This window comes from Hevea brasiliensis, chromosome 9 (assembly GCF_030052815.1).
Source record: "Hevea brasiliensis isolate MT/VB/25A 57/8 chromosome 9, ASM3005281v1, whole genome shotgun sequence".
In the NCBI taxonomy this organism is placed as follows: domain Eukaryota; kingdom Viridiplantae; phylum Streptophyta; class Magnoliopsida; order Malpighiales; family Euphorbiaceae; genus Hevea; species Hevea brasiliensis.
The window spans coordinates 40,079,661-40,223,839 of NC_079501.1; the positions used below are offsets into that span (position 1 = coordinate 40,079,661).

The following is a 144,179-nucleotide window of genomic DNA, read 5'->3' on the forward strand; positions in this document are numbered from 1 at the left end:
ACCCGATAGTACACCTAGATAAGAATAGTTGCCAACGGCATCTGTTTTGGTATAGTTATGCCATGACATAATTTAATTATTGGAAATAAGTTTGAAAATCCTACTAAGGGATCTAAAACTCAAAAGTTAAAATATCGAAAGGTTATAGTTCAGTACAAAAGGAAGTAAGTTATAGAATATTGACAGATAAAAAGAGTTATGAAAGTAGAGAATTGAACAGTTGATTCATGTGTAACAAAGAAATATTACAAATGTGAGGAAGACTATGGACTAGAAAGGTCAGAGGACCAATGACTGATGAATGATTCTAACATGACCTCAAGGGTCATTCAAGGAGCAACGTGAACCAAAATATTAGACAGCATAATAGTAAGAGGAGATTGGTGTTATCCAAACAAATTAAACATTGTATTAGATTGTTAAAAGTCTTACGATCATATAGAAAGGAGAAATAAACGTATGACTATTGTAAGATGGCTACTGGGTAAAAATTTCGTGGACGAAATTTATTTAAGGGGGGGAGAATTGTAACACCCCTAAGTTCGGTAGTGCGTTCTGCTGTTCCGGTGACCAGTGCTGTCCGGACAGCTAGGATGCCTAGAACCACACCTTGATATGAGAGAGGAGACATAAATAATGAAATACAAGAAAAGAAAATACAAGAAAAACAAAGGAAAAATCATAGCAAAGAAATGTAACCGAATAAGTGAGCCGGGAAACCTAGCGATGGGTGATCATGACCGAAGTCACGGCGTGGACCGTTGACTGGCCCTGGACTGCGGGGAACCCTGGAAAACATTTTTAGGACATAAATAGACCCTTATTGAAGTATAAATCTCATTAGAAAGATTAAAGAAAAATTAAATAATTAGTACAAAGAAAAGTGAGAAATCGAAAAACAGACAAAACCCGGTAATACCGAAAAATCGGGAATGCCACCTGAACAGGGGCATTATGGTCATTTGACATCCCGAAGTGTCTTTTGACCTAAATGTCCATTAAAAATAAATAATATTACACTTAGAAAATGAAATGAAAAATTAATTTGGTGGTACATAAAGTAAATAGCCAAAAATGGAGTGAAAAATGTGTAAATAACACATTTAAGCATTATTATATAATTAAATGAGTAAGTGGACCACTAAAGGATTAAATTAAACATAAAATGTGGCTGATGTAAGTCCACTAAACCCATCAGAATGTTCATCTTCCTCATTTCATAAACATTGCCGAATTGAAGAAAATGGGAACCACCATGGCCATTTTTCATGCAAGCTCATCTAACCACTCATTTCACTTCTAATCACTTGAGTTCCTTCATCAAAAATGGTCTACACATCACAAGGAAGATATTGATACCAAATTTGAGAAGTTTGGTGAAGGTTTAGCAAGTTACAATCAAAGGTAAGTTTACATTTTTGAGAATTCCTTTGTTAAACTTTATGTTCATGTAATGGGTGTTAGTTTGGTGAAGGAAATTTTAAAGTTTAAATAGTTATTGAGATAGCCATTTTTGGACAGCCATGGGGTCACGCATTTAATGATTTATTATGCATATAATTGATGAGAAATAATGTTGATCTTGGTGATTTAATATCCTAGTGAATTATTTCACATATATATGGTGATTTATGCACTTGGATGGAAATTGGTAAATTGTAGGGCACTTTGATGTTGAAGGACAATTTTCGGCAGCTTGGGAACACTTGAGTAAATGTATGTATTCATGGAAGTGTAGGCAGAATATTGACCTAGAAGGATTGATGGATATGTATGTAGATTGATATTGTAAAGTGTATGTAAGATTTGTAATGGTTAGGTGTGTATGTAATGGTACTTAGAATTTGTAAATGTGAATTATATTTGGTGTGTTGAGGGTAATTGTAATCTACCCAAAGTAATGTTAATATAAAGTAGAATATGCTTTTGGTAATGTACCAAAACAGATTGGTAGGGAAGTGAACAAATTGCGAGGTAAATGTGTGTGATTGATGTGTGTTAAGCAAAGTAACTAAGGGCAGTGTACATTTTAGCTAATAAGTTTAAATGTGTAACCTCAATTGGTATGAGACCAATTGGAGGTGGAACTAGGCACAAAATGTGCCAACTTTCATTGAGAAAACATACCAAAATTCTGCTTGCAAGGTGACCTAAGAAAATGACCAATTCGGATTAGGTGCAATTAGGACCTGAAAAATGACCAATTGGGCAGCAGTGAGTGTTTAGGCCATAACTCACTCAAAACAGGTCCAATTGACCTGAAATTTTAAACATGAATAGTTAAGACCCATACCTACAAGTCTTATGAAGACACCAAAGACCAGAAATGACCATCAGCAAGTCAAACAACTTGCACAAGTTCGGGTCCAAAAACTGGCCGAACCAGAGTTGACCAAATTGACCCAAAATTGACCTAATTTGATACCAATTGACCAGCAATAGTGTAATGACCATAACTTGGTCTACTTAACTCGGATTGACCTAAAATTTTGCACCGTGGTCCATAAGACCTAGATCTACAAGTTTGTAGTTTCGACCGAGACCCGAAAACCGAGGGAACTAGATCGTCCGCCTAGGTCAAACCAGTGTCCCGGAATCCAGCAATTTGCATTAAAATGCACTAAACAAGAAAATGACTTTGGTAAAACGTACCAAACCTAAAACCCTATCGAATGTGACATATTAACGACACTAAAACCTAATTTACCTAAAACGCAATGAGGGTCGGTATATTAGGTGATTAAGTGAATAATTGAGTTCAGTGCATTATTTACCAAACACCATCGATAGAGACAGTTTAATTTAGTACTGAAACACTTCAAATTGTGTTTCTCAGTTAACAAGGACTCAGCAAAAGGGAAGGAAACACTGAGTCCAGACCAGGGGGACAATCATCAGAGGTTTGTGCACAACGGCTATTTCTTTTGAATTTTTCAATTGAAATAAATTATGACTATTTGTATATTATTGTTTTAAATTGTGGAAATGTGTTTGGTGGACACTTATTGATTGAAAAACATTGTGAATGGTTTGAAACTGTGAAAAATTGTTTGAATGATATTGATGGATACTTATTGATTGAAAAGCACTGTAAATGGTTTTTGTGGAAATTGAAGTGAATTACGAATTGTGTTGCCATTTTGTGAATGAAATTATAACTTTGGAAATTTATTGGATTCTTACGGATCATTTGAATAAAATGTTTGGAATTGTTTTGACTCACAATTGGCATGACACGGATATTATGTTCCTCCTCCATTAATGGGGTGAGTGTGATTATTCCTCCCTCTTTGACTTATCAGTCTGGGGTGAGTATGATTATGTTCCTCCCTCTTTGACTTCCCAGTATGAGGTGAGTATGGATGAGTACTCATTAGATAGCTAGCTTCCTCCCTCATTGATTTCAATTATTGGGGTGAGTATGTCTTATCGTGGTGTACAACACGGCATATATGGAAAAATTTGTGTCATGACCTAAATTGTGTTATTGATTGGCAACATTGTATTGTTCAATTATTTGATCGAATGGTGTTATTGATTTGCAAAATGATATTATTCAGTTATTTGATCAATTGTGTTATTGATTTGCAAAACGATATTATTCAGTTATTTGATCAATTGTGTTATTGATTTGCAAAACGATATTATTCAGTTATTTGATTGAATTGTGTTATTGATTTGCAAAACAATATTATTCAGTTATTTGATCGAATTGTGTTATTGATTTGCAAAAAGGTATTATTCAGTTATTTGATCAAATTGCGCATGAATTGGCAATACGGTATTCTTAAACTATTTGACTAAATTGTGTTATTATGAATTTTGATAATTTGTGAATTGGAGTTTAAATTTCTTATGACATTCATTGTCTTGAATTTAACTATGGTTTTAAGTATCCACTATTGATATGATTTATGAATTGTGAATTAAAATTGTATTTGGTTAATGTTGTACCATCGAGACATTGTCTCTGATAGCTTTATTCTTTATCGCAGGTAGAGAGACAGACAAGGCAGCAGACTAGGCTACTAATACATCCAGTGAGGGATTACCTGGTATAATGAGTATACCAATATTTTGCATTTTGTACTGTAATGTATGACACTGTATGTACATTTTGTTTTTGATTTTGAGCAGTTGTAAATTCAAATTGTACCTTGAAGTTGTAAATTTATTATGAGTTATTTGACTTATAAAAATTGTATTATATTTCCTTATCTCAGACTTTGAAAAATTTCTATGGAATTGAGTTGAGAAATGTGTTGTATTGAGAAAAATGTTGGAGTTGAGATTTGGAAAATAATTAAAGTGCTTTTTACAGGTTTTCTGAAGAACTATTTTGTCCAAAATACAAATGGTACCTTGCCAAAATTTTTACAGATATTCCAAATAAATCAAATGAGTTAGTTGTTTCACTTCAGTTCACCAAAGTCTTTAACACCTGTAAATAGTGCTCACCACTGTAAAAGAAGTAAGAAAAGTTTTTAAAATCCCTTGTAGTGTATTTAATGGGTTATCAGTAGACGGAGTTGGTAATTCATCAGGTATACTACGGGATCATGTCATGCCTTACAGAGGGGTAGGGTGTGACAATTAATAAGAAACACTTAGTAAAAATTTTAGAAATAAAATACAACCAAGTTAAACGAGCCGGTGCCCTAGCAGGGGTAACCCAGAGGAAAGTTGCGGTTCTCGCAACGAGGAGCCCTAGACCCAGGGGAAAAATTATAAAATAATTTTTGGGACTCCAGAGAAGGGTCATTGAGGTTCCTATGGCATTAGAATGCCAAGAAAATATTTAGAAAAATTTTTCAATCGGTACAGACAATTTTGACCCGTTAAGCCAAACGGAGGGCATTTTGGTCATTTCGCCTTCAGAGGTGATTTTTGGCCGACTTGTCCAGTTAAGTAAATAATTATTATGATCTTAAATATGAATAAATATTGCTAAAAATTAAATTGAAATGTGGTAGAAAAGAAAAGAAAAGAAAAATAAAAAATTAAGCAAATAATGACATCACATGATGTCACTCACTTACTCCCACCCAATCACCACTTGACAAAACTAATAAAAAGAGATAAAATGAACTTAAAATGAGATAAAAAAATAAAAGAACCAGCAGTTTCCTTCTTCATACGGGCTGGAATAAGAGAGAAAGAGAGAGAAAAGGAAAAGAAAGAAAGAAAGAAAGGAAGAAGGAGAAGGAGAAGTAGTAGAAATAGGGGTTCAGCAGGGCAGCATATTTCTTTTCCATCCAGGTGAGTTTGGCTCAACATCTAAGGCTGATTTTTGGATATGTTTAAGCTATGTATGTGTGGAAGTTATGGTAAAAATTTGGTGATTGTTCAACGGTTGGATTTGGAGAAACATATTGTTGAACACAGGCTGTCTGTAGGTTGAATTCTGAATTTTGGCTACTGAAATTTGAGAAAAATAAATAGTTAGGATGCTTATAAAATTATGAAATTTGGTACAAATGATATTTGGGATGTTGAGGCTGCTGTGTTACAATTTGGTGAATTTTAGACTTGTGGTTTATGAGATATAAATTGTTTTGCATGAGCTGTCAGAGTAAGACTGATTTCTGCAAAAGTTCAGATTGTGAAGGGTTGAATGAATGTTTTGATATCTCATGATATAGAGATGATTTGATGCTGAAATTTTTACTGATATTGTATAGGGATGTCTTGAATATATGGTATAAATTTGGGATTTATCTAACGGTTAGATCATTATATATAAATTTGAATGCACAAGCTGCCAGATTGGGTATTAATGGGTTATGGATTTAATATTTATGATGGGAGTTTAGTCCAATTTAAGGGGAAATGCTATTGAATTTTTATTGGATATTTAATTTAGGAAAGTGAAGTTATAATTGATTATGATTATTATGGTTCTAGGAGAAATCTTGAAGAATAACAAGCTCAAGGTTGGTTTCAAAAAGGTTAGTGCATATACTTATCTTCCTTTCTTAAATTTTGTTAGGAAGTTAAATTGAATGAGAAATTGATGAAAAAAATTGAACAAAACATATCTGTGGGAGTGTGCATGAATTTCGGCAGCTTTGATGTATAAGGGTATGATGAGTTTAATTGATATTAAACTTGCCTAGAGATGGTATGAGATATGTATATATGTGATGGATGGGTTGATAAAGTATAGGTTGCATGAAATGAATATGAAAACTAGGGTTTTGGGGAGTAAAAATTAGCTTGGCTTATGAAATTATTAAAGTACATCCTAATGGTCAATTAGTGACCATTTGAAGGAATTTGACCTTAATTGGGACTGGAATAAAGCATGGCAAAGGGAAGGTGTGTACTGCCTAGAGGGTGCAGAATGGTGACTGAAAATTCAGTCCATTTACATAGCCATAACTTTGGCTGTGTAGGTCCAATTGGTGTTTGGCCAATTGGACATGAAACTAGGCTTATAATGGCACATTTTTGCTGAAGAAACCATGCCCAAAAGACCAAAGCAAGTGGACCAAAAGTTGGCCCCAATCCGGATACCCTGCAAACAGCCCCTGCAGAATGACCAAATGAACAGTAACTGTTCATTTAGTCATAACTCACTGTAGATTTGGTCAATTGACCTGAAATTTTTACAGCAACAAGTTAAGACATAGACAAACAACTTTCATGAAGGAACCTACCCCAAATTATGGCCAGAACCTAACCCAAATGGCTATGGAAGTCACTGTTCATGCTACTGTAGATATGGTATTTTCTGCAGAATGCAAATTCGGCCAGCTGTGGTTTTTGGACCATATCTGGAGCTACAAAACTCCAAATGGAGTGATTCAAAAAAGGAAATTCAACTAGACAAAATAAGGAACAACTTTCATGTTTTACATTTCTTCAAATTCCCACAGTAACAGTGTCCAATAGAACAAAGAAGTTGACCCACCAAAACTGAAAATTCTGCTTGTCTTGAGTTACACTTTGGAATGGTATTAACACTTAATGCCAACAAGTTTTAAACACAAAATGTGGTATGTTTGAGGTGTTAAGACCAATACACCTATTTTCTATCCAAAAGTCAACATTTTTGTTGACCAATGAGGTGAATAGTGACACTAAAACCAAAAATTGGCAATTTTACCAAAATAACCTAAGCTATGAGTGACCAAAACCAACAAGTTTTGAATACAAAATGGGGTATGTTGGGAGTACTAAAACCAATGTACCTATTGTTTATGCAAAAGTCAACATTTTAGTTGACTAATGAAATGAATAGTGACATGAAAACTTGAAATTCAAAAATTGTGAAACTTAAAAGTGCAAAATGCCCTAGTAGGCCTAATGTGATTGGTTTGGATAGATTGGCATGCCAATAGGGTATTGTTTTAGCAGTACTGCGAAAGGCTTTATGCCGTATTCATGGCTTTATGCCCGTATTCATGGCTTTTATGCCCGTATGCATGGCTTTTATGCCCGATTATGTGATATCATGGCTTTTTAGCCATACTGACTGCATACATGGTTGACGTTCTGCGTCCCATGGTATGACGGCCCGAGGCACCGCGGTGTCCAGTGCCAACGACCCGTTATCCAGTCCAGTCGTTCAGTATAGGTTACTTGGGCATGGAAAAGTATAACTGTAACTGAACTGATTGTTAAAGAAAATACGAAAATTAAATATCAGGAATGATTACGATAGAATACAAAGAAACTCAAGATCAGGAAGAAAATAAATAAACAAAATGCATGAAGAAGTTAATATCATAAAACGTAATTAGCCCTCGACTAAACATTAAGTTAGTAATTATTCAGTTCTTATGAACACAATGGCTAAAAAAAATTATGATTCTTATTTGCATATTATTTCTTTCTATTTTATTATTTGCACCACTAAGCTTTATGCTTAGCGCGTCGCTTTTGCAACGCTGTGAGTGAAGATCTTGATCGAGAGCCAGTAGACCACAAATTGGGTAAGTCCATCCTGCAGTTCTGCATAGTGTCCGTGTCACCTCAACTTCTGCAGTGCATTGATAGGACACTAGGTGTCATTTTGGCATTCTGTAATAAATTTTGATTTTCTCATATGTAATGAAACTTATGTAATGTATTTTGATTTTCATGTAAATAATGCAAATTTGTGCTTGTAAATGGAAAAGTGAATATTGATCTGTGACTGTTACATGACTATCAAACGAGATGAATGATTGAGAATTGAAATTGAGAAATGAATGGTTGACAAATGTTGAGATGATGATTATTGGAGTTTGAGAGTAATTGAATACGAATATATGTATATTGGAAGTGTTTTTAACAGGTTCCGAAGAACTGTTTTCTCCATTTTTAGCCAGTACTTCGCCGGATTTTCTTTAAAATCTTCGGAACCTCAAATGAATAATACTTTTGATAAATGGTTAAAATAAATCATATTTCATAAATTAACTTCAAAAGCATGACACAAATTAAGTAAGGTATATTATAGTGTGCCAGTACACCGTGTGGCATTACTTATTCGGGTATACTGTACACGAGTAAGGGGTGTCACAAGTTGTGTTATTGACTTTGAGGGAAGTTGGGACAGATACCTTCCACTGATAGAATTTGCATACAACAATAGCTATCAAGCTAGCATACAAATGGCACCCTATGAAGCACTGTATGGGAGAAAATGCAGAACACCTGTATGTTGGACTGAATTGGGTGAAGATAAGCTAGTGGAGCTAGACCTAATAAAACAATCAGAGGAAAAAGTGAAACTGATAAAGGCCAATTTGAAAGTTGCCTCCGACTGACAGAAATCTTATGCTGATTTGAAAAGAAAAGACATTGAGTAAGAAGTTGGCGAGAAGGTATTTCTCAAAGTATCAGCACGGAAGAAAGTGTTGAGATTTGGGAAAAAGGGAAAATTAAGCCCTAGTTTTATTTGCCCATATGAAGTTATTGAACGTGTGGGACCAGTAGCCTACAGATTAGCCTTACCACCTAAGCTAGACAAGATACATAATGTGTCCCATGTCTCGATGCTCAGAAGATACAAATCAGATCCTTCACATGTCATCTCAGCAGAAGAAATTATGGTACAACTTGACCTAACATATGAAGAAGAACCAATTAAAATCTTGGCACGAGAGGTAAAAGAGCTCAGAAATAAGACAATTCCACTAGTAAAAATCCTATGGAGACACCACAACAAGGAAGAGGCAACATGGGAGAGCGAGGAGACAATGAGGCAATAGTTCCCTCAGCTCTTCACATCAGGCAAATTTCGAGGATGAAATTTTTATTTAGAGGGGAAGAGTTGTAACATCCCCACTGTATGTATTCTGTACATTCTATTGCTCCAGTGTGTAACACCCCTACGTTTGTGTAACACCCTTCTGGTAGCAACTCCGTACATTCTACTATTTCGGTGACCGGTGTCGGTCCGGACAGCTAGAACGTCCGGAAAAATATTTAAACTAAAGTCAAGAATCAAAATTAACTCAAATATTAATAAGAAAAATTTAGGAAAAATTTTTGAAATAAAATACAACCAAGTCAAATGAGCCGGTGCCCAAGCAATGGGTAACCCAGAGGGAAGTTGTGGTTCTCGCAACGAGGAGCCCTAGACCCGGGAAAAAATTCATAAAATAATTTTTGGGACTCCAGAGAAGGGTCATTGAGGTTCCTATGGCATTAGAATGCCAAGAAAATATTTAGAAAAATTTTACAATCGGTACAGACAATTTTGACCCGTTAAGCCAAACGGAGGGCATTTTGGTCATTTCGCCTTCAGAGACGATTTTTGGCCGACTTGTCCAGTTGAGTAAATAATTATTATGACATAAAATATGAATTAATATTGATGAAAAATTAATTGAAAGTTAGTAGAAAAGAAAAGAAAAGAAAATGCAATAAAATGCCAAATATGACATATTGTGATGTCATTTAAAAAGCTTCCTCCAATCACAATTAAAAAACCCTTTAATTAACTAATAAAAGAGACCAAAGGAGACCAAAAATTCTGGTCATCTTCTTCTTCTTCTTCAGCCAAAACGTGACCTCCCCTTTTCCATAACCCTCCATGAAAGTTTCCTTTAATTTCTTCCATTTCCCATGAAATTCCACTACTAAACCCTAAGTCACCTTCACTAAAACTTGTCCCCACATCACAAGGCAACTCTAGGCAGCCACAAAGAGGAGAAATTCTAGAGTTTTCACAAGCTCAATAAGTTGAGCAAAGAGGTTAGTGCTTAATTATGCATGTATATCTCTTGTTCCATGTTAAGGACTTAAAAATGAGTATGAAATTGTGGATTAAATGAATGAAACTTATGGGTATGTATGCCATGGATTTCGGCTGCCCTAAGGAAGAAATAGGATTGAGTGTTTGTGATGGACTTGGAGTGAACTAGAAACCATGTTTAAAGTGTATAAATATAAGGATAATGAACTAGTAGTTAATTAAGGTAAGTTGTGAAAATTCATAATGGGAATTAGGGTTTTAAGGGTGAAAATTGGACTTGGCATTTGAATTGATTAATGGACATTCTAGTGGTCAATTAGTGACCATTTAAGGCAAGTTAATCATAATTTGAAGTGAGTTAATGAATGGCAAAGTGAATGTGTAGGCTGCCTAAAGACAGCAGCAGGGTGACTGAAATTTCAGTCCACTTGGACTGCCATATCTTTGGCTGTGTTAGTCCAATTGGTGTTTGGACAATTGGACATGAAACTAGGCTTATAATGGCACATTTTTGCTGAAGAAACCATGCCCAAAAGACCAAATCAAGTGGACCAAAAGTTGGCCCCAATCCGGATACCCTGCAACAGCACCTGCAGAAATGACCAAATGAACAGTAACTGTTCATTTGGCCATAACTCACTGTAGATAAGGTCAATTGACCTGAAATTTTTACAGAAACAAGTTAAGACATAGAAAAACAACTTTCATGAAGAAACCTACCCAAAATTATGACCATAACCTAACCCAAATGGTAGTGGCAGTCACTGTTCATGTTACTGTAGATATGGTAATTTTTGCAGAATGGAAATCCGGCCAGCTGTGGTTTTTGGACCATATCTAGAGCTACAAAACTCCAAATGGAGTGATTCAAAAAAGGAAATTCAACTAGACAAAATAAGGAACAACTTTCATGTTTTCCATTTCTTCAAATTCCCACTGCAACAGTGCCTAATGGAACAGTAAAGTTAAGCTTCACAAACTGAAAATTCCGCTTCCCTTGGTTTAAACTTAGAAATGGTAATAGTAATCGATTCCAACAAGTTTTAAATACAAAATGTGGTATGTTTGGGGTGTTAAAACCAATACACCTATTTTCTATCCAAAAGTCAACATTTTTGTTGACCAATGAGGTGAATAGTGACACCAAAACTTGAAATTCAAAATTTGAAAAATTTAAAAGTATCAAATGCCCTAGTATACCTAACTAGATTGGTTTGGATAGTTTGGCATGCCAATAGGGTATTGTTTTAGCAGTACTGCGAAAGGAAAGGCTTTGTGCCTGTATTCATGGCTTTATGCTCGTATCCATGGCTTTTATGCCCGTATTCATGGCTTTTATGCCCGATTATGTGATATCATAGCTTTTAGCTATATTGACTGCATACGTGGTTGACGTTTTGCGTCCCATGGTATGACGGCTCGAGGCACCGCGGTGCCCAGTGCCAGCGACCCGTTATCCAGTCCAGTCATCCAGTATAGGTTACTTGGGCAACCAAATGAATGGAAAAGTATAACTGTGAACTGATTATTAAAGAAAATACGAAAATTAAGTATCAGGAATGATTACAAAAATACAAGGAAGCTCAAGATCATGAAAAAAAAAAAATTAACGAAATGCATGAAGAAGTTAATATCATAAAACATGATTAGCCCTCGACTAAACAATAAGTTAATAATTACTCATTTCTTATGAACACAATAGCAAGGAAATTATTATTTTTATTTGCATATTATATTTTCTTGTAATATTTACACCACTAAGCTTTATGCTTAGCGTCGCTTTGCAACGCGTAGGTATCAAGATTTGGACAGAGGGCCCAGTAGACCACAGATTCGGTAAGGCGGTTCACGATTACGCATAGTGTCCGTGTCACCTCACCGTCTGATGCATTGGTAGGACAAGAGGCTTCATTTTGGTATTTTGTAATTGATTTTTATTTTCCTTTGTGTAAATGAAACTTATGTAATGTATTTTGATTTTCATGTAAATAATGCAAAATTGTGTTTGTAAATGGAAAAGTGAATATTGATCGTGGATCATACATGACTATCAAATGTGATGAATGATTGAGAAAGCGAATGGTTGAAAAATATTGAGATTTTGATATTGGAGTTTGTGAATAGATGAATATGATTATTAGAAGTGTTTTTCACAGTTCAAGAACTGTTTTCTCCATTTTTAGTGGTACTCATTGGATTTTCTTTAAAATTTTCGGAACCTCAAATAAATTACAATTTCAATAAATGAATTATATTTCACAAGTTATATTCAAAACTACGATAAAAATGAATTAAGATAAAATAGAGTGCTCCGGCACACTGAGTGGCATAACTTGCTCGGCTACACTGTAGTCGGGTAAGGGGTGTCACAGTTTGGTAGTGCGTTTTACTGTTCCGGTGACTAGTGTCTGTCCGAACAGCTAGAATGCCTAGAATTACATTTAAATATTGATGAGGAGACATAAAATAATAAAATATAAGAAAAGAAAATACAAAAAAAAACAAAGGAAAAATAATAGCAATGAAATGTAGTCAAGTTAAACGAGCCGAGAACCCTAGCGATGGGTGACCGCACCGGGAAGTTGCGGCCTGGACCATTGACTAGCCCTGGACCACGGGGAGCCCTGAAAAATATTTTTAGGACTTAAATAAAGACCTATTAAAGTATAAATAGCATTAGAAATATCAAAGAAAAATTAATTAATTAGTACAAAGAAAAGTGAGAAAATCGAGAAAACGATAAAACTCGGTATTATCGAAAAATCAGGAATGCAACCTGAACAGGGGCATTGTGGTCATTTGACACCTCGAGTTATCTTTTGACCTAAATTTCCATTAAAAATACATGATATTACACTTGGAAAATGTCATGAAAAATTAAATTGGTGGTACATAGTTTAAATAGCAAAAATTGGGAGTTAAATGTGGGAATATGAAACCTTAGGATAAATAAACATTAAATTTCTACTTAGTGCTCCACTCATCTCACTTAAGTGGACCACTACACATCTTTTGGGTAGAAATAAATCATCTTCTTCAACCTTGGACAGCCAGCCGAAATGCTCCCAAAGAAAAACCTCCATGGCCGAAATGCACAAGCTCCATGCAACCATGAATCCCACCTCCATTCCACTTGATTCCTTCACAAAAATTGTTCTACATCACTTGGGTAGTAGATAGGCAACAAGAAGATCAAGTTTTGGTGAGGTTTTGAAGAGTTTCAAAAGTGGTAAGTATGTGTTTTTATTATTGTTTTATTAAACCTTGAAGGGATGTTATGGGTAGTTAAATTGTGGAGGGATTTTTGGAGTTTGATGTTTTAAGGGAGATTTATATTTTTCGCAGCCATGGAAACTCCATAAGAACAATTTATCCTTGCATGTAAATGGTAGATTAAAGTGTTGATGAAGTGTTTATGTGTGTAGGAATAAATTGGGTGATGTATACTAAATGTATGTGAATGTACACTTGATTTTGGAAGCTTGAAAGTTAATTGAGAGAGATGTATGAATCGAAAACTTGAAGTGTGAACCAAAATATGTTATTTCATAGTTTGGTTTATGGAATTATATGGTTGAATTATGGTGCTTGTTATGGCAGCTTGTATATATGTATAAAGGTTTGAGTTTGGACATGTGAATGAGCTAGGTTATGTGGTTAAATTGTTTGTAATTTGAACTTGGAAAATTCTGGACTATAATGTGCATATTGAGTGTGGTTATAAGCTGCCAAAATGACCAAAAATGTGTTGTGAAATGTGTTTATGTTATGGTACAAAACAGAAATGGCATGAATAAGTAACTTGGTAAGTGTTAAATGTGTAATTGATGAGTGATGAACAATGTGTAATAGGGCAGTGTGTGTTTTGGCTTAGAACCTTAAGTGTGTGGCTCCAATTGGTATGAGACCAATTGACGGTGAAACTAGGCACAAAAAGTGCCAACTTTCATGAAGGAAGCTTACCGAAATTCTGCTTGGAAGGTAACTTGAAAAATGACCAAATCCGGATTAGTGCATTTAAGGCCTGAAAATTGACCATTTGGGCAGCTGTTGATATTTTGGCCATAACTCACTCAAAACAGGTCCAATTGACCTGAAATTTTTACCATGAATAGTTAAGACATATATCTACAATTCTTATGGGGACACCAAAGCCCAGAAATGACCATAAGCAAGCCAAATAGCTTACACAAGTGCGGGTCCAAAAACTGGCCGAACCAAAAGTGACAAAAAAAATGACATAAAGTGACCATTTTAATGCATTCTGACCAGCATTGGTAAATTGACCATAACTTGGTCTACATAACTCAGAATAACTTGAAATTTTGCCCCGCGTGCAATAAGACATAGACCTACAAGTTTGTAGTTTTGACTGAAACCCGAAAACAGAGAGAACTAGATCATCCGGCTAGGTCAAATTAGTATACCGGAATCTGACAAATTGCAATAAAACGCAATATACATAGAAATGAATTTGGTAACATGTACCAATACTAAAAGGCTACAAATATGACATATTGGTAACATTAAAATCTAATTCACCTAGATTGCATCGAGAGTCAACATCTTAGGTTGACTAAGGAAATAATAGAATTCAATAAATTAAGTATTAAGCCTTATTGTTAAAAACGGTTTAAATGAGTACTTAAACACTTCAAATTGTGTATTTCAGTTAGCAAAGACTCAGGGAAGGGGAAGGAAACACTGAGTCAGAGCCAAGAGACAGTTATCAGAGGTTTGTGCACAACTAGTTTTTAACTGATTTTATTCTAAATATTTCATATGATTAAATGATGTATTTTTCTTATGTATTATGTTTAACAAGCATTGGATTTAATTCAATGATTATTGAAATTGTTATAGTATGAATGAATTTAGCTTTGTGAAATTGTATTTCCACAAGTATTAAGCATTGTTGTGAATTGACTAAATTATATTTTGAAAAATTGTGATAGAACATGTTTTGAATTGTGATGGGCAATTTGCATGGAAAAATACAAATGTATGATTTAAATTGTGATGAGCATAAAAATTATTGGATATTGGAATTGACTTTGAATCGAATTGTATTGTGATTTATGCTCACTAAAAGGATTGTAATATTGTTTTATATCTCACTATAGATGCTTGACTAGGTTATTACCCGTCTCTCTCATTTGTTGAGAAGACAATGGAGTTAGTTGTGTTTTGATTACCATGGTATGTGCACAGGCTTAGATTCTCCTCCTATTAGAGGTTAGATCTAAGTTTTATGTTATCGCCCTTTCGGAAGATTCATTATTGTGATGTGTACTGTGCACGATGATTCGACCTCCCCGACCATAGGGAGTTAAAATCTGATTCGACCTCCCCGACCATAGGGAGTTAGAATCACCCCGAAGATGGCCCTTTCGGATTAGTCTTGCATAGTTAGTGAGATAAAGAATGGTTTTTGAGATAAAGAATAGCTTTTGAGATCAAGAATGGTTTTTGAGATAAAGAATTGTGATTTGAATTATGATTTATGTATAATTGATTTTATTGGAATTACCGTAAATGGTTAGTTATGATTTGATAAATTAAATTTTGTGATCAAAGTCATTTTATACAAATGATTTATGTTATTGGCAATGAATATTTTAAGTTTTGGAATTTGATGAGTATCCAGATTTTCAAATTATTTGTTGTAATTTTGTTAAAGTATATTGTATTATGTTTTAAATTATAGTTGTGCACCACTGAGTTCACCACTCAGCGATAGCTTTGTATGCTGTCGCAGGTGAAAAGATCATAGAGCAATTGAGTAAGCTTCTTTGAAAAGACATTTATATCAACTCCAGGTTTTCCCATGTACACAGGTTTTGATGTATGCATGTAATAATATATATATAAATTATTTGAGCAGTTGTATAAAAACTCTTGTAAAATATTTTGGTATGTAATTAAATGTAAATTATTGTAAATGTAAATTTGAGATTTCATTTACCTGAATAACTTTGTAATATTAATTTTTGAGTCTTGTAATCAATGAAATGTTTCTTTTATGATGAGGTTGGTTTGAAAATAAATTGATTTGATTATTGAAATTGAATTGTGAAATGAAATGAAGTTTATTGGAGTTGTACTTGAGAAATTATATTGGAAGTGTGTTTCTTTGCAGGTTTTGAAGAACTATTTTCTCAAAACACAGCCGGTACTCCGTCGAAATTTTGAAAAAAAAAAATTTTATAACACCAGATTTTAATCGATGATTTAAATTTCACGAAAATTATTTTAAAATCCCTTGTAGTATATCTAATGGGTTATCGGTAGGCGAAGTACGGTAATTCATTAGGAGTACTACGGGATTTTGTTACATCTTACGGGGGAGTAGGGTGTGACACAGTGGCCAAATATCAGTCAAGGCAAGTCAGAATGTCTGGAACTACACTTCGGTGATAGTGAACAGACATATAATAATGAAATAAATAAAAATAAAATACAAGAAAAATCAAAGAAAAGTGAAAGAGAGAAAATGAAGCTAAGTTAAACGAGCCGGCACCGCAGTGATGGGTGACTGCACTGGGAAGGCCATTGCCGACCCCAGAACCGCGGAAAACCCTCAGAATTTAATTTCGAAACCTAAGTAAAGGTCTATTGAAATATAATTGATACTAGAATTATCAAAGAAAAATTAATAAATTAGTACAAAGAAAAATAAAAAATTGAGAAACAGACAAAAATCGGTGTTATCGAAAAATCGAGAATATAACCCAAAGTGGGGTATTTTGGTCATTTGACACCTAGAGTTGCCTTTTGACCTCAATGTCCATTAAAAATAAATGATATTGCACTTAGAAAATGTCATGAAAAATTAAATTGTGACACATTATGTAAATAGTGAAAAAGGGAAGATAAATGTGTAAATAATGGAACTTGAAATAATTAAGCATTTAACTTAAAGTTAGTGCTCCACTAACTCAAACCTTTGCACACCTATCTAAGCCATTTGTGGGTAGAATCACCATCTTCAACATTGAAAGAAAAACCATCCTAAGTGAATCACTATTGAAAGAACTCCATAGCCGGCCATGGAAGGACCTCCATGCAACCCCATTCCAAGCCTCCTTTCCACTTGATTCCTTCATTAAAGCTTTCCTACTTACCTTGGAAAAGATATTGGCAACAAGAAAAACAAGATTTGGTGAAGTTTTGATAAGCTTCAAAAGTGATAAGTGTCCAAAACCTCTCCCTTGCTTTAGTAAACCTTGTGTTTAGGTTGAGGTGAGTATTTTGGTGAAGAGAAATGAAGAAAATCTTGAGAAATGAAATGGTCCATTTTCGGCAGCCATGATTATGTGTTGTATTTGAGTTTTTCTCATCTCTAATGGATGGAAATTATGATTGATTAACTCAAATGGAGGATGTAGTAAGTTAAAATCTAAGTATGTGCATGTAGTGCTTGAATTAAGGGTGTGAAATGGAACCTTAATGCTTTGGGCAAACTGTCATGTTTGGCAGGCTATTAAATCATGAATTTGTGTGTGAATATGTACTTTATTAATAAAATATGCTAGTGTTAAATTGTGGACTGCATGTGTAAGTGATATTGAAGTATGATTATGTTGAAGTGTATGTGTAATATTGACATTGAGATATGTTGAATTTTGGTAGAAGTGAATGTTGAACTTAATGGTGAATTGTGTGCATTGAGCACTTGAATGTTCTACCCAAAATTGTTGCTGGAATTGTGTAAAATATATATATGGAATTGTCATTGATTGAATATTGAAGTAATGAGGAGGAGAAGGAATATCAAATTGAAAGTGCATGTGCTTTATGCAGGTTATATATTGAAGGCAGTACATAAATTAAGTCATAAGTGTCAAACTGTGAACCTAATTGGTATGAAGCCAATGGGGGAGGTGAAACTAGACACCAAATAGGCCAACTTTCATGTAGAAATGTTGCCAAAATTCTACCTAGAAACTGACCTTAAAAATGACCAAATCCGGAATAGCAACCTTGCAACCCAGATTTTTGACTATATGAACAGTAGTCATTAGGATGACCATAACTCACTCAAAACAGGTCCAATTGACCTGAAATTTTTACCATGGTTAGCTTATATATAGAGCTACAATTCTTATGCAGACACCAAAGCCCAGAAACGGGCAGAACCAAGTCAAATAGCTTGCACAAGTTCGGGTATCAAAACTGTCAGGACTAAAAGTGACCTAAAATTGACCAAATTTTGCACTAAAGATGTAATCTGTCCAGTTTTAGTAAATTGACCATATCTTGGTCTATACAAGTCAGAATGACCTGAAATTTTGCTCTGCGTGCAATAAGACATAGAGCTACAATTTTGCTTCTTTGACCAGAAGCTAAAAACTAAGAGAAATAGGACTTTAAGCTAGACCAATCTAGCACACCAAAAATTGAGAATTTGACATTTACATACAATGATGCTTGAAGCAATTTGGCAATGAATGCCAACTTATAAAAATGGTAAATTGCATTATATTGGAAACATATTGAATTACAATATGTGACATGTTGATGCTAGAAACAACTTATCCATAGTACCTAAAAAGGTCAACATATGCATTGACTTATGAATTACATAATAGCTAGTAAACTCTACAAAATTGATGAATTAAACAATTAATTTATAATGTGCCCTAGTTTGCCTAGTTGACTAGTTTGGATAGGTTGGCATGCCAATAGGATTCTGACAGCTGCTCTGTAAATGGCTTCATGCCATACTATGTTTTTACGGCTTATTATGCCGCACTGTGACTTTAATAGCCTACGGTTATACGTATTGTGTTATTATACTTGGCTTATCGCCAGATTGACTATATGGCTTTTTAGCCACACTATTTGCACATCAAGAGACACTTTGTGACCGATGGTGTGACGACTTGAGGTACTAGGTACCCAGTGCCAGTATATCCATTTATCCAGTTTGGTTAGTATATAGGCTACACGGGCAGTAATTCATGTACTATTAAATTCAAATAGCTAAATCCAGTCTACTGACATACAGAAAAATTAGCAAATATTGAAATGTTAGCAAATGAAAGTAAAATCAGCAACTGCAAAGTATATCGATGTTATAAATTCGTAAACAATTCATTTACTTTATTTTAGTGTATATTTCTTTATATTTGGCACCACTAAGCAAAATTGCTTAGCGCGTTGCTTTTGTAACTCGTAGGTATTAGAGACACTGCTGGGGAGCCCAACAGACCTACAACCGGGTGAGACATCAGATCTGCACAGGAGTCCAGAGTCATATGCACTACATTGCATACATTGTAGGACTTAGGATATCTTGTATTTTGTACTTTTGTTGTATTTTTGAAATTCGGCCCTGTATTTTGTAATGTTATGAAAGCTCTAAAGTTTGTAATATTTTGTACATATTAAATAATATGAAGATTTTCTGGATATATTTGAATTATTATGGACTATATTATGGAACTGTTTAATGACTATAAAAGTCTATTGACTTTACTGAGAAATAGAGACTGTGAAATATTTGAGATTTTAATATTATCATATTAAACTGTTTTCAATAGGTTTGAAAGGACAGTTTGTCCGAAATATAGACGGCACCTTGCCAAATTTTTATTACCAATCTTCAAACACTGATTTTATCAAAGTATGAAAATAGTATCAGCATGATATGAATATTACATAAAAGACTTCTTAAAATCAAATTGAGCTCAGGAAATGAAATAATCATAGACTAGGTGTTCCGGCACGCTGTGTAGCATGTCTTGCTCAGCTATTCTATAGACGGGTGAGGGGTGTTACACAGAACCTAATGGAACTTGGGCAATTTGCTAGGACAAGTTAGCAATTCAAATCCTAAAAATAAGCTAATTGGCTATTAACCTCAGAATAGTATTCAAGTCATATCTCCCACTAGGAAACTCCAATTGCGATGAGCCAAGCTGTTCTGAAAACCTAAGAAATAGGGATACAACTTTGCTTTAGCAACTATACCCAAATATTGAGGATAAGAACCGCAAATGTGAAATATAATACACTGACCTGAACCTGGAATCTTGATGCACAGAGTTTATGAGTCCAGGTCAGTTAAATTGCTATAACTCACCATACATAACTTTAAAAATTATGATTTTAAACCTGTGTGACAAGGACACATAGGGGAACAACTCATATGAGGAACACTAGGCCAAAATAAGATTGTAGCTAGTTCAATTGGCTGGGCAAAGTGAGGCTCTAGAATCTCCTTGGTTCTGGAACTATAAAGAGTCATTGGACCAACACATGATAAAGTGACCATAACTTGAAAACCATAACTCCAAATGGAGTGATTCAAATTGGAAAATGAAACTAAGACACAGAGGGACAAATTTTATGAAGAACACATCACTAGATTATGGTTAAAACTAGGCCGAAATTGAGTTCCAAAATCAAGCAGTAAAACTGTCAAGAACTCAAATGTTATGAAATTTCATAAGTAACTTAAATATGCATAAGATAATTATTGGATTAGTTATTGGAAACATCTAGGATGACTATTGGGACACTTTAATTATGTGTTTTAGTTGGAAAGGAGCCTTCCAAGGAAGGAGAAAGAGTGGATTAAGTCAAGAAAAGCAAAGGAGGTTTGTGCACAATAAATTTTAATTCCCTGTTTTCTACTTCAAAATTTATTTAAATAAGTGTTGAGAATAATTTTCTATTATTATAGCCTTAAGAATTTTATTTGAGAAATAGTGTGTTGCCTACTTTATAAATGAGAATTTGGAATGGATTATAATTAGTGATTTGTATAAAGTGTTTGAATGATATAGTTTTGAATTGGGTTTTGAAATCACACTTAGCATGACAATTCTATTTTGTTCCTCCTCCATCCATGGAGTTGAGTTTGATTATGTTTCCTCTCTCTTTGGCTTGCCATTTGAGGTTGAGTTCGGATGAGTACTCATATAGCTAGCTAGCCACCTCCCTCATTAATTTTGATTAGTGAGATTGTAGATTTCTTTGTCGTGATGTACAACACAGCATTGATCGTGAAATTTTGTGTTATGACATAAGTTGTGTCAACTATTGGCAACACTATTATTTACAATTTATTTTCATAAATTGTTATTAAAAATATTGGCATCAGCTTTGTGAATTATGATTGTGAAAATTTTTAAATTTCTGCTTACCCAAGGATGATTATATTTTTAGTGACTTTTAAAAATTATTGTTGTGTATCACTGAGTAAATTACTCAGCGATAGCTTTTCTTTGCTATCGCAGATAGGGAGAAAGATAAAGCAGCATAGTGAGCTTTTTATAGCTACAGTTGAAGAAATTTTGGGATCTTTTTCAGGTATAATATTTATACCCTTGTAAATTTCTTTTTGATGTAAATTGTTTATTCATATGTATCTCTAGAACCAAATGAGCAGTTGTACAATAAAATTTGCAATAATATTATTTTATTCTCTTTTTCTTGAATTCAAAATTCATATATGAATCAAGCTGAATTGAATGATGTTGAGATTGATTGAAATTGTAATGCTTGAGTTGATGAGATTGGATTGTGTTGGTTTAAATGGAGTTGTGGGCATTACATGTATTGGAAGTGTTTTTAATAGGTTTTGAAGAACTGTTTTCTTAAATTCTAGCCGGCACTCTGCCGAAATTTCTGTAAAATTTTCGAAATCCCGAATTAATCAAAATTCAGCTTATGACGTAAACTTCATTTAAAAGCTTTTTAATAATTATTTATTATTACTTTATATTTTAAAATGAATTAAATTTGTTTAAAATCCCTTGTAGTATATTTAATGAGTTATCGATAGGTGAAATTCGGTAATTCATTAGGTATACTACGGGATCATATTATGCCTTACAGAGGGGTATGGTGTGACATATTTTAGTGGTATCAGAGCAATGTTTTGAAATGAGTTTTGAACTATGAATTTGAAATATTTTCTTGATTAGTACAACTACTCAAATGTCATTAATTGATGCATATGATACATTTACATTATGAATATGAACTAATGAGGATAATCCTCTTTGTGTTCGTTGTCAGGGAGTAGAATCTCTATAAATTGAAATGGAGGAAGGAGATCGTTCTGTGGAACAATTAGTTGCGATTGAGGCACAAGGGGAGGCCCCAACTCCTCAAAATGTTGGTGGGTCAGCTGCACCAATTCCCCCTCTGTAGTTTTTTGCTCAGTTCACTCAGCAGATGGCTGCCTTATTCCAACATATGGCTGGAAATGTCCCTACACCAGCACCAGTACCACCTTTAGTGCAACCACCACTCCCAGTCAGACAATATTAAAAATTAAAAAAGTATGGGGCTGAGAAATTCAAAGGCACCGTGGATCCTCTAGAAGCAAAACAGTGGCTTGAGAGGATGGGAAGAGTATTTAAAATGTTGCATTGCACTGATGATCTGAAGTTCGAGTATTCAGTCTCTTTGCTATAGGGAGATGCATATGAGTGGTGGAAGACCATTCCACACAGTTTAGTGGAGCCCCCAATTCTAACATGGTCAAATTTTCTGAGGGAGTTCAGGCAGAAATGGGTCTCTGACACGTATGTTGATATGAAACTTCAAGAATTTTTTACTTTTAAGCAAAGGGAGAGAATAGTAGCAGAATATGAGAGGGATTTTTTCAGGCTGTGTCATTATGCTGGAAGTCTACTCACCACCAGTAGGGATCGATGCAAATGATTTGAGGTTGGATTGAGACCAATTTTAAGACTGTAAGTGGTTGGGTTCAGAAATGAAAATTTTTCAGAGTTGATTTCACAAGCCCTAGAGCTAGAAAGAATTGAAAGGGAAGGGACAATTAAAAAGGGGAAAAAGGAAAAAGAGAAGAGTGGAAAGACTTCGGGTTCAGCTTCTGGTATTGGATAAGGAAAGAGGAAATATTTTGGAGGATCCAGCTCTCGTAAGTCTGGTAGAGGTAGATCCTCAGGACAGAGGCCACCCAGGTCTACCCAACAGACACCCAAGGGGACATTGTCAGTCCGCACCTGTGAAACATGTGGAAAAGTGTCACACCTATTCTCTTGTAAGGCATGACATGTTCCCGTAGCATACCTAATGAATTATCGAACTACACCTACTGATAACCCATTAATTATGCTACAAAGGATTTTAAACAAATCATAGCTTTTTATCTTATCAATTCTTTTTGCGAAAAATTGCATGGGAATAGTTAAATTTCAATGTAAACATTCATTGGAAATGATGATAGACTAAATATTACAAAAGTTACATTTTCATAATTCTCCAGATAAAATACAAATAGTTACAAACTCAAAATATGATAGTAATGTAATGCTTTTAAATACAAATTGCTCAATGTCCGTACATCCATACATATAGGTACAAAATACATCGAAAGGAAATTTCAGGGGTATACCTATGATATATACCCACAATCAAAACTAAAATGCTGCTTACAAGTCTCTCACTTGGCAGCCTTCTCCTTTCCCTTACCTGCGACAGCATAAATAAGCTATCGTTGAGTATATCACTCAGTGGTGCACAACTAATAACTTTAAAACATAAAGTTAAGTAAAACTTGTCAAAGCATAATAAATCACATTTTTCTTAAGTATGAAAACTTCATAATAGTTCTAAGTCCATAAGAGCCATTTATTGAAATAACATTTCAAATGAGAAATCATACTTCATAAATCACAATTCACAAAGCATTAGTGTTGCCAACATCAACACACAGTTTAGGCCATGACACAAAAGTTCATGATCAGTGCCATGTTGTACACCACGATAAAGCAATCTCAACCTCAGTAACTGTTATTAATGAGGGAAGGGCTAGCTAGCTAATGAGTACTCATGTAGTCCTACCCCACTAACCGTTATTAATGGAAGACATAATTAATATCCATTATCAACCCCAAGTAGCCGTTGCTACTGGGGAGTTCCAAAGGGACTATCATGCTAACTGTGGTTTCAAAACAATTTTCAAAAGTTTTCCACTCAACAATCACATTTATAAACCAATAAATAAATTCAAATCATCATAATATCCATATAGAGGTGGCAACACCCAAATTTCTCAAATGCAAGAGACAAACCATATTTCAGTCAAAGTAAACTTGTTCAAAGCAACCTCATTCAATATAAACGCATTCCAAACAATTTACAAGTTTAAAAATGAAGAAAATGTTAGTTGTGCACAAACCTTCAAGGCACTCCTTTCTCTTTACTCACTACTCCTTGTCTGTCCCAACTTCATTTTCTACTGAAAACACACAAGTAGAATATTTTAATACTCATCCCAACTATTTTCGAAACTCATTTCATAAATGTCTAATGCCTCCCTAACTTAGATTGGAAATTTTTAGAGTTTTGAATTTTAGACATTTTGGTGGCCTAATTTTTAAATGAATTTTCTATCTTGTTCCCATCACAATTTGGTGAGTTTTTTTCATGAAAATTGTTCATCTAGGTCTTAACTTTATTTTCCTTTTTGAATTTCCTAATTCGGAGTTGTGTAGCTCAAGTCATGACCAAAACAGTGGTTATTATTCACATTACTGTTCACAGGGCTACTGCTATTTTGGCAAATTCATTGGTCCAACTTCGCTAAGCAATTTGATCAAGCTAAGTCCATAATTTGGTCTAACATTCTTCATATAAAATGTTATACTATGTCTTAGGTTTCCATCGGTTCAAGAATCGCCTAAATTAGAGTTTTCTAGAGAGAGTTATAGCCTTGTAAATTTTACTGTTCATATGGTCAATTTTAGGCGTCCAGATTCTGGCAGATTCGGTGACCCGAATTTGTTCAGCAATTTGATTGAGTTAAGTTCATAATTTGGAGTTAAATTCTTCATATAAAATGTTCTAATATGTCTTAAGTTTCCTTCGGTTGAAGAATTACCCAAATTGGAGTTTTCTAGAGAGAGTTATGGCTGTTTAAAATTTATTGTTTATGTTACTGTTCATGTGCTGGCAGATTTATTAACTCAAATTTGCTTAGTAATTTAGTTGGGTTAAGTTCATAATTAGGCTTCAAGTTCTTCATACAAAATGTTTTAATATGTTTCAAGTTTCTATCGATTCAAGAATCGCCTAAATCAAAGTTTTCTAGAGAGAGTTATGGCCATGTAAAGCTTACTGTTCACGTGCCTAATTCTGCAGGTTCTAGAATTTCCTCTCTAGGTTCAAGCCAAGTTTTAGGCAATTTCTAGGCAGTTTCTAGGTTAGGTCTCTTCATGAAAATTCTAGCCCTATGTCTTAAGTTTCATTTCCAATTAGTTTCACACCAATTGGAGTTGTGTAGCTCAATTTATGGGCTGTTAAACACACTGAACTCAGTGTGAAAAATTCTGCACTAAGTTTAAATTTTCATTTCTTCAATTACTCCCACTAACCAACCTCAATTCATATTTAATTCACCCCAAATGACTATAATTTAGCATTGACACATCCATAGCACTCATAGCACAAAAACCCTCAATTTTCCAACACCCAAGTTTGCAATTTTCCATAATCCATGCCATTCCATTACTTCTATTCATAAACCCAATGTCAATTCAAACTAAAGGAACTTTAAATGACCATAATTTAACACTACACACACCAATTTCACTTTCTAGCACTAAAGATCCAATTTTCCCATGAACCCTAATCTTCCATATTTCAATTTATGCAAATCTCATGCAATTTCTTTACCCCAATCATGCACACTACTTTAACTAATCTTGATTTCATCATCAATTTCATTAAAATACATCAAACTCTAATTTTTCACAAATTAGCCAAAATCCTAGTTTAGGTTCCATGCATGTTTCCTTTCAATTTCTCATGAAATTTCATCATAAATTAATTTCATTCAAAGCTTATACAACTAATCTAACATGAAAAGAAACTTACCTCAAGTGATCACTTCTAATCTTTAATTTCTTCCAACTCTTTTGTTCTTTTAGCTTTTAATCTCTCAATTAAAGATAAATTTAATGTTTTCTACCAATTAGATAGAAAACCCATGGAGAAAAAGTGAGGAAAATCAAGGGTTGAGAGAGCTTGTAAGTGGAAGAATGAAGAAAGAAGAAAGAAAAGAGAGGGAGAGGAGGCGTGTGGGGGGCAACTAAAATGGGGAGGGAGGAAGATGGCTTCCTTTTATACTTATCCCAATTTTTTATTTATTTAATTAATTTTAATCGAGTTATCCAAAGCCCATTCGTCCTAAAATTTTAATTGGGTCAAAATGGACTTAAAATTCTAGATTTTTATTTCTTTTATTTTCCTTTTACTTTATACTTGAATTATTTTCCTAAAAAAAAAATATTCCATAATTCAATTCATTAATTTCACTTAAATTAATTAACATTTTGGTCAAAAGTCAACTCTTGAGGTGAATTGACCAAAATGCCTTTCATCGGGTCATAATCTCTCTTTTTCAATATACCCGGTGAATCCTTATATTTTTGGGTCACTTGAATTTTTATTGTGTCTATCTCAATAAATTTTCATTTTATTTTTGGTCCTCAAGATGTCTTTGAATAGTACAAATCATAGACAAAAAATGATACTATTTAGAGCTCAGAGGTTTGGGGTGTTACAATTCTTCCCTCTTCAAAAATAAAATTTCATCCTCGAAATTTACCTGGTCTTAGTTTCTGAATAGCTGTGGGTATTGTCTTCTCATGTCCTCTTCACGCTCCTATGTAGCCTCCTGGCCTGAATGATGGTTCCACAACACTTTCACTAGAGGTATTTGCTTGTTCCTCAGCTGCTTCACCTCATATGCCAAGATCTTTATGGGCACTTCATCATATGTCAGGTCTAGATTTACCTCATTCTCCTCTATTGGAAAAATGTGAGAGGGGTCTGAACTGTACCTCCTCAGCATGGAGACATGGAAGACATTGTGAATCTTTTCCAACTTTGGAGGCAATGCAAGTCTATATGCCAATGGACCCACTCTTTCCAGAACCTCATATGACCAAATGAAACAAGGACTCAGTTTTCCCTTCCTACCAAACCTCATGATCCTCTTCCATGGGGAAACTTTCAGGAACACCTTGTCTCCCAAACTATACTGAATATCTATTCTCTTTAGATCAATGTAGGACTTCTGTCTATCTGATGCAACTTTAAGTCTGTCTCTAATGATCTTTACCTTTTCTTCCGTCTACTGCACTAATTCTGGGCTAATCAACTTCCTTTCGCCCACTTCATCCCAACACAAGGGAGTTCTATACTTTCTACCATAAAGTGCTTTATATGGAGGTATCCCAATGCTTGACTGATTGATGGTTGTCAATTCCACTAGAAATTAAATTAACTGAAATTACCAGTAATGAAATATTTTCTGCAATAAGTGGTAAGTCTAGGTTGAACCCTAGATACTGAATTACTAAATTTTGTGCACTTGTGTAATAGAAAAAGAAACAAAGGTTGGGGGGGCGGGTATTTCACAATCCAAAGAAGAAATCAGAAATAAAGAGCTAAAATTAAATATAAAACTCTCAAATTAAACAGACTTCAGTCTAAGGTAATTCGCATTCCAATGCATTGATTCGATCATAGACAAAAGAAATACAATTATATCTTATTGAATACTTAACGTAGATTTACCAAACAGTGAGGTAAACCCCTAACTTCCCTATACTCATCAATTCGAGCCCAGCACTCTTGTTGACTCTAATTATTAACTGAATTGGTATTAGGAAATCCTCATCAAATTAATAATTGCTTTAAGAATAGGAAGTAGTTAAGCTGAACAATAATTTATGAAGCATAAATCATTTAATTCACCCTATTGTTTCCTTAGGTTATTATCGAAAACTGGGATCATAATCAATAAAACCTAATTGCCACTCATGTTCAATCTTACACAACAATTACAGATTATGAAGATGAACTAGCAATTGATCACATCAAACAATTAACTAATAGGCCTTTTTAGCAAATCATTCAATAGATTAAAGACAATAAAATTAGAAAATAATATATATTCAAAAAGACATAATTTAAATTAAGAACCTGTTCTCACAAATCACGCAACAGAACTTGAATCCCTTGAACTGAATTAAAAACTTAGCCACTCATGTTCATGGCTTACAGAAAATTAAAGAAGAAAATTGAATAAATCTAAAATGTGAATGGAGAACGAAAGTCTGATTCTCCTCTATTGAGAGGCTGCTGAATCTCTCTCCCCATGTATTACTACATCACCATACTGAGGGAGACCAAAAGTGACTGTCTTCAGTCTATAGTCAATCATCGCATGATGCCTGGCTAACCAATCCATGCCTAAGATAATGTCATAATCTCTGAAGGGAATTTCAATCAAATCAGATAGAAAAGTGTGTCCTTGGATCACCAAAGGACAGTCCCTATATAGTCTATTTACCCTGACCTCCTGGCCTAATGGACTAGTTACTAGCACATCATAGTCCATTGGTACACACTGAATAGCAGTAGAACACATCACACTAGCACTAACATACGAATGTGTGGAGCCAGGATCAAATAACACATGTACATCTTGGTCAAGGATGGAGAAAATACCAGCTACTAAGTCTGATGTTTCAAAGATCCTCCTCTCGACGCATGGTATACACTCTAATCCAGTGCGCCATCGATACCGGGCCGGTTAATAGTGCTTTGACTTCTAGGAGTGTTACCAGGACCCCTACCTCTGCCTCTACCTCTACCAACTGGCTGTGACCCTCTAGGTGCAGAGACTTGGGCTGATCCTTCAGATGTAGCAGAAGGTCCAGATCGGCGCGGACTAGTACAATCCTTAGCAAAATGTCCACTCCCTCTACAGTTAAAACATGCACCGGTGGCCTTGAAACAAACCCCACTGTGTGTTCTACCACAAGTTTTACACTGCCGTACTGATAAAGCTCCTCGAGGTGCTTGCTGGGTCTGCTAACCAGACTGGGGTGGTCTTTGGTCAGAGAATCTGCCTCTACCAGATCTACTGGAGCTGGATCCCCCAAACTGTTTCCTCTTCCCAGAACCACTCCCAGGTGCTTGTTCAGTAGTCTTTTCATTCTTCTCTTTCTCTTGTGTACCCTTCTTCACTACCCCTTCTAATTCTATCCTTTCTAATTCCAGGGCCTGTAAGATCAACTCACAGAAATTCTGATGTCGAAAATCCATAACTTGCATTCTCAGATTCGGCCTTAACCAGGCCTCAAACCTCTTACATCTATCTCTGGGGGTGGAGACTAAGCTTCCAGCGTAGTGGCTCAGTCGAGAGAAGTCTCTCTCATATTCTGCTATGGTTCTGTCCCCTTGTTTCAAACTCAGGAATTCTTGTAACTTTATATCCACATAAGCATCGGGGACCCACTTCTGTCGAAACTCCCTCAAAGAAACTAACCAGGTCAACACAGGTGGCTCAACTAGGCTGTGGGGGATGGTCTTCCACCATTCATACGCATCCTCTTGCAACAAAGAAACAGAATACTCGAACTTTAGCTATTTTGCACACTGCAACTTCCTGAAAACCTGTTCCATTCGCTCTAACCACTGTTCTGCCTCCAGTGGATCCACAGTGCCCTTAAACTCGATGGCCCCAAATTTCATCAATTTTTCATATTGTCGAGCTGAGGGTTGTGGTTGTGCTATAGGTGCTTGCATCTGAGCTTGGGCTGGCACATTTCTCGCCATTTGTTGGAAAAACGCAGCCATCTGCTGTGCAAACTGAGCAGGAAACTACGGTGCTGGAGTAGGAGCTGGAGTGGCTGACCCACTCACATTCTGGAGTGCTAGGGCTTCCCCTTGAATCTCAGCCTCAACAGATTGTTCTACGGAATGATCTCCTTCTTCAATTCCGTTTTCCCAAAGCTTCTACTTCCTGAGATCAAACACAAGGATGTTGACCTTCGTTAATGCATATTCACGATGTAAATATGTCATATGTATTAATTAAAGACACTTGAGCCGTTGTACTTGTCAAAGAAATATTCACATGCATAGTCAAAATTTATTGTAAAACCATGCTCTGATACCACTAAAACATGTCACACCTTACCCCTCTGTAAAGCATAACATGATCCCGTAGTATACCTAATGAACTACCGAACTTCACCTATCGATAATTCATTAAGTACACTACAAGGGATTTTAAAACAATTTTCTTACATTTTGGAAGTGGTGAGCGTTTTGGTAGGAATTAAAATCATTTATTCAAAGCTTAAAAACTAGAAAAAAATTTTGTCCATTTTTGTTTTTTCGCAAATTTTATAAAAATTTCGGCAGAGTGCCATCTGTATTTTGAAAAAATAGTTCTTCAAATACCTGAGAAAAACACTTCCAATAAATTTTCCACAACTCCCAACCTTCAACTAATCTCAAGTCAACACAATTCACTTCATTCCACAATTCAAGTAAAAATTTATCAACTCGAAATATTTCATAACTTCATTCACAGTGCTTATAGTATGAAATTCACAAATACAAATCTTAATTTACAAAAGAAAATCCAAAAATAATATTATTACAATTTATTATACAACTGCTCAACTTTACATTGATACATAAAATATTATAATATTTACATCAAAATTAACTACAAGGGTATAAAACAATACCCGTAAAAAAAGATCAGTATGGTCCTCAATTCAATAGCAGCTCACTCTGCTGCTTTCTCCTTGATCTTATCTGCGACAGCAAAATAAGCTGTCGCTGAGTATAAAAATACTCAGTGGTGCACAATAAAAATTTAAAATACAATACATAAATCATTCATTGCCAAAACACAATTTAAATATTTCTCAATCACATTTCACAAATTATCAAAACTCATAATAACACAATTTAGTCAAATAATTTAATAAACACACTGTTGCCAAAATCATACACAACTTAAGCCATGACACAAAATTTCCGATCAATGCCGCGTTGTACACCACGACAAAAGCAATCTACAACCCCACTAATCGAAATCAATGAGGGAGGTGGCTAGCTAGCTAATGAGTACTCATTCGATCTACAACCTCAACTGGTAAACTAGAGAGGGAGGAAAAAATAATCGATCTCACCCCATAAATGGAGGAGGAATAATAAGGCACTGTCATGCTAAGTGTGAACACAAAATCAATTCAAAACAATTTAATCAAATAATTTGTGAGAAATCTGATCAATTTCCAAAGTCATATTTGTGATCATAAAATGGCAACACAATACATAATTAACACAGAAGTCAAATTTTCAAGAATAAAATATTTAAACAAGAATTATTGTGCACAGGCCTGACGTGAGTCGCCTCTAGGCCTTGACTCAGTCTTTTAGACTTTTCGAGCCTTTTTCAGCTGAAACACATAGTTTCACAGTGTTTCAGTACCATAACTTAGCATAAATCCAAAAATAAATTCAATTTTACTTTTATCTAGCTTGAATATGCTAAACTTGATATTCTCTAAAATTTGTGTTTCGGGGTTACTATTCACTATACTATTCAAGTCAATTTATTGACTTTCTAAGGCTTAATAGGTATGGGAATTCCAACTTCACCCACATACCACATTTTGGTCACTAAATTGATTGGTTTTAGTTGTTTTCTCAAAACTTAGGTCTTTTAGGCAAAATTGCCAATTTTCAATTTTGGTGTCTTAGGTTGCACTGTTCCATTAGTCATTTTACTATTAGAATTTGGCAAAACTTTCTTCATAGAAAATGTTCCCTATTGTCTTAAGTTTATTCTTTTTTTTGAATCACTCCAATTGGAGTTTTGTAACTCAAGTTATAGCCATTTGAACCATGGTTGCCGGATTGGACTTAACCCAGATTTTCTGGGTAAATTTTGGTTCTGGCAGTTTTAGGTCACCAACTTTGGATGACCAAATGACTTGGTTAATCGCATAATTTGGATTTATGTTCTTCATGAAAGTTTTAGGTCTATACCTCAATTGTCCACTGATAAACTTTGAGGTCATTTAGACCTGTCTATCTTAAGTTATGACTAAATGAACAAACACTGTTCATTTGGTCAGTTTGTACAGGTCAGACTGAGAATTTTCGGATTTGGTCAATTTATTCACTAGGTTTTAGTCACTTTTTGGGCATGATTCCTAAATGAAAATTGTGTCATTTTGTGTCTATTTTCATTCCCAATTGGTCTCATAGCAATTGGACTTGTAAATTTTCAGTTTTGGTCCCTCAAAGGGACCTTGGTCCTGCTGCCTGCAGCATGACCACATTGAATCCGAATTTAACCTCAACTCCAACACTTCCAACACACTTCATTTGGTCAAAAATGACCATGTCTCACCTCAAACTAGGTCAACTACATCATTTCACCATTTCTCCACATTTTGTCTCCCAACCATAGGTGTCCAAAACCCTAGTTCACCAATTCTTTGCATTTAGCTAATTCAAAGCATTTAACCATAGTCATTTAACTCGTTAAGGTTTATATTCCCTTCTAATTCAATCAAACCATGCAATAATACCCCTACACGAATGCTGGCCAAAATTCACTTATAGTCCACACTTTTAATTTGTTTCAATTTCCTCATAATTTACAAGCTATTTCACTAACTACACATGAATTAAATTTAGGAAATAGAGAGTTAAAACTCTAACCTTTGCTTTGAATTCCCAAAACTTCAATTTTCTATTTTCCTTCCTCCTTCTTTCTTCTATACTTCTTGTCTAGGGTTCTTGAGAAGCTTTCTAGGGTTTAGGGTTAATTTTTGTGAAAGAACATCAAGTTATTCAAGGTTGAATAACTCTTTAATGGTGGACAATCATGGAGAAGGGAGAGAGAGGAGTTTCGGCTAGTTGGGTGAGGGAAGAAGATGAGGGTTTTCTTTTTTTTTTTATAATGTTATTTTGCCTTATGGAAGACCAAAAGATCAATTTAATTAAATTTATTAATTATAATATTTATGACATCATGCATGATGTCATCTCCCTTCACTTTTTCATTTTCTTTTTTTTTCTATTTATTTTTCTATTAGTTTTTTAATTTAATTCCCGACTTTGAAATTTTCTTTTCTTCGATTTTATTTGACAGTTAGGTCAAGAGTCAACTCTCAAGGTCAGTTGACCAAATTGCCCCTCACCGGTTCAACCCGGTTTGTAAATAATTTAATATTTCTTCCGACTCCCTGACCTAATTATTTGACTGGGTTAGCAGTTCTTTTTCGTGATTTTCTCTTTTCCACTATGTTTGTAATGGTCCTAAGGACGGCAGCGTCATATTTTACGGTTCGAAATTTGAGTTTAAATTGACTTCGCAACCCTTCCCGAGGAGGTCACCCATCGCTGTGACTCTCGGCTCGTTTAACTTCTTATATTCTGTTTTTCTTATTTATACTTAACTAATTGACAATTACTAATTATTTGTGTTTATAGCTTATCTAATTGTCTTAAGTGTGGTTCTAATCCCTTTAATTGTCCGGATCGACTCCGGTCACCGGAACAGTGAAATATACCAGGCTATGCAAATAGGGGTGTTACAATTCTCCCCCCCCTTAAAATAAATTTCGTCTCGAAATTTTACCTGGTATTAATCTCTGAACAGTTGTGGGTGCTGTCTCCTCATGTCCTCCTCTCGTTCCCAAGTAGCCTCCTGGCTCGAATGATGGTTCCACAACACTTTTACCAACGGTATCTGCTTGTTCCGTAGCTATTTCACCTCATAAGCTAGAATCTCTATGGGTTCTTCCTCATATGTGAGGTCTGGATTCACTTCAATTTCTTCAACTGGTAGTACATGAGATAGGTCTGATCGATACCTCCTCAACATAGACACATGGAAGACATTATGTATCTTCTCCAACTCTGGAGGTAGTGCCAATCAATATGCCAAAGGACCCACTCTTTTCAGAACCTCATATGGCCCAATGAAACGAGGACTCAGTTTCCCCTTTCTGCCAAATCTCATAATTCTCTTCCAAGGAGAAACCTTGAGGAATACTTTCTCACCCACTGCATACTCAATATCTCTTCTCTTCAGATCAACATAGGACTTTTGACGGTCTGATGCAGTCTTAAGTCGATCTCTGATCACCCTGATTTTCTCCTTAGTCTGCTGAACAATTTCAGGTCTAATCATTTTCCTTTCACCCACGTCATCCCAACACAACGGGGTTCTACATTTTCTGCCATACAAAGCTTCATATGGAGGCATCCCAATGCTTGATTGGTAGCTGTTGTTGTAAGAAAACTCAATCAAAGGCAAGTGTGTATCCCAACTACCTTTAAACTCAATCACACAAGCCCGTAGCATGTCCTCCAATATCTGAATTACCCTATCAGACTGGCCATCTGTCTGTGGGTGGAATGCTATACTAAAGTTCAATCTAGTTCCTAGGGCTCTCTGAAGACTACCCCAGAATCTAGAAGTGAACTTAGGATCTCTGTCTAATACGATAGATACTGGCACTCCATGTAGTCTCACAATCTCATCAATGTACAACTTAGCCAATCTTTCTAAATTGTAGTCCATCTAAACTGGCAGAAAATGAGCAGACTTGGTCAGTTTGTCAATAATGACACATACAGCATCATGACTCTTCCATGTCCTCGAAAGTCCCATCACAAAATCCATAGTTATTCTCTCCCATTTCCATTCTGGCACTGGTAGTGGATGTAATAACCCAGTTGGTACTTGATGCTCTGCCTTCACTTGCTGACAAGTTAGGCATTTGAAAACAAACTCTACCACATCTCTCTCCATACCCATCCACCAGTAATGCTCCTTTAGCCCTCTATACATTTTTGTACCACCAGGGTGCATGGCAAAAGGAGACTCATGTGCTTCCTTCAAAATGATCTGCCTCAAATCAACATCATTAGGAACACACATTCTGCCCTGGTGTAGCAATAAACCATCATCCCTTATTGAGAATTCTGGTTTCTTGCCCTGCTGGACTTCTTTTAACAGCCTCTGATACTTCTAATCATTCTAAGTAGCCATTCTGATCTGATCAATCAACACTGGCTGTACATGCCATGCAACAGCTGTCTGCCCCTTATCATTAATCTCTAAGCTGGCATGTAGTGATCTCAACTCATGTACCATAGACAAAGGAGTAACCCATAGACTTGCCATAGTCTTGCGACTTATGGCATCAGCCACCACATTAGCTTTCCCTGGCTAATAGTCTATTAGACAATCATAGTCTTTTATCAACTCTAACCATCTCCTCTGTCTCAAATTCAACTCTTTCTGGGTGCCCAAATACTTCAAACTCTTATGATCTGTGTAGATGTAGCACTTCTCCCCATACAAATAATGTCTCTAGATCTTAAGAGCGAACACAATGGCTGCAAGCTCCAAGCCATATGTCGAATAATTTCTCTCATGCGGTTTTAGCTGGTGTGATGCATAGGCAATGACATTTCGATCTTGCATTAATACACAGCCTAACCCATTGTGAGAAGCATCACTGTAAACTGTGTATTCTTTACCCGGGATAGGTAAAGTAAGGACTGGAGCGTCAGTCAAACATTTCTTCAATTCATCAAAACTTTGTTGGCATTTATCCATCCATTAAAATTTCACATCTTTTCTAAGCAGCTTGGTTAATGGAGATGCCAACATGGAAAATCCCTTCACAAAATGACAGTAGTATCCAGCTAAACCCAGAAAACTGCGAATCTCTGTGATATTTCTGGGTGGCTTCCAATTAAGGACAGCTTCTATCTTACTTGGATCTACCTTGATGCCCTCTTCTAATACTACATGCCCCAAAAAGGATATCTCCTTCAGTCAAAATTTACATTTCGACAATTTAGCATATAGCTGTTTCTCTCTCAAAGTCTGTAGTACAATTTGCAGATGTCTATCATGCTCTTCTGCATTCCTCGAATAGACCAATATATCATCTATGAATACCACAACAAACTGGTTGAGGTATGGTCTGAAGATAGTGTTCATCAGATCCATAAAAGCAGCCGGAGCATTAGTTAACCCGAATGGCATGACCAAGAACTCATAATGGCCATAGAGGGTTCTAAAGGCAGTTTTACCAATACTCTGCTCTTGTACTTTCAGCTGATAATAACCTGATCTCAGGTCAATTTTGGAGAACACAGCTGCACCCCTCAACTGATTAAATAAGTCATCAATGCGGGGCAATGGGTATCTGTTCTTTATTGTCACCTAATTCAACTGTCGATAGTCAATGCATAGCCGGAGAGTGCCATCTTTCTTCTTTACAAACAACACTGGCACTCCCCAAGGTGACACATTAGGGCGGATAAAGCCCTTGTCAAGCAGTTCTTGCAACTGCACTTTCAATTCTTTTAATTCTGCTGGTGCCATTCTATTTGGTGTTATAGAGATTGGGTCCGCACCAGGCATAACATCAATCTCAAACTGCACCTCTCTTTCTGGAGGTAATCCTGGCAATTCATCAGGAAACACATATGGAAAGTCACATACAGTGGTAATGTCCCTCAGTGCTGGACTCCCCACTTGGGTGTCTATCACATGTGCCAAATATGCCTCACATCCCTTCCTAATCATTTTTCTGGCTAGTGCAGCTGAAATGATGCTTGAAGGCAATAACTGCCTCTCCCCATGTATTACTGCATCACCATACTGAGGGAGACCAAAGTGACTATCTTCAGTCTATAGTCAATCATCGCATGATGCTTGGCTAACCAATCCATGCCTAAGATAATGTCATAATCTCTGAAGGGAATTTCAATCAAATCAGACAAAAAAGTGTGTCCTTGGATCACCAAAGGACAGTCCCTATATAGTCTATTTACCCTGACCTTCTGGCCTATTAGACTAGTTACTAGCACATCATAGTCCATTGGTACACACTGAATAGCAGTAGAACACATCACACTAGCACTAACATACGAATGTGTGGAGCCAGGATCAAATAACACATGTACATCTTGGTCAAGGATGGAGAAAATACCAGCTACTACGTCTGATGTTTTAGCCTCCTCCCTCTGACACATGGTATACACTCTGACTGGTGCGCCACTGCATACTGGCTGGTTAATAGTGCTTTGACTTCCAGGAGTGTTATCAGGACCCCTACCTCTGCCTCTACCTCTGCCAACTGGCTGTGACCCTCTAAGTGTAGAGACTTGGGCTGATCCTTCAGATGTAGCAGAAGGTCTAGACCGGCGCACACTAGTACAATCCTTAGCAAAATGTCCACTCCCTCTACAGTTAAAACATGCACCGGTAGCCTTGAAACAAACCCCACCGTGTGTTCTACCACAAATTTCATACTACTATACTGATAAAGCTCCTCGAGGTGCTTGCTGGGTCTGCTAACCAGACTGGGGTGGTCTTTGGCCAGAGAATTTGCCTCTGCTAGATCTATGGGAGCTGGATCCCCCAAACTGTTTCCTCTTCCCAAAACCACTCTCTGGTGCTTGTCCAGTAGTCTTTTCAGTCTTCTCTTTCTCTTGTGTACCCTTCTTCACTGTCCCTTCTGATTCTATCCTTTCTAATTCTAGGGCCTGTGAGATCAACTCAGAGAAATTCTGATGTCGAAAACCCACAACTTGCATTCTCAGATTCGGCCTTAACCCGGTCTCAAACATCTTACATCTATCTCTGGGGGTGGAGATTAAGCTTCCAGCGTAGTGGCTCAGTCGAGAGAAGTCTCTCTCATATTCTGCTATGGTTCTATCCCCTTGTTTCAAACTTAAGAATTCTTGTAACTTCATATCCACATAAGCATCGGGGACCCACTTCTGTCGAAACTCCCTCAAAAAGTCTGACCAGGTAATACAAGTGGCTTAACCAGGCTGTGGGGGATGGTCTTCCACCATTCATACGCATCCCCTTGCAACAAAGAAACAGAATACTCAAACTTTAGCTCTTCTACACACTGTAACTTCCTGAAAACCCATTCCATTCACTCTAACCACTGTTCTGCCTCCAGTGGATCCACGGTGCGCTTAAACTCGATGGCCTCAAATTTCATCAATTTTTTATATTGTCCAGCTGAGGGCTGTGGTTGTGCTACAGGCACTTGCATCTGAACTTGGGGTGGCACATTTCTCGCCATTTGCTGAAAAAACGCATCCATCTACTGTGCAAACTGAGCAGGAAACTGCGGTGCTGGAGTAGGAGCTGGAGTGGCTGACCCACTCACGTTCTGGAGTGCTGGGGCTTCCCCTTGAACCTCAGCCTCAACAGATTGTTCTACGGAATGATCTCCTTCTTCAATTCCGTTTTCCCAAAGTTTCTACTTCCTGAGATCAAACACAAGGAGGTTGACCTTCGTTAGTGCATATTTATAATGTAAATATGTCATATGTATCAATTAAAGACACTTGAGCCGTTGTACTTGTCAAAGAAATATTCACATGCATAGTCAAATTTTATTGTAAAACCATGCTCTGATACCACTAAAACATGTCACACCTTACCCCTCTGTAAGGCATAACATGATCCCGTAGAATACCTAATGAACTACCAAACTTCACCTACCGATAATTCATTAAGTACACTACAAGGGATTTTAAAACCATTTTCTTACATTTTGGAAGTGGTGAGCGTTTTGGTAGGAATTAAAATAATTTATTCAAAGCTTAAAAACTAGTAAAAAAAATTTTCCACTTTTGTTTTTTCGCAAATTTTATAAAAATTTCGGCAGAGTGCCATCTGTATTTTGAGAAAATAGTTCTTCAAATACCTGAGAAAAACACTTCCAATAAATTTTCCACAACTCCCAACCTTCAACTAATCTCAAGTCAACACAATTCACTTCATTCCACAATTCAACCAAAAATTTATCAACCCGAAATATTTCATAACTTCATTCACAGTGCATATAGTATGAAATTCACAAATACAAATCTTAATTTATAAAAGAAAATCCAAAAATAATATTATTACAATTTATTATACAACTGCTCAACATTACATTGATACATAAAACATTATAATATTTACATCAAAATTAACTACAAGGGTATAAAACAATACCCGTACAAAAAGATTAGTATGGTCCTCAATTCAATATCAGCTCACTCTGCTGCTTTCTCCTTACTCTTATCTGCGACAGCAAAATAAGCTATTGCTGAGTATAAAAATACTCAGTGGTGCACAATAAAAATTTAAAATACAATACATAAATCATTCATTGCCAAAACACAATTTAAATATTTCTCAATCACATTTCACAAATTATCAAAACTCATAATAACACAATGTAGTCAAATAATTTAATAAACACACTGTTGCCAAAATCATACACAACTTAAGCCATGACGCAAAATTTCCGATCAATGTCGCGTTGTACACGACGACAAAGCAATCTATAACCCCACTAATTGAAATCAATGAGGGAGGTGGCTAGCTAGCTAATGAGTACTCATCCGATCTACAACCTCAACAGGTAAACCAGAGAGGGAGGAAAAAATAATCGATCTCACCCCATAAATAGAGGAGGAATAATAAGGCACTGTCATGCTAAGTGTGAACACAAAATCAATTCAAGACAATTTAATCAAATAATTTGTGAGAAATCTGATCAATTTCCAAAGTCATATTTGCAATCATAAAATGGCAACACAATACATAATTAACACAGAAGTCAAATTTTCAAGAATAAAATATTTAAACAAGAATTATTGTGCACAGACCTGACGTGAGTCACCTCTACGCCTTGACTCAGTCTTTTAGACTTTTCGAGCCTCTTTCAGCTGAAACACACAGTTTCACAGTATTTCAGTACCATAACTTAGCATAAATCCAAAAATAAATTCAATTTTACTTTTATCTAGCTTAAATATGCTAAACTTGACGTTTTTTAAAATTTGTCTTTTGGGGTTACTATTCACTACACTATTCAAGTCAATTTGTTGACTTTCTAAGGCTTAATAGGTATGGGAATTCCAACTTCACCCACATACCACATTTTGGTCACTAAATTGGTTAGTTTTGGTTGTTTTCTCAAAACTTAGGTCTTTTAGGCAAAATTGCCAATTTTCAGTTTTGGTGTCTTAGGTTGCACTGTTCCATTAGTCATTTTACTGTTAGAATTTGGCAAAACTTTCTTCATAGAAAATGTTCCCTATTGTCTTAAGTTTATTCTTCTTTTTGAATCACTCCAATTGGAGTTTTGTAACTCAAGTTATAGCCATTTGAACCATGGTTGCCGGATTAGACTTAACCCAGATTTTCTGGGTAAATTTTGGTTCTGGCAGTTTTAGGTCACCAACTTTGGGTGGCCAAATAACTTGGTTAATGGCATAATTTGGATTTGTGTTCCTCATGAAAGTTTTAGGTCTATACCGCAACTATCCACTGGTAAAATTTCAGGTCATTTAGACCTGTCTTGCTGATGTTATGACCAAATGAACAAACACTGTTCATTTGGTCAGTTTGTACAGGTTAGACTGAGAATTTCCGGATTTGGTCAATTTTTTCACTAGGTTTTGGTCTCTTTTTGGGCATGATTCCTAAATGAAAATTGTGTCATTTTGTGTCTATTTTCATTCCCAATTGGTCTCATAGCAATTGGACTTGTAAATTTTCAGTTTTGGTCCCTCAAAGGGACCTTGGTCCTGCTGCCTGCAGCATGACCACATTGAATCCGAATTTAACCTCAGCTCCAACACTTCCAACACACTTCATTTGGTCAAAAATGACCATTTCTCACCTCAAACTAGATCAACTACATCATTTCCCCATTTCTCCACATTTTGTCTCCCAACCATAGGTGTCCAAAACCCTAGTTCACCAATTCTTTGCATTTAGCTAATTCAAAGCCTTTAACCATAGTCATTCAACTCCTTGAGGTTTATATTCCCTTCTAATTCAATCAAACCATGCAATAATACCCCTACGCACATGCTGGCCGAAATTCACTTATAGTCCACACTTTTAATTTGTTTCAATTTCCTCATAATTTTCAAGCTATTTCACTAACTACACATGAATTAAATTTAGGAAATAGAGAGTTAAAACTCTAACCTTTGCTTTGGATTCCCAAAACTTCAATTTTCTATTTTTCTTCCTCCTTCTTCCTTCTATACTTCTTGTCTAGGGTTCTTGAGAAGCTTTCTAGGGTTTAGGGTTAATTTTAGTGAAAGAACATCAAGTTATTCAAGGTTGAATAACACTTTAATGGTGAACAATCATGGAGAAGGGAGAGAGAGGAGTTTTGGCTAGCTGGGTGAGGGAAGAAGATGAGGGTTTTCTTTTTTTTTTTTTAATGTTATTTTGTCTTATGGAAGACAAAAAAATCAATTTAATTAAATTTGTTAATTATACTATTTATTGCATCATGCATGATGTCATGCATGATGTCATCTCCCTTCACTTTTTCATTTTCTTTTTTTTTTTCCTATTTATTTTTCTATTAGTTCTTTATTTCATTCTCGACTCTGAAATTTTCTTTTCTCCGATTTTATTTGACAGTTAGGTCAGGAGTCAGCTCTCGGGGTCAATTGACCAAAATTGCCCTCACTGGTTCAACCAGGTTTGCAAATAATTCAATATTTCTTCCGGCTCCCTGACATAATTATTTGACTGGCTTAGCAGTTCTTTTTCATGATTTTCTCTTTTCCACTGTGTTCGTAATGGTCCTAAGGACCGCAGCGTCACATTTTATGGTTTGAAATTTGAGTTTAAATTAACTTCGCAACCCTTCCCGAAGAGGTCACCCATCGCTGTGACTCTTGGCTCGTTTAACTTCTTATGTTCTATTTTTCTTATTTATACTTAACTAATTGACAATTACTAGTTATTTGTGTTTATAGCTTATCTAATTATCTTAAGTGTGGTTCTAATCCCCTTAATTGTCCGGACTGACTCTGATCACCGAAACAGTGAAATATACCAGGCTATGCAAATAGGGGTGTTACAATGCTAGGTGTTAACTATAGTCTATGAGCTGCCTAAAATGATTTAGAGAAATCATTTATGATAAGAAAGAGTTCTGATGATATTAAGAGTTGATATTATATCTCAATGCCAATTATTGATGAGCCTAGTGAGTCACACATATACACAAGTAATCACCAAGTTAAATGTGATTTAATTAATTAGTTAGAGTTTAATTGATTAAGTAAATAGGTTTGGTTTGCAATAAGATTGCAAAGTCCCTAGCATGCCTTGAAACAAAATCTAGTTTATTGGATGTATAGTATAAGTTAAATTTATATTTAAAGTGTTTAAATATGAATTTAATTATGAGAAATTAATTAATAGAGATTAATTAATTAATTTATATTTGATATAAATTGATTAGAAGAAGAGAAATAATTATTTTGGGTTGATAACTCAAAATTAAGACACGAGGGAAATTTGGTTATTTCACAGGGTGACATGTGGCACCATGAGATGGTGACACATATCACTGTACATAAGCTTGCCATTTTCTCTTCCAATCATGTAAGATGATCAAAGTCAAGATTAATTCTAGTTTTGACACTTTGCATAATATGATTGGGTCAATTAAAATTCTGAGCCAATCAGAAGATAACATGTGGCCAGGGTTTTAAGTGGTGACCTAGCTATTTAAGAGAAATGATGAAAGAACAAAATAAGCAATTTGATTTTCTCAAAGAGGTGCTGCCACCCTTGTTGTCTTCTTCCTCTCTTCTTCTTCATCTCTCATCAATTGAAAGAGAATTGCTAACATTCTCTTGAATTAAAATTGCTAGAAATCGTTTCTAGTGTCCAATATATATCTGCAACCTCTCTAAAAGGCAAAACCTCACATTCAAATTGATTGGAAAGGCTTGAGAAGCTATTCAAGGGGCTACCAATGATGATCTTGGTGTGGACAAGCTAAAGGGACAATATTTGGTGCCCTAGGTGCTTCCCAAAGGTACCAAACACATCAATAGTGCATCAAAAGGTTAGTGCACATGTTTTTATATTAATCTAGGGTTCTAATGAATTAATCTGTTAATTCTAAAATCTTAAATGACAAATGTAGATCCAAAAACATATTAAAAGTTTTTTAATATGTTTTTGAATATTGAAATCAATTAGGTAAATAATGAATCTTGCATGATGCATGAGACCCTAGAAGAAAATTTTTGAATTCAATGTTCTAAACTAAAAATTTTCATGCTTCCGCTCCTTCATAAAGATACCCTAGAAACACTAAATGTGATGGGAGTAAAATTAATAAATTATGCACTTATCACTGATAACTATTATTGTATGCAAATTCAATCAAAGGCAAGTGTGTGTCCTAGCTCCCTTCAAACTCAATCACACAAGCCCAAAGCATATCCTCCAAACTCTAAATCATCCTTTCAGACTGGCCATCTGTCTATGGATGGAATGTTATACTGAAGTTCAATCTAGTCCCTAGGGCTTTTTGGAGACTACCCCAGAATCTAGAAGTGAACTTATGATCTCTATCAAACACAATAGACTGGCACTCCATGCAGCCTCACCACTTCATTAATGTATAGTTTGGCAAATCTTTCCAAGCTGTAATCCATCCTCACTAGCAAAAAGTGTGCAGACTTGGTCAATCTATCAATAATAACCTAAACTGCATCATGATTCTTTTGTGTACATGGAAGTCCTGTCGTGAAATCCATAGTGATTCTTTCCTATTTCCACTCGAGAATTGGCAATGGCTGTAGCAACACTACAGGCACTTGGTGTTCTGCCTTTACTTGCTGACAAGTTAGGCATTTGGCAACATATTCTGCAATGTCTTTCTTCATTCCCCTCCACCAATAATGCCCTTTCATAGTTTTGTACATTTTCTTTCCACCAAAGTGCATAGCAAAAGGTGAATCATGTGCTTCCTTTAAAATGATCTGCCTCAGTTCAACATTATCAGGAATGCACATTCTGCCTTGATATAACAACAAGCCCTCATCATTAACTGACAACTCTGGTTTCTTACCATCTTGAGCCTCTTCCATCAACTTCACATACTTATCATCATTTTGTGCAGCTGCTTTAATTTGTTCTGTCAACATTGGCTTCACTTGCCAAGCAACTACCATCTTCCCATCTTCATCAATCTCTAGATTAGCATGCAATGCCCTTAACTCACGCACCATGGACAATGGAGAAACCCTGAAACTAGCCATATTCTTGCGACTTAAAGCATCAGCTACAACATTTGCCTTTCCAGGTTGATAGTCTATCAAGAAATCATAATCTTTATTAGCTCTAACCATCTCCTCTGCCTCAAATTTAACTCCTTTTGTGTGCCCAAGTACTTCAAACTTTTATGATCTGTGTGTATATAACATCTCTCCTCATACAAGTAATGTCTCCAAATCTTCAAACCAAAAATAATGGCTGCCAGCTTCAAGTCATGTGTAGCATAATTCCTCTCATGTGGTTTAAGCTAGCGAGATGCATAGGTAATGGCATTTCTATCTTGCATCAACACATAGCCCAATCCATTATGAGAAGCATCACTGTATATGGTGTACTCTTTACCCAAAGTGGGCAAGGTTAAGACTGGAGCTTCAGTTAAACGCCTCTTCAACTCATCAAAACTTTCCTGGCACCAATCGGTCCACTGAAATTTCACATCCTTTCTAAGTAGCTTAGTCAGTGGAGATGCTAGCATGGAGAATCCCTTCACAAACCTTCAGTAATACTCGGCTAAAGAAAACTCCAAACTTTCGTGATATTTCTGGGTGGCTTCCAATTAAGAATGGCTTCTACTTTACTATGATCTACCTGGATACCCTCTGAAGATACAATATGAACCAAGAAAGTAATCTCCTTTAGCCAAAACTCACATTTCGATAATTTGGTATACAACTGTTTCTCCCTCAAAGTCTGCAATACTATCCTCAAGTGCTTGTCATGTTCCTCTACATTCTTTGAGTACACCAAAATATCATCAGTGAACACCACTACAAACTGATCCAAATATGGCCTGAAGATAGTGTTCATCAGGCCCACAAAAGCAGCTGGAGCATTAGTCAACTCATGATGGCCATACCGAGTCCTAAAGGGAATTTTAGGAATACTCTGCTCTGCACCCTTAACTGATAGTAGCCTGATCTCAAATCAATTTTGGAGAACACAGTTGCATCCTTCAACTGATCAAATAGATCATCAATCTGTGGCAGAGGATATCTATTCTTTATGGTCACCTTATTCAACTATCTGTAGTCTATGCATAGACGGAGAGTACCATCCTTCTTCTTCACAAATAATACTAGTGCTCCCCAACGTGACATGCTAAGGCGGATGAAACCCTTATCTAATAACTCCTACAATTGCACTTTCAACTCAGTAGGTGTCATCCTATAAGGAGTAATGGAGATTGGCTCCACACCAGGCACAGTCTCAATTTCAAACTGCACCTCTCTTTCTAGAGGCAATCCCAACAACTCTTCTGGAAAGACATCTAGAAAATCCCATACTATAGGAATATCCTTAAGATCTGGACTCCCCACCTGGGTGTCTATCACATGAGCTAGATAAGCTTCACATCCCTTTCTAATCATCTTTCTCGCAAGTGCAACTAAAATAATGTTGGATGGCAATAACTGCCTCTCCCCATGTATCACTACGTCTGCATACTCGGAAAGACCAAAAGTGACTGTCTTCAATCTACAGTTGATCATGGCGTGATGCCTGGCTAACCAATCCATGCCCAAGATGATATCATAATCTGGGAAGGGCATTTCAATTAAGTCTGACAGGAATGTATGTCCTTGGATCACCAAAGGACAATCTTCATACAATTTATTCACCCTAAACTCTTGTCCTAAAGGACTAGTCACTAATACATCATAATCCAATTTCACACAAGTAATAGCAACAGAGCATGCAATACTGGCACTAGCATAAGAATGTGTAGAACCAGGGTCAAACAGCACATATACATCTCTACCGAAGATGGAGAAAGTACCACCCACAACATCTGATGTCTCAGCTTCATCCCTCTGGTGCATAGTGTACCACCTAGCTGGTGTACCACTATGCTCTGGTTGGCTCACTGTGCCCTGGCTACCAAAAGTGTTGCCTCTACTCCTGCCTCTACCTCTACTAGTTGTCTGTTGTCCTCTGAAAGTAGAACCTTGAATAGATCCCTCATTGGTGGTAGGCGGCCCAGACCTGCGGGCACTAATGCAATCTCTAGCAAAATGCCCACTTCCACTACAGTTGTAACATGCTCCTATGGCCTTATAACATACTCCTCCATGAGTCCTACCATAGGTTTCATATGTATGGACAGGAAAGAAACCCCTAGATGTCTGCCGTTCGGATCTAGGTGGCATCTGCCCTGAGAATCTTCCCCTACTAGATCCTCTGTTACTTGGTCCTCTAAAACTCTTCCTCTTTCCCGAACTGCTACTTGGACTCTGACCTATAGGCTTACTGCTCTTCTCTTTTTCAGTGGTTACCTTCTCAGATGCCCCTTCCAGTTCTATCCTTTCTAGCTCAAGGGCCTGTGATATCAACTCAGAGAAGTTGTCATACCGAAACCCAACCACTTGCAATCTCAAACTAGGCCTTAACCTGGCCTTAAACCGTTTGCATTTGTCTCTACTGGTAGTGAGTAGGCTTCCAGCATAGTGGTTAAGGCGGGAAAAGTCTCTCTCATACTCGGCTACAGTCCTGTTCCCTTGCTTCAAACTGAGAAACTCCTGTAGCTTCATATCCACATAGGTATCAGGAACACACTTCTGTCTAAACTCCCTTAGAAAGTCATCCCATGTCAATACTGAAGGCTTAGCCAAACTATTAGGAATGGTCTTCCACCACTCATATGCATCTCCATGTAGTAGGGAAACTAAGTACTCAAACTTTAAATCATCTGCGCAGTGCAGTTTCTTAAATACCCTTTCCATCCATTCTAACCACTGCTCAGCTTCCAATGGGTCCACTATATCCTTGAACTCTGTTGCCTCATGCTTTATTAACTTGTCATATTGTTTAGCTGGGGATGGTGGTTGCACTGGAGGTGCTTGCATAAGAGCTTGGACTGGTATATTGCCAGCCATTTCCTGAAATAGTGCAACCATCTGCTGAGCGAACTGAGCAGGAAACTGCATGGGTGGGACGGGTGCAGCCGATCCACTGGCATTCTGAGGAGCAGGGGCCTCCCACTGTACCTTATCTGCTACTGATTGCTCTACTGTGTGATCCTCCTCTTCCATACTGAATCATAAAGAATTCTACTCCCTGGATAACCAACACAAGGAGATTTCCCTCCATTAGTCCATATTTATGATGTAATGCACTATATGTACCAATCAATGACAATTGAGCAGTTGTACTTATCAAAAATTTTCAAACATGTAATTTCAAAACTTGTATAAAAACCAAAGCTCTGATACCACTAAAACATGTCACACCTATTCCCTTGTAAGGTATGACATGTTCTCGTAGCATACCTAATGAATTACCAAGCTAAACCTACCGAAAACCCATTAATTATGCTACAAAAGATTTAAACAAATCATAACTTTTTATCTTATCAATTCTTTTTGCAGAAAACTGCATGGGAATAGTTAAAATTCAATGTAAACATTCATTAGAAATGATGATAGACTAAATATTACAAAAGTTACATTTTCATAAGTCCCAAGATAAAATACAAATAGTTACAAACTCAAAATATGATAGCAATTTAATGCTTTTAAATACAAACTGCTTAATGTCCTTACATCCATAAATATAGGTACAAAATACATTGAAAGGAAATTACAAGGGTATACCTATGATATATACCCACAATCAAAACCAAAATGCTGCTTCCAAGTCTCTCACTTGGCAGCCTTCTCCTTTCCCTTACCTGCAACAGTATAAATAAGCTATCATTGAGTATATCACTCAATGGTGCACAACTAATAACTTTAAAACATAAAGTTAAGTAAAACTTGTCAAAGCATAACAAATCACATTTTTTTTAAGTATGAAAACTTCATAATAGTTCTAAGTCTATAAGAGCCATTTATTGGAATAACATTTCAAATGAGAAATCATACTTCATAATTCACAATTCACAAAGCATTAGTGTTGCCAACATTAACACACAGTTTAGGCCATCAACCTCACTAACTGTTATTAATGAGGGAAGGGCTAGCTAGCTAATGAGTACTCATGTAGTCTTGGACCACTAACCATTATTAATGGGAGACATAATCAACATCCATTATCAACCCCAAGTATTCATTACTACTGGGGAGTTCCGAAGGGACTGTCATGCAAACTGTGTTTTCAAAACAGTTTTCAAAAGTTTTCCACTCACCAATCACATTTATAAACCAATAAACACATTCAAATCATCATAATTTCCACACCCAAATTTCTCAAATGCAAGAGAAAAATCATAATTCAGTCAAAGTAAACTTGTTCAAAGCAACCTCATTCAATATAAACACATTCCAAATAATTTACAAGTTTAAAAATGAAGAAAAGGTTAGTTGTGCACAAACCTTCAAGACACTCCTTTCTCTTTACTCACTACACCTTGTCTGTCCCAATTTCATTTTCTATTAAAAACACACAAGTTGAATATTTTAATACTCATCCCAACTATTTTCGAAACTCATTTCGTAAATGTCTAATGCCTCTCTAACTTAGATTGGGAATTTTCAATGAGTTTTGAATTTTAGATATTTTTGTGGCCCTATCTAGTTCCCATCATAATTTGATGAGGTGTTGTTCATGAAAATTGTTCATCTAGATCTTAACTTTATTTTCCTTTTTGAATTGCCTAATTTGGAGTTGTGTAGCTCAAGTTATGACCAAAACAGTGGTTATTGTTCACTTTACTATTCACAGGGTTGCTACTATTCTGGCAGATTCATTAGTCTAAATTTGCTTAGTAATTTGATCAAGTTAAGTCCATAATTTAGTCTAACATTCTGCATATGAAATGTTATACTATGTCTTTGGTTTCCATCGGTTCAAGAATCGCCTAAATTGGAGTGTAAAGTTTACTGTTCATATGGTTAATTTTGGGTGTTCAGATTCTGGCAGATTCGGTGACTCGAATTCGTTCAGCAATTTGATTGAGTTAAGTTCATAATTTGACCTTCAATTCTTCATATAAAATGTTCTACTATGTCTTAGGTTTCCATCAGTTCAACAATCACCTAAATTGGAGTTTTCTAGAGAGAGTTATGGCTATTTAAAATTTACTGTTTACGTTACTGTTCATGTGCTGGTAGATTTATCAACTCAACTTTGCTCAGTAATTTGGTTGGGTTAAGTTCATAATTAAGCTTTAAGTTCTTCATACGAAATGTTATAATATGTTTTAAGTTTCTATCGATTCAAGAATCGCCTAAATTAGAGTTTTCTAGAGAGAGTTATGGCCATGCAAAATTTATTGTTAACGTGCCTAATTCTGCAGGTTTCAGAATTTCCTCTCTAGGATCAAGCCAAGTTCTAGGCATTTTCTGGGCAGTTTCTAGGTTAGGTCTCTTCATGAAAATTCTAGCCCTATGTCTTAAGTTTCATTTTCAATTGGTTTCATATTAATTGGAGTTGTGTAGCTCAATTTATGGGCTGTCAAACACACTGAACTCAGTGTGAAAAATTCTGCCCAAAGTTCAAATTTTCATTTCTTTAATTACTCCCACTAACCAACCTCAATTCACATTTAATTCACCCTAAATGACCATAATTTAGCATTGACACTTCTATAGCACTCATAGCACAAAACCCTCAATTTTCCAACACCCAAGTTTGTAATTTTCCGTAATCCATGCCATTCCATTACTTTTATTCATAAACCCAATGTCAATTCAAACTAAAGGAACCTCAAATGACCATAATTTAACACTACACACACCAATTTCACTCTCTAGCGCCAAAGCTCCAATTTTCCCATGAACCCTAATCTTCCATATTTCAATTTATGCAAATCTCATGCAATTTCTTTACTCCAATCATGCACACTACTTCAACTAAGCTTGATTTTATCATCAATTTCATTAAAATACATCAAACTCTAATTTTTCCCAAGTTAGCCAAAACCCTAGTTTAGGTTCCATGCATGTTTCCTTTCAATTTCTCATGAAATTTCATCATAAATTAACTTCATTCAAAGCTTATACAACTAATCTAACGTGAAAAGAAACTTACCTCAAGTGATCACTTCTAATTTTCAATTTCTTCTAACTCTTTTGTTCTCTTAGCTTTTAATCTCTCAATTAAAGATAAATTTAATGTTTTCTACTAATTAGATAGAAAACCCATGGAGAAAAAGTGGGAAAAATCAAGGGTTGAGAGAGGTTGTAAGTGGAAAAATGAAGAAAGAAGAAAGAAAAGAGAGGGAGAGGAGGTGTGTGGGGGGCAACTAAATGAGGGAGGGAGGAAGATGGCTTCCTTTTATACTCATCCCAATTTTTGACTTATTTAATTAATTTTAATTGAGTTGTCCAAAGCCCATTGGTTCTAAAATTTTAATTGGGTCAAAATGGACTTAAAATTCTAGATTTTTGTTTCTTTTATTTTCCTTTTACTTTATACTTGAATTCTTTTCCTAAAAAAAAATTATTCCATAATTCAATTCATTAATTTCACTTAAATTAATTATGATTTTGCTCAAAAGTTAACTCTTGAGGTGAATTGACCAAAATGCCTCTCATCGAGTCATAATCCCTCTTTTTCAATATACCTGGTGAGTCCTTATATTTTTGGGTCACTTGAATTTTTATTGTGGCTATCTCAATAAATTTTTTTTTTTATCCTCAAGGTGTCTTTCAATAGTATAAGTCACAGTCCAAAAATGATACTATTCAAAGCTCGGAGGTTCGGGGTGTTACAAAAGGTGCATGGTGGAATGTGCTATAAAGCCATAGGGGCATGTTATAACTATGGCAGCATTGGTCATTTTGCTAAAAGATTCTACAAGTGCACACCATTTTTGACCACCTACTACTTCAAAGGGATCAACCCAATGTTCTACCCCTAAAAGTTCACCATCAGTTAGTAGAGGCCGGGCCAGAGGTAGAGGTAGTACATCTAGTAGCCAGGGTATAGTAAATCAGCCAGAGCTAGGTGGTATACTAGCCAGAGTGTACACGAAGCGTCAGAGAGAGGAGGTTGAGACATCGGATGTGGTAGTTGGTACTTTCTCTATCCTTGACCAAGATGCTTATGTGTTATTTGATCCTGGCTCTACACATTCGTATGTTAGTGTTAGCATTGTCTATTCTGCTACTATCCCATGTGTGAAAATGGACTTTAATGTGCTAGTAACTAGTCCATTAGGCCAGGAGCTCAAGGTAAATAGAGTGTATAAGGATTGCTCTTTGGTAATTCAAGGACACACCTTCCTATCTGATTTGATTGAAATGCCCTTTTGAGATTATGATAACATATTGGGCAAAGATTGGTTGGCCAGGCATCATGCTATGATTGACTGTAGATTGAAAACAGTCACTTTTGGTCTCCCTTAGTATGGTGATGTGGTAATACATGGGGAGAGGCAATTACTGCCATCAAACCTTATTTCAGCTGCACTTGTTAGAAAAATGATTAAAAAAGGGTGTGAAGCATATTTGGCTCACGTGATGGACACCCAAGTAGGGGATCTGGCATTAAGCTATATCTCTACTGTATGGGACTTTTCAAATATTTTTCCTGAAGAATTGCCAGGATTACCTCCGGAAAGAGAGGTGCAACTCGAAATAGAGGTTATGCCTGGTGTGGAACCAATCTCTATTACACCTTATAGAATGGCACCTACTGAGTTGAAGGAGTTAAAAGTGCAGTTGCAAGAATTACTTAATAAGGGCTTCATTCGTCCTAGTGTGTTACCTTAGGGAGCACTAGTATTGTTTGTCAAGAAGAAAGATGGTACTCTCCATTTATGTATTGACTACAGACAGTTGAATAAGGTAACCATAAAGAATAGATATCCATTGCCTTGCATAGATGATTTGTTTGATTAGTTGAAGGATGCAGCAGTATTCTCCAAAATTGATTTGAGATCGGGTTATTATCAGTTAAGGGTACAAGAACAGAGCATTCCAAAAATTGCCTTTAGGACTCGATATGGCCACCACGAGTTCTTAGTAATGCCATTCGGGTTGACTAATGCTCCAGCTGCTTTTATGGGCCTGATGAACACTATCTTCGGGCCATATTTAGATCAATTTATTGTGGTATTCATTGATGACATTTTAGTGTGTTCAAAGAATGAAGAGGAGCATGATAGGCACCTGAGTATTATGTTACAGACCTTAAGGGATAAACAGTTGTATGCCAAGTTATCGAAGTATGAATTTTGGCTGAAGGAAATTACTTTCTTGGGGCACATTGTATCAGCTAAAGGCATTAAAGTAGACCCCAGTAAGGTAGAAGCTATCCTTAACTGGAAGCCACCCAGAATGTTACAGAAGTTCATAGTTTTTTGGGTTTAGCTAGTTACTACCACCTTTTTGTAAAGGGATTCTCTATGTTAGCTGTAACACCCCTATATTCAGTAGTGCGTTCTACTGTTCTGGTGACCAATGTCTGTCCGGACAGCTAGAATGCCTGGAATTATACTTAAATATTGGTGAGGAGATATGAAATAATGAAATGTAACTAAGTTAAATGAGCCAAAAACTGTAGCGAGGGGTGACCGCACAGGGAAGTTGCGGTGTGGACCGTTGACTAGCCCTAGACCGCGGGGAACCCTTGAAAATATTTTTAAGACTTAAATAAACATCTATTGAAGTATAAATGACATTGGAATTGTTAAATAAAAATTAATTAATTAGTACAAAGAAAAATGAAAAATCGAGAAACTGACAAAAATCAGTATTGTCGAAAAATTGGGAATACAACCCAAATAGGGGTATTTTGGTTAATTGACACCCCCGAGTTATCTTTTTACCTAAATTTTCATTAAAAATAAATTATATTAAACTTTGAAAATTCCATAAAAAAATAAAATTACATGGGTAGAATAATTAATAGAAATTAACGGGTAGAATTTGAAATAATGAAAAACTTTGATTAATTAAATCTTAAACTATGGTTAGTGCTCCACTAACTTAGAATTTTGGGACATCTAAAAGCTAAAATGGATAGAAATGAGTTCATCTTCAACCTCCTCTCAAACCAGCCATATTCATCCTCCATGGAACCTCCATAGCCAAAACTCAACTAAGCTCCATGCATCTATGATCCAACCATAAAAACCTCAAGTCTCCTTCATTAAAAGTTGTCTATACACCTTGGGGAAGAGATAGGGAGCAAGAAAGAAAAGATTTGATGAGTTTTTAACAAGTTTCATAAGTGGCAAGTATCCATTTCTTCATCCTTTTTTTGTTAAAGTTTATGTTGGTGTTGTGGGTAGTATTTTGGTTGAAAAATTGAAAGAATTACTTGAGTAATTGTTGGGTACTGTTTTTGGCAGCCATGGAATATCAAGGTTAATGAATTATTTCTTCATGTAAATGGTATTTTGAGGTATTGATTAAGTGCTTAAATGTATAAGATGTTTTAGCCAATGTATTGTATGTGTATGTGTGAATTGAGCAATTGAAATTAAGGGTTTGTAAGGGAAATTTAATGTCTAAGTAAACTATCATTTTTGGGCAGCCTTTAAACCCATGAAATTATACATGATATCATGAAACTTATTAATGAATTCTGGTGGTGATGATGTAGGGGCAGTTTGTATGATTGAGGATGGAAGTTATATGTAGTGGTTAGGAGCATTCATGTGTATGTATTGTTTAGAATTGGATATTGTGAATTGGAAGTGTAACTGGTGCATTGTAAATTGGTTATATTCTGCCCAAAGTTACTATAATGTAAAGTAATGAATGGTTGTGGTATGATACAAACGCAGAATTGTTTGGGAAGTGAAGTTATAGTTAGTTGAATGTGTGAATGGTTAATGCTTCAAAAATGTGTTAAGGGAAGTATGTGTTTTAGGCTATAAATGGAATTGTGTGATTCCAATTGGTATGAGGCCAATTGGAGGTGAAACTAAGCACAAAATTTGCCAACTTTCATGTTGGAAGCCTACCTAAATTCTGTCCAGAAAGTGACATGAGAATGGACCAAATCCAGATTAGTGACTTTGCAAACTTGAAAATTGACAATTTGAACAGCAGTTAGTATTTTGGCCATAACTCACTCAAAATAGGTCCAAATGATCTGAAATTTATAACATGGAAAGCTTAGACATAGAGCTACAACTCTTATGAAGACACCAAAGCCCAGAAATGACCATAAGTAAGTCAAAATGCTTTCACAAATTCGGGTATAAAAACTGCCAGAATCGGAAATGACCTAAAAATAACCTAAGTTTGCCATTTTAGTGCAATCTGTCCAGCAATAGTAAAATGACCATAACTTGGTCTAGTACACTCCAAATGACCTAAAATTTATGGCAAAAGTTCACTAAGACATAGACCTACAAGTTTGTAATTTGGACCAGAACCCGAAAACTGAGAAAACTAGGTCATCCGACTAGGTCAAAATAGCATACCAAAATCCGATAAATTGCAATAAAATGCAATACACTTGAAAAAAAATTGTTAACATGTACCAACACTAAAGGACTATAAAATGTGACATATTGGTAACATTAAAATTTTTTCCCCTAGAGTGCATCAAAAGTCAACATTATAGGTTGACTAATGAAAGCAATAGTATAAAATAAATTTAATTATTGAACCTTATTGTTAGAAACAAAGTAAATGAGTACTGAAACACTTTAAATTATGTGTTTTAGTTAGCAAAGACTCAGGAAAGGGGAAAGAACCACTGAGTCAAGGCCAAGAGGCATTCATCAGAGGTTTGTGCACAATAGTATTTCTTTTGAATTTTCAATTGAAATAAATATTGATAATTTGTATGTTATTGCCTTAATTGTGGAAAACTTATTTGAATGGAATTTGATGCATACTTATTGTTTAAAAAATATTGTAAATGGTTTGAAGCCATAGCTATCATGTATATTTGATTGAGTTCCTCGCTAACTTGTCTAGTGGGACAAATTGGCTTTGAATTCCCTCTTTGACTGAAGTGTTAAGGTGTGTCTCAGTTGAGGACGAATAGGATGAGTACTCATATTATTGCTAGCTAGCTATGTTATTCCTCACTAGCCATTGGCTTTTGGGATGAATTGGACTATGGAATCATGATTAAGCTGTGTGTGTGATTTATTGATATTTATTGTGATATTGTGAAATGGAGTTTAATTCTTTATGACATTCACTGTCTTTTGAATTCAACTATGATTTTAAGTATCCATAGTTCATATGATTTATGGTTTATGGTTTTAAATTGTATTTTCTTAATGTTGTGCATCACTGAGACATTGGCTCAGTGATAGCTTTTTCATTGCTGTCACAAGTAGACAGACAGACAGAGCAGCAGAGTAGGCTGCTTGTGCTACATTATGGGATTCTTCCGGGTATATTAAGTATACCATATTTTGAAATTTTATTGTAATGTATGTGCACTGTATGTATATATATTTTAATTGGTCTTGAACAGTTGTAAACTAAAGTTGTAATATATTTATTTCTTATCCCAGCTTTTGAACTACTCAATCCTTTGTAGTCTATCTTTGGAAATTGATGTTGAATTGAGTTTGATAAATGTTGAGAAATTTATTGTGTTGAACTATTACTGGAGTTTGGGATTGAAGAAATATATATTGGAAGTGCTTTTTATAGGTTTTTGAAGAACATTTTTATTCAAAATACAGATGGTACTCTACCCAAATTTTTATAGAAATTATTGCTACTTCTGAATTGTTAATTGGTTCACTTCAAATAAAAAAAAAATTTTACACCTGTCAAAAGTGCTCACCACTGTAAAAAGAAATAAGAAAAGTTTTAAAATCTCTTGTAGTGTATTTAATAGGTTATTAGTAGATGAAGTTTGGTAATTCATTAGGTATACTACGGGATCATGTCATGCCTTACAGAGGGGTAGGGTGTGACATTAGCATCTCCACTGACCAAGCTGCTTCGGAAAGATGTAAAATTTTAGTGGACTGATAAATGTCAGCATAGCTTTGATGAGTTGAAGAGATTTTTAACAAAAGCTTCAGTCCTGACTTTACCTACACCGGGTAAAGAATATACTATTTACAGTGATGCCTCTCACAATGGATTAGGCTGTGTACTGATGCAAGATCGAAATGTCATTGCTTATGCATTACGTCAGCTGAAACCACATGAGAGAAACTATCCTACACATGACTTAGAGCTAGCAGCTATTGTATTTTCTCTGAAGATTTGGAGACATTATTTATATGGGGATAAGTGTTACATCTACACAGATCACAAGAGCTTGAAATATCTAGGCACACAAAAAGAGTTGAATTTGAGACAAAGGAAGTGGCTAGAACTGATCAAAGACTATGATGGCTTAATAGATTATCAGCCAGGGAAAGCAAATATGGTAACTGATGCCTTAAGTCGCAAGACTATGGCTAGTTTAAGGGTTTCTCCTTTGTCCATTGTGCACGAGTTGAGAGCATTGCATGCTAATTTGGAGATAGATGATGAGGGACAAATGATAACTACTTGGCAAGTGAAGCCATTGCTAACTGATCAAATTAAAACAGCAGCACAAAATGATGAAAAGTATGTGAAATTGATGGAAGAAGCTCAGGATGGCAAGAAACCAGAACTTTCTTTGAATGATGATGGCTTACTGTTACACCAGGGTAGAGCATGCATTCCTAATGATGTAGAATTGAGGTAAAATATTATGAAGGAAGCACATAACTCTCCTTTTGCTATGCACCCTGGTGGAACCAAAATGTACAGAACTATTAAGAAGCACTATTGGTGGATAGGTATGAAGAAAGACATAGTTGAATATGTATCTAAATGCCTAACTTATCAGCAAGTGAAGGCTGAACACCAAGTGACAGCTGGATTGCTACAGGCATTGTCAATTCCCGAGTGGAAATGGGAACGGATCACGATGGATTTTGTGATGGAACTTCCTAGAACACAGAATAATCATGATGCAGTATGGGTCATTGTGGATAAATTGACCAAGTCTGCCCACTTTCTGCTAGTGAGGATGGACTATAGCCTGGAAAGATTGGCTAAATTGTACATTGATGAGATAGTGAGATTTCATGGAGTGCTGGTATCTATTGTGTCAGGTAGAGATCCAAGGTTCACTTCTAGATTTTGGGGTAGTCTCCAAAAAGCCCTGAGAACTATATTGAACTTTAGCACTACATTTCATCCACAGATAGACGTCCAGTCTGAGAGGGTGATTCAGATCTTGGAGGATATGCTACGGGCTTATGTGATTAAGTTTGAAGGTAGTTGGGACACACATTTTCCTTTGATTGAATTTGCTTACAATAATAGCTATTAATCAAGCATTGGGATGCCTCCATATGAAGCTTTGTACAGTAGATGTTAGTAGTATGCCCTAGAGTATATCATTTAGTATGTATCTTTTATATATTTTATTAATAAAAGGCATTTTCACTTTTCCATTTACATAATATATTTATGTGTAATAGAAAATTTCTATTGATATTTTGTTAGAAATTCTATTCTTAAGTTGTTAAGAATATGAGTGACAGTATTTCTAGCACAAATTATCATAAATAGGTTCACAATCGAGGATAGTTCACAATAAGAACATAAGTAGAAAGATTGTAATCATGTTTGTTCTCAAGTTATTTATATGAGATGTAAATAAGATGGAATGGTGAGTCTCATGCCATATAACAAACTTGATAGGCACTTATACATGATAAGTAGGCCGAACTAGTGACATTTATGACAAGCACATGGAGTTTACTCTTATCAATGTATTGTCATAAATCATATAAGTGCATATAATCTTTAGACCTGAGATAGCACAGTTATCTTCTATATAGGTGGTTTGAGTTTGATATTGCTTTCATACTTGTACTATGTATGGGTATATGAGCATGTGTTGGCTCCTACTAGTTATATATGGAGGTAGGTGTTGATCAAGATAGAATCTGTTCCTCTAAGTAAATAGGGATAAATTCCTATGTTCATTTAATTGTTCTTGATGTTTCAAGTTCCTAGCCAGGACAGATAGATTTATTCAGAAAAGAGTTTTTGATGAGAAAAATCTTTTTAATCAAGAACTGGAATTAAAAGAGAACATAATATTTATAGCAAATGAGGTTTGACATAAACCATGACTCTAGCTCGAATTGGGATTTTGTAACAAAGAGATTCTAGTGCATGGTAAAATATGATTATAGGTTCATTTAAGGTAAACTTTATTCCTAATTGGGTGGTCATGGCATGCTATGCTAGGTGTTAACCATAGTCTATGAGGTGTATAAAATAATTTAGAGAAATCATTTATAGTAAGAAAGAGTTTTGATGATATTAAGAGTAGATATCATGTCTCATTACCAATTAGTGATGAGCCTAGTAAGTTACACACATACACAAGTAATCTCCAAATTAAATATAATTTATTTATTAATTAAAGAGTTTAATTGATTAATTAAATATGTTTGGCTTGCAATTAGATTGCAAAGTCCCTAGCATGGTTTGAAACCAAATCTAGGTTATTAGATGTATAGTATAAGTTAAATTTATATTTAAAATGTTTATATATGAATTTAATTAATGAGAAATTAATTAATAGATATTAATTAATTAATTCATATTTGATATAAATTGATTAGAAGAAGAGAATTAATTAATTTGGGTTGAGAACTCAAAATTAAGACACAGGGGTATTTTGGCCATTTCACAGGGTGACATATGGCACCATGAGATGGTGACACATGGCACTATACATAAGCTTGGCATATGTCTTTTAATCATGTAAGATGATTAAAGTCAAGATTAAATATAGGTTTGACACTTGGCACAATGTGATTGGGTCAATTAAACCTAGAGCTAATCAAAAGGTGACATGTGACAAGGGTTTTAAGTGGTGACCTAGCTATATAATGTGTTGTTGTGTAAAAGTAAAATATCTATTTTGTGCTGCACCCCTTGGCTGCCTCTTCCTCTCTTCTTCTTCATCTCTCATCAATTCAAAGAGATTAACAAACAATCTCTTGAATTAAAATACTAGAAATCATTTCTAGTGTCCTGTTTACATCTGTAATCTCTCAAAAGGCAAAACTTGATTTTCTAATCCATAGAAAAAGCTTTAGAAGCTATTCAAGGGCTGCCATTGGTGATCTTGGTGTGGACAAACTAGAGGGACAACATTTGGTGTCCTAGACGCATCCCAAAAGTGCCAAACACACTGCAGTGCATCAAAAAGGTTAGTGCACTTGTTCTTGATCTAATCTAGGGTTCTAATAAATTAATCTATTAATTCTAAAATCTTAAATAGTAAATGTAGATCCATAAACATATTAAAAAGAGTTTTAATATACTATTTATCATTGAAATCAAATAGATAAAAATAAATCTTGCATGATGCATGTGACCCTAGATGAAAAAATTTTGAATTTCAACAATCTAAACTTATGTTTTTCATGCTTCCGCTCCTTCAATTAGTATCAGAGCCACTATATTTGCCATTTAGATTGTTGATTATATGATTTAATTGTGTGTTTTGATCATGAGATGATAGATCCGTTGCTGGTTGTAAAGGAAAAGTGGCGGTATGGTGATGAACACCAATGGTGCGCACACTTTGTTGTCTCCAATGGTGTGCGCAAGGTTTGGTTATTGAATCTACAACTGTTGTATGATCTAAGGTTCATCCTATGAGTAATTAAAATATTTAATTAGATATTGTAATCACACAATTAAATTGTGATTCAGATCTGAATTTTAAAAATTATTTGAATGTGATTCAAATCTGAATTTTTAAAAGTTGTTTGAATCATATTCAAATCTGAATTTTTAAAGTTATTTGAATGTGATTCAAATCTAAATTTTTAAAGTTGTTTGAATGTGTTTCAAATATAAATTTTTAAATTTTTTGAATGTGATTCAAATCTGAATTTTTAAATTTGTTTGAATCATATTCAAATCTGGATTTTTAAGTTGAATATGAAATATTCAATTTAATTTAAGTATGTATGTTTTATTTAATTATTAAATAGTGATATGCATGATGGATGATCATGGACTATAAAAGACCAATGTGATTGGATTTATTTCTTTTATGTTTCTTTGGGTTGTAAATTAATTAATTTATTTTAATTTATTTTTGGGCATGTATTATTAAGGTTGTAATAATTTTGGGTTGTAATTTCATCTATTTAATTCTTGTAAATTCGCCTTGGTATGCCAAGGATTACTATGTAATTGGATTGCAAGAAGATTAAGGAGGACAAGAGCATTGGTGAGACCAGTGGGACGAATTCAAGATCAAGTGTTAATTATGTACTCCTTCAGCAACTCTTGTAAAATGAATGAATGAAATGCACATAGGAATGCCCTGATTCAATTCTCGGTGGCTCAAAATTGAATCCCTTAGAAAGTCCATGATCATACCATATTTACTGTTTATCCATGAATGCATGAGATGTATGGGAATGTATGCAAGTGTCACACCTTACCCCTCTGTAAGGTATAACATGATCCCATAGAATACTTAATGAACTACCGAACTTCACCTACCGATAACTCATTAAGTACCCTACAAGGGATTTTAAAACTATTTTCTTACATTTTGGAAGTGGTGAGCATTTTGGTATGAGTTAAAATCATTTATTCAAAGCTTAAAAACTAATAAAAAAATTTTGTCCATTTTTATTTTTTCGCAAATTTTATAAAAATTTCGACAGAGTGCCGTCTGTATTTTGAGCAAACAGTTCTTCAAAAACCTATAAAAAGCACTTCTAATAAATTTTTCATAACTTCCAACCTCCAAATATTCTCAAGTCAACACATTTCAAATCAATTCCATAATTTAATCCAAAATTTGTCATCTCAAAATTCTCAAAACAAACTATTTCATATCATTCCATCAATATTGTATGCACAAATTAAATTTACAGATATACAATCCAAAAATAAAATTATTACAATTTTTTTATACAACTGCTCACTTTACATTGATACATACAACATCACAATATTTACATCAAAATAACTACAAGGGTATAAAACAATACCCGTACAAAAAGATCAATGGAATCTTCAATATTGATAGCAGCTCACTCTGCTGCTTTCCCCTTGCTCTTATCTACGACAGCAAAACAAGCTATTGCTGAGTATAAAAATACTCAGTGGTGCACAATAAAAATTTTAAATACAATACATAAATCATTCCTTGCCAAAACACAATTTAAATATTTCTCAATCACATTTCACAAATTATCAAAACTCATAATAACACAATTTAGTGAAATAATTTAAGAACACAGTGTTGCCAATTCATACACAACTTAAGCCATGACACAAAATTTCCGATCAATGTCGCATTGTACACCACAACAAAGCAATCTACAACCCCACTAATCGAAATCAATGAGGGAGGTGGCTAGCTAGCTAATGAGTACTCATCCGATCTACAACCTCAATTGGTAAACCAGAGAGGGAGGAAAATAATCGATCTCACCCCATAAATGGAGGAGGAATAACAAGGCACTGTCATGCTAAGTGTGAACACAAAATCAATTCAAAACAATTTAATCAAATAATTTGTAAGAAATCTGATTAATTTCCAAAGTCATATTTATGATCATAAAATGGCAACACAATACATAATTAATCACAGAAGTCAAATTTTCGTGAATAAAATATTTAAACAAGAATTATTGTGCACAGACCTGACGCGAGTCTCCTCTACGCCTTGACTCAGTCTCTCAGAGCTTCCAAGTCTTTTTCAACTGAAACACATAGTTTCACAGTGTTTCAGTATCATAACTTAGCATAAATCCAAAAATAAATTTAACTTCACTTTTACCTAGCTCTAATGTGCTAAATTCGACGTTATCGAAATTTTTGTGTTTCGAGTTACTATTCACTACACTATTCAAGTCAAATTGTTGACTTTCTAAGGCTTAATAGGTATAGGAATTCCAACTTCACCCACATACCACATTTTGGTCACCAAAATTGTTGGTTTTGGTCATTTTCTCAAAACTTAAGTATTTTAGGCAAAATTGCCAAATTTTTTGTTTTGGTGTCTAAGGTTGCACTGTTCCATTGATCACTTTTCTGTTGGAATTTGGCAAAACTTCCTTCATAGAAAATGTTCCCTATTATCTTAAGTTTATTCTCCTTTTTGAATCACTCCAATTAGAGTTTTGTAGCTCAAGTTATATCCAAATTACGGTTACTATTCATGCTGCAGATTTTAGTTATGGCATATTATTGATCCAACTTCGTTCAGAAATTTAATCAAGTTAAGTCCATAATTTGGTCTAATTTTCTTAATATGAAATGTTCTAATATGCCTTAGGTTTCCATCGGTCCAAGAATCACCTAAATCAGAGTTTTCTAGAGAGAGTTATAGCCATTGAAACTTTACTGTTCATATGGTAAATTTGCAGTTTTGCAGATTCAGTGATTCAAAGTTGCTCTGTAATTTGATTGGGTTAATGGCATAATTTGGGTTTATGTTCTTCATGAAAGTTTTAGGTCTATATCTCAACTAACCACTGGTAAAATTTTAGGTCATTTTGACTTGCCTAATTCGAGTTATGACTAAATGAACAAACACAGTTCATTTGGTCAGTTTGTGCAGGGCAGCCTGCAATTTTCCAACTTTGGTCAATTTGTTCACTAGGTTTTAGTCACTTTTTGGGCATGCTTCCTAAATGAAAATTGTGTCATTTAGTGCCTATTTTCATTCTCAATTGGTTTCATATAAATTGGACTTGTAAAATTTCATTTTTGGTCCCTCAAAGTTGACTTAGTCATGCTGCAGCAGCATGACCACACTCCCTCCGAATTTGACTTTAATTCCAACACTTCTAACACACTTAATTAGGTCACAAATGACCATTTCTCACTTCACATTAGGTCAAAGACACCATTTACAAATTTCTCCAAATTTTTGCCTCAAAACCCTAGGTCTCAAATCCTAACCACACTAATCCATTGCAATTAACTAATTCAAAGCATATAAACACAATCTTTCAACTAATTCAAGCATCTTAACATGTTTAACTCAATCAAACTCATGCAAATCACTCTCCCCTCCCTGCTGGCCGAATTTCAGTTTAGTCCCTCACACATATTTTTTTTTCATTTTAAGTTTATTTACAAGTTCTTGATGCCATACATACACTAATTAAACTAAAAATTTGAAGTTTGCATTACTAACCTTAGGTGAAGTCTTTGATCTTCACTACCTCTCAATTTTCTTCAATTCTTCTCCTTCTAATCTTCCTTCCAAGATTTGTTTATAATTTTTCTTTAATAAAATCAAAGGATTTAATGGTGGAATTAATATTTAGGAAGCTTAAAAATAAGCTTTCATGGAGGAAAAGTTTGAGAGAGAGCTTAGGAGAGAGAGGCGGCACACTAGGGAAGAAGACAATGAATTTTTTTTTTCTTTTCCTTTCTTTATTTATTTTGTCTTATGGAAGACCCCAAAATTCCATTTAATTTAATTTATTAATTATTATTTTTATGGCATCATGCATGATGTCATCACCTTTTTAACTTTTTCATTTTCTTCCTTTTTTTTCTATTTATTTTTCTATTAGTTCTTTAATTTAATTCTCGATTCCAAAGTTTTTTTTTCTTCGATTTTATTTGAGAGTTAGGTCAGGAGTCAGCTCTCGGGGTCAATTGACCAAATTGCCCCTCGCCGGTTCAACCCGGTTTACAAATAATTCAATATTTCTTCCGGCTCATTGACCTAATTATTTGACTGACTTAACAGTTCTTTTTCGTGATTTTCTCTTTTCCAGTGTGTTCATAATGGTCCTAAGGACCGCGGCGTCACATTTTACGGTTCGAAATTTGAGTTTAAAATGACTTCGCAGTCGTTCTCGAGAAGGTCACCCATCGCTGTGACTCTCGGCTCGTTTAACTTCTTATGTTCTGTTTTTCTTATTTATACTTAACTAATTGGCAATTACTAATTATTTGTATTTATGGCTTATCTAGTTGTCTTAAGTGTGGTTCTAATCTCCTTAATTGTCCAGACCGACACCGGTCACCAGAACAGTGAAATATACTAGGCTATACAAATAGGGTTGTTACAGCAAGTATATGATATATGCATGCTAAATGGATAATGTGCAAAGTGAGACCATAATAGTAATTAGGACAACCACAAAATCTTCCAAATAAATGATTAAGTTGGATATGTTATAATTAAAGTAATTATAACATGGGCCCTCCATTGGGGCAATTATTTTAAGAAATTTTAAATAGTTGCATATAATGCAATTAATTTAAGAGATTTTCTTAAGAATAATTGTTAAGCATGAGATGTTGTAAATAAATAAATGGTTTGGTGGCCAATAATGGATGTGCCTGAGGACATTAAAATTATTTGCATGTTTACCGGCTCAATGGGATCAACTTAACTAATGCAAGATAAGTCAATAATGGATGTGCTTGAGATTTTGAGCATTAGGGCTAGGTAAAGGATTGAATCTCACATGAAATGTGATGGGCAAGGAGTTGCTCACTTATAGTTGATTGTGATTCCAATAATGGATGTGCCTGAGGATGATCAATAGGATTATAAGAATTCAATCACCTACTAGAAATCCATCCAACTAGGATTTCTGTTTTCTACTTTGGAAGTGTAGGATTCGCTAAGTTAGTGGGAGGACCAATTTGATTAAAAGACCATAATCATTTTGGTTAGTTATATGATATATTTACTAATTAATATGATTATTTTCTACAGTTAATTTTCTGATAATAATGAGCACAGAACAACCACCACCATCCAATATTCTTGCAAGCATACTTGATCGCAATAGGTTGACAAGACCTAATCTATCTGATTGGCTAAGAAATTTGAAACTTGTCCTGAACCTTGAATATATAGGATATGTTCTAGACCCGAATTTTCCTGGTCCCTTACCTCCAGAGGCCACGTAAGAGAAACATGAAACTTTGGACAAGTGGAAGGAGCATGACATGAGAGCTAAGTGTTATATGCTTGCTTCCATGAGTAATGAGTTACAGAAGCAGCATTAGAACATGCAGAGTGCGAGTGAGATCCTCCTTCACCTACAAGAGCTGTATGGTGAGCACAGCAGAAATGCTAGGTATGAGATATCTAGATAGTTGTTCCGCATTAGGATGTCAGAGGGACAGAATGTTGGGGATCATGTTCACAAGATGATTCGGCTGATTGAGCAACTAGAACATCTTGACTTTAACATGGATTTCCAATTGTAGACGGATTTGATCCTTCAGTCCCTTCCTGAGTCTTTTTGGGAATTTTGTAATAAATTTCCATATGACTAAATAGGAATGCACCTTAGCTGGTTTACTCAACATGCTATTTATTGCCCAAAAGAATATGCCAGGCAATAAAGGAAAAGAGGTAGCTTTGATTGTATCTTCTTCTGCTAGAAAGTCCAACAAAAAGAAGGGCAATAAGAAAAAGAAACCTTAGATTCCTAGTCCTTCTGAGAAAATAGCTAAACAGAAAGGGAAGACTAAAGCTAATGGAGGCAAAGGAAAGTGTTTCCACTGCCAGAAGGATGGGCACTGGAAAAGGAATTGCCCAGAGTATCTTGCTTCTCTGAGAACAAGAAGGATACACCTTCGGAAGGTATGTCCATATTTTGTTATTTAGATTCTGATGATACTCATAGTTCATCTACAGCTTGGGTTTTAGATACTGGTGCCATTTCTCACATTTCTTATGATATGCAGGAACTAGCAAATAGTAGCAGCTTGCGTTCTCGAGATGTTAGACTTCGGATTGGCGATGGCTCAACTGTTGAAGCCTTATCCATAGGATCTAAATCTTTTTACATGTCTGGACATGTTTTGTGTTTGGATAATATTTTATATGTGCCTGATGCTTTTAAGAACATCATTTCTATATCTAGTTTGACTAGGAATGGCAATGAATTTCAGTTCACATATGATATTTGCAATATTTATTTTGGAAATAAATATATTAGTTCGGGTTATATGAATGATGGTCTTTATTATTTGGATAATAATAATAAACACAAATCGAATGCAAGTGATCTAAATGAATGCAATGCCATGGTGAAAATCAGTTCAAGTTCAAAATTTATTTGGCACTTAAGGTTAGGTCATGTTGCAGAAGATAGGACTGCAAAACTGAAGAAAATGGAAATTCTATCCTCATTGGGTTCTGAACCTACTCCAACCTATAAATCCTGCCTTCAGGGCAAAATGACTAGATCACCCTTTGTTGGACAAGGGCTAAGAGCTGAAAATATTTTGGAGCTAATACATAGTGATGTATGTGGTCCATTTAAAGAAATGGCTAGAGGCAGTTTTCATTATTTTATTTCCTTTATTGATGATAAATCAAGGTTTGGGTATTTATATTTGATGAAATACAAACATGAATCCTTTGAAAAGTTCAAAGAATTTAAATCTGAAGTAGTAAATTAAACAAGAAAAAGTATTAAAGCTCTTCGATCATATCGTGGAGGTGAATACTTGAGTACTGAATTTGATGAATACTTGAAAGAGCATGGCATTGTTTCCCAGCTGACTCCTCCAGGAACACCACAGCTGAATGGTGTATCTGAAAGGAGAAATTGTACCTTATTGGATATGATACATAATATGATGAGCTATACTGATATGCCAATCTCCTTTTGGGGATTTGCATTAGAATCAACTTTGTATTTTCTGAATAGGATTCCATCAAAATCAGTATCTTCCATACTTTATGAGATATGGCATGGAAGAAAACCAAGTCTTAAGCATGTTAAGATTTAGGGTTGTCCAGCTTATATGAAAAAGATGAACACTGATAAATTGGAAACCAGATCAGAAAAAGGTCAATTTATTGAATATCCAAAAGATAGTTTTGGATATTATTTTTATTTGCCTACATCACAAAAGGTTGTGGTAAGTAGAGATGCCACATTTCTTGAACAACAATTTGTTCAAGAAGGAGGCAAAGGAAGGCAAATAGAGTTAGAATTGGAGAATTCTGACAAACCAATAGATCAGATGGATATAGATCCATCTAATCAACCTACACCAATTGATGAAACATCTACAGTTATTCCTCGTAGATCAACCAGGGTATCTCACCCACCAGTGAGATGTGGTTTCCTTCATGAAGAAGAATAAGAGTTGTCTACTCATGAAGAAGTTGATCATGGAGATGATCCGCTTACCTATGAAGAAGCTATATCAGATATAGACTCTTCAAAATGGATTGATGCTATGAAATCCGAGATTGATTCCATGCATAAGAATCAAGTTTGGGATCTTGTTCATCCACCTGAAGGTATTGTACCTATAGGGAACAAATAGGTTTTCAAGAAGAAAAATTGATTCTGATGGAAAGGTAGAGACCTATAAAGCAAGGTTAGTAGCCAAAGGGTTTCGCTAAAGGCAAGGAATCGACTATGAGGAGATTTTCTCACTTGTTGCCATGCTTAAATCAATTAGGATTTTATTAGCAATAGCTGCATACTATGATTATGAGATTTAGCAGATGGATGTCAAAACAGCTTTTTTCAATGGATACATTGAAGAAAACATTTTTATGGAACAACCTAGGGATTTTGAATCCCAATATGGTTCCAAAGTGCGCAAGCTAAAGCAATCCATTTATGGGTTAAAACAAGCTTCGAGGAGTTGGAACATCTGTTTTGATGATGCCATTAAGTCATTTGGTTTTATAAAAAAATGAGGATGAGCCATGTGTATATAAGAAGGTTAGTGATAGTGCTATCACTTTCCTTGTTTTATATGTGGATGACATTTTGTTGATGGGTAATGACATAGGTATGTTGACAATTGTAAAGGAATGGTTGTTAAATACATTCTCCATGAAAGACTTAGGGGAGGCAACCTATATTCTTGGGATTCGCATCTATAGAGATAGAGTAAAAAGAATAATTAGTTTATCCTAAAGTCTATACTTGGAAAAGGTGTTAAAGAGGTTTAACATGCTTGCTTCCAAGATAGGATTGTTACCAGTGAGACATGGTATCCACCCTTCTAAAGAGATGTCTCCAAAGACACCTGAAGAAAGAGATAAAATGGCTAGGATTCCATATACTTCAGCTATTGGAAGTTTGATGTATGCAATATTGTGTAATAGGCCGGATATCGCATATGCTGTTAGTTTGACTAGCAGGTATCAATCCAATTTGGAACACTGGATAACTGTTAAGGATGTTCTTAAGTACTTGAGAAGAACTAAGGATTTATTCTTAATTTACGGAGGTGGAGACTTGCAATTGGATGGTTATACTAATTCTGATTTGCAATCAGATAACGATGATAGAAAGTCTACCTCTAGGTATGTGTTCATTTGTAATGGAGGTGTAGTCAGTTGGAAGAGTTCCAAACAGAGTACGATCGCAGATTCCACTACAGAGGCTGAGTATATTGCTCCATCAGATAATGTAAAAGAAGTTGTTTGGATATAAGGAACCTCGGTCTCACTAGAAATCCAAACACATAGAAAGGCGCTACCATATTATCAGAGAGATAGTTGGGCAAGGCGATATAGCCATGCAAAAAATAGCATCAGCTGAAAAATCCAGCTGATCTACTCACTAAGTCTTTGTCACAAGCACAGTTAGACTGACATCTTGAGAAGATGGGTCTAAGGTATTGTAATGAATGGCTTTAGTGCTAGTGGGAGATTGTTAATAGTATGCCCTACAGCATATCATTTAGTATGTATCTTATATATATTTTATTAATAAAAGGCATTTTTACTTTTCTGTTTATATAATATATTTATGTGTAATAGAAAAGGTCCATTGATATTTTGTTAGAAATTCTATTCTTAAGTTATTAAGAATATGAGTGACAGTATTTCTAACATAAAGTATTATAAATAGGTTCACAATCGAGGATACTTCACAATAAGGACATGACTTATTCAAAAAGATTGTAATCATGTTTATTCCCAAGTTATTTATATGAGATATAAATAAGATCGAATGGTGAGTCTAATGCCATATAACAAACATGATAGGCACTTATACATGATAAGTAGGCTGAAATAGTGACATTTATGACAAGCACATAGAGTTTACTCTTATCAATGTATTGTCATAAATCATATCAGTGCATATAATCTTTAGACCTGAGATAGCACAGTTATCTTGTATATAGGTGATTTGAGTTTCATACTGCTTTCATACTTGTACTGTGTATGGGTGTATGGGCATGTATTGGCTCCTACTAGTTATATATGGAGGCAGGTGTTGATCAAGATGGAATCTATTCCTCTAAGTAAATAGGGATAAAATCCTATGTTCATTTAATTGTTCTTGATGTTTCAAGTTCCTAGCCAGGACAGATAAATTTATTCAGAAAAGAGTTTCTGATGAGAAAAATCTTTTTAATCAAGAACCGGAATTAAAAGAGAACATAATATTCATAGCAAATGGGGTTTGACATAAACCATGACTCCAGCTCGAATTAGGATTTTGTAACAGAGATATTCTAGTGCATGGTAACATATGATTATAGGTTCATTTAAGGTAAACCTTATTACTAATTGGGTGGCCATGGTATGCTATGCTAGGTGTTAACCATGGTCTATGAGGTGCATAAAATAATTTAGAGAAATCATTTATATTAAGAAAGAGTTCTGATGATATTAAGAGTTGATATCATGTCTCATTGCCAATTAGTGATGAGCCTAGTAAGTCACATACATACACAAGTAATCACCAAATTAAATATGATTTAATTAATTAATTAAAGAGTTTAATTGATTAATTAAATAGGTTTGGCTTACAATTAGATTGCAAAGTCCCTAGCATGGCTTAAAACCAAATCTAGGTTATTGGATGTATAGTATAAGTTAAATTTATATTTAAGTGTTTATATATGAATTTAATTAATGAGAAATTAATTAATAAAGATTAATTAATTAATTTATATTTGATATAAATTGATTAGAAGAAGAGAAATAATTATTTTAGGTTGAGAACTCAAAATTAAGACACAGGGGTATTTTGGTCATTTCACAGGGTGACATGTGGCACCATGAGATGGTGACACATGGCACTACACATAAGCTTGCCATATGTCTTTTAATCATGTAAGATGATTAAAGTTAAGATTAAATATAGGTTTGATACTTGGCACAATGAGATTGAGTCAATTAAACCTAAAGCTGATCAAGATGTGACATGTGGCAAGGGTTTTAAGTGGTGACCTAGCTATATAATGTGTTGTTATGTAAAAGAAAGATAACAAGCTGCCATTCATCTATTTTGTGCCGCCACCCCTTGGCTGCCTCTCCCTCTCTTCTTCTTCATCTTTCATCAATTCAAAGAGATTAGCAAACAATCTCTTGAGTTAAAAATACTAAAAATCGTTTCTAGTATCCTGTTTACATCTGTAATCTATCAAAAGGAAAAACTTTATTTTCTAATTCATAGAAAAAGCTTTAGAAGCTGTTCAAGGGCTGCCATTGGTGATCTTGGTGTGGACAAGCTAGAAGGACAATATCTGGTGTCCTAGACGCATCCCAAAGGTGCCAAACACACTGCAGTGCATCAAAAAGGTCAGTGTACTTATTCTTGATCTAATATAGGGTTCTAATGAATTAATCTGTTAATTTTAAAATCTTAAATGGCAAATGTAGATCCATAAATATATTAAAAAGAGTTTTAATATGCTGTTTATCATTGAAATCAAATAGATAAAAATAAATCTTCTATGATGCATGTGACCCTAGGTGAAAAAATTTTGAATTTCAATGATCTAAACTTATATTTTTCATGCTTTCGCTCCTTCAGCAGAAAGTGCAAAACTCCTTTGTGTTGGGACGAAGTAGGTAAAAGGAAATTGATTGGCTCAGAAATTGTTCAACAGACAGAGGAGAAGATTAAGCTCATCAGAGATAGACTCAAGGCTGCATCAGGCTGTCAGAAGTCCTATGTTGATTTGAAAAAAAGAGATATTGAGTATGCAGTGGGTGACAAGGTATTCCTCAAGGTTTCCCCTTGGAAGAAGATTATGAGGTTTGGCAGAAAGGGGAAGCTAAGTCCTCGCTTTATCGAGCCATATGAGGTTCTAGAGAGAGTGGGTCTTTTAGCATATAGACTGGCATTGCCTCCAGAGCTGAAAAGGATTCATAATGTTTTCCATGTTTCTATGTTGAGGAGGTACAAATCAGACCCCTCTCACATCCTACCAGTAGAAAAAATTGAAGTGAATCCAGACCTCACTTATGAGGAAGAGCCCAAAGAAATCTGGGCACATGAGGTGAAGCAGCTGAGAAACAAGTAGATACCTCTAGTGAAAGTGATGTGGAGCCATCATTCAAGCCAAGAGCCTACTTGGGAATGCGAAGAAGACATGAGGAGGCAGTACCCATAACAATTCAGAGATTAATACTGGGTAAAATTTTGAGACAAAATTTCTTTTAAGGGGGGGAGAATTGTAACACCCCTATACTAAGTAGGCTACACATTCTACTATTCCGTTAACTAGTGTCTGTCCGGACAGTCAGGATGTCTAGAATTATATCTATGTTATCTAGAAAAGCCATAATAAAGATTAATAGAAATCACATGAAAGGGAAATGGAAATAAGAAAAATAAAGCCTAATTGGTTAAATAAGTCAGGGTCCCAACGATGGGTGACCGACCCGGGAAGTGACTATGAGCTCAGTTACTACCCTAAATTCGTGTGGGACCCTATGACACCTTAGGCCTAGGGATAATTGTGAAACCATTGGGAACTAGAAAACCATGGAAATGTATATTATAAAAAAAAAAAAAACCAAGTTCAAATAATGGAATCAGTATTTAAAGAGTTACCAAGTACTATTGGAAAGATGGATTGAACTGACGAGGGGTATTTTGGTCAATTCCTTCCTAGAGGTGACTTTTGATCTAAATGTCCATTAAAATGTAGGAAATTAAAATAATGAAAAAATAATTAAAAATGAAAAGATGTGTAGTAAAAAGAAAATGGAAGAAAAGAATTCAAAATTTCAATTGAATTATAACATAATGATGACATTAGCATGACATCATAAAAGAATTATAAATTTAATTTATTAAATTTTGGGGATAAATATGGTTATAAAGGGACAAAATTAATTAAAATAAAACAATTTATCACTTCTTCTTCCCCTAGAGGTGTCAACCACCTTAACTCTCTCTCTCTCTTCCTCACTATTCTACCATTAATGCCCAAATTCAAGCTTCTAAACCCCAAAATCAAACCCTAATTTTTAATGCCACTCCATAAAAAACCTTTAATTTTGTCTTGATAAGAAGATTAGAAGGAATAAATTCAAGAAAAATTGAAAGACTTGAAGAGTGGAAGAGGCTTCATAGAGGTAAGTGATCTCCCAAGCCATCTCTCTTCTTCAATCTTTTACAACATGTAGAATTAAGTTGAATTGGCATGAAAAAAATTAAGAAAATGGTGGAATATGGAAGAGGCAAATTTTGGCCAGCCATGGTATAGTGAAGTTTTGATTTTCTTTAATTCAATTAAACATGTATTCAAGCCTCAATGATTAAGTACATATGATTAGTATACTTGAATGACATGATTTTGAATGAATTGTGAAAAAGAGAATTAGGGTTTTGGGTGGAAACTAGAGTTTTGATGAAATGTTGACCAATTGGTGTTATTATGCCTAATTGTGGTCACTTGGTGTATTTTGAGTTGAGAATTAACATGAATTGATGAATGGAACTGAGTGAAGTGATGGTTATTGAATTGCTGAATTTTAGACCAATGAGTCTAGCAAGGTTAAATGGCCATAAGCAGAGTTGTGTTACTCCAATTGGTGTGAGGCTAATTGGAGATGAAACTAGGGTCATAATTCCACATTTTTCATAAAGAAACCTTGCCCAAAAACTAACCATATGTTGGTATACAATTGGCCTGAATCCAGGTGACCTACTGCTAGATCTCAAAAAATGACCAAATGAACAGTACAAGTTCAAATGGCCATAACTCACTTTAGGAAGGTCAGAATGATCTTATTCTTAAACCATTAGAAAGTTTAGACGTAGAAGCATAGTTTTCATGAAGATCATGAGCCTAAATTCTGGCTCTAACCCAACCAAATAGCTAGAACAAATTAGGTTAACAAAACTTACTAGAACCAAAACTGACCTAAAATCTTGGACAAATGGCCATCCAATAAGTTTTGGAAAAAATGCCATAACATGGGATCCTCAAAATATGAAATGCAATACACTGACCTGAACCTAGATCTTGATGCACAAAGTTTATGAGTCCAGGTCAGTTAAATTGCTATAACTCACCATACATAACTTTAAAAATTATGATTTTAAACCTATGTGACTAGGACACATAGGGGAACAACTCATATGAAGAAAATTAGGCCAAAATAAGATTGTAGCTAGTTCAATTGGCTGGGCAAAGTGAGGTTCCAGAATCTGCCTGGTTCTGGAACTATAAAGAGTCATTGGACCAACACATGGTAAAGTGACCATAACTTGAAAACCAGAACTCCAAATGGAGTGATTTAAATTGAAAAATGAAACTAAGACATAGAGAGAAAAATTTTATGAAGAACACCTCACTAGATTTATCGCATCTTATCTCTCTATAAGGCATAACATGATTCCATAGAATACCTAATGAACTACGGAACTTCACCTACCGATAACTCATTAAATACTCTACAAGCGATTTTAAAGCCATTTTCTTACATTTTGGAAATAGTGAGCATTTTAGTAGGAATTAAAAACATTTAATTGAAGTTTCAAACTAGTAAAAATTATTGTCCATTTTTATTTGTCCACAATTTTTGGAAAAATTTCGGCAGAGTGCCGTCTGTATTTTGAGAAAACAGTTCTTTAAAAACCTATAACAATACTTCCAATAATTGCTTCCATAACTGCCAACCACCAAAATGACTTAGTTCAACATAATTTAAATCAATTCCACAATTCAATCAAAGTTTGTCATCTCACAATATTTCATAATTTCATTCACATTGCATTTAAAATTTAATTTACATATACAGGTCTTAATTTATAAAAAGAAAATTCAAAATAATATTATTATAATTTACTGTACAACTGCTCAACTTTACATTAATACATATGACATTACAATATTTACATCAAAATAACTACAAGGGTATAAATAAATACCCGTACCAAAAATGTCAATGTAGTCCTCTATCTCAATATCAGCTCACTCTGCTGCTTTCTCCTTGCTTTTATCTGCGATAGCAAAATAAGCTATCGCTTATTATAAAAACACTCAGTGGTGCACAATAAAAATTCGAAATGCAGTACATAAAATATTCATTGATAAATCACAATTAAAATATTTCACAAATTATCAAAACTCATTATAGCACAATTTTGGTCAAATAATTTAATAAACACAGTGTTGCCAATTCATACACAACTTAAGCCATGACACAAAATTTCCGATCAATGCCATGTTGTACACCACAACAAAGCAATCTATAACCCCACTAATCGAAATCAATGAGGGAGGTGGCTAGCTAGCTAATGAGTACTCATCCTATCTACAACCTCAACTGGTAAGCCAGAGAGGGAGGAAAATAAACGATCTCAACCCCATGGATGGAGGAGGAATAATGTGGTACTGTCATGCTAAGTGTGAACACAAATCAATTCAAAACAATGTACTCAAATAATTTAGGAAAGATCTCAAACAATTTCAAAAGTCATTTTTGCAGTCACAAAATGGCAACACAATTTATGAACAACACAGCAATTTCATAAAGCATAATAATTCAACTTTTCACTTAGAAAATAATTATATAAATTTATTGTGCACAAACCTAACGTGAGTCACCTCTAGGCCTTGACTCAGTCCCTTAGATTTTTTTGGTATTTTTCAGCTGAAATACACAATTAACCGTGTTTCAGTATCTTATCTCACAATAAATCTAATAATTAAATTCTTATATGATCAATTCTAGCCCCAATATGCTTAAACTTATGTTCTTATAAATTTTCATGTTGGGGTTACTATTCATGACACTATTCAAGTCAAAATATTGACTTTCTTATGCTTAAAAGGTATGGAAAATCTAATTATACCCACATACCATATTTTGGTTACCAATTTTGTTGGCTTTGGTTGTTCCTTCAAATTTTAGGTCTCCTAAGTACAAATTTCAATTTTCTAGATTTGATGTCTTGTTTTGTACTGTTCCATTAGTCATGTTGCTATGGAAATTTGACTAAGTTTTCTTCATAGAAGTTGTTCCTTATTATCTTAACTTTATTTCTCTTGAATCACTCCATTTGGAGTTTTGCAGCCTATGTTAAAGCCATTTGAGTATGACTGGCCGGATTTGGTTTTACCCATAATTCTGGGCATGCACTGGATAATGGCAGTTTTTGTGGGTTGACTGCAGGTGGTTTTCAAACAGGTTATGGTCAAAATTTGTATTTGTTTTCTTCATGAAAGTTGTAGGACTATGTCTCAACTTTCCATCGGTACAAAACTTAGGTCATTTGGACCTTCCTAAACCAAGTTATGGTCATTTATATAACTACTGTTCATTTGGTCATTTTTGTACAGGTTAGTTTGCCAATTCCGGATTTGGCCTAATTGTTCACTAAGTTATGGTCACTATCTGGGCATGATTCCTAAATGAAAAATGTGACATTTTGTGTCTAGTTTCATTCCCAATTGGCCTCATACCAATTGGGTTGATAAATTTTTAGTTTTTATTCCTGAAATGGACCTAGGTCAATTTGCCTGTAGATTGACCCTCACCAATCCGAATTGGTACTTGGTTCCAATAATTCATACACATCACAAATGGTCACAATTGACCATTTCTCAACTCAAATAAGGCCAATAACATCATTTGGCCAATTCTCAAATTTTTCTTCAATTTTTCACAATCTCCAAACCCTAGTTACATGCATTTCAACTCTAATACAAATTTAAAGTGTATATTCATGTTCTACACACTTAATTCATCTCAAATAACTATTCAAATCCATCAAACTCATTCATATCAAACCCTAACCCTAGCTGGATGAATTTCATGTTTGGTGACAAGGTTGTAGTTTATGACTAAACTCATGGGTGCTTGCCATATTAGATGACAAGGTGCCATATTAGATAAGGTTGTTATTTTAACTAAAACCAAGGGCTTTCTCACCATATAAATGATAGTGACCTTATTGTAAATATTGCCAAGATTAATGAGAGACTATGATGGGACTTTCTTCTTCAACGTTGAGGTACAGACTACACGCAAAACTATTTCTGCTAATGCCATATCCTATTACAATGATGATTAATTGGTGATGTCTCACCCATCTCCCGAGCTACAAGAGCTCGTCCCATGTACATGTTAGGCAAGTACTTTTATGGAAGTCCGACTTCTCTACCAAGCTTGCCCTCAACTACTGACACCAATAAAAGATCCCTAGGGATGAGCAGTAGGTCATCTAGCCAACTTATGCCATATGACCAACCAACCATGTTTGTGCTTGTTATGTCATTAGTCAGAGGTGGTTTAGGCCTAAAATCCCTAAATAAATCTGAAACATTAATGAATTGCCCCGCCATGTCCCTGAGCTAAAGTACGACCATTGGTGGTCATGACTTTTCCAACTAATTCATGTTGGTCGACTAACATCCTTAAGCCTCTCTCAGGTCATTTAACAATGCTTCGACCATGGTAGTTGAAAACTTGTCCAACTTGAGCCATTTTGAGCTAAAATAAAATTTTCTTCCAAAAAGGTATGATGGAAAATTTTATAAATAACTCAAAGTCTAATAGCTAATAGTGGTTTGTGTAATATGCAAAGGTGAGCACTTACACCATTGCTGTTTCTCACCTATCTTATAGGTTACATGAGCTTGTCTTACTGTACAAGTTAGGCAAGCATCGTGCCTTTGGGAGAATAACCTATCCGACCTGTTTTGAATGACTACGAGCTCTATAAGCTTGTTTCGAAATTCAAACAAAATGAGTACCATGACAATGAGCTTGACTAACCAACTTATCATAAGGTTATCCAATGTCCAGGAAAACAAACCTTTTTTCAATCAAGATATTTTATTTAATATCATTTGAATAAGTGGGATAGAGAGATGAAATTGTAATTATAAATATTCAATTTATATTTTCTCATCTCTTTAAGATTGAAAAGGATATAATATAGCAATGTAAAGTCATAAAACTAACTATTACAATAAACTTTGGGTTCTATGGAGCTCATAGCTCTGCTAATGAGAGTCTTGTCTACTTGATTTCAAGGACATAAAATTTAATCTTTATTATTTGTTTCTTTTTTAATTTAAATGTTTTGTAGTCTTTAAAGCTTATAGCTCTAACCGTTGAACCTTCAGTATTGGCCTCTAAAGGGCACTCTAATCCTCGGAAAGGTACTCTTGCCTTCGAAAGGATTCTTTTATTCTTACAAGAGCACCCTTGCCCCTTGATTGACACTTTTCATTTTAAATCTTATGCTTTGCACTTATTTTTAACTAATAGTTTAATTCATAAAACAACTCTTTTAACTTTAGAAACTTCTTAATGTACCATTAAGGAATGCCCCTACTCTACGCGTAAGCTATTTATGGCTTGTGCCTTGAAGTAGTCAATTTTTCCTCATTTTACCTTTTTTTAGCTCTTTAATTTTAATTATGGAGCTTTTAACTCTTGAGGTAGGGTTCTTTGGCCTCTTGATGCAAGCATGTCACAAGGAAAAAGTAAATTTTAATATCAAAGAAAAATTTTAAAGCAATCTCAATGAAAACATAACTTCCTATTAATTTTAAGAGCTCATGGAGGCCTGTGGCCTAAGAGCTTAAGAGTTTGTCTTTAGGGCTTAAGAGCCTGCTTTAAGGCTAAGATCCTCATATGTGAATCCGTCAAAAAGAAAGTTTAGTCATAAATATAAGAATATAAAAAAAAAAATTTCAATAGAAATTTAGCTTTTCATTTTTAGGATCTCATGGCTTCAAATGTGGGGCCTTGGGTCTTAAAGCTAAAGGGCTCTGAATTGGGGGTCTTAGGGCTTGGGAGTTGGAATTCTGAATGTGAGGCCTCAGGGGCCTAAATGTGTGGCCTCAGGGCTAAGAGCTGTAGCTTTCAAGAGCCTAAATATGTGCATCGAGGCCTAGAGCTGAGGAGCTCATCTTGTGGGGCTTAAGAGCTTGTCTTCAGTCTTCATGTCTTAAGAAACTCGAGGATTAAGATCCCATCAAGGTGCCTTAAGAGGCTCAGGGGTGGTCCCCCATCAAGGTGCCTTAAGAGGCTCAAAGGGTGGTCCTCTATCAGGGCTCCTTAAGGGGCTCAAAGGGTGGTCCCCTATCAAGATGCTTGAAAAGGCTTAAGGGGTGGTCCCCCATCAAGGTGCCTTAAGAGACTTAGAGGGTAGTCCCTCAGCTATCTCTAACAGTCTTCAATGGCTTAAGGGACTTTCATTGGAGGTCCTTGACTTTTGTTTTGGACATCTTTCAGCCCTTTGATATTAATTTGCAAAATAGCTCTTGTAGACACATATTTGTGAAGATAATCACATATGTGACATGTTATATACTTATTCAATATTTCTTAATAAATATTATGATAAATGAAATGTATAATGCATACTTCTAAGGGTTTGCATATTGATTTTAATTGATAATAAAGGCCTTTAAGCCTAAAAAATGTTTGAAAATTATATGTTATTCACGAACATATATTCATATATGCATAGATGTATAATGAATTTTAATTTTCATCACATCTAAAGTTAGCAGCATTATAAATAGGAGTTAAATGGAAATCAAATGCACTATATTATGAAAATTAGATAGACACGTTCTAGAATAATTTTAGATACCCTAGCTTTATCATTGAAAATGATATGGGACAAAAATGGTTTAATCTAATCAAGTTTGTAAAATTACCTAGTTAGCTCTAGAAATTAATTAATATTCAACTAAGCATCTGTGAATTATAGCTCTGTAAATTCAAATTAAATCATAGTTTATTTGTTTCCAAATAATTTTTGATATTTAATAAAATAGAGCTATAAATTTTAATTCAACTCAAGAGATAATGGTCAGATAAGAAAGAATCATGGGTATGTTCACTAATGACACATTTATAATGCTGCACAGATCATGCTATAATTCCATCTAGCACATGAAATATTTTAATGATCAACAAAGCCAAGTTCCATGCTTTAAATAGTAGAATATTAAATAAACAAGACAATTTTAATAGCAAGAAATAATGGTGGCACTTTGCGGTAAGTAAATCAAACTTTATACGCAGCATATAATCATGGAAATTTTGTAAAATCAAGAAAACCAAATAAAACTCTTTCATCAAAAAATTATTGGTGGCATTGCTTGTAATTAAAACCTAGTTTTAATGCATTATGAAAGTGTGCAAGATCTAAGATTTTTATTGTAAGAAATAACCAATGGCATATTTTCATAAATAAGACCAAAGTGGATCTAATTTATAAGCTCATGACTAGAGATATTTGTGAAAAGTAAAAGCAAAATTTATGGGCACTTGCCTTAATCGAAGACTAGTGGCAGGCTTGAAATTTCTAATAAAACTAAGGCCGAGTTCATACGGGGTTTTCCCTACTCATTGGGTCCAATTCTTTTTACACAATCCATCTACTCTATATGCAATATGATACCAAGCTGAACGTAACACCACCATGAGCTTTGATAAATGCATGGATCATGACGACTACAGCCGGCTAGTCTTGCTGAGTCATTCATTCAAGTTTGCATTGCATAGAAGAAGTCATCCAACCAATGGAGAAGTTGGCTATCTAAGCTTCAAGAAGTCGGCCCTTTGAGCTTCAAAAAGTTGGCCATCCAAGCTGTAAGAAGTCAACAATTTGAGCTTTAAAATGTCGACCCTTCGAGTTTTAAGAAGTCATCCATTCGAGCTGTGGGACATGTTGTGTTACTCTGCAGTGACAAGTAGAATCATGCATGTAGGTGGCAATGTTGTAACCATAATCAAATTCAATGTTTTTCTTTCTAATCTATGAAATGGTGGTAATTTTGTAATTAAAATAAAAGCAGTGGCTTATCTGATTGGTCTGCGTGACAACAATCACATAAAGTGCTTGTCCAATTATGAATGGAGCTCGTATTGCTGAATTCCAAGAGATGACCACTTCGAGTGTTCATGAGCTGATGGAGCTCATACTGACGACTGCTTCAAATGTTCACGAGAGGCTGGAGCTTGCCAAGCATGACCACTTTGACTGGAGGTTCATAATCATTATGAGCACAACCATAGTGATCTTCAGCCCATACTCACCAACCAGGAACCATCTCCTAAAGGGGACCATGGTTAACTCAATAAGTCAAATCATGACAACTAGCACTGCTTGATAATTGGTCTGAGCCGTTAGGATACCATCCAAGAGCTTGTAAACAACACCTCTGACTTTACTATGAAACTCAAGGACATCAACATGTTTGAGAAAGGCTCTTTAGTGCATCTAGCTTTTAAACATCCAGTAACCAGTAAACTCCCTTCTTACTACGTAAGTCATGAATATTGTATTTTCCAAAAGAAAATCCTTTTTGTTCCTCTTCGTTTACTCTCACAGATCCATCACCGAAGAAACAAGATCTAAGTTAACTTGGCTAACAATCAATTCCAAATCTTACTTGAAGGAAATAGAAAGTTGAAACTTGAAAATATAAGGGAGAGACATAACTATTTGTGTCATTCTCACAGACAACGCTTTTTCCCATTTTCATCGTCTCAGCTGTAGGAGAGCTGTCCTATAGACAAAAAGAAAATGGTTAGAGGTCCACTAGGTAGGTCCTGGCAAAAATCCCCTCGACGCTCAAGTTAGAGGAAGGTGATATTATGCTAGAGATAAAGTATGGAAAGAGTAGATAATACAAAGGCAGAGTAGAGAGAAGAGAGGTAGAATAGAGAGACAGAGTGAAAAAGGAATAGGGAAGGAAGAAAGAACCTTTTTTCCTTTTACCTGCGTAAATAATAGCATATTCTTGAGAATATTCTTTGGTGGTTTTTTCTTTTAATTAAAAGGGTATATTATATAGGTGATTATTTTATATCGTATCAATAAGATTTACTGTATGGGCTTTGTAAGCAATGCACTGCTAATGGTACCCATTCAATCGTCCTATCACTCATTCTCAAGGCTCTTATCACTATTTCTTCGTTTAGATGGGTTTATACATTAATGTTATTATTTTAGTTACTTCTACCCAGTTAATCAATTAATTCATTAATATCACTTCTAAAAGGAAATCCTACAATTTTACCTTCTTGTTCTATTATTCAAATCTTTAAATTAGAAGAGGATAAGTTTAGGAAACACTTACTTATTGATATCCTAGGGTTTCCTATTTTTGTATCTCCTCTTTCTCTACTTAGAAATTCCCCTTTCTGGTTCCCTTGAGTAGTCTTTAGGCTAAGGTGTATTTTGGGTTTCTCTTATTTTATAAGGTTTAGAAAGAAAGGGAGAAAGGATATAGAAAAGGGAGAAGAGGAAGAAAAGGGAGAATGGTAAGGTTCTGGAATGTAGGGGAAATGGATTCCAGTAAATATCTAAGGTTCTCTTCCTTTTATATTTTGACTCCCAAAGTTTGGTAGTTGAAGTTGAAAAGTTTGGTGGCCAAAGGTGCTTTGTTAGCGGAGGCTCTAGAATCCCAACTCTAATTACCAATAACTATTATGATTAGTATTTATGGTACTCTTTCATCCTGTCATCACTCACATTAGAGTTTTTGATTACCTAGTTCCAAGAGGACATTTTATCCCCTAGAAGCATATTTTGACCTACACTAGTGAGGGGTATTACAGTCTAGGACATATTAAGATTTAGCCCATAAGGGCAAGGCAAAACATGTTCTAGCTCAAACAATGCTAGATTCAATGGGGGACAAGCAATGACTAGAATGATTGTGCTACTTTCTATTACTGTGTGACATTACTGGAAAAGCTCACACTTTTATGAATATATCCACACATTATTTAGGTGCTCAAGAAATAAGAGCATCAGGACTCATAGAGAGTAATGAATTTGAATATGTGTTGTCTGTTGAGTCTACTAGGTATATACCCCTCAACAATATGCCATGACCTTTAGAAAAGCTTCCATAGGTAATGAGAATCAATATCCTATGGGAATTTTCAAAATAATTTATAAAGAGTGAAAGAGGTATGGGGAGGGTGTGAGTGTATGGATTTGCCATTGTGAATTAGTTCTCAATTTTATTTTATTATTATTATTTGGTTTAGTCAATTTTTTATTAATTTTAATAATTTGTATCTTATTTATCGTGATTTAAGTAAAGTATTAAAATTCCTAGTAGGCTTGGTCTAATGGCTGAAGGTATATCACTTATCTCGTAGAGTCAGATTTGAATTCCCACTCTCCCAGTCCCCCACTATAAGAAAAAAAGAAAAGTAAAGTGTTAAAATTATTTAATTATCATTAAATAAGTATGAAAGTGTAATTAAAAATTAAGCATTTAAACTTTATATTTACAAATTAAAATTCAATTGATTGTTGTTAGTTGAAAGTTAAATAAAGTCAATTTAATAATTCTTTATTACACCATTCCACATTAAATGAGATTTCTCAATTTAGATTTTTCGCTCTACTTCTATAAATTGAATACAATTATTTTTTTTGTTCTTTTGTCTTGTCTCCCATTTACCTCTTCTCTCTTTCATGCCATTCAAATTAAAAAAAAAAAAAAAAAACCTTCCTTCTACGTGTACAACTATACAAGCTAGTGGTCTTAATTCTCATCCTATTTAGATCCTATGTGTTATGTTCTCATTTATTTCTCCATTCTTTTGAATAATAGAAACTAAATACTTGAATTGGTTACATTTTGGCACCAAAACTCCTTCTAATCGAACCTCCCTACCATTCTTTCTATGAGAGCTCAACTCGTAATGCATATACCTCTTATTATTTCTACTTAGCCATACTTTTCAAGTGTCCTTCTCTACAATTATAATTTTTATAAACTCCTTCCCTAGTTTTATCCACTAAGACAATATTATCTGCAAATAATATGCACCATGGAACATCATCTTAGATATGACTAATTAGATGCATAGTTAAAGTAATCATTGAGAATCCCTTTAACCAATATGCATTCATGTCTTACCTGAACTTGCCTTTAGCTTTTTCATCCAGACCTACTTGAGGTGTTACGTGTAACATCCCTCCCCCGTCTACAGTATAGTCGAGCAAAGTGTGCTACATTCGGTGCCAAAGCACCCTATCCTATCTTATCGTTTATAATATTAATTTAATATCTATTTAATTTTATTATCTCACTTGCAAATTTTTTTTTTTTTATATCCCATTTCATTTTTAGGGAGACCTATACGGAGTCTCCTCTGTTTTATTAGTGCATGGCGGGTTTCCTCATTTACCTGTTAAAAACCAATTATATCCATTTCATTACATCATTTCTCATGTCAATTATTCATATACCACAACATACCATTACTCATATAATTTTCAAATAAAATAAACTTGTATTTCATTCATATAACATTACATAAAAAAATGTACAATTATATATACAATCCAAAATTTAGTTACATATCTCAATCTGATTTATTACATACAATAGCCAAAATACAAAATCTAACTATACATGAGCCCTACCAAAATGACTGATGAGGTGATAACTCACACTGTAGCAGATCTGGTCTAAGTCCGGTCTAGGCCCTACTACTGCTGCTGCTCTCCAGTACCTACGCGTGGTAAGAACCAATGCGCTAAGCATAACGCTTAGTGGAGCATAAATAAGGAAAAATAACTAAACAATTTAAATACTTATTTCATGTATAACCTTATAAATAAATATCAATTTTTATGTATGTAAAATCTTTTACATGTTTTCTAGAACTTTGGAAGTAAATAAGCTAATAGGGATCTTTTTTGTGCATATACCTCATATTCAGTCTTATAAAATTCATATTAATGTTTTTCTCATGTACTTATTTATATTTAAGGCTTATTGCTTTTATCTGTGTCCAAGTAACCTATGACAGACTATAAAGACTGGATACACGGGAGTATACTAGTTAGACATCCATATGTCTGCCCAGTATACAACGGTCATGTCAGGCACAAGGCCAGCAGGCAAGTATAAGTCAGTAATAATAAAAATTGGCACTATGGCCATCGGGCAAGCATAAAGCCAGTAGAATAATCATCTTAGACATATGTTGTCTGTCAATGATTATCCCTGTGGGCAGTACTGCAATATGTAGTCCCTAATTGGTATACCAATCGATCCAAGCTATATAAATGAGTCTAGGTGTACTTTGGGCAAAATAATGTTATTTCATACCTATAGTTTCATTAATTCATGTCATTTTTATGCTTAACAAAGTATTCTATTTTATTTCATATCATATGTTAAGTTATTTTATGAACCTTTCTCAACGTCCAGATTTGATATCTCAACTTTACCTAACAATTTAGTCAAGATGTGGCCACTGTTTGGCTATACATCCTTTATGGGAGTTGTTCCTCTATGTGTTATCTTTGTTTTCCCTTTTGAATCATATTATTTGAAGTTTTAGAACTCAAGTTATGGTTAAATAACCATAACTGGTTCACTGTCTCTTTCTGGGTCCAGAATTAGGCAGATTCTGGAGTCTGTATTGATCTAATTAATTAGACCTGTTACAGTCATTTTTGGGCTTAAGGTTCTTCATAGAAGTTGTTACCCTATGTCTTATAGTCCCTCATAAATTTTAATTACAATTTTTTCAAGGTTTGTAAAATTAGTTATGGCCAAATAAATAGCCTGGACTCAGGTACCCTGTGTCCTCAGGGTCCAAGTTCAAATCAGTAAATTTGACCTCCATTTTAGGGTTCTTATGTTCATAATTTGAGGACCATGTCTAAAACAAAGTTGGAGCCCTGTTTCTTAGAGTTCCAGATCAGTATGGCTTATCCTAATTAGAGCTTCCTAGTGGGAGATATAGCTAAATGAGTGTTCTGGGGTCAAATGATCACTTAGGTAATTTCCAGAATTCATATACTAACTTAACCTAATAAATTGGCCTAGTTCCCTTAGTATCTAGATTTTGGTCAAAACACCAATTTTGTAAATCCATGTCTTATAGAAATTTTGCAACTGGTTTCATTGAATTTGGGTTTTTGTAGACCAAGTTATGGCCATTTTGCCAAACTGGTCGGGTGAACTTTAGTCTAGGAAATTCTAGGCAGAATGGTGCAGGTCAGTTTGGTATCCTAACTTGAGTCAATAATTTAATTTGGTTAGAGGTATTTCTGGGCTTGGTATTCTCAATGAAAGTTGTAGTCCTATGTCTAGTCTTTCCATTGGTATAAATTTATGTCATTTAGACCTGTCTAGAAAGAGTTTGGCCAAATGAACATGTACTATTCATTTGGTCATTTTTCTAGGTTCAGTGTTTGAATACCCAGATTGGGATAATAAATTGACCAAGATTTTGACAGAATTTGGGCAGGGTTTCTTCACGAAAAATGGGGTATTTTGAGTCTATTTGCACCTCCAATTGGCCTCACACCAATTGGAGTCACACAACTTTAGTTATAACTCAAACAAGACACTAGACTCATAGGTCTGAATTTCCTGCATAAAAGAAGCACTCCCAATATTCCATCCTCCTTACTCCCAACTACAATTCATCATTCATAACACTTTAAATGATCAACAACCAGTCTCAACAAAATCAATCTCAAGCCATAACACCAAGGTAGCAAAATTAATTTAAACCCTAACTCAAAATTTCTCAACAATCCTTTTTAATTTCTTTCAACTTTTACTTCCTTATGCAAGCTTAACATAGTTTAAAAAGAAAGAAAGAGTTACATAGCACTAACCTTGCTTGAGTCAATTTCCAAGCTCTCCAAATGTTCAATTTCCTCTTTTCTTTTTGCTGCCTTTAGCTTGCCCAAGGTGAAAGACTAAATTTTAATGAAAGAAGCTATGGGTTTTGTGGAAGGAATTCAAGGTTATGAAGAGAGAGATAGAAGAAAGGTTAATAGTGGTAGAGAGAAGGAAGAGGATGGCTGGAAGAAGAGGTAGAAGAAGGCAGAATTTTCTTTCCATTTTACCTCATTTTTATCTCGTTTAATTAGTTTTATAAATGTGTGTTATAATATGATTAGTGGAGGCCTTCTTAATAACATCATAATGATGTTATAATTCTAATTTTAATTCATTTTTCTTTCTTTTCTTTTCCACTCATTTTTAATTTAATTTTCAGCAATATTTATTCATATTTTATGTCATATGAATTATTTACTTAATTGGACAAGTTGGCCAAAAATCATCTCTGAAGACGAAATGACCAAAATGTCCTCCGTTTGGCTTAAGGAGCCAAAACTGTCTGTACCAATCTTAAAAATTCTCCTAACCTTTTCTTAGCATTCTAATGCTACCTAGGGCTCTGTAACTCTTCTCTGGCATCCCAGAAAATAGTTCACGGGATTTCACTCGGGTTTAGGGCTACTAGCTGTCTTCACAGTAACTTCCCGTTAGGTCACCCATCGCTAGGACACTGGCTCATTTAACTTTATTGTATTTCATTTCTAAAATTTTTCTTTAATTTTTCTTAGTCTTTATTCAGTTAATTTATGCCTCCTCACTCTAGTTGGAGTGTAGTTCCAGTCATCCTGGCTGTCCGGACAGACATTAGTCGTCAGAACAGTAGAATGTACGGACTACCTAAAGTGAGAGCGTTACATTATGCACTAATGATAATAATAGTCTCATTTCTCAACACTAATCATAATACCAATTATGTTCACTTCTACCACCTTACATTTGAGTCCTAATTCTACAATAATTCCTACCCATTACTATTCTTCCAAACTCAAAGTATCACAACTTATAACCTATACTGCCAATCTTTCTCACCTTTTTCTCCGTCCACTTAGTTTCTTAAAGAAAAAGCTATGTCAAACATCCTCCTCTTCATATTATCCACAAACTCCATTGACTTTCTAGTTAATGATTCTATATTTCAACTACCTATACAAACCCTACTCTCTTGCACTAACTTCTTTACTTGTACTTATTCATCAAGATGCAAGTACACTTGCTTATTTTGCACTACATCTAGCGCTAATGCAACAAGACTTGTAACATCTTTATCTACATCTATCCATGATATGAGAACCCTTACCTATACTCTAGCATGCCCAAGAGGCGATGTGCCAAAATCTCTAGCTCATTTAACACTACATTCAAGAGTCAATCTAGTACGTGCCTGGGTGGATACACCTCCATGTTCCAATCCAATTCCAATCTCATGAGAATTGACTGAATTTTATGTTGATTGTCAACCTCCTTTACCCAAGTTAATTTTGGACAGACTAATACTTTACAAAGATCCGGCAGGTGGAATTAAAAAAAAATAACAGTAGAATTTGAATTTGAGAAAACTCATGAATGAGCAAAATCCGCTGCAATTCAAAATGTAGTAGATTATAACTTACAGCACCAGTTAAGTAAAAGGTGGTGGAGGAGAGGGCAAGATTCCTCTGGATGGATTTATTTCCCAGTGTCATCCGCACCATTGCATTCGGAGATAAATATGTCTTGCTAATTGTAGAGCAAAATAAAGAAATATATTATCAGCTGTTGCGAGTCTGGCAATGTAGAAATTAGCCGCAGAATCCAGTGCAAATTCTGTTCCCGGAATTGTGATTGATTCCACGAATCCCCGATGTCTATTTCGATAGCTCCCTCTTTGTTTTGTAAGGCTGGAATCATTGGGCCACACCTCTTTCAAAGTACCACCGCTGAACCATTGATGTGTGCAATATGGATTCGTTGCCTAAAGCCCCACACTTGACCCAATGGTCCTCACTTTTCAACCCAACAAAGAATATCCAACATATACATATATATGGCTTCGATTATTATTTAGTTGAGGTTGGACAAAATTTAGAATTTAGTATTTATAATTTTGATTTAAATTTAATTCTTCAATATTTAATTTCGTTAATATTTTAATGATTCACTTTTTACATTTTCTAGTCAAAATATTCAAAGATTAAAAACATTATAATATTTCTGAAATACCCTTCATCAAAATTGTAACTTTTGTAAATCTTTTCATTTTTTTCAGAAAAAAAAAATTCAAGAAAAATTTTCCATGAAAATTTCCGTAAAAGAAAAGTTTATTATTTAAAAAAAAAATAAAAAGTAAAAAAATTTTATCTGTTTCAAATTTCATGAATGGTGAACTTTTTTAAAATAATAATTTTTTGTGAAAACTTATTATTCTTGAAAAAAATTTTTTAAAAAAAATATTTTTTCTACCAAGAATTTCTTTTCCAGAAAAATAATTTCTTAAAAATTTTATGAGAAAATTAATATATAAAAATGCAGCAATAAAGGGAAAGAAAGGAAAAGGAACATTAAATTTCTTTCTCAAAGTTTTTTTTCTAATTAAAAGACTATTTATAACCCTGCTGTCGAGAGGACTTTCGGTTACTGGAAGCCCAATTTTCAACTGCTGGAGTCCACACTATCCAGAAGAAAAACCTTGAGTAAAGGGAATCGACTATCGAAAATCCGACTTTCGACTGCCGAAGTCTATACTACTCAAAAAGAAACCTTATCCTTCACTTGAAAAAAAAAAAAAACCATTAAACAATCAAATAATTAGACTCTATAACATAAAACTTGCACACATACAAAAACTTACCACCATTTTCATTGTCTGTGAAAGTTTCACTAGAATTTCCCATCAACCACAATAATTCCAATATCGAAAAATGATTGATGTTACAATATCAACATAAATTGTATGTGTAATAAGAACCAAGAAAGAAAATAAATAAAAAATATTCCTCACAAGGAATCAACACTATCACTATGAAGGTGGCTGGGGCAAAGAAGCTGTAACACCCATATTTGTATAGCTTGGTATATTTCACTATTCCGGTGACCGGTGTTGGTCCGGACAATTAAGGAGATTAGAACCACACTTAAGTCAATTAGAGAAGCCATAAACACAAATAATTAGTAATGTTCAATTAGTTAAGTATAAATAAGAAAAATAGAACATAAGAGGTTAAACGTGCCGAGAGTCACAGCGATGGGTGACCTCCTCGGGAACGACTGCAAAGTCGTTTTAAACTCAAATTTCGAACCGTAAAATGTGACGCTGCGGTCCTTAGGACCTTTATGAACACAGTGGAAAAGAGAAAATCATGAAAAAGAACTGTTAAGTCAGTCAAATAATTAGGTCAGGGAGCCGGAAGAAATATGGAATTATTTACAAACCGGGATGAATCGACGAGGGGCAATTTGGTCAATTGACCCCGAGAGCTGACTCCTGACCTAACTGTCAAATAAAAACAAAGAAAAGAAAATTTCAGAATCGAGAATTAAATTAAAGAACTAATAGAAAAATAAAAAAAAGAGAAAAATAAAAAAGGTAAAAAGGTGATGACATCATGCATGACATCATGCATGATGCCATAAAAGGTATAATTAATTGAATTATTAAATTAGATTTTTATGGTCTTCCATAAGTTAAATTGGATAAAAGAAAAGAAAAAAGAAAAAAAAAACATTATTTGGTCATCTTCCATCTCCCTTGCCGCCTCACTCTCTCCTTCATTTCACCATTTTTAATCTTCCATTAAAGCTTGCACTCAAACTTTAATTTGTTCACTTACCCTTCATAACTCCCATAAAAACCTTACTAGAGCTTGCAATCTCAACTTAAGAACAAGAAAGAAAGAAGAAATGAGGAGAAAAATTGAAGATTAGGTATTAAAGTTGAGGTAAGTGTATTAATTCAAAAGTTGAGATTTGATTGTTGTGTTTTGGTTTGAATTAGCTTGTAATATGTTTAAAATGAAAAGAAAAAGATTGTGAGGACCATTATTGAAATTTCGGCCTAGTTGAAGGGAGTATGATTTTGTATAGTTTGGTGGATTTAAATGAGTTTATGGACCTCCATTAGTTGATTGATTATGGTTGAGAGCTTTGAATTTAGTTAATTGCAACAATTAAGTGAGTTAGGGTTTTGAATGTTAGGGTTTGTGAACTAAAAATGTGAGAAATGAGCAAATGATATCTTTGACCTATTTTGAAGTGAAATAATAGTCAATTATGACCAAATGAGTTGTGTGGGAATGGCAGGAAATTAAGTTAAATTCGGAGGCTGTATGGTCATGCTGATGGCAGCATGACCAAGTCAACTTTGAAGGACCAAAACTGAAATTTTACAAGTCCAATTGATATGGCACCAATTGGGGATGAAAATAGACATAAAATGACACAATTTTCATTCAGGAACCATGCCCAAATACTGACCAAAACCTAGTGAACGAATTGACCAAAGTTGGATAAGTGCAGTCTGCCACTGTACAAACTGACTAAATGAACAGTGTTTGTTCATTTGGTCATAACTCGAGCTAGATAGGTCAAAATGATCTGAAATTTTGCCAGAGGTTAGATGAGATATAGACCTAAAACTTTCATGAAGAACACAAGTCCAAATTCTGCCAGCAACCAAGCCATTTGGCCACCCCAAGTTGGTGACCCAAATCTGCCAGCACCAAAATTACCCAGAAAATCAGGGTTGTTTCCAATCCGGCAGCCCTGGTTCAAATGCCCATAAGTTGAGCTACAAAACTCTAATTGGGGTGATCCAAAAATGAGAATAAACTTAAGACAATAAGAAACATTTTCTATGAAGGAAGGTTTGCCAAATTCTAACAGTAGATTGACAAATGGAACAGTGCAACTAGGAGCACCAAAACTGAAAATTTGACAATTTTGCTTGAAGGACTTAAGCTTTGAGAAAATGACCAAAACCAACAAATTTAATGACCAAAATGTGGTATGTGGGTGAAGTTGGAGTTCCCATACCTATTAAGCCTTAAAAAGTCAACAATTTGACTTAAATAGTGTAGTGAATAGTAACCCGAAACACAAAAACTTCGAGAACGTCGAATTTAGCACGTTAGAGCTAAGTAAAAGTGAAGTTAAATTTATTTTTGGATTTATGCTAAGTTATGGTACTGAAACACTGTGAAATTGTGTGTTTCAGTTGAAAAAGACTTGGAAGCTCTGAGAGACTGAGTCAAGGCCTAAAGGCGACTCACGTCAGGTCTGTGCACAATAATTCTTTTTTAAATATTTTATTCTAAAAAATTTGACCTCTGTGATTAATTATGTACTGTGTTGCCATTTTATAATCGCAAATATGACTTTGGAAATTGATTAGATTTTTCATAAATTATTTGAATAAATTATTTTGAATTGATTTTGTGTTCACACTTAGCATGACAGTATCACATTATTCCTCCTTCATTTATGGGGTTGAGATCGTTTATTTTCCTCCCTCTCTGGCTTACCAATTGAGGTCGAGATCGGATGAGTACTCATTAGCTAGCTAGCCACCTCCCTCATTGATTTCGATTAATGGGGCTGTAGATTGCTTTGTCGTGGTGTACAACACGGCATTGATCGAAAATTTTGTGTCATGGCTTAAGTTGTGTATGACTTTGGCAACACTGTGTTTATGAAATTGTTTGACTAAATTGTGTTATTATGAGCTTTGATAATTTGAGAAATATTAAATTGTGTTTCACCAATGAATGATTTATGTATTGCATTTTAAATTTTTATTGTGCACCACTGAGTATTTTTATACTCAGCGATAGCTCATTTTGCTGTCGCAGATAAGAGCAAGGAGAAAGCAGTAGAGTGAGCTGCTATCGAATTGTGAACCACATCGATCATTTTATACGGGTATTATTTTATACCCTTGTAGATAATTTTGATGTAAATATAATAATGTTGTATATATCAATGTATGTTGAGCAGTTGTAAATAAATTGTAATAATATTATTTTTGGATTTCCTTCTGTAAATTTAATATTTGTACATGTGAATTTCATGTTTTATGCCTTGTGAATGAAGTATTAAACATTTTAAGATGATGAATTTTGATTCGTATTGTGGAATTACTTTGAAGTGATTTGAATTGAGTTGATTGAGATTTATTGGAGGTTGGGAGTTGTGAAAAATTTTTGGAAGTGTTTTTCTCAGTTATTTGAAGAATTGTTTTCTCCATTTATAAACGGAACTTTGTCAAAATTTTTATAAAATTTGCGGCAAAATTAAAATGGACAAAAATTTTTAATAGTATTTAAACTTTGAATAAATGGTTTTTAATTCCTACCAAAATGCTCACCACCTCCAAAATGTAAGAAAATTGTTTTAAAATCCCTGGTAGGGTACTTAATGAGTTATCGGTAGGTGAAGTTCGGTAGTTCATTAAGCATTCTACGGGATCATGTTATGCCTTACGGAGGGATAAGGTGTGACATGGCTTAGTGGTATCAGAGCATGGTTTTTCAATAAATTTTGACTATGTGTATGAATATCTTATTGATAAGTACAACTGCTCAAGTGTCTTTAATTGATACATATGACGTATTTACATCATGAATATGCACTAACGGAGGTCAACCTCCTTGTCTTTGATCTCAGGAAATAGAAAATTGGGAAAAAGGAATGGAAGGAGGAGATCATTCCGAAGAACAATCTGTTGAGGCTGAGGTTCAAGGGGGAGCCCTAGCACTCCAAAACGTGAGTGGGTGAGCCACTCCAGCTCCTACTCCAGCACTGTAGTTCCCTGCTCAGTTTGTACAGCAGACGGCTGCGTTTTTCCAGCAAATGGCAGGTAATGTGCCACCCTAAGCTCAAGTGCAAGTACCTGTAGCACAACCACAGCCCTCAGCTCGGCAATATGAAAAAATGATGAAATTTGGGGCCACTGAGTTTAAAGGCACTGTGGATCCATTGGAGGCAAAACAGTGGCTGGAAAGAATGGAACGAGTTTTTAGAAAACTGCAGTGTACGGAAGAAATGAAGTTCGAGTATTCTGTTTCCTTGTTACAAGGGGATGCATATGAATGGTGGAAGACCATCCCCCACAGCCTTGTTGAGCCACCTGTGCTGACATGGACAGATTTCCTGAGGGAATTCAAGGAGAAATGGGTTCCTGATGCGTATGTAGATATGAAATTACAAGAATTCTTGAGTTTGAAACAAGGGGACCGAACCATAGCAGAGTATGAGAGAGACTTCTCAAGGCTAAGCCACTATGCTGGAAGCTTAGTCTCCACCCCCAGAGATAGATGTAAGAGGTTTGAGTCCGGGTTAAGGCCGAATCTGAGAATGCAAGTTGTGGGTTTCCAACATCAGAATTTTGCTGAGTTGATCTCACAGGCCTTGGAACTGGAAAGGATAAAATCTGAAGGGGCAGTAAAGAAGGGTACACAAGAGAAAAGAAAAACTAAAAAGACTACGAGACAAACATCTGAGAGTGGTTTTGGCAAGAGGAAACAGTTTGGGGGATCCAGCTCCCGTAGATCTGGCAGAGGCAGATTTTCTGGCCAAAGACCACCCTGGCAGTCGTGAGACCAGAAGCACCCCGAGGAGCTCTATTAGTACGGCAGTGTGAAACTTGTGGTAGAACTCATGGTGGGGTTTGTTTCAAAGCTACCGGTGCATGTTTTAATTGTGGAGGAAGCGAACATTTCGCTAAAGATTGTACTAGTCCGCGCCGGTCTGGACCTTCTGCTACATCTGAGGGATCAGCCCAAGTCTCTGCACCTAGAGGGTCACAGTCAGTTGCTAGAGGTAGAGGCAAAGGTAGGGGTCCTGGTAACACTCCTGGAAGTCAAAGCACTGTTAACCAGCCAGTACCCAGTGGTGCACCAGTCAGAGTGTATACCATGCGTCAGAGAGAGGAGGCTAAAACATCAGATGTTGTAGCTGGTAATTTCTCCATCCTTGACCAAGATGTGCATGTGTTATTTGATCCTGGCTCCACCCATTCGTATGTTAGTGCTAGTGTGATGTGTTCTACTGCTATTCGGTGTGTACCAATGGACTATGATGTGCTAGTAACTAGTCCATTAGGCTAGGAGGTCAGGGTAAATAGGCTATATAGGGACTGTCCTTTGGTGATCCAAGGACACACTTTTTTGTCTGATTTAATTGAAATGCCCTTCAGAGATTATGACATTATCTTGGGCATGGATTGGTTAGCCAAGCATCATGCGATAATTGACTGTAGACTGAAGACAGTCACTTTTGGTCTTCCTCAGTATGGTGATGTAGTAATACATGGAGAGAGGCAGTTATTACCTTCAAACATCATTTCAGCTGCACTGGCTAGAAAAATAATTAGGAAAGGGTGTGAGGTGTACTTGGCACATGTGATAGACACCCAAGTGGGGAGTCCAGCACTGAGGGACATTCCTACTGTATGTGACTATCCGGATGTATTTCCTGATGAATTGCCAGGATTACCTCCAGAAAGAGAAGTGCAGTTTGAAATTGATGTTATGCCTGGTGTGGAACCAATCTCCATAACACCATACAGAATGGCACCTGCAGAATTGAAGGAGTTGAAAGTGCAATTGCAAGAATTGCTTGACAAGGGCTTTATCCGCCCTAGTGTGTCACCTTGGGGAGAGCCAGTGTTGTTTGTAAAGAAGAAAGATGGCACCTTCCGGTTATGCATTGACTATCGACAGTTGAATAAGGTGACAATAAAGAACAGATACCCATTGCCCCGCATTGATGACTTATTTGATCAGTTGAGAGGTGCAACTGTGTTCTCCAAAATTGACCTGAGATCAGGTTATTATCAGCTGAGAGTATAAGAGCAGAGTATTCCTAAAACTGCCTTCAGAGCCCGCTATGGCCATTATGAGTTCTTGGTCATGCCATTCGGGTTAACCAATGCTCCGGCTGCTTTTATGGATCTGATGAACACTATCTTCAGACCATACCTCGACCAGTTTGTTGTGGTATTTATTGATGATATATTGGTCTATTCGAGGAATGCAGAAGAGCATGATAGACATCTACGGATTGTACTACAGACTTTGAGGGAGAAACAGCTATATGCCAAATTGCCGAAATGTGAATTTTGGCTGAAGGAGATATCCTTTTTGGGGCACATAGTATCAGCAGAGGGTATTAAGGTAGATCCTAGCAAGATTGAAGCTGTCCTTCATTGGAAGCCACCCAGAAATGTCACAGAGATTCGCAATTTTCTGGGGTTAGCTGGATACTACCGTCAATTTGTGAAGGGATTCTCCATGTTGGCATCTCCATTGACTAAGCTGCTTAGAAAAGATGTGAAATTTCAGTGGACGGACAAATGCCAACAGATTTTTGATGAATTGAATAGATGATTGACTGAGGCTCCAGTCCTGACTTTACCTACACCGGGTAAAGACTATACAGTTTACAGTGATGCTTCTCACAATGGGTTAGGTTGTGTGTTGATGCAAGATCGAAATGTCATTGCCTATGCATCACGCCAGCTGAAACCGCATGAGAGGAATTATCCGACACATGACTTGGAGCTTGCAGCCATTGTGTTTGCTCTTAAGATCTGGAGGCACTATTTGTATGGGGAGAAATGTTACATTTACACATATCATAAGAGTTTGAAGTTATTTGGGCACCCAGAAAGAGTTGAATTTGAGACAGAGGAGATGGTTAGAGTTGATAAAAGACTATGATTGTCTGATAGACTATCAGCCAGGGAAAGCTAATGTTGTAGCTGACGCCCCAAGTAGCAAGACTATGGCAAGTCTACAGGTTACTCCTTTGTCTTTGGTACATGAGTTGAGATCATTACATGCCAGTTTAGAGATTAATGATGATGGGCAGACAGTAGTTGCATGGCATGTACAGCCAGTGTTGATTGATCAGATTAGAATGGCTGCTCAGAATGATCAGAAGTATCAGAAGCTGATGGAAGAAGTCCAGCAGGGCAAGAAACCAGAGTTTTCAATCAGAGATGATGGTTTACTACTATACCAGGGTAGAATGTGTGTTCCTAATGATGTTGATTTGAGGCAGATCATTTTGAAGGAAGCACATGAGTCTCCTTTTTCCATACACCCTGGTGGTACAAAAATGTATAGAGGGCTAAAGGAGCATTACTGGTGGATGGGTATGAAGAGAGATGTGGCAAAGTTTGTATCCAAATGCCTAACTTGTCAGCAAGTAAAGGCAGAGCATCAAGTACCCATTGGATTATTACATCCACTACCAGTGCCAGAATGAAAATGGGAAAGAAAAACTATGGATTTTGTAATGGAACTTCCGAGGACACAGAAGAGTCATGATGCAGTGTGGGTCATTGTCGACAGATTGACTAAGTCTGCTCATTTTTTGCCAGTCCGAATGGACTACAGTTTAGACAGATTGGCCAAGTTGTACATCGATGAGATTGTGAGACTTCATGGAGTGCCAGTATCCATTGTATCAGACAGAGATCCTAGGTTCACTTCTAGATTCTAAGGTAGTCTTCAGAGAACCCTAGGAACTAGATTGAACTTCAGTACTGCATTCCACCCACAGACAGATGGCCAGTCTGAGAGGGTAATTCAGATTTTGGAGGACATGCTACGGGCTTGTGTGATTGAGTTTGAGGGTATTTAGGATACACACTTGCCTTTGATTGAGTTTGCTTAAAACAACAGCTACCAATCAAGCATTGGGATGCCTCCATATGAAGCATTGTATGGCAGAAAATGTAGAACCCTGTTGTGTTGGGATGACGTGGGTGAAAGAAAAATGATTAGACCTGAAATTGTTCAACAGACCGAAGACAAAATCAGGGTGATCAAAGATCGACTTAAAGCTGCATCAGACCGTCAAAAGTCCTACATTGATTTGAAAAGAAGGGATATTGAGTATGCAGTGGGTGAGAAAGTTTTCCTCAAGGTTTCTCCTTGGAAGAGGATTATGAGATTCGACAGGAAGGGGAAACTAAGTCCTCGTTTTATCGGGCCATATGAGGTATTGGAAAGAGTGGGTCCTTTGGCTTATCGTTTGGCACTACCTCCAGAGTTGGAGAAGATACATAACGTCTTCCATGTGTCTATGTTGAGGAGATATCGATCAGACCCATCTCATGTACTACCAGTAGAAGAAATTGAAGTGAATCCAAACCTCACATATGAAGAAGAACCTATAAAGATTCTGGCTTATGAGGTGAAGCAGCTACGGAACAAGCAGATACCATTGGTAAAAGTACTGTGGAACCATCATTCGGGCCAGGAGGCTACTTGGGAACGAGAGGAGGACATGAGGAGACAACACCCACAGCTGTTCAGAGATTGATACCAAGTAAAATTTCGAGACAAAATTTATTTAAGGGGGGGAGAATTGTAACACCCATATTTGTATAGCCTGGTATATTTCACTGTTCTGGTGACCGGTGTCGGTCCAGACAATTAAGGGGATTAGAACCACACTTAAGTCAATTAGAAAAGCCATGAACACAATTAATTAGTAATGTTCAATTAGTTAAGTATAAATAAGAAAAATAGAACATAAGAGGTTAAACGAGCCGAGAGTCACAGCGATGGGTGACCTCATCGGGAACGACTGCGAAGTCATTTTAAACTCAAATTTCGAACCGTAAAATGTGACGCTGCAGTCCTTAGGACCCTTATGAACACAGTGGAAAAGAGAAAATCACAAAAAAGAACTGTTAAGTCAGTCAAATAATTAGGTCAGGGAGCCGAAAGAAATATGGAATTATTTGCAAACCGGGATGAAACGGCGAGGGGCAATTTGGTCAATTGACCTTAGAGTGACTCTGACCGACCTAATCACAATAAAAACGAAGAAAAGAAAATTTCGGAATCGAGAATTAAATTAAAGAAATAATAGAAAAATTAAAAAAAAAAAAAGAAAAATGAAAAAGGTAAAAAGGTGATGACATCATGCATGACATCATGCATGATGCCATAAAAGGTATAATTAATTGAATTATTAAATTAGATTTTTATGGTCTTCCATAAGTTAAATTGGATAAAAGAAAAGAAAAAAGAAAAAAAAAACATTATATGGTCATCTTCTATCTCCCTTGCCGCCTCACTCTCTCCTTCATTTCACTATTTTTAAGCTTGCACTCAAGCTTTAATTTGTTCACTTACCCTTCATAACTCCCATAAAAACCTTACTAAAGCTTGCAATCTCAACTTAAGAATAAGAAAGAAAGAAGAAATGAGGAGAAAAATTGAAGATTTGGTATTAAAGTTGAGGTAAGTGTATTAATTCAAAAGTTGAGATTTGATTGTTGTGTTTTGGTTTGAATTAGCTTGTAATATGTTTAAAATGAAAAGAAAAAGATTGTGAGGACCATTACTGAAATTTCGGCCTGGTTGAAGGGAGTATGATTTTGTATAGTTTGATGGATTTAAATGAGTTTATGGACCTCCATTAGTTGATTGATTATGGTTGAGAGCTTTAAATTTAGTTAATTGCAACAATTAAGTGAGTTAGGGTTTTGAATGTTAGGGTTTGTGAACCAAAAATGTGAGAAATGAGCAAATGATATCTTTGACCTATTGTAAAGTGAAATAATGGTCAATTATGACCAAATGAGTTGTGTGGGAATGGTAGGAAATTAAGTTAAATTCGGAGGTTGTATGGTCATGCTGCTGGCAGCATGACCAAGTCAACTTTGAAGGACCAAAACTGAAATTTTACAAGTCCAATTGATATGGCACCAAATGGGGATGAAAATAGACATAAAATAACACAATTTTCATTTAGGAACCATGCCCAAAAACTGACCAAAACCTAGTGAACGAATTGACCAAAGTTGGATAAGTGCAGTCTGCCATTGTACAAACTGACCAAATAAACAGTGTTTGTTCATTTGGTCATAACTCGAGCGAGACAGGTCAAAATAACCTGAAATTTTACCAGAGGTTAGACGAGATATAGACCTAAAACTTTCATGAAGAACACAAGTCCAAATTCTGCCAGCAACCAAGCCATTTGGCCACCCCAAGTTGGTGACCCAAATCTGCCAGCACCAAAATTACCCAGAAAATCAGGGTTGTTTCCAATCCGGCAGCCCTGGTTCAAATGGCCATAACTTGAGCTACAAAACTCCAATTGGGGTGATCCAAAAATGAGAATAAACTTAAGACAATAAGAAACATTTTCTATGAAGGAAGGTTTGCCAAATTCTAACAGTAGATTGACTAATGGAACAGTGCAACTAGGAGCACCAAAACTGAAAATTTGACAATTTTGCTTGAAGGACTTAAGCTTTGAGAAAATGACCAAAACCAACAAATTTAATGACCAAAATGAGGTATGTGGGTGAAGTTGGAGTTCCCATACCTATTAAGCCTTAAAAAGTCAACAATTTGACTTAAATAGTGTAGTGAATAGTAACCCGAAATACAAAAACTTCGAGAACGTCGAATTTAGCACGTTAGAGCTAAGTAAAAGTGAAGTTAAATTTATTTTTGGATTTATGCTAAGTTATGGTATTGAAACACTGTGAAATTGTGTGTTTCAGTTGAAAAAGACTTGGAAGCTCTGAGAGACTGAGTCAAGGCCTAAAGGTGACTCACGTCAGGTCTGTACACAATAATTCTTGTTTAAATATTTTATTCTAAAAAATTTGACCTCTGTGATTAATTATGTACTGTGTTGCCATTTTATAATCGCAAATATGACTTTGGAAATTGATTAGATTTTTCATAAATTATTTGAATAAATTATTTTGAATTGATTTTGTGTTCACACTTAGCATGACAGTATCACATTATTCCTCCTCCATTTATGGGGTTGAGATCGTTTATTTTCCTCCCTCTCTGGCTTACCAGTTGAGGTCGAGATCGGATGAGTACTCATTAGCTAGCTAGCCACCTCCATCATTGATTTCGATTAATGGGGTTATAGATTGCTTTGTCGTTGTATACAACACGGCATTAATCGGAAATTTTGTGTCATGGCTTAAGTTGTGTATGACTTTGGCAACACTGTGTTTATGAAATTGTTTGACTAAATTGTGTTATTATGAGCTTTGATAATTTGAGAAATATTTAAATTGTGTTTCACCAATGAATGATTTATGTATTGCATTTTAAATTTTTATTGTGCACCACTGAGTATTTTTATACTCAGCGATAGCTTATTTTGCTGTCGCAGATAAGAGCAAGGAGAAAGCAGCAGAGTGAGCTGCTATCGAATTGTGGACCACATCGATCATTTTGTACGGGTATTATTTTATACCCTTGTAGATAATTTTGATGTAAATATAATAATGTTGTATGTATCAATGTAAGTTGAGCAGTTGTAAATAAATTATAATAATATTATTTTTGGATTTCCTTCTGTAAATTTAATATTTGTACATGTGAATTTCATGTTTTATGCCTTGTGAATGAAGTATTAAACATTTTGAGATGATGAATTTTGATTTGTATTGTGGAATTACTTTGAAGTGATTTGAATTGAGTTGATTGAGATTTATTGGAGGTTGGGAGTTGTGAAAAAAATTTTGAAGTATTTTTCTCAGGTATTTGAAGAATTGTTTTCTCTATTTACAAACGGAACTCTGTCAAAATTTTTATAAAATTTGCGGCAAAATTAAAATGGACAAATATTTTTACTAATATTTAAATTTTGAATAAATGGTTTTTAATTCCTACCAAAATGCTCACCACCTCCAAAATGTAAGAAAATTGTTTTAAAATCCCTGGTAGGGTACTTAATGAGTTATTGGTAGGTGAAGTTCGGTAGTTCATTAAGTATTCTACGGGATCATGTTATGTCTTACGGAGGAGTAAGGTGTGACAGAAACAACTACTTGTTAGAGGAGGGTATGCATCTGGGCAACCTCCTGCTTCATCCTTTGTAAGCATTACTCCATCTATATCATTCGGGCCTCCATGGTGGCAGTAGCACCATATCGCTCCCCCTAGCCTCCTTGTATCCTCTCCTATACTGCCCCAGCAACTGTCTTTGCTCCCTCTACTGCTGCCAAATTGTCATGCTCCTCCTACTCCTCACCCTGAGCTCTTCCTTCCTATGAATATAAACACCTCCCTCCATATGTACTTCCATGTGCCTCAAGATGTACACAGTATAGAGCTCAAAATCACCCACCAAAGTCATAGGGTCCTCATCCCTTGGATTTGCCCCCTCAACAACTAATATACAGCAGATCAGACACCTATAGGGTAACTAGCCCTAGCTATATCTAAGGGACATAGCTATAGTGTGGATCATGATAACTGAAAAGTCAAGATGGCATTCCCTCTAAGAGACAAGTCATGAGGAACAAGTCAAAATAGGTAAGGTCTATCCTGTGGCTAATTCAACGTCTGATCTCGATTGTAACAATGTTGTGCACAACACATCAATATAAGTTGATTATATTAAGATCTAACGAATTAATTTAAATGGTATTTAGTAGAAAAGGAATTTCGTTTTCTTATTTATTAAGATTCAACTTCATTAAGAAACAATCATTGGTAAAGATTCATGCACTATTAAAATTATCTAAAGAAAAAAATCTCATATTTGAAAAAAATTAAAAATATATACATATAAATTACTTTTCTTTAAGTTTCCTCCTAGATTCATATGTGCATACTATAAAATTAATACAATTAATTAATGAATGAATAATTTCTAAAATTTTTCAATAAATTATATATACCCATAATTACATCGTTATAAAACTAATTAAAAAATAAATAAATTACTGACAAATAAATAAAGACTGGATGAGCCCATAGTTAAATTAACTAATAATAATAATAATAATAAAAAAAAGCTGGCATGTATTAAAAAGTCAAGAGTGTTAATAACGTGAAAGTGAAATATTGAAGAATGAACAAGAATATTGGGTTGATAAATTCTTCTTCACCATGATGCTTTTGAGAAATCACAAACCTGATTTTACAGCACTCATGGATGGTTAATTATGTTACTAGCCATCCACTTTCATTAATTCAATATATATATATATATATATATATATTATCATCGTAATTATAGTCAATCTCTAGAAAAGTCGGTGCTAATTAATCAAATTTCATTTCAGATTATTGCATTGAAGAGGGACCTAGAAATTGTGTTCTTCCATTGGAAATTTTTAACATTGCAAATTGAAAATATTGATAGCCTTATTGGGCCCCAACTATAAATATAAATATAAATATAAATATAAATACAGACAAACATATATACAGACGTAGATAAACGAACACAGATAAATACAAACATAGACATATTACACACAGACGGCATTATAATTATTATAAATATTCACACTTTTAATTAAAAAGAAAGAAAGCAGAGAATATATATAATAATAGATATAGAATGGCACTTTTAGAAAAATAACACTTTGAATTGAATTCTTCATTCATACCATTTATTTGTAAATTAAATGAATTTTGTCAAAATATTGAACCAAACAGGATCTAAACATCTGTAAAGAAAATAAACCGAAATTAACTCAACTCCAAAAGCTACATCAAAGGGTAGAATTGTCCAATTCTTTATATTTAACACTCTTACATTACACTCTATCAATATGGGACAATGAAAAATGTATTTTAAAATATGGTGTATCATATGGTCTGAAGTTCAAACCAAAATCTAGCAATTGGTCCGATAAATTCATATGATCTAATTGAAATTAGACCGAGATATGCAATCACAGTAATAATCATTTTCATGAATTTGATCTGATGTTTTTAATGGCTCAGCAATTGTGTGGTTGGACAGCTTATTTGTATATTTATTTATTTTAACCTCAAAAATCAGCTAATGAATATGCCATTGGATATAGCTAGCTAGTTGCTAGTCACTAATCAATTTAATATATGGACATGCACAGGCACAGTTAGAGTAGGAAAACTTTAAGCTTTCAAGTTGAACATAATTAAATCGGTGAACTAACCCCTCTTTCCACCCAACAAAAGAACAATGCTCCAACATATCCATGGTTATATAGCCATGGATATGTTGGAGCATTATATATTTATATCATGCAAATTAACAGTATATATAATTAATGGACTACTAAATCAATGTCTTATTATAATTGATAAAAGTTCATATATTTTATTGTAACATGTTAGAAGAAAGAATATAAGTAATGAAAAAAAGAATTGTGTATTTGTCTGTGTATTTATCTGTGTGTCATTTACAGAGATATTACATCTATTTATACATGAGAATATGAACTAATTTGGACAAGAATAATAATTACTATAATTATGCTACACAAATATCCTATAATCATGCTAATTACTGTAATTATGCTACACAAATCTCCTATAATCATGTTAATTGCTGTAATTATGCTAATTGCTATAATTATGCTAACACCCCCCCTCAAACTCAAGGTGATAGCGCATGTGCCAACTTGAGTTTGCTTAAGAGATCCTGAAAGCGAGCGGGAGGATGCGTTTTGGTGAATATATCAGCAGTTTGGCTGATAGAGGAGACAGGAATCAAACTGGACGGGTAGAACGACGAAGAGTAGTGCGAGGAGCAGATGCAGGCGCAGGTACTGGATCAACAATTGGTGCAGATTCAACAGAGGCAGGTAAACTGGACGGGAACGACGAAGAGTAGTGCTAGGAGCGTATGCAGTACGTGCATCTGGATCAATAATCGTGCAGATTCAACAGAGGCGTAAACCGACGAACGACGACGAAGAGTAGTGCTAGGAGCAGATGCAGGCACAGGTACTGGATCAACAATTGGTGCAGATTCAACAGAGGCAGGTGTAGTTGGACTAATATTGAGCACATCACAATCACCTGGATCAGTATTTGGAAACAGCTCTTTGGTATAACAACAGAAATAAAAGAATGAACCAGAACATGTTGTAGAGAGAGAAGAGAGACCCCAGAAACTATAAATAAAAGCTTTACGGCTCTGATACCATGTTAGAAGAAAGAATACAAGTAATGAAAAAAAGAATTGTGTATTTGTCTGTGTATTTATCTGTGTGTTATTTACAGAGATATTACATCTATTTATACATGAGAATATGAACTAATTTGGACAAGAATAATAATTACTATAATTATGCTACACAAATATCCTATAATCATGCTAATTTCTGTAATTATGCTACACAAATCTCCTATAATCATATTAATTGCTGTAATTATGCTAATTGCTATAATTATGCTAACATAACACATGGCTTGCCTTTGAGGCAGCAGAGAAATTATCATCATTTTAACTTTAGAATCAGTTTAAAAAATACAAGGGTGAAAAGAGGTTTTATGTGTAGTCATTATGGGTCAATTTGAAAGAAGCTGAAAATGAAAAATGTTCAATTGGAAAGAAAATCTTTTCAAAGAGCAATGAAACGCTCTACAGATAAAATCATTTTCCAAGTAATTATATTCAAAGATAATATTTATATATTGGGCAAGTTGAGCAAATTTAGACGTCCCAATACCACCTCTAGTTATTCAAGATTATAGCATGATTTAAAATAAAATCAAAACCATATCATCGGTTGTGCTTTTAACTGCTCAAGTGGTAAAGACCAATCTAATCCACCAAATGGAACATTGACCAAATCACCAACACTATATATATGATGACCAAAGTCTATTAAAGCACGGGCATGATCTCTCTCTCTCTCTCTCTCTCTCTCTGCTAGATGCTTGCAATTTCTTCATAATCAAATTTTCTGCCCAAAATCATATATATATATATATATATATATATATATATATATATATTACTTTGATGATGACAATATTGAAACAAATTCGAATTCTTATGATGCTATTAAAGCAATCTCTCACACAGACACCTGCAATTCTATTATTTATCTATTTAAATGTGAATGGAATCCCATATATAATTATGTAAGTTGATTGATCCACAAAACCATTAAAGAAGGGGAAGCAAAGCAATATTGATTCTCTCATGGCACTAACCCTTCTTTAATGGTTTTGTGGATCAATCAACTTACATAATTATATATGGGATTCCATTCACACACACACATATATATATGCTTTTCTTTTTTATTATTGAACCCCCACGTAGAACCATATCTAACTATTTTATAACCATTTAAATTTTGAAAATATATGATAACAAATTTGATATTAGTGTGTATAAATTGATATGAAAATATTATCTTAATTATAGATATTTAATAAATTTTTTAAAACTAGTTGAAGTTCAAAAATAAATCATAATAAATTTAATATCAATGTGCATAAATTGATTTAAAAATACTTCTATAATTATAAATAAAAAATAGAAATATTAGCTATTTTAACCTACATTGTAAGGTCTAGATGTCGACCATTAATAACTATTGCTTAAAATTACTTCAAAATGCTAATCGAGTTAAAATTCCGCTAAATGCTGAATAATTCTTTTGAAGAATCCACATTATGTTAACTTTTTGAATGGAAATGTACAGTACCATACAGGGCTATTGTTTAGAAATTGATAGTATAATGCATAGAATGAGAGGTACTCTCAGTTTTTTGTAGTTAAAATATTTTCGAATCGATTTACACATCAAAATTAAAAAGGTATTTCATAACATAATTAAGCACTTAAAATTAATATTTTAAGCTCTTTTTATTTTAAATTTGTTTGAAAATGTTTATATAAATATCACATAAAAAATTTAATTAAGTTAAAATTCTCTTAAAATACTAAATTAAAATTTTTATTTTAAAATAGAAAGTCACTTACATTTCACTAGATATTTAGAAGTTTATTTTTAGCAAATTTTATATAACTTTTGCAATTTAAAATTTTCAATATTAATCTTAGAAAAAATCATTAAAAAAGTACTATGTGATTTTGCATTTTTCACTAAAAAAAGAATTATCAACAATGGTATCCATTTTTCCTTCAACAATGAATTTTTGATGCACATAAATATGTTGTTGATACATTTGTCACAAATTTTTGTGACGAAATTTTTGATGCCATTGCTAAATTTAGCGATGGTCTTAGCATTCCTAGAATGCTTTTGCCAATTTTAGTGATGCCTAACTTGATTGATAATTTTGTCACTAAATCTCAATGACATCAATGTAAATTTTCATCACTAATAGTGTTGCTAATTTATCAAAACACCATCTTAAATTTACTAAAACACTATAATTTTTAAAAAATTTATCCAAAATTTGTCACGAACTTGACGTTATGTATCACTAATTTTATTTTTTGAAATATATTTTGTTATTCCTAAAAATTTATCAGGAAAGTCCATAAATAAGTAAATTAAATCAGTTAAAATATGCTTAACAATACAATTAAAGTACATTAATAAAATTAAATTAATCCATAGAAAGTGTTTGATATTTATAATAAGTAAATTAAAATATGATCACATCCATAAGACAATACTATAACTCCATACACAATAATAGTTAAAAATGCAAGCATAAATAACATAATCAAACTTCTGTAGAGTTTGAAATGGTTGGCTGTGAAGATGCGGCTTTCTGACTCCTAAATATGGACATGAACTCCTTTTGCACCTCCCCTAGAATCATAACTATCATTTTGTTTTGATTTTGCTCTATCAATGGCATCACAAAATGGTGGAAGAAGATAAACGATGAGTACGGGGAGGCCAAAGGGAGAGAGGAAGATTAGGGGGAATTTTGGGTCAAAATCATGACTGAAAATTTAGGAATAAGTTATAAAATTTAAGTTTCCAATGGCTTTATGTCAGTTAAAAACTCGGTTAAAAATTCATAAAAAGTCAATAGGAAATTTCATCGCAAATTGGAAATTTGTACTTCTGTTAGAAATTTCATTGCTTTTTCCAATAATTTCTGATGGATTTAAATCCGTGAGAAATCACTATAAGAAATTAAGTTTTTAGGGACTTTTTTGGTTGTGAAGGGCACAAAAAGTGGTCACAGTAAGGTAGTATTAGCGACCAAATTTATTGCCCATCACATAATTTTTAAAAAAAAATTATGTACTTTTGAAAAGGGAGAAATATACCATTGTTATTTAACAATACCTAACGTCGCTATTACCCAAAAAAATGGTGTATGCAAGGTGCTACTTTTTACCTCCATTCTTATTTATTAAAAAAAAAAAAAAACTAAAAGAAAGCTAAATTCAGATATATGGATGCCCATATTTGCTTAGCTCCACAAATGGACAAAATCTTTGAAGATTATCACAAATAGCTTAAAATTGATTGTGCCAAGGGACTTATGGGTTCAAGAGAATGAGAATGAGCTGAGACTAACAATTACCAGGGGTAATGGCATACTGGGGCACTGATACATGTTGAGAGGGGAAGGATAGGGTTGATGCTAGGTGTCGCAAGGGGTTTTACGGTCGCCTGGACGAACCCTCACCGAAGTGGGAAAGAATGAGGAGTCGCCACTTTAATTTTGAGGGAAATTAAAGAAAACCATTTGTGAAAATAAATTAAAATGAAACCACTTCAAAACAGAGATTCTAGGTTCGGGGTCCGTAAACGAGTGGGGAAGGTGTTAGGCACACCACCTCGTCCCTCAATGAGGGTGAGCAGATTTAACTTTAAGCTCCTTATAAATTAAAATCGATAGTTAGGAGATTTGAACGGAGATGTTAATCCTTTTGGTAAAAGGGAATATTTGATTTTTCACTAATTCGGGTTGCCCAGATACATAAATAAATGAGACGACCCTTAGTGAGTTGGTATTGCACATCAGTTTTGTTTAGGGGGTTATTTTGCATATTTGTTAAAATTTAATTTGAAAATCGGATAAGAACTCTCCTCCGATCTCTTTTAGATTAAAATTTCAATTGGAGATCAGATAAGAACTCTCCTCCGATTTCTTTCAGATATTCCTTAAAAATTTTGATTGAGAATCGGATAAGAACTCTCCTCCGATCTCTTTTAGATATTCATTAGAGTTTTGATTGAGAATCGGATAAGAACTCTCCTCCGATCTCTTTTAGATACTTATTGGAGTTTTTGATTGAGAATCGGATAAGAAATCTCCTCCGATCCCTTTTAGATATTCATTAAAAATTTTGATTGAGAATCGAATAAGAACTCTCCTCCGATCTCTTTTAGACACTTATTAGAGTTTTTGATTGAAAATCGGATAAGAACTCTCCTCCGATCTCTTTTAGATACTTATTAGAGTTTTTGATTGAGAATCAGATAAGAACTCTCCTCCGATCCCTTTTAGATATTCATTAAAAATTTTGATTGAGAATCGGATAAGAACTCTCATCCGATCTCTTTTAGATACTTATTAGAGTTTTTTATTGAAAATCGGATAAGAACTCTCCTCCGATCTCTTTTACTTGAATGGGAGTCGGATAAGGATTTTTCCGACCTCTTAAAATTTGATTACAGCTACACATCGTAAGAGCCTAAGACTAAGGGTTCTGGCATCCGACGATACCGGGGACCTGAATGAGGCTTCTTTTAACTCATTGGTACCTCATGATTAGATAGGGGACATCATACTGAATTTGACCGACCTCCTATGTAATCGCCTTACTAATACCTTCCGGCAGGCGATATTTGCTCTATTTCATTTGCTAATCTGAAATTCAATTTTATTCTGACACTCCACCTTACCCAGTCATCTTCTCGAGCTAGTCTAGTGGTTCGACTTCATAACTCTTTGATTTATTATCCGAACGTTTATTGAAAAAAACTCTTATGTTAAGATACTGCTACCAACACTTTATCAGACTACCAATACGTTACCTGTAACCCGAACACCCGCGTTGGGAGATAAATAATGATCAAGAATAAATGAATAACATGAACTGTTGTATCAAAAGATAAACTCATGAGAATAACCACCTACGTGGGACCTACTGACATAAGACAAACTTTAATGAAAATTACGAGCATTAATAAAAAGAAAATAAAGACGAACACTGGATAAGGCAACGGTTCAGACACTCACCTGCAGGAAGTTGAACCTATTGAATTAACTATGGAGTCGCGAATGTTGCAGAGTTGTGGGCTAATAGTCTGGGGACTAATGCTTGCCTTGAAATGACGAATGCCTAGTTAGCATGTAGTCGAGCCGGAATGATAATGAATGAGATTGAGCTCAGAAAATAAAAGTGGATATAAAGGTGGTGAAAACATAAATGAAACTTAAGAAAGGGTATCGCAGAGCAATGAACAAACTGAAAATCAAGAGTTCCAGTGTCCAACACTTCTTCAAAGAAAATACTTTAGAAAACTGGTTTCTAAAGTCTTTCTAGCTTAAAAATAGCAGAGTAGCAAAAACTGAATCAATTTTCAGAGCCTCTTCACTATAATCACCACCCTTTTTTTCGTCCTCTCTTTGAACAGTTTTCATGCAGGTATTTATAGGGACCGGGTGCTCCCTATGAAGGGTCAGGATTTATTTTGAGGGAGATGGAAGGTTTGGATTTTGAAGGACATGATCTGACGCTTGGGAATTAAAGAGAATCAGAATGAACGGCTGAGATCCTTTTCAGAAATTTTTGTCCTTTTTCTCTTCTAATCTGACGGTTCCAAATTTTCTTGTCCAGGGCGATCCGAGGGCTGGGAATAAAAGGCGCCGGTCTTGTCATCTTCTTCTTTGATCCAAGGGCTCCGGGCTCGTCCTTACAAGTAAGACCAACGGTAGAGATTGGGATGTACAGGACTGTCATGACATACTCTGGCACCTGTCAGTAATTTGGGCGATTCTGAGGCGTGCGGTGGAGATTTTGTCTGCAACGCTTTAACTACTTCGGCTTTGATTATGACTACAGTTAGCGAAAGTTGTCTTATTCTCTTTGTTTTCCGACCTCCCCTCCCTTCCAATCTTTCTAACACGATCCTTTTCTGATCTCTCATGCCGGGCTCCCCTCTTCCAACCTCTCCTACTCTGGTCTTCTCCTTTATCCGGTCCGATTCAGTCAAAGCATTTATTCCTTCAATTTTCGAAGCATCCTCTTCGTTTTCTGCTCACAATAAATGCTCAGACTTTCCCTATATATATACCTTCAACAGGAAACCCCTCTGCATTTGATTTTCCCCTCTTTCCTTCTCACATTTCCTGTTTTAACCGCTCCGACAATAATCCCGGCTATGATAGTTGCTTTTGATCTTTTTCCGATTGTCCTCTTTATTCCTCGACTTAAAATTTACGATCCCGGTGATCGGAGAATTATGATAACCTCATTTGATGATAGTGAGAGAACCAGACTAATTCGCCGACCTGGATCGAGGACCTCGATCGTGTCGATCTCGAATCATTCGACAAAGGGAAGAGGGCCTAATGGTGATGGAACTGAAAGATCAGGCGGCCAGACAGCAATGCTCTTGTTTAGATGCAGTGACAGCAGAACTGCATCATTGGACTATGCAGCTGGTCACCGGCCAAGAACGCGGGCTTCAGCTCTCTGACCTCGGCTTCAGTACTTTCTATATCTCTAATCTTTGGGCCTTAGCGATCTCACTGACCTTTTCTCTTTGTAGGTATGGCGAGCGGCGAGGCTTCCAAGGAGAGCTGGAAGCGAAAAAGAGAGGTCTCCCTGAAAGTGCGAGAGATGAAGCGGGCCGAGCTGCTTCAGACGCCCAGGCATGATCCTGGGGAAAGGCAAGGAGGCTCGTCTCAACCCTCAGGACAGTCGATCCCTGACATAGAAGTGGTCCGGTCTCCTCCTCGTCAAGAAGAGCTGCCACCAACCCCTCCAGTTGCTTCGAGTGCGGAAGGGGGTCCTTCCCAACCACCTGTGAGGACCCTTTTCCGCGGCGCCCAAATCCTGATCCACTCGCTGGAGAAGAACCGCACGGTTCGAGAGAACCCAGGTTTTGCTAAGGTCTTGGGGTCCTCCATCTGCCTTCGGGAGGATCGGGATAGGCTTACCCCGAACAGCCTCGACGATATCCTGACACAAACTATGAGCACGGCGTGGAGAGTGCAGTGAACCAACATATTATCCGGGAGAAGGCTCACCGCTTGAGGCAGGATGTCGAGAAGGTGGGTCAGAAAGCTGCTTCCCTCCGATCTCAACTTTCGTCCGCCTAAAACTACATATCTGAAATTGAGGGGCGGATGAAATTCTATGAGGATAAGCTGGCCGAGCAGGCTCATGTTCTTGAAGAGGTTCGGGCGGTCCGAGCTGCTGAAGTCGCTCGCCTCACTGAGGAGCTCAAAACAAAAGAAGAAGAGGCAGTGACAAGGGAGGCCGGTGCTTATGTGAACGCTCATGGGGATTTCTTGGCCGAGCTCAGGAAGCGGTATCCCGAGGAGGACTTCTCCTGGATGGTGGATCTGGCTCCCCAAGACGAGGAGGATAGCGAGGAGGAGGCCGAAGGTGATAGAGGGGGTGACCAAAATGTAGAACAGGCTGGGGGTGATCCTCCAGCCGAATGACTTGTATAAATTTTAATTTGAAATGAAATGAAGTTCCCCTTTTGTTCAATGATTAGATGCGATCGAAAAGTATCTAAGTTGCATAAGCACTTGATTGTCTGAACATATTAGAACAACGACTAAAAGTGATTATTAATCTAAGTGTAAAAGGTCGGAAAACACTATAAGCACGAGATCGGCTGAGAACAAATGCTAAACTGGACTTGATTAAAATTGGAAATTTCATTTGAACACTTAAGATCGAAATCATCATTAAACCGGATTAGAACCTTAACTTGATTATTCCCAAACTTTTAAAAGGGAGATCGGCAATAAGACTGGTGGCATGAGGGCCTAATGTTGGTTCAATCTCGTTTGACAAGAGAGATCGGAAATGTAATTGACTGGTCAGGGGACTTGACAATTGGTTTGAGAGATCGGTGAGGCTTTAAATGATATGGGGACTTAGTATTGATTCAATTCCTTTTGAGGAGAGATCGAAAATGTGATTGGATGGTAAAGGGAGACTCAGTGCGGGGGATCGGTTTTAAAGTTTATTGATTTCGGAGATCGGCCAAAATATGGTGTCGACAACTGCCCCTCTTTACATAATTCCTACTGGAAAAAAAAATTTCCGTGTAGGGACATATTTTGGACGATTAAAATTTGAAATTCGAAATTAAAGTCAGGAAACTAAAACCTACTTGGGTCGGCAACCCTGAGGTTGGTAACAGGAATTTAAAATGCTAGAAAATTAAAATCAACTTAGATCAAGGAACTAGAGGTTGATTAAAATCAACTTAGATCAAGGAACTAGAGGTTGATTAAAATCAACTTAGATCAAGGAACCAGAGGTTGATTAATAAGAAATTTAAATGCTGAAAATTAAAATCAACTTAGATCAAGGAACCAGAGGTTGATTAACAGGAAATTTAAAATGCAGGAAAATTAAAATCAACTTAGAACAAGGAACTAGAGGTTGATTAACAGGAAATTTAAAATGCAGGAAAATTAAAATCAACTTAGATCAAGGAACCAGAGGTTGATTAACAGGAAATTTAAAATGCAGGAAAATTAAAATCAACTTAGATCAAGGAACCAGAGGTTGATTAACAGGAAATATAAAATGCAGGAAAATTAAAATCAACTTAGATCAAGGAACCAGAGGTTGATTAACAGGAAATTTAAAATGCAGGAAAATTAAAATCAACTTAGATCAAGGAACCAGAGGTTGATTAACAGGAAATTTAAAATGCAGGAAAATTAAAATCAACTTAGATCAAGGAACCAGAGGTTGATTAACAAGAAATTTAAAATGCAAGAAAATTAAAATCAACTTACAAAGCAAGTCTAATCTCAACATGAGAAGTTCCTCCACGACGAAGTGTACTTAACAGGATCCCGAAGGCCAATGATTAATGGAGGACGAGTTACAAGACTTGAGCTACGACCTCCCTTTCCTTACTTATTTCTTCGGATGCCCCTTTTCTGTTCTCGACTTTCTTCTTATTTTGCGAAAAGCGCCCTTACGGGTTTTCACTTTCCTTTCGCCCATTTGACTAGAAGCGCCCTTCCAAGTTTTCACCTCTAGTTTTTTTTTTTTTTGTTTTTTTTTTAGGCCATTCCCTACAAATCTCACAGCAAAGTACGTGAGGTTATCAATTTTCAAATCCTAATCTTATGGCAAAATTTTAACTGATTAATAGCACATTAGATAAAGAGGTTGAAGAAGGACAATATTAAAGAGTAAGTATACGGGAAAGATAAAACAAAGAGACAAACGCGAAGAAAGTATGACTTTATTATGGTTTTAAGAAACAAAGGTATGGTTTCAAAGAAAAAGGGTACAAGGATAGATCTCACATATTCCTTGTAGTTAGCTTTGAAGTCTCTTAACTGCCATTATTTCAAGTATCTAAAGCCTCATGCTGTGACGGTTTATTTCCATCCTCGGTTTCATGCCCCTTTCCTTATTTCGCCCTTTTGGTTCTTGGATTGCCCTTTCGGGTTTTCACCCCCCTTCCTCTTTTTTTTTTTTTGGCTCACTCTTTCAGGGCGCCCTTTCGGGTTTTCATCCCTTGCTCATTTTACAGAAAGCGCCCTTCCAGGGTTTTCGCCTTCCTTCGCACATTTTGCTAAGAGCGCCCTTTCGGGTTTTCACCCCTACCCTTTTTTTTGTTTTTTTTTAGGCATAGTATCTTTTGACGGTGTCAGCATTCACAGGTCTTAGAAATTCTTCACCGTCCATGTGGGTTAAGATCAATGCCCCACCAGAAAATGCTTTTCTAACTACATAGGGTCCCTCGTAGGTTGGTGACCATTTACCCCGGGGATCATTTTGATTCGGAAGCACTTTCTTCAGGACTAGGTCCCCTGGTTGAAATTCACATGGGCTAACACCTTTGTTAAATGCCCTGGCCATTCTTCTTTGGTATAACTGCCCATGACATGCCATCGCTAGCCTTTTCTCATCTAGCAAATTTAATTGGTCCAACCTTAACTGGATCCATTCCGACTCATCAATCCCTGATTCTTTCAGAATTCTTAGAGAAGGAATTTCTACCTCAATAGGTAGTACAGCTTCTATCCCGTAAACCAGTGAGTATGGGGTTGCCCCAGTTGATGTCCTTACAGAAGTCCGGTATGCGTGAAGGGCGTAGGAGAGCATATCATGCCAATCCTTATAAGTGACTGTCATTTTCCGGATTATTCTCTTGAGATTTTTGTTTGCAGCTTCCACTGCTCCATTCATCTGGGGATGGTATGGTGAGGAGTTGAGATGTCGGATTTTGTATTGATCACATAATCTCTGAATCTTTGGGCCATTCAAATTCTTGGCGTTGTCAGTGACGATTTCATTGGGAAGGCTATGCCGGCAGATGATATTATTTCTGAGGAATTTGAGAAAATGTGTTCTGTGTAATGTGGGCATATGATGTCGCTTCGACCCATTTAGAAAAATAATCGATAGCCACCAGGATAAATCTATGCCCATTGGATGCCTTAGGGTTGATGGGACCAATCACATCGATGCCCCACATTGCGAAAGGCCATGGTGAAACGAGATTGAACAATTAGTGAGGCGGAACATTTATTGGATCCGTGTAGATTTGACACTTATGGCACTTTCGGAAATACTCAACGCAATCCTTTTCCATGGTAGTATAAAAATATCCCCGTCTCATGATTTGCTTAGCCATCATATGCCCATTGGCATGGGTTGCACAGTTTTCCTCATGAGTCTCGAAAAGGATTCTCTTCGCTTCTTTTGCATCCACACATCTCAACAATTCGCCGTTGGAGCTCCTTTTGTATAGAGTTTCTCCACTGGGGAAGTATCCCAATGCTAATCTCCGAATCATCCTCTTTTCATTTTTGCTCTCCTCTGAGGGGAATTCTCTGGTTCTGATGTAAAGCAAGATGTCATGGTACCAAGGTTTACCATCAGGTTCTTCCTCGATCATGAAGTAGTATGCTAGTTCACTCCTTGCTTTAATCTTTAATACCTGAGTCATCTGCCCTTCTTCCATTTGAGCCATAACAGCCAGGGTGGCTAAGGCATTTGCAAATTGATTCTTGTCTCGACTAAGGTGAGTGAAAGAGATTTCTTCGAACTTCTTAATCAGCTCCAGTAAGTACTTCTGATATGGGATTAGCTTCGGATCCTTAGTTTGCCATTCTCCCTTGACTTGATAAATGATCAGGGCTGAGTCTCCATATACCTTCAACTTCCTGACTTTCATTTCGATGGCAGCCTATAGACCCATCACACAAGCTTCATATTCTGCGACGTTGTTGGTGCAGTCAAATCTCAACTTGATAGCTATCGGAAAGTGTTTTCCATCCGGGGATACCAATACAGCTCCGATTCCACTACCGGACAAATTGACAAATTCACGAAATACATTTCCCATACATCAGCTAGCTCTTCTTCTTCGCAGTCTACTTCGTTAATATGCTCATCAGGGAACTCAAAATCCAGAGCTTCATAATCCTGGATAGGGTTTTCTGCTAGGAGATCAGCGATCACGCTACCTTTGACTGCTTTCCAGGTCATATAGACAATGTCATATTGGGAGAGTATGACCTGCCATTTGGCTATCCTTCCTGGCACGAATGGGCTTTCGAATACATACTTAATAGGATCCATCCTGGAAATGAGCCATGTCTTATGATTCAACATGTAGTGTTTGAGGCAATTTGCTGTCTAGGCTAACGCATAGCAAGTTTTCTCTAGGAAAGAGTACCTTGACTCACAATCATTGAACTTCTTACTTAAGTAATAAATAGCCCTCTCCTTTCGGCCGGTATCATCATGTTGCCCCAAAACACATCCCATTGAGCTCTGTTGGACTGCCATATACAGAATCAGAGGCCTTCCCGCCACCGGCGGAACCAATACTGGTGGGTTTGACAGGTACTGCTTGATTTTCTCGAAAGCCTCTTGACAAACTGAATCCCATTGAGTGGTGTTGTTCTTTCGGAGTAGTCTGAAAATAGGCTCAGCTTTAGTGGTGAGATTAGAAATAAATCTCGATATGTAGTTCAACTTTCCCAGGAAACTGCGCACCTCCCTTTCTATTTTTGGGGATGGCATCTCTTGAATAGCTCAAACTTTGTCTGGATCAACTTCTATTCCCTTCTCACTCACTATGAATCCCAACAATTTCCCAGATCTAGCTCCGAATATGCATTTGGCGGTGGTTCGCCACCGATATTTCCTGAGTCTCTCGAATACTTTCCTCAGCACTTGCACATGGCTCTCTCCTCCTCTGGATTTGATGATCATATCATCCACGTACACCTCCACTTCTTTATGCATCATATCATGGAATAATGTGACCATAGCGCATTAGTAGGTGGCGCCAGCATTTTTTAACCTGAAAGGCATGACTCGATAACAAAATACCCCCCATTGAGTGATAAAAGCAGTTTTCTCCTTGTCTTCCTCATCCATTGGGATTTGATTGTACCCCGATGCCCCATCGATACACGAACACCTGCCCAATCCCGTAGCATTGTCTACTAACACATCAATGTGAGGGAGAGGGAAATCATCTTTCAAGCTTGCTTTATTAAGATCCTTGTAATCAACGCACACCCTGACGCTCCCGTCCTTCTTCATCACTGGGACAACGTTAGCTATCCATTGGGGATATTTGACTACTTCCAGAAACCCAGCATCATACTGCTTCTTGACCTCATCCCTAACTTTGAGCAGTGTGTCAGGATTCATTCTTCTTAATTTCTGCTTTACCGGGATTGTCCCCGGAATTAGGGGAATTTTGTGCGTCACTATATGAGGGTCCAAACCAATCATATCATCATAACTCCAAGAAAATACGTCTAGGAATTCCTTGAGCAAACTGATCATATCTTCTAATTCTTCACTCTCCACAACCTTAAGTTCCCTTTTCACTTCTTCCGTGCCTAAGTTTACGGTGTGCGTTTCGTCCCCACAAAGAACTAGGGAAGGTTAATCTCTTTCATCCCTTTCTTCTGTGAGTTCCACCTCAGAATCACTTGAAGTAATGGCAGTTATGGGGATTTCAAAATTAACCAGAGGAATTTCTGAGTCTATTGAATTATTAGGTGTTAATTGATGAATGGTCCTGAAGAAACGAAAATGGAATATATTATAAGAATGGATTTCAAAAGGAAGGAAGGAGGGAATTGGATATAAAATGCATTATTAATTCATTAACATTTATGACATAAGAAAAGGGTCCATTTACAATATTACACTTGCCACCATGGACAAAATGATCAAGTGTAGATAACCAAAAGTACTTTACTCGAAATTGAGTACAGGGATGTCCTCTGTTGTCCAGTTGTCGAGTTCTTGCCCTTCAGCTATTGGCGAGACTAGAGCCTCATACAAGGAATCAAGATGGATGACATCGATGGATGGTTCATCGGGTGATTCTTCAATCTCTGCCGGATTTTCAATGACCGGTTTAGTGAAGACCTCCGTGATTCTCGGGACTACCTTCATTTTCTCGATTTTCTGATCAAATCTTTGATCCCGAAGCATATTCCTCATCCAGAATCGCCCATCCATGAGGGCATCTTCCTCATAACCCAAACCGCAACAGCCTACATTCTGCATAGCCGGTATAGGTTCGACAATCCCTTGCAATGCGGTGCCTAATCCCTTGCCCTCTTCATACCCATTCCTCTACATCACCTTGGCTACCATAGCCATAGCCCCTTCATTTCTTGAGATGGTTTCTTGTAATTCGAGAGCCTGGAAAGAGCTTTCCAACGACTCCTCAGCAGCTTCCACATAAGGGAGTGATTGTGGCTTGGTGACCAATATGGCTTCTTCCCCTCTCACAGTGATGACTTTGCCTTTCATAATGTATTAAATCTTCTGGTGCAAAGTTGAAGGAACGGCATTCGCTGAATGGATCCAAGGCCTTCCCAGCAACATAGTGTACACAGGTTCGATGTTCATCACTTGGAATGTGACGTTGAAGGTGCATGCGCCAATTTGGAGGGGCAAGTCAATGTCTCCCAGCACTTCTCTTCTTGTACCGTCAAAGGCTCTTACCACCATAGCACTCTGACGTATATTTGAATGGTCAACTGACAGCCTAGCCAAGGTGGCATTAGGCAGTACATTGAACGCGGATCCATTATCAATAAGGACCTTGGCCACTATGCAACCTTTACACTTAACTGTCACATGTAGGGCCTTAGTGTGCGCTAAGCCTGCAGGGTTTATCTCTTTTTCTGAGAAAGTAACAAAACTGGACGCCTGGATTTGTCCTACTATCTTCTCGAATTGCCCCAGTGTGATGTCGGGGTTCACAAAGGCCTGATCCAGAATTTTCTGCAGGGCTTGACGGTGCACCTCAGAGCTCAGAATTAGCGACAACAGTGAAATTCGAGTAGGTGTCTTTCTTAACTGTTCCACCACATCGTACTCACTTTGCTTCATTATTTGAAGCAATAGCTCCTCCTTTTCTTTTGGTCCGACAGGTTCTTCTCTCTCTGCTTTCTCAGCCTCCTCTTCCGTATTTTCTCATGGCTCTCCCATTTTTACTTTCCCTCTCTTCTTTTCCTTTTCCTCATTCCCGTAACACCTCCCACTTCTGGTTATAGACTCAACTTCTGGCTCAAGCGGGGAAGATTTTATGGCAGCGGCGGGCTGAGGATTAGCTTGGGGAGTAGCACTGCTGGTAGGTCTGGCATAAGTCATCTTGAAGTGCTCATGAGGAGTGAAGCACGGTTTAGGAGGTGCCGAAGGTGAAGCAAGACTAGGAGCCGGTGTATTGCTTGACGCTCCTTGGGTGAAAACTTGGAAGTTATAATTTCAAGGTATGGCATGGGTGTTTGTGACAGGGAGCTGAGGCGGGGTACGTATGATTATTACTAGTGGTGACGATGCTGGGGGTGAGAAAGTGATTCTGTGATTAGGGGTAGAGGTGTTTTGGCCGAGTCGAGCTGTATTTACTCCGCCCTCCATTTTTGACTTTGCCTGGCATATTAGAACTTTGAGGGACAGTAAGTTCTGAACCTCTTGTTTGAACTCTTCACAATTTTGCAGCTCATGGTTAGCTGCCCTTCCATGATAGGGGCATCCCGTCTTATCTTCAGGTTCTGTTATTTGGGGGTGGAGGTAACCTTCCCTTACTGCCATTGTCAAAATTTCCCCAAAGTGAGGAATTAGTTGATCCACCTCCAAGGTCGACCCTTCTCCTTCCAACTCTATCATATTTGCACTATTGCCCGTACCATGATTGGGCAATGGGTTTGAGGTAACATTAGGGAGAGAACCATTCCCTTCAATCTTCAACCACCCATTCCTTATTAGGGCGTGCACCCTTCCCCTGAGTGCCCCGCAGTTATCAGTTGAATGCCCTTGTGCCCCTCCATGATACTCACACCGGGCAGTGGCATCATACCACCTGGGGTATGGCAGTTGAATTGGGTCAAAGGGAATTAGCACTATTTGGTTTATACCGACGAGGTATCGGTATATTTCGCTGAGTTGCAGGGGAAGAGGTGGATCAGGATTTCTTGGTGGTCTCGGGTTATTTTGAGGTGGTCTGGGTTGAGTAGGTGGAGGAGGTGGTCTGGGTTGGTAATTTGTCGATGGTGGATACTGTGGGCGTGGGTGAGGATAATTTGGAAAAGGGGTTGGAATGTTTGCAATGGTTTGGCCATGAGAAGGTGGATATGGCCAGTAGTTGTTCAGGGGTAATGAAGATTGGGTGTTCTGACGGTGATGGAATGCACATCACCCTCTTTCTTCTTGCCAAAACTGGCAGTCTTCTTTGCAGGATTCTCAGTCAACTCCTGTAGTCGTCCCATCCTTAAATTAGCTTCTATCCTCTCACCAGCTTGGATGATGTCTGAGAAGCTGTTGGAGGTATTTCCGATCATCAGATTGAAGTAAGGAGCCTTTAATGTCTCAATGAACAAGGAGCATAGTTCATTGTCAGTTACTAGAGGATACACTTCTGCGGCCTTCTCTCTCCATCTCTGGGCATATTCTTTAAAACTTTCCCTATCTCTCTGCACCAAGTTTTGGAAGTCTCTCCTTATGGGGGCCACATCGCAGTTGAACTTGTATTGCTTCAGGAAAGCATCTGCCAAATCTTTCCAGGAGCGCAATTTGCTCCTGTCCAACTGAATACACCATCTTAGGGCAGCCCCAGAGAGACTCTCGTGAAAGAAGTGAACCAGGAGTCGATCGTCCTCTGTCAGGGCAGACATTTTGTCAATATAAGTGGCCAAGTGAATGCGAGGGTCTAAATTCCCAGTGTATTTGTCGAAGTCCAGGACCTTAAACTTAGGCGGCACCACCACATCAGGCACTAATCTCAGCGATGCCACATCAACTGAACCATACATGTTCAGTCCCTCTATTGCTCTTAGTATCTCTTCTAGAGCGGAGAGCTTCTCATTTTCTCTCGTCTTATTTTCTCCTCCCACTGCAAGAGATACTCCCCCAGTTGGGAAATGAGGGGTGGAATGAGTTGGGGGGATCAGGACTAAAGGGTATGGTTCGACATTCGAGATAGCAGGATAATAGGAGAAAGGTGGGTCATTATTCAGTGGGGCCGGATTGACGGTGATTGTCGGATCCGGGATCGATGGCTGGAAGGTGAAAGAGGTTGAAGCATGGTGAGAATCAACCGTTGTAGGAGGTGGGGGAGGGAGTGGTAAGTTAGGCTCTGAAGCAGGCTTATTATGGGACATTTCCCTCATTAGTCTCATGAGCTCCGAGACTTGGTCTTTCAATTCGGAAACCTGTCCTTGTAGGTTCTGGACTTGTTCCTGGTCTTTCATTAACCTTCTTGTTCGTGATCTTGTTAAGTACACTCGTCTGGGTTGAACTACGAGTCTGGTCAGGCTTGCTTTGTTTGAAGCAATATTGATTTTCTGCAGGAAGTAAAAAAAAAGGAAGTTTTTCAGTGAATTTTGAATTAAAAATTAAAAGGGTCCTGGTGTGGACAAAGGATACGGTGGCATCTGAGAGCCAAGACGAAATCTGCAGAAGGATAATTGCGTCACTTTTATCATGGCATCGTTCGATAGTCCGACGGTGAATGACTGGATTAAATGCACATTTATGGTACCTGTCCATATAGTGCATCCAATTTTTCGCATAACCCTAGCGAGGGGGTTCCTACGAGAGTCATACTATTCATTCACAATTTTGCTAAACAATGGCCCAAAGTTGTTCCATTAATTGAATAATTCATACATGGAATACTTTACATTGGCCTAGGCTCAGGAAGGTTCTTTATAATATAATGACACTTCCTGAGATATTCATAGAGCCTTTTTTCTTGTCTGGCGGGGTCGAACACTTTCAGGGCATATTCGGATTCAGGTAAGAGTTCTTGTTTCCCTTGTGCTATCATTCTCTCCAGCTGGTTAACATTCTCTTTTAGCTCTTGATAGAGAGCGGCTTGTCTTTCTTTTTCCTTTCTTTCTTTAGCACATTCTTTCAGAATATCGTTAATAAGCTGTGCCTGCTCCTTCAGTTCAAGCTTCTTCTTTTTGCTTTCTTGTTTATACTCTTCTACGAGTATCTCCTGGTATTTCATTTTTTCTTGAAGCTTACCATTCTGTATTTCTGCTTCTTTTATTACAGCTTGGAGAGAGCTTTTTTCCTTTTCCCATCGTGTCTCTTGCTCTTCAAACCCCATCTTTTTGGTCATTGCCTCTTCCCTGAGCCTTCTTACTTTTCTTTTGAGGATCTGCTGTTGGTCCTCTAACTGTTTTATTTGTTTTTGCAGTTGCGAGTTTTTAGTGTTTGCCTTTTGTAGGGAGTCGGCCAAACGATCACCAGCTCCTTCTGAAAGGACGTTTTGATGAGGGTTGCTGCCTTCGAATTTGGTTGGATCTGCAGTTAAGTGTCCTTGATCCCTGCCAGCCCTCCATTTAAGATAATCGCCCATGGCATTCGGACCTTTAGGCAACCTTTCCATCATAGTGATGTTTTCCCAGGATCTGCGAGCTATTTTCAATCCTTCCTCATCATTGAGCTCATGGTAGAAATGACCTCGGTGGTATTCTTCAATGTTGATTCTGAACTGTGTTGAGCCGAACTGTCTCATTACTAATGCCGGAGTGTAACTTGTGTATCTAGTCACTCCGATTAGGGATACTGATTGATTACCCCCCGTGCTGACCAAAATGGATTGACCCGACGTCCACAATTTCCTCCAACAGTAGTCATGGCTGTTGAAGCTCAAAATCCATTCTTGCCACTTCGGCTCATCCTTTGGGCTGATTACTAATCTAGTCATCTTCTTGATGAAAGGCTGGTCAAGGTACCAAGTCAATCCCTTTGTCTTTATAGTACACATGTGACTGATGATCCAGAGGTATAATAATTGAGAATAGCACTTAACGGATCCCTTGCCTTGTTGTCTACAATAAGTAAGGGTTAACAAAGTCTCTGCAAGAATTGCCGGTACCGGGTTGACACTCTGTTTTTCTACTGCCCAGAATATTTTCGCAACGCCACAGGTTATGATTCCCGAAGGTCCAGGGAATAAGATCAGGCCGTAGATCCCTAAAGTGAGCATCAATGAAGCTTGATCCCACTGTTCCTCCTTGATGTAATGATCCAACCACTTCTTGAGGTAAGTGCAATACCAACCATGAGTGTTTCCCTTGATAGCTTCCCTTGTCTTTGCTTCTTCCGGGGGAATCCCTATCATATGTGCGAATCATTTCCAGGTCTGCCTATGCTCAAGGTATAGGTAGATCCGATTCTGCGCCTCACAAGGAATTTCTAGCAACGCCTGATATTCTTTCATAGTGGGAGCAGTATCGATATCGTTGAAAGAGAACACCCCATACTTAGGATTCCAAACTGGCAGCATGGCCTTTAATGCCGAGACTTGGACTTTGACTCATATCAAGGTTGCAATCCTCCCATATTTCTTCTCAAATCGTGCTTTGACCTGATCGGGAAATGACTTCCAACTATTAGCCAGACCCTCGAGACTGTTCATTCTGACCTCAATTTTGCTCAGGTCCAATGGAGGTAATTAATAAGCCAGTATATTCTCTGATGACATTACTTTGTGGGGGCACTGAACTATGAGGAGGTTTGGGCTGCGGTTTAGCATTCTGTTCTGATTTAAGAACTTCTTCTGCCGACTGACTCGAGGATGCCATGTTAAAAATGATGCTTATCCTTTTACAGACCTTATTTTGGTGATGCCTGCAGGAAAGACTTATTAGCAGGATAAATTCAGGTAGTTTTGAATTATACTGTTGGCAGAGTGACACCTACACATTTATCAGAGTAGGAAAGTGTGTAGGTTTTCTTAACAGTATGATTCAAGATTACCCTCAAAAATAAGAACAAAATAAAACAAAAGAAGAATAGGGTAAAAGTAAGTATGCCCCTTTTGTCCTAAAATAAGGAGAGTCCTAGTACCAACTAGGTGCTACCTAATTGGATAGTTCTATCTTATAAGGTAGCTCACACTTCGGCCTACTATCGTGATAGTTTAGCTCAAGGTCTAATTTTCTAAAAGCCACAGGTTCCCAAATTGCGCCTACTGTAAACAGTAGAGCCCCATTCTATCCCCCATGATACTGTCGGGAAAGTTCCACAGGTATCACAGTAAATAGAACGAGTTTCAATCTGAGCAGAAGCCTTCACGGATACTAACAGGGTAAAACCCACGGGTACCGCTACATGACCCCCTCCTACTTTCCTAAAAGGGTAAGAAAGCCTGGGTATAGGGCTGAAGTATGTGAGGACATTATGTGAGTGTTCAGTGTGTGAAGGGACACCTTTACCTCTTCCCAATATAGGGAGAGTTTTTTTATTTTTCCTTTTTAGACGAAGAATGCTGTAGGATATAAAACAAAAATAAACAAAGCGGTTAGCGGAAATAACAAACATCAATAGACTAAGGTTTTCGAATTTCGTAAATTGAACCTATCTAAATATAATTCTAGTTTATAGGAACATAAAATTAAATCTGCTTTTAGACCTCTGGGCCGGGGTTGAAGGAAAATCAAACGATCCCCAGCGGAGTCACCAAGCTGTCGCAAGGGGTTTTGCAGTCGCCTGGACGAACCCTCACCCAGGTGGGAAAGAATGAGGAGTCGCCACTTTAATTTTGAGGGAAATTAAAGAAAACCATTTGTAAAAATAAATTAAAATGAAACCACTTCAAAACAGAGATTCTAGGTTCGGGGTCCATAAACGGGTGGGGAGGGTGTTAGGCACCCCACCTCGTCCCTCAATGAGGGTGAGCGGATTTAACTTTAAGCTCCTTATAAATTAAAATCGATAGTTAGGAGATTCGAACGGAGATGTTAATCCTTTTGGTAAAAGGGAATATTTGATTTTTCACTAATTCGGGTTGCCCAGATACATAAATAAATGAGAGGACCCTTAGTGAGTTGGTATTGCACATCAGTTTTGTTTAGGGGGTTATTTTGCATATTTGTTAAAATTTAATTTGAAAATCGGATAAGAAATCTCCTCCGATCTCTTTTAGATTAAAATTTCGATTGGAGATCGGATAAGAACTCTCCTCCGATCTCTTTCAGATATTCCTTAAAAATTTTGATTAAGAATCGGATAAGAACTCTCTTCCGATCTCTTTTAGATATTCATTAGAGTTTTGATTGAGAATCGGATAAGAACTCTCCTCCGATCTCTTTTAGATACTTATTAGAGTTTTTGATTGAGAATCGGATAAGAACTCTCCTCCGATCCCTTTTAGATATTCATTAAAAATTTTGATTGAGAATCGGATAAGAACTCTCCTCCGATCTCTTTTAGATACTTATTAGAGTTTTTGATTGAGAATCGGATAAGAACTCTCCTCCGATCTCTTTTAGATACTTATTAGAGTTTTTTATTGAGAATCGAATAAGAACTCTCCTCCGATCCCTTTTAGATATTCATTAAAAATTTTGATTGAGAATCGGATAAGAACTCTCCTCCGATCTCTTTTAGATACTTATTAGAGTTTTTGATTGAAAATCGGATAAGAACTCTCCTCTGATCTCTTTTACTTGAATGGGAGTCGGATAAGGATTTTTTCGACCTCTTAAAATTTGATTACAGCTACACATCGTAAGAGCCTAAGACTAAGGGTTTTGGCATCCGACGATGCCGGCGACCCGAATGAGGCTTTTTTTAACTCATTGGTACCTCATGGCTAGATAGGGGACATCAGACTGAATTTGACCGACCTCCTATGTAATTGCCTTACTAATACCTTCCGGCAGGCGATATTTGCTCTATTTCATTTGCTAATATGAAATTCAATTTTTTTCTAACACTCCACCTTACCCAATCATCTTCTCGAGCTAGTCTAGTGGTTCAACTTCATAACTCTTTGATTTATTATCCGAACGTTTATTGAAAAAAACTCTTATGTTAAGATACTGCTACCAACACTTTATCAGACTACCAATATGTTACCCATAACCCGAACACCCGCGTTGGGAGATAAATAAAGATCAAGAATAAATGAATAACATGAACTGTTGTATCAAAAGATAAACTCATGAGAATAACCACCTACATGGGACCTTCTAACATAAGAAAAACTTTAACAAAAATTACGAGCATTAATAAAAAGAAAATAAATACGAACACTGGATAAGGCAACGGTTCAGACACTCACCTGCAGGAAGTTGAACCTATTGAATTAACTATGCAGTCGCGAATGTTGCAAAGTTGCGGGCTAATAGTCTGGGGACTAATGCTTGCCTTGAAATGACGAATGCCTAGTTAGCATGTAGTCGAGCCGGAATGATAATGAATGATATTGAGCTCAGAAAATAAAAGTGGATATAAAGGTGGTGAAAACATAAATGAAACTTAAGAAAGGGTATCGCAGAGCAATGAACAAACTGAAAATCAAGAGTTCCAGTGTCCAACACTTCTTCAAAGAAAATACTTTAGAAAACTGGTTTCTAAAGTCTTTCTAGCTTAAAAATAGCAAAGTAGCAAAAATTGAATCAATTTTCAGAGCCTCTCCACTATAATCACCACCCTTTTTTTCGTCCTCTCTTTGAACAGTTTTCATGCAGGTATTTATAGGGACCGGGTGCTCCCCATGAAGGGTCAGGATTTATTTTGAGGGAGATGGAAGGTTTGGATTTTGAAGGACATGATCTGATGCTTGGGAATTAAAGAGAATCAGAATGAACGGCTGAGATCCTTTTTATAAATTTTTGTCCTTTTTCTCTTCTAATCTGACGGTTCCAAATTTTCTTGTCCAGGGCGATCCGAGGGCTGGGAATCAAAGGCGCCAGTCTTGTCGTCTTCTTCTTTGATCCAAGGGCTCCAGGCTCATCCTTATAAGTAAGATCAACGGTGGAGATTGGGATGTACAGGACTGTCATGACATACTCTGGTACTTGTCAGTAATGTGGGCGATTCTGAGGTGTGCAGTGGAGATTTCGTCTGCAACGCTTTAACTACCTCGGCTCTGATTATGACGACAGTTAGCGGAAGTTGTCTTATTCTCTTTGTTTTCCGACCTCCCCTCCCTTTAATCTTTCTAACACGATCTTTTTCCGATCTCTCATGCCAGGCTCCCCTCTTCCGACCTCTCCTACTCCGGTCTTCTCCTTTATCCTGTCCGATTCAGTCAAGCATTTATTCCTTCGATTTTCGAAGCATCCGCTTCGTTTTCTGCTCGCAATAAATGCTCAGACTTTCCCTATATATATACCTTCAATGGGAAACCCCTCCGCATTTGGTTTTCCCCTCTTTCCTTCTCACATTTCCTGTTCTAACCGCTCTGGCAATAATCCCGGCCATGATAGTTGCTTTTGATCTTTTTCCGATTGTCCTCTTTATTCCTCTACTGAAAATTTACGATCCCGGTGATCGGAGAATTATGATAACCTCATTTGATGACAGTGAGAGAACCGGACTAATTCGCCGACCTGGATCGAGGACCTCGATCGTGTTGATCTCAAATCGTTCGACCGATATAGTCAGCAAACTGATTTCGGGCGAGAAGACTGTTAATATTCCCCTTAACATCGGTGACTCCCCCTTGAAGTTCATTTGGCTCCTCACCACATTGGGCGTCCCGACTACATCTCGGTTCTGGTCGATGACAGTGGAGATGACTCTCCATCCTCATGAGAGTCATAATCACCTCATCTGAGCTGTACGTCTATCCGCTGTCTATGGCCGGACAAATCTTTTAATTCAGCCACGAGACTAGGCTTTGACATAGGCCTTTATTAGATAGGATGTTCCACCGATCTCTAAAGATCGCCCCTATGATGTAATCAGACCTTTAATGTAATCCAATCTCTAGAGATCGCCCAAATGATGTAATCTGACTTTTAATGTAATCCGATCTCTAGAGATCGCCCAAATGATGTAATCTGACCTTTTCGAAAATAAAATTTTATTTTATTATTATTGTATTAGTTATTTTTCGATCTCTGAAGTATTTACCCGATCCGACTCTTAATTTAAATGACCCTTAACCGATCTGTGATTCAAAATATCTATCTCAATCTGCCAATCTCTAACTAACCGATCTCCTCATGGAATCTCCGGAATATTCGTGAGACGTGTCAGAAAAGGCTGGCGAATCCCACTAACCGATTCGCCGCTTGGGACACCGTGAGCATTAAATGCTCAGATGGGTATAAATAGGGGACGGGTCAGCCAGTTGCTTCCTCATGTCATTTTCAGCCTCTCGCGAGCGATTCCAAAATCCTCTCGTTTTTTCAAGTTCTTCGACACCGATCACACTTCGGTAAGGGTTTTGAAAATGAGAGGCGTCGAGGGTCAGAGAGCGGCAAGCCCCCTTCCGTTCAGGTCTCGTGGTCGTCAGATGAGGTAGAGGTAGTCGGAACAAGCGGGCGATCTAAACCCCCTAGGACCTCCATTCCAGCCCGCGGTCAAGCAGCATCTTCGAGGCAAACACATTTTTCAGGGAGAGAAAACCTTCCCATGGATGAGCTACCATCAATCCTTCAAGAAATCGACTTGCAGTCGTTCAGCCAAGAGTATAACATTCAGCCCTATTCATACAAACTCATTAAGTGTCACGACGATCTTTGAGCCGATCACTTCTTCCAAGAGAATGATATGATCATGGTATACGAAGAGCAACTAAAAGCTGGGCTGCGGTTCCCTCTTGACAACTTCTTCAAGGAAGTTCTAAAATTTCACCAAGTGTGCATAGCCCAAGTTCACCCGAACTCATGGTGGATCCTAGTGGCCTTCAGAGGCCTTTGCCGAGCCAAAGGACTCAGTCCAACGGCGAAGGTATTCGCTGAGCTACATAGGCTAACTCGCCGAAAGGATGACGAGTACTGGTTCTTTCAGGCGAAGCCACATTGCGGGCTCTTTACCGATCTGCCCTCCTCCCTGAAGAATTGGAAGAATCGCTTCTTTATTCTGAGGAGCAAAATTTCGAACGGCTTTGAGGGTTTCCCACGTAGTTGGCTACACCAGCGCCCCTTACTTCCAAAGCGCATCACCTTGAATAGGGAAGAGGGCCTAATGGTGATGGAACTGAAAGATCAGGCGGCCAGACAGAAATTCTCTTGTTTAGATGCAGTGACAGCCGAACTGCATCATTGGACTATGCAGCTGGTCACCGGCCAAGAACGCGAGCTTCAGCTCTCTGACCTCGGCTTCGGTACTTTCTATATCTCTGATCTTTGGGCCTTAGCGATATCACTGAACTTTTCTCTGTGCAGGTATGGCGAGCAGCGAGGCTTCCAAGGAGAGCCAGAAGCGAAAAAGAGAGGTCTCCTGGAAAGTACGGGAGATGAAGTCGGTCGAGCTGCTTCAGACGCCCAGGCATGATCCTGGGGAAATACAAAGAGGCTCGTCTCAACCCTCGGGACAGCCGATCCCTGACATAGAAGTGGTCCGGTCTCCTCCTCGTCAAGAAGAGCCGCCACCACCCCCTCTAGTTGCTTCGAGTGCAGAAGGGGGTCCTTCCCAACCACCTGTGAGGACCCTTTCCCGCGGCGCCCAAATCCTGATCCACTCGCTGGAGAAGAACCGCATGGTTCGAGAGAACCCGAGTTTTGTTAAGGTCTTGGGGTCCTCCATCTGCCTTCGGGAGGATCGGGATAGGCTTACCCCAAACAGCCTCGACGATATCCTGACACAAACTATGAGCCTGAGCGTAGAGAGTCTGGTGAACCAACATATTATCCGGGAGAAGGCTCACCGCTTGAGGCAGGATGTCGAGAAGGTAGGTCAAGAAGCTGCTTCCCTCCGATCTCAACTTTCGTCCGCCCAAAACTACATATCTAAAATTGAGGGGCGGATGAAATTCTACGAGGATAAGCTGGCCGAGCAGGTTCATGTTCTTGAAGAGGTTCGGGCGCTCCGAGCTGTTGAAGAGGTTCAGGCACTCCGAGCTGCTGAAGTCGCTCGCCTCACTAAGGAGCTCAAAACAAAAGAAGAAGAGGCAGTGACAAGGGAGGCCGATGCTTATGTGAACGCTCATGGGGATCTCTTAGCCGAGCTCAGGAAGCGGTATCCCGAGGAGGACTTCTCCTGGATGGTGGATCTGGCTCCCCAGGACGAGGAGGGTAGCGAGGAGGAGGCCGAAGGTGATAGAGGGGGTGACCAAAATGTAGAACAGGCTGGGGGTGATCCTCCAGCTGAATGACTTGTATAAATTTTAATTTGGAATGAAATGAAGTTCCCCTTTTGTTCAATGATTGGATGCGATCGAAAAGTATCTAAGTTGCATAAGCACTTGATTGTCTGAACATATTAGAACAACGACTAAAAGTGATTATTAATCTAAGTGTAAGAGGTCGAAAAACACTATAAGCATGAGATCGGCTGAGAACAAATGCTAAACGGGACTTGATTAAAATTGGAAATTTGATTTGAACACTTAAGATCGGAATCATCATTAAACCGGATTGGAACCTTAACTTGATTATTCCAAACTTTTAAAAGGGAGATCGGCAATAAGACTAGTGGCATGAAGGCCTAATGTTGGTTCAATCTCGTTTGACAAGAGAGATCGGAAATGTAATTGACTGGTCAGGGGACTTGACAATTGGTTTGAGAGATCGGTGAGGCTTTAAATGATATGGGGACTTAATATTGATTCGATTCCTTTTGAGGAGAGATCGAAAATGTGATTGGCTGGCAAAGGGAGACTCAGTGCTGGGGATCAGTTTCAAAGTTTATTGATTTCAGGGATCGGCCAAAATATGGTGTCGACACTAGGCTTAGTGTGAAGCCCACAACAGTGACATTTTAATACTTTTTGTTATGCTTTAATCCATTATTTTTACATTTAATCCATTAGAATATGAAAAACCATTTAAGATTTGTTCTTTATAGATAATAACCCTTAATTATTAAGGTAAGTAGAATCTAAAAAATCATTTAGGGTATGTTATTATTCACAAAATGTGAAAAATCATTTACAATATGTTATTTATACAATGCCTATTACGGTTTGTTCAACTAAAATGGCAGTTTGGAATGGTTTTGTATAAATTTAAAACCCTATAATTGCTTAAAATTGAGCGCAAATGGGATAAGAAGTAAAAAAGTGAGGTAAGAAAGTGATAATACTATCTTGCAGTCTATGTAATAGTCAAAGAAATGGAATTTGATATCAAGGATACAAATGTGAGAAATTTATACTTGTAATTTACTTAGAAAGATGCAGATATGGAATTTAACACACTCTCTCTCATTTTTGTTCTATTCTTTATAACAGTGGTGCTTTGATTTTTGTCATGTTTTGCAGTGTAATATTGTTAAAATTATGAACCAAAATCCTAATAAATCTGGAAGATCTTTTTCCTAATTTAAGTGGGAGAAATATTTTTCAATAGAATGAAGGAATATTTCTTATATAGAGTAGAACTCATATTTTAGTGTTATTCCTAAATTAAGTGAGATTCCTAAATTAAGTGAGATTCCTAATTAGATTATGATTGAGGGAATAACATTATAAATGGAAATATTGAGGAAAAGTTATTCAGCTTGGTCTATAGAGAGTGGCTTTGCTAGTAGAGAGTAGCTTTTCCGATTAAAGAGAGTAGTTTTGCCCATGGAGAGAGACTTTGTCCTTAGATAGGAGCTTTGACCATTGCAGAGAGTGGTTTTGCCCATGGAGAGTATGGCTTTGCCAATTGCTGAGGATTTCGCTTTGCCTATTGTTGAAAGGCTCCTGCCATTACTATCTCATAAAAGGAAAGAGACTTCGGCTTAAGGTGGAGAAAAGATATAGAATTCAAGAGAAACAAATTCTTGTCCGTTGATGAGAGAGTTCTTATCCATGTAATTGAAGACACCGTTTGTAGTATAGCAGTTATAGTAGTAAATATATTGGGTTATATCTAGAGGAGACAGAGAGGACTACCTAATATATTTACTATGAGTAGTTATATAGTGTGATTCTCTTAGGTATAACTGGATTGATGGGTAGTTAAATTTGAGCTTGCAATTAATGATTATATTTATTAATAGTGGAAGATAACATACTCATTAATGTAGTCCTATATTATGAGGGTGAACCACGTAAATATTGATATTTTGTGTTTTTTTTTTTGGTATTTTATATGCTTCCGCGATGCATAACAAATATATCTATAGTATTTCTTATTAGATCTATTCTTTTGGTGGATACAGATATAGCCAAAGGATATCTTTTTTGCATTCTTGGTGCGGTTATCTATATGTGTTTTGAAGTGTTCTAGTGGGAGTATGTTTAGTATTTTCTAAAAAATGATAAAAAAAATATTTTCTAAATGAGTTTCTTTATATATGCATTAATTGAAATGTAGTATCAAAAATACAAGTAGCATTTTTAATATTTTAGTAGAGAAACTTGAGATCACTATTATACAATAATGGTTAACAATGTCAGTATTTGTTTAGTATTTAAGTTCCTACTTGCACCAACCTCAAGGGCCATCTTGAATTTCTTTGTGCAAGTCAAATGTATATGTATCACACACTTGAAGTAGGATTAACATTTCACTTGAAACATTTAGATTCTAAATTAGAAAGAAAGAAAGGAAGACAAAAAAAAAAAGTTTGAAAAATGAATGAGAATGGACAATCTTGCTAATGAATTTTTATTTTTCCTACTTATTGTGTGCAAGCTTTTGTAAAACTATAAGTATCTATGATTCTTGAATAGATAAAAGCTATGGAAACTACACAAAAGCCTAGAGTCATTATAAATCTAGGGTTTACTTCATGTCTTTATCCTATGACTAATGACCCTATCTACTTTGCCTCTAAAGGAGTGCTGCTCCTCTGTGTCACTTCTTATTTTTGGTTGTTCATACTCATCTCAACCTATAAAACAAAATTTCATGCACAAAAACTCTGAACATGAATTAGTATCTAAATGAAACCTCTTTGAATCTTCAGATACTTACAATTTTTATTTTAAAATTTCTTTTGATGGTGTTGTTATGTTTACTAGATCACTTGTTCAATACAAAGATCAAGGTATTTGCATTAATATGCTTTGTCATGAGGTAAGCTTTTATATGAAGATATCTGGACTTCTACTAATTGCTTTTCTCCCCCCTCATATAATGACTTTCATCATAGTAAATGAAATTCCCAAATAATATGATAAGATCATGATTTATTTAAGTATATTAATAGCAAGATTAATTGGTATGCAAATGAGAAACTTGGTTAGAGGAATGGTGATTACAGATTGTTAAGACGAAGGGAAGCAAGTGTTCTCTTGTAAAGGTTATAGTATACTCTTAGTGCACATAAAAATAATGCTTCATCTCTTACAACAATGGGGACCCTCTTTGTAATATGGAAAGTAAGTCCTATATAATTGTGAAAGATGGTACATATATACTGAATACACCAAATAATCTCTCGTGTCTGTAGGGTTTCGTAGGTGTCTTTATTGTGTGGAGGGGTAATGGTGGACTGTGAGAAAGAAAACTGTTCCAGAAAAGTAAAAATATGACATGACAATTATAAGGTGATTTAATGTTCTGATTAAAGGGGATTTAATTATATAACCTTTAATTCTACATTGTGCCTATATAGTTAAAAATTATAAGGTGATTTAATATATTTATAACTAAAACTATTAAGAAATATTATAGAGAAATGAAATATTGTATTAAAATATGTGTGTGTGCCACACATGCAGGTGGGACTAATTCATGCTTCGACTAAGAGTGATATTCAGGTAAAGCCTTCACAACAAGAACAATTTTAGAATTCAAACCATTGACTTTACATGTAAAGTCTACCTAGAGATCAACTACATATCTATGATCTCTTAATAAGAAGTTTTGCCTCAGTGATATTGGAGTTGTTTTCAGAACTATGAGATATCGAATTTGAATCTCAATTGAAGTTAATTACACCAATTATATATTACAATTTTAATTGTATATAAATATATAATTATATCAAAAAGCAGTGGTGATCCATTGCAATAAAATAAGGGTCCATGGACTCCTCTTTTTTCATAAAATACCCTAATATATATTTATATATTTGTTAAATTGACTCCTTATAAATTTAAGTATTGAACTCTCTTTTTTTTAATAGAAAATGTATTTGTGCACATTCGCCACAAGAGGTATGGACGTTATTTTTCTAAATTTAAAACTTAATTGCTTTTATATGAGTATTAAGTACATTATTTTTTAGTGAATCAAATATTATATAATTTTCTTGTATATTGATCCAGAATTTTTTTTTCTAGATTCGTGACTATTAAAATGTATATAATATATTTGAAAAATCATAAAAAAATATATGTATGAAATTAGTTTCTATTTTTTTATTTTTTTTATAAGCAACAGAAGTTTTATTAAAATTTAAATTTTTTTATGTGTCCAATACAATTTCAGTTCAATTAACCATAATAGAATTCAATTTAGTATGATTATGATTGATTTCGAATAATTTTAACTAATTTATTATGATTCTTCAATTTATTCGAAACTCCAAAAATGTGCACATCCTTATACAAAATATATCTGTGGCGGCTCATGCATATATTTCATTACTTCTCTTTCATTTTCCGAGTTGTGATGATTATTTTTTTAACTTATTAATGTTAGAATTACGTGTAAATTAGTGTTCAATAAAAAAAAAAAGTTATTTTTGCTTAATTACTATATTTCAATTGAGACTGATTATAATTTTAAAGTTTTCGAAACAACTTGTCATTTTAATTAATTTTATAATGATCCACCACCCTTCCATCTCTCTATATAAGCCGACCTCCTACTTCATAGCTTAACCCAAAAAAGGAAAGCCCACAAATACGCACACACAAAATTTAATAAAACAACTCTTTCTCCATTTCCTCCATGGAAACACATCTAGACAGCTTCTGGATTTTTGTTCTTCTTTTCAAATGCAAGTCTCTCTCTTCTCAGAACACCGTTTTTCTTTTTCCTTTTCTGTGCATGGCTTGGCTAGCCATGGCTTTTTGCTTCTGGGCTTATCCTGGAGGTCCTGCCTGGGGTAGGTACTGGTTGAGGAAAGAAAGAAAAGCCAAGTTAATCCCAGGTCCTCGAGGGTTCCCAGTGCTAGGCAGCATGAATCTCATGGCTAACTTAGCTCATCACAAGCTTGCAACTGCGGCTAATCTGTTTAACGCGAAAAGGCTCATGGCCTTTAGTCTAGGAGAGACTAGGGTTATAGTCACATGCAATCCTGATGTAGCTAAAGAAATTCTAAACAGCTCTGTCTTTGCTGATCGTCCTCTGAAAGAGTCTGCTTATGGACTCATGTTTAACAAAGCCATCGGGTTCGCTCCTTATGGGGTATATTGGCGAACCCTAAGGAGAATCGCAGCAACACATCTCTTTTGTCCCAAACAAATTAGCTTTACAGAGGCACAGAGGAAAGATATTGGCTCCCAAATGGTATCACTAATTGCATTCCAAGGAGGAGATTTCCCAGTTCGTGATATACTAAAGAGAGCTTCACTTAACAACATGATGTGCTCAGTGTTTGGGCGCATGTACGGACTGTGCTCATCAAATAGAGAAACAGAAGAACTGAGAGGACTAGTTGAGGAGGGTTATGCACTACTAGGGAAGCTCAACTGGTCCGATCATCTTCCTTGGCTTGCATGTTTAGACCTTCAAAAGATCCGGTTCAGGTGTTCTCAACTGGTTCCTAAGGTGTACAATTTTGTCAACCGGATCGTTGAAGAACACAGAGCTCAGTTAAACAGCCAAATTAGACAAGATTTTGTAGATGTTTTACTCTCCCTTCAAGGAGCGGACAAGTTATCAGACCAGGATATGATTGCTGTACTTTGGGTAAGCCACAAAACCTAATTAATTTTCATTAAACAAGTAATTATTTTTTATTTTTATCCATGCATGTTTTGTTTTCTAAGAAACGGAAAGGAAGAGAACCAAAAGTGGAATTTGGAATGGCGTGGGCTTTTCTTTTTCTTCGGGTTTCGTAACAATCCTAACGTGCCCAATGTTGATGTGTAGTTACTAACATTTTTTGCTGTTTAATATAGGAGATGATTTTTAGAGGAACCGACACTGTAGCGACTTTGATAGAGTGGATACTAGCGAGAATGGTGCTCCACCCTGATACCCAAGCAAAAATCCACTGTGAGCTCGATCAAGTCGTGGGAAGATCACGATCCTTGATGGAATCAGACATTCATTCAATGGTTTACTTGCAAGCAGTCGTGAAAGAAGTGCTTAGGCTACATCCACCGGGCCCACTTTTATCCTGGGCCCGCTTGGCAATCTCGGACACTACAATAGATGGCTACGACGTGCCCCATGGGACCACAGCTATGGTTAACATGTGGGCCATAACAAGGGATCCAGAAATTTGGGTGGACCCAGTCAAGTTCTGGCCGGAGAGATTTGTGTGCAAGGGTGCTGGCGTGGATATTCAGGAGTTTTCCGTATTCGGGTCAGATCTGAGGTTGGCTCCATTCGGGTCGGGTCGCAGGACATGCCCAGGGAAGGCATTGGGTTTGGCCACAGTTAACCTTTGGGTGGGGACTTTGTTGCATGAATTTGAGTGGGAGAAATCGGATCATGAACCGGTGGATCTATCTGAAGTGCTAAGGCTATCTTGCGAGATGGCAAACCCACTTAGAGTCAAAGTGCGGCCTAGGAGAGGATGCTGAGTTGCGTCTTGTACGCACTCACGGTAAGCAAAATTCAAAATTGCATGATGTAGTGTAGATATGCCTTTGGAGAAAATTATTATGAATTTAAAATATAAAAATATGTAAATTTTACTTGTTTTATAAATAAATTTTATAATGAATATCGTGTGATGAATTTATAATAAAATTATGAGTAGACAAAAATTTTCAATAAGGTTTGTGTCTCTCTCATGGATTTTGTAATGTTATATTATTGTGTGGTTTGGGCATTTGCCTCTTAGCTAGTATTATATCCATACCTGTTATTATCTTTCTAGTTATATGTGTGTGCCTTTTTTTTATTATTAATTGGGCTATTATTTAAATTTAACTTTATACTTTTTAAATTAATATAATTTTACAAAAATTCAAAATAGAAAATTTTAAAAAACAACTAAATTAAGTAAATGTGAAATAAAATGAATCAATATATTTTATTTTGATTAATAAAACAAATCTTATAAATATGAAATTAAAATATATAATTCAAAATTAGGACATTTAAATATAATTATTAATTAATAAAAATGTTTCTATTTTTCTATTATTATTGCCTTAGCAAACTAACTGCTTTAGAAACATTTTGGTCTTGATAATATATATATATATATATATACACACACTTCAAAAACATTTTGGCTTATATATTGATAATTTATTATAAGCAAAGTCACCAAATAATGAGCCCGATGAAGCACTCATGGACATATCTTGAATTTATCGACCCAGTGGCACTTAAAATAATGGGTAAATTATATTTAAATTTCTAAGGCTTATTAAAATTCATATATCAATTCTTATTTTTTATGAGAAATAATTTGGTGTTTAAATTTAATTTTCGTCAATAAATTGATTTATCTATAAAAATTATACTCAATTTGTTGTTACTGTAGATAAATTATCAAAATTACCCCTTTAATATATGAAAAATTAGAAAATTTTAAACCCTTAGTTGAAATCGTAAAAAACTTTTAAAATACAATCATTGAATGTACAACGGTATATTATGACCACTGATTATGATAAGCTCCATATAGGTCCCATCATAATTAATAATCAGAGCGTATCCGTTGTACATAAAATGGTTACACTGAATAAATTATTCGAAATCACATGTCACATCTTCTCTTTCTCTCTTTCCATCCTCCTTCGCCATCACTACACCATCGTTACCATGTCCTTTTACACCTTGTTTGGATAGGTAAAAAGGGGCAGGAAAGAAAATAACCAAGGTAACACAAATTTGGAAAAGACCCTTTGATATGGCCCAACCGCAAGTGCATGGATCGTTCAAGTAGTATAGATAAAGATACCGTTCCCTCAAAGAGTTTTGTTATAAATTGAATTTTTGATATAAAAATATACTAATCTAAATTAATTTTGGGCTAACAAATAATTAAATGGAAATATTGGGAATTAAAGGATATATTTGTAAATTCAATAAAGAAAATGCTTGAGTAGAAAATTTCACTAAAATTATAAGAAATAAATTGAGCTAAATGTAATAAGGCAAGAATTAAAATGACAAGCAATTAAAATCAATTAATAATAATAAAATGATGATTCCGGAGTTTAGGGGTTCATATTTAAGTTATTTTGGGATTTTAAATTGATTATCCAAACAAATGGAAATTATAGGTTTCAAGGAGATTATTTCTCAAATTCTTTGAAAACTCTTTCGAGTGAGACAAAGAATGCCTTAATTAACTTAATCCTACGTTCATGGAGTTAAAATTAACTAAGATCCATTAGGTTATTTAATCAATCTATTAATCCTCTTAATCCTTAATCTATTTCTAGATCTAAGTTAATTAAGTCTAATTTCTTGATTATCTATTATTGACTTTTCTCCTTTCGGTGCTTCAACCAAGGATTATGAACAATACTTAATGGGATCTTACACTAAGCATGTCATTAGGCACACAAGAAATGGATAAAACCTCATAATAACTATAAAATCTGGATAAGTCAACTCAAATCTACAAAATATCTTAAATATTACATACCCAACTCCAAAATCTTAGAATACTGCTCACTATCCTTACTTAGTATAAGGGATTCTAAGCAAAAGAGGAAATAAATTATGAAAATAAACTAAAACTAAAGAAACCTAATAGATGAAGTGTAGAAAATGGGAAGAAGAGAAGAAGAATCCGAATCCTGGTCCAAAAATGGAAGTGTCAGTTCCTACTCTCCTTTTTCTTCTTTTTCTTAGTCTGTCTTCTTATAGCAAAATGAGGTAAGAGTGGCTTTTATACCCCCTGACAGAGAACCCTTGGTTGGTCCAAAAATAGTGTGTCTTAGGTAATCATACATGTGAGAAAATTCTTTCTTTAGCCAACTAATGAGGATGTGCACAGGCTATCTAGGTAGTTGTGCAAGATCTTGTGCAATTTTTAGCAAGTTCCAGAGGCTTTCTGTGAAGGTGCACAGGTTGTGCGAGTTGGCTGTGGAGGTTTCGGCATGTTTGGAAATCTTCTGTGAAGGTGTAAAGCTGAGCTGCATAGACTATACAAGAGGTTGTGCAAGTTTTGACAACTTCAAATGTCATCCGTGAAGTGCACAAGTGACCTGCACAAGCTGTGCAACATGTTGTGTAGATTTTGGCAGGTGTAAGTTTTCTCCCGTGAAAGTGCATAGGTAACCTACATAGGCTGTGTAATTCCTTATACAGATTTCGGTAAGTCCAAAATTACTTCTGATTTCTGTACAAAAGCTGTACATGCTATGCAGCAAGTTGTGCAAATTTCAGCAATTTTCATATTCTTCAATTTTTAAGCTTCGTTTTGGTACTTTTGGACTTAGAAATCACTCCTTACTTGCACAATTACTTTTTTGTCCCTTAAAAACACCATTTTATCTACAAAACAAAAGCAAAATTATAAATTAGTCCAAAAATTGACAATTATGAAAAAGTAACTAAATAACTAATAAAATTAACTAAAAGATGACTAACAAATCAATAAAATGATTATAAAATTTAACCTAAATGACTATATAAAATGCTTGTATCACCCTTTCCCTGGTTTGAATAAAAGAAAGAAAATAAAGGAAGAAAGGAAAATAATACTTATTTTCATTTGGTTATTTTCTCTCTAATGTGGAGAGAAAATAAAAAACAAAGAAGAAAAGTAGTCTTTTACCTATAAAATTACATACTTACCATTTTGATTTGATTGTCTATTTTTATTTTCCACCTTTGTTTTCTATTTATAAAAATACAAGAGAAGAAAATAAAAGATGAAAAATTAAGAAAAAAAAATTCCTTCTTTTATTTTCTTTCCTTTCCCCAAATTTGTCCACACAGAGAGCACATAATGCCTCTCCTAGTCTGACCTCCATCATATTCCTACCTCCTGTGTCTTTATTACTACTCTCTTCCAAACCATTAGATGCACCGCCTCTAATTTTGACACTATTAACATTACACAAAATCCTATTACCAACATTGTTACCATCAACTCTCTGCCCCTACTTCATTTCAAGCACTACTGTTTCATCTTTGTTTAAAACCCTCCCATACAACATCTCTATCCTCTTTGTGAATTCCCATTTAGTCCCCAAGTGTTCAATATTGAGAAAAGTGTTTGTAAAATAAGTTTTGAGGCATGATAAATTACTTTCTTTACATAGTAATTATCCCTACTAGATTACTATAAGGTTATGACAATATATCACTAGAACATAAGAAGCTAAAAATTTGCAGACAATAATTTTTAAAGATTTCTCTTAAAAAATTTTTGTACGAACATAATTTAGAGAGATAAAAAGGGAAGAAGAAGAAGAAGAAGATGAAGAAATGGAATAAGTGTAATTAAACTGAATGATCCCTTCTGTATTTATAAACATTGAAGAGACAAAGCATTTCTTTGATAAACATGTCTGTCTATTTTAAAACAAATTTAATTGGCACCTCTTTTAACAGATATGACTATTAGTATTAACGACATGTTTGTTTATTAACAGACATATCTGTTAGTATTTATTTATAAAAATAAAATAATAAAATAATAAAAAATAAATTAATTATTTTATTTTCACAAATGTGCGAGTTCCAAGTGCCAAATGCCATCATAGATTTTCTATTGGGATAAACAGAGTAATTTCATGCCTCTTTTGTTGGCTTCAAATTCATGCACCAGCCTAGAAGCTGATAACAACAACATGGCCATAAAAAAATTATGTCATTAATTAGTGCTTTTGTTATTTTTAGGTATAATGGAGTTCGAGTCTCAGATGTTGTGAGATTGAATGTTATAATAGCTTGTATGTTAGATTGTAAAGAGAGGGAAAACCCACATTGCTAAATTACAAGTTTTTAGTGTTTATGATGTGAGGAAGGGTAATTTAAATAAAATAGAAATTAGAGGGAAAAAGTAGAGAGAGTGAAAATTATAAAGTAGAGAGAAAGTGAAAATTATGAAGTTGAGAAAAAAGTTGTGATCTTGAAGTTTCATGTTTTGCATTTGCACTATGTTCCCTTGATTGCGTACTCCGCAAGTATACGGGTCGTTCAAGTAGTGAAGAAAAGATATCGTCCCACAGAGATTTATTGTTTGAGGACCAAACTATAAAAGTCACGATTATTTGGGCTATCTATAATTTGTGCCAAAAATAGAGTAAGAGATGCAGCAAATTAAATTGAAAAAATAAGGAAATTATAATGAATTAAGCAATTAAAATTCTAAGCACTATACTAATTTACTAAAATTTTAGCAAGTGACAAAAGATTTGATTAATTAATGGTAAAAATTGATTCCAGAGTTGAGGTTCATGAAGTAAATTTCATTGGGATTTGGATAGGCAAAGCTAAGATTAAGGGAAATATAAGTTTGAAGGAAGTTGATTCTGATTTTCTTTAATTTCTCTTTCAAGCAAACTAAAGAGTGTTTTAAAGGAAACTAAACCCCATTCTCATGCGATGTTTAATTACCCAAAACCCCTTAAGCATTTTAATTAACTTGAAATTCCTCTTAATCCACTAGTTTATTTCTAACACTAGGTGATTAAGTTCATTATCTTGATTATCTATCATAGATTTTTACCTCTCGGTCCTTCAATCTAAGATTAAGAACAAAACCCAAAGGGTACTAACAATGGGTATGTAAATAAGCACATAAGATAAGAATCAAAGTTTATATACACTAAAATCTAGTTAAAACCAGTCCAAATCCACAAATAAAACTTAAATCATTACACTCAACTCTGAAATCTTAAGTATCTACTCACTCATGGTTGTATTTACAAGTAAAAAATATGAAATAGAGCAAAAAAACATGAAAATAAAACTGAAAATAAAAGAACCTAGAAGAAGAGAATCTAAATATCTGAAAATGGAAGATGAAAAACATCACTCTGCAGGTGTTCTTCCTCCGAAAGTGGCATGATTCCCTCTTTTCTTCCTCTTTTGATTTTTCTCTCTCTTTCTCCTTATGGTAAAAATGAGAATATAATGCTTATATATCCCCTCAAGGGTTGCCCTAAAAATAGTCTCTAAAGGGATAAGGGCAAAAGGTGTGAAAAGAGAAAATTTTTCTATGTCAGCAAATCTGCCAGAGCCATCCCACATGCCTCATGTTGATTTAAGTTGTTTTCCACATGCCTCATGTTGATTCGGAGGAGGAGCCTTTAGATTCTGCACGACCAGCTACACGGGGCATGTGGTAGTCCCTGAAACTTTCGGCGTGTTTTGCTCCAAAATCTCTGTTTACACGACCTGCCACATAGGGCATGTTAAAGTCCATGAAACTTTCAGCGTGTTTTGTTCCAAAATCTCTGTTTACACGACCCAGTGTGAATTTACATGCCTCATGTGGATTTCTGCTGGTTAACTCTTATCTTCACATGACCTTCAACACAAGGCATGCTGAGGCCCTTAAAAGTCTCAGCTGGTTTTCTTCTTTAAGCGAATTTTTTTTTTCATTTTTCACACTACTTTAAGCTTTCAAATCACTTTGAATTTCTTTTATATGGACATTTTTTCCTTTAAACCTTATTAAAACCTATCAAAAAACATTAAAATTCTAAAAATCAAATATAATAAAACTAAAATTAACAAATTAACTAAAATAAGCATTAAAAGTATAAAATTACTAAACTAAAAAGGGCAAAATGGATGCAAAACTACGCTAAAATACCTATATAAAATGAGATTATCAAATTCCCCCAAACTCAAATCTTTGCTTGTCCTCAAGCAAATTAAAAATAATTATATGCAATTGGGGTACCTTTTTCTTAGATTCATGAAAATCACTCATTCAAGCTTTTAAACTTATCTCTACCCACCAAAAACACCATATACCCACCTTCAAGGTATAAGGAATTCAATTCTCACCTTATCACCGCTTAGCCTTGGGTCAATTATGCATTCCATCAAACCCAAACCAATCAATTACATAGAGAAATCATGCTAAAATAGACTCTAAAACAATCCATAAACTAAAGTGTCTTAAATGATGATGGAAATAGTTTAAATGGATGAATAATATGCTAATCCCATAGGCAAACCAACTAATCCAATCTCCACTAATGTAGCAAAACACAATCAAGAGATCAAAAGGACTTTTAATGGTTGTAATGGGGCTAAAGGTAATAATGTGCCTAACAAAGAAAAGGTAAAAGGGAACCAAAACATGAGAATAATTAAATTGCTAAAAAGATCAAGATACACTTTTCTTTTATTATTATTATTATTATTTTTATTTATTTATTTAAAAAAATCAAATGAGAGGAAGAACTTTACAATAAATCACCAATGCTAGCATACAATTTTTGCAACTCTTTTAAGGACTACATAAATAATATTGAATTTTGCATTGCAATTGTCCCGTTTTAATCCACCCTCAAACTCATTTCTTTATATACTTGGGTGGTAAATAATTTGTTTTTTGCAACATGATATGATTGCTAGCAAATTTTACATTAGTACTTCTCCCATTTAATTATTATACTTTTTCTCCTCTTTTTTTTTTTTTTTTTTTTTTTTTTTTAGAATCTATCACTTAAACAAATTATTCTCATAAAGGGTAGGTAAGTGTTTAGGTTTATGACTAGGTAGATTATGGGTACCAAAGAAATAAGGGGTATAAATGAAGGCTCAAATTGGTTTCAAAGGGAAAATTTAAAATGAGGTTAGTTAAGGTTAAAAATGTGAGTTTAAAATTCGAAGAATGCCTTAATAATTTCTCTTTTCAAGTGAATGCTAAAATTTTGCCTCGAATGGTCTATAAAGCTTGTTCTAGGATTGGTGAGACACAATTAGTTATTTCTTACTCTAGAGTTTTCTTTAAGCACTCAAAACTCAATGTAATTAATTGGGTGGCCCTTGGCTAAGAAGATATAAACCTAGATAAGAATCTCATAACCTCATACCAATTCGGAACTTTCAATCCGTCAAACCCATCTAGAGGCAAGTTCAATTACTTTTCAAAATGATTCTCAATCTTCTAAGATTTACATTATTTTTATTTATTTATATTTTTTTATGTATGCATGATTCCTAAAATGAAAGCAAAAATTAAATAAAAATAAAAATAAAAAATGGAATAAAAACTATACATAATCTATATGATATCTATATGCAAGTTTATATATTTACATGGTGTAGGTGTATGGTGTATGTGAACTAAGTAACTAAGTATAAATGAAATGCAATTTAAGTAATGTAAATAAAAATGATTTAAAATTTTGCAAAAATTTTGCCCTCCCCCAAACTCAAATTAGACTATGTCCTCATTGGCTTAATTGAAGTGGCAGAAATATCAATGAAATCAATAAATGATAACTTGGAGAGATATAAACTAAGAAAGAGTGGAACAGAGTTACCATGTAGAACATACATGCCTAGTGATGAATGATCAGAATATGCACATGAGGCATGTGAATTATAAGTATTGGGAGCATGACGCATGTTAATAAAAAAGCATGAGGCATGTTGAAGTAAAGGTAAATTAGCATGCCCTATGCCAACTGCCAAGTAATTGATATGGGGTATCAACATGGGGCATGTGATGCTCCATGAAAATTTCGCAGAGTTTTCAAAAATTTTTGAAAATTTGAGGGAATGCAAATAGCTCATTAGAGAGCATAACCCTTAGCATGAGGCACGGCAAAGGGAAACAGTGTCAACATGTGGCAGATGAATATCGAGAAGTTACCTTAGAGGCAGAATTGTCAAGGCTAAGAGCTGCTGTATTGTCAATAATTCAGTTATATGACTATTAAAAACAATATCAGTAATGCTATTACAATAGCCAATAGAAACTGAAATTAAAGAAAATGATCAATTCAATAGAAATTTGGATAACAAAGATATTGCAAGTATCACAGCAAAAGAAACCAAGGCAGCCAGCAACAATGAATAAG

General features: G+C 35.8%; 1 protein-coding gene across 1 annotated transcript; it reads left to right on the forward strand.

Moving 5' to 3' along the window:
- Positions 1-133,942: 133,942 nt before the first annotated feature.
- LOC110632533 (cytochrome P450 78A9-like) lies at positions 133,943-135,955 on the forward strand. The gene is made up of 2 exons (XM_021780794.2): positions 133,943-134,952; positions 135,165-135,955. The coding sequence occupies exons 1-2, from the start codon at positions 133,990-133,992 to the stop codon at positions 135,792-135,794; spliced, it is 1,593 nt and encodes a 530-aa protein (XP_021636486.2). The 5' UTR covers positions 133,943-133,989; the 3' UTR covers positions 135,795-135,955.
- Positions 135,956-144,179: the final 8,224 nt, after the last annotated feature.

Excerpts from the sequence above, each read along its gene's own strand:
- LOC110632533 (XM_021780794.2), top strand. The coding sequence starts at position 133,990 with ATGGAAACACATCTAGACAGCTTCTGGATTTTTGTTCTTCTTTTCAAA. Across the intron at positions 134,953-135,164 it reads ATATGATTGCTGTACTTTGG|GAGATGATTTTTAGAGGAAC; the intron begins GTAAGCCACAAA and ends TGTTTAATATAG.